The 112,787-nt window shown below is 46.1% G+C and overlaps 2 protein-coding genes across 4 annotated transcripts; one reads left to right on the forward strand and one right to left on the reverse strand.

Annotated features, from left to right (window-relative positions):
- Positions 1-30,693: 30,693 nt before the first annotated feature.
- Positions 30,694-70,066, reverse strand: LOC119445721 (39S ribosomal protein L47, mitochondrial). The gene is made up of 6 exons (XM_037710003.2): positions 69,871-70,066; positions 69,611-69,720; positions 57,626-57,686; positions 52,752-52,848; positions 47,737-47,867; positions 30,694-31,054 (listed from the first exon to the last, which is right to left on the reverse strand). The coding sequence occupies exons 1-6, from the start codon at positions 69,963-69,965 to the stop codon at positions 30,763-30,765; spliced, it is 786 nt and encodes a 261-aa protein (XP_037565931.1). The 5' UTR covers positions 69,966-70,066; the 3' UTR covers positions 30,694-30,762.
- Positions 70,067-70,469: 403 nt separating this feature from the next.
- Positions 70,470-108,973, forward strand: LOC119445725 (kelch-like protein 17). 3 transcript variants are annotated; one of them, XM_037710012.2, is made up of 12 exons: positions 70,473-71,290; positions 72,245-72,362; positions 73,222-73,294; positions 84,286-84,536; positions 86,537-86,658; positions 89,984-90,205; positions 92,229-92,345; positions 97,345-97,558; positions 99,359-99,503; positions 102,247-102,503; positions 103,383-103,638; positions 103,818-108,973. In XM_037710012.2, the coding sequence occupies exons 4-12, from the start codon at positions 84,413-84,415 to the stop codon at positions 104,053-104,055; spliced, it is 1,695 nt and encodes a 564-aa protein (XP_037565940.1). In that variant the 5' UTR covers positions 70,473-71,290; positions 72,245-72,362; positions 73,222-73,294; positions 84,286-84,412; the 3' UTR covers positions 104,056-108,973. The 3 variants fall into 3 exon arrangements, with proteins under 3 accessions (XP_037565937.1, XP_037565936.1, XP_037565940.1); XM_037710009.2 differs by lacking the exon at positions 73,222-73,294 and having other exon boundaries at positions 70,470-71,290; positions 89,984-90,163; XM_037710008.2 differs by lacking the exon at positions 73,222-73,294 and having other exon boundaries at positions 70,472-71,290.
- The last annotated feature ends 3,814 nt before the right edge of the window (positions 108,974-112,787 follow it).

The raw sequence follows: 112,787 nt of genomic DNA on the forward strand, positions 1-112,787 counted from the left end.
GAGAAGATTTAGCATAAAAGGCATGCGCTGTCGCTGTTTTGTTTCATGACAATTGTTTGTGGGCTGTCACTCTCAAAATTGCGAGGAATACCTTTGTAAAGAATGCAAGACAAAGTGTGAGCAACTTTAGTGGTAAAATATATTTGGAGGGCCTGCGTGGTTGGGGATGACTTTCTCGGCCGCGGGCTCCAATGCCGACGCCGACGCCGGATTTTCTGTGACACGGGGCCCTAAACTCTATCGCGTTAAAAAGCCAAGATGTTTGAAATCGTGAAAGGCTAACAGCGAGCACCACGCCGCTGTTAGTACACCACGCCGAGTTCAACGCTGATCTAACTCTCGCCGACCAATCCAGGCGCCTCGATACTAACAAGTTTCGGACAACTACTTCCCGCTGCCGCATCCTGCCCTGAATGATGCGGCGGAAATCACGACAGTCTGCACCTTCCTTACCTTGTAGTTCCTTGGTGCGCGTCGATTGGTGCTGCTCCACAGCGATCAGATTGAGCAGCTGTGCCTGTCCGACCCGTCGGGGAGACAGGTCGACGCGCCCTTCAAGTTCGTCGACTCCGGTCTGGCGTCATCCACCTTTAACCGGTGCAACCGCGTGATCTTACCGAACGAGAGACACGAGAGCGGCTTACCACAACGTGACGTAACTTTCATACGTCGTCTATGGCTTGGAGAAGCGTTCACAAATGTCTGCTCTTTCCTCTAGAAATGGCCAGAAGTCCCGAATGTGAAGTTTATGAGCGTGATGATTGCGCAACTTGTGGGCGTATTTGTCCTCGTCTCAATGCACAATTGCTGTGCACCAACCACACTCGACAAACTTTACACACCGTTCTGACCGCCGTGGTTGCTTAGTCGCTATGGTGTCTGTCTGCTAAGCACGAGGTCGCGGGATCGAATTCCGGCCACGGCGGTCGCATTTCGATGGGGGCGAAATGCGAAAACACCCGGTGTACTTAGATTTAGGCGCACGTTAGAGAACCCCAGGTGGTCCAAATTATTCCGGAGTCCCCACTACGCCGTGCCTCACAATCGAATCGTGGTTTTGGCACGTAAAACCTCATAATTTAACACCCCGTTCTGTTACGGAAAATAAAATTCTTGGACACTGGTCCCAGCGGACAGCAGCCCGAGTTGCTATAAAAGCACTAGTCTGTTTTTTTTTTTTTCGAAAGCATCGGGAATGTATTAAAATACTGTAGTCATTGTTAGGGCACTTTCGTCGTGTTTGTGCGAAGAGATGCTTTTATAGTTTCGCTGCTTTATTCCTCATCTAAATCTTCCCGTTCTCCTTCAATCAGTGTGGAGAAGGCTCTCTCTCTCTCTCTTTCTCTCGTGAGAAAGAAATTCTCCGCGCTCTCTGCCATTTAAAATAAGTAATCACGACAAGAAATTTGAACGTCGACATGCGAAATAAACTCAGTGCTGCTCATAAACATTATCTGGGTCTCTCTATCGTCGCTGCGAAATGGCTTGACCATGTCCCGGTTGAAGCACGATGGTGGCCGTACATTAAGTGACTTTTTATCGTTATTTACCGAATTACTTATCGTTTGAATGGCAGATGCGTGGATGGATTGAATGAATTCTCCCTCCTAGACCAGAGCACAAGTTGCGCTGCAAAAGGACGGCGCAGATAAGGGTTCCCTTTCATTTTTCTCATTCCGGTTTCTTAGAGATGCACTTAAAACTAAGTGCGCAAGTCTTCTTGCATTGCGTCTTCGTAAGAACGCGGCCGGCGTGACCGGCAACCAAATTCAAGATCTCATGCTGACTAGCTCAAAGCTATGTCACGCGCTCGATAACAGCAGCGTGCGTGCGGCCCCAAGTTGTTTACGGTCACGTGCCTTATCAGACTACTACGGCGGAACACAAAGCGTGTTTTACAGCGAAGTTGTATATGGCCAGGTTCTGAGTAAAAGTTCGTGCGTCGACAGGGTGTGCAAAAAAAGTCACGTCGACAAAATTGCATCCGCAGTAGCCTATGTATGTAGGTATAAATGTCAAAACCAGTGATGGATGACCATTATGCCAGTCTACCCACAATCCACCAATTAAGGTGGATGAAGAAGGCTTAACGTGGATTAAGGTGGATTAAGTCTGATTAATGTGGATTAGGGTGCGTTAAGGTGGATTGATGTCGACTAAGGTGGATAAATTAGGATTGACGTGCATTAACGTCGATTAAGGTGGATGATGGAGGATTACGGTTTATTAAGGTAGATTAGGGTGCTAAGGGGTATTAAGGTCCACTAAGGTGTATTTAACTGGAATAAAGAGGATTAGGGTGGATTAAGGACGACTAGGGACGATTAAGGTAGATTAGGGTTAATTAAGGTAGTTTATGGTGGATCAAGGTCGATTAAGGTGGATTAAGGTGTCTCTGTTTTGATGTTTTAATTGCATATATTTAGTCACACAAATTGTGACGTCACAGTAAGGGCGGACCTTTATTGAGCCCGAGAGACGACACGGCGAAGGAGAGCGGCGTCCACAACCGGCATGAACAGCCTTCGGCACAGTCCACGCTGATGATGCGCCCGCACGCGCGATGAAGATGAAGGGCACACGCATGATGATGCGTGCCCTTGATAATGTACAGATGATGAAGTGCACAATAAATGCCCACACTAATTTCCCTCGCGCAAAAGCGGCCATCCTGGCCGCTGCCTAGTGGTACGGGGAACGCCTCGTGAAGGGCTTCGTGCGAGAAACGTGCACCACTTCGGTAGAGCGGCAACGGCGGTCAGTTGAGGAAACAACAGGGGTCACTCGATAATTAACTGGAGAAGTCATTTCCAGGACCGTGTAGAGGCCAATAAACTGAAACTTCTCGCACAACCCAGGAGTGCGAACTGGTGCCCAGAGCAGCACTTCATCGCCAGGCTGGTAGAATACTATGCGATGATATGTGTCATAATGATCCTTGTGGTTTCGTTGTCTCGCTGCGGTGTTGATGCGGGCACGCTGGCGACAATGGACGAGGCGGGAAACATATTCTTCGCAGGAAGAGCGAGGTGGACTGACAGCTAGGGGCAGAAAAGAAAGAAACATCGAAAAAAGAACTGGGTGAACGGCCATAAACAAGGTAGAATGGCGAGTCTGGTTGTGCGTTGAACGGTGGTGTTATGCGCGAAGGTGACGAATGGCAAAATTTTGTCATTTTAGAAGAACACATAACAGCTTCGCTGGTCGTCCTTCACAGATTGGAGGGACACTGAGTTTTTTTAAGTTGTTGAAATGTGCGAAAAGTTATATTTTTACGTTTTCAGTTAAAATACATGCGCATTGCGCCTCAAGACAAATACGAATTTTTTTTTTGTATAACTTACGACAGCCTTGATTTGTAAAATTGTCGTTATGTACACAGGAAAGATGTTGAAAACCGACGGACTTCTGCTTTAATGCACCCATTCTAGTCGACATTGCCGCCATTGCCTTTCTTGCTTGCTACATTTAGCGGGCTACGTCAGTGGGCAAAACCAGAAGCCGTCCAGGGCCTATACCAGCCGCTAGCACATACTAGTGTGATTTACCTGCCAACCGCATCCGCGTCCGCCTGCCATCGATGATACTATGTGACGTCTGTTGATTTGCAGGACACTCGTCTTCTGGTTTCTTTAACACGAAAGTGTTCTCTGCCGGTCTCCAGCGAAAATCTGCCCCATGTGCGTCGGTCACGCAATCATCATTACGCTATTCTGGGAGATGGCGATACTTTGCCTCTCTGTGCCAACTTATTGGTTAGGAAAGTACGCTTAGAATGGTTAGAAATGTTTGCTTTATTAAAGTGATTGTGCTTGTGATTACTTATATTTGTTACAATCACTATATTTAGATATCATCTGGTTTATCCCTGTGTGATTCCGTAGAAGACAAGGCCGGCACCCTGTAAGGCTGGTTAGGATGGTAGTGGTTGGAAATGTCTAGAGGTCTACCTCGGTCGTCGTCTATGGAGGACGGCGTTCCTGGCGCGTTCCGAATGTGATTCTCCGATAAACCACCATCACCGCTCGGTGTCTCCGCTGCGGCTCACCTTTAAACATGTGTATGAGCACGCGCATAATACCGCTGGAGTTCTCCCGACTCAGTTTCGCCGCATACGCACCCACCGCCACGTCGGATGACGCCTGGTAGTCTCCGGGGTGCTGTTTACACTGCGCAGCAGCAGCACAGGCGCCTCGCGTGCTCGCTATCAGCTGTCATTGCTTCACCCTTCGAGCGAAACTGTAATTAATAAAAAAAACTGTGCACATTTATGGACTAGTATTTGTAAATGTGCAACAAAGCTGCCACTGCTTGTTAGAATACACGTTTCACTTTCGTGTTATGACCAATCCCTCTGAAAGAAGGATCAACCAATTTTTAGACGATTTTTTCCACATTGTTTTGCCCTTTCTCATAGTGGTTCCCAAAAGTAAAAAAGCGAAATATTGCGCGCAAACCTAAAGTTCCTAACAATGGATTCGCTAAAGCGCTATAAATGTTTTTTTTTCTGTAGATGGCGATGAGATTCATTGATGACTGGCTCTTAACTCTATCAGTGCGCGAGCGTTCTTGCTTAATTCTTCTCCACATTATAATGCGGGCGCAGCGGTGAGGAATCCAAAAGCGGAAACTCGTATTTAGCAGCAAAACACAAGCACAGTCACCATGATCTACTAGATGGGCCTCGTACGGTGGTCTTATTATGAGGGCCTCTTCTGCGTGCCTCTTATATTGCAACCATGCTGGTTCTGGCAAATAGGAAGTCCCAATTAGAAGCCGCTGACTGATAACTGACTTCATTCCATTCAGTGCAAATTTAATGAGACGGTAGAGGGCCTCTGGTCAAGCGCCAGTGTAGCACTGAGTCAATGGCTTTTGTTGAAAACGTGCCCTCAAACGTGAATACAAAAGTGGTCGATAGCCCCACATGCCAGCCAAGAACCATAGATTATATAAAACTGAAGTGGTTTTCTATTTTCGGGGCTGTTTTTGGGTGCTTCTACAAAAAGCAGCGACTAGGAATGACGCAATGTAGTAGCTTTGGACGAGGGGTAACGCTGCCAGCCTTTGAGCTCAAGTTCCCCAGAAAGAGATATAAACATTGATGGCGGACACGCGTGAAACACAAAAAAACGCAGCACATATACAAACTAACCAATAATGATAATTTTATAACATATTGTCACGAGACAGAAGACTGTCGGTCGGACAACGACGACAGCGACGAAGTCGCCAGAGGCACGCCAGAGCATTGTATCCATCGCTGCTTCTTATGATTTTAATAGCCTTGCAAATATTTGTAAATATAATCTGTCCTCAAAGCAGGATTCTCTTTCCATGCGGCCATTTATGCATATTGGCGATACGGATCGCTGCATTAATGAGAGCAGGCCCGTAAGAACAGTCGTGTCTCTGACAACCCACCTTTGCAGGGAAAGCGTATACAAGTCAAATTAACTTACAAGTTTTTTTTTCTAGGCGAGCAAAAAAAGCATCAGACCTGTTTTGGACGCTTTTCCATGTCCACAAATATTTGCAAAGGTTTGTACGTCATTGAGGCCGTACTGTAACCTATGGTCGACGAGCACTATTTTGCTATTATACTAAAAGAGATAAATAACGTCCACGCTGATTGCACACAGGTTTGTCGGTCTATGTTCACAAACAAGTGATGCACTGCGTGATAAGAGTTGTTGTTCAAATGCATTTGCTTATTTTTGACAATTCTCCACCACTCTTGACCATGGTCATGTGGAGTTGACGGGGCGGGAGTGTCCGGCGCGAAGGAAAAGAAAAGACGTGAGGCCTACAGCAAGTGCCTCTAAATATCTGCTACCCCACAACCGAGCAAACATGTAAAACAGACCCTCGCAAACTGACGTTTCTCTTCCCTCAAGGTCTTTCGCACTGCCACAATCGCGGTGTTTTTCAATGTTGTTGGCGATTATTACCAATATAAGTTCATGGACGGTTAAAAAAAGCGTCGAAACTTCACACAAAAAATATGTCCATAAAATATGTCTATGTCAAGACTATGAGAATTCGATGTACCTCTTAGTAATGAGGTTTTGGACTTGCACGCAGTGGTTCTTATTGTTTTTTTCTTTTTCTGCTAGCACATACTCTGCATACCGATTTTCCGTCTGCAGTTTCATCGGAGCAATGCTGTCAGAATGAACTAACTGAGCTGAAAAATAAATTTTTAAAACGTGCCAGTATGTACGAGTACTATTGACGCGTATGGTGACGATTTAGTGTGCGTTCTTCCAGACGACGACGTACATCGGCACCTCACCAACCTCGAACGAGGTCGCTCACTCCGTAGCACGAGGCCTTGTCAACCGTGCCGGAGACAGCGCAGGTGCACCCGCGGAACGCGATCGCCTCACCAGCTACAACGACCTTACGAAATCATTCTATCTCGAAAGAAGAACCTTCCCCATCCCTCATCAGAAGTTAAACAGAGCACAGGCAACCACCCTTCGCCTGTTACAGACAAACACGTACCCCTCACTAACACGTTACCACAGGATCTACCCAGACACCTACCCTAGTAACATTTGCAAGATCTGTAAGACTCAGGCAGCATCGCTTCCCCACATGCTATGGGAATGTAAATACCATTATCCGACAAATAATACCGTGACCCTCTCGCCGAGATGGCACGCCGCCCTGCGCAGCTCCCACCTCGACGACCAACTCTGGGCTACCCAGCAAGCCTGCGAGGCGGCGAAGAGGCAAGACCTCGATGTCCCCACGTGGGAGGCCTAGGGCCAGCCAACTAAACTGCTGGTTTAAATAAATGTTTGTTCCTCCTCCTCCACCTCCTCCAGACGACGATGGTGATTCGCCATAGTTTCCTACAACTACTACCAGAGGGAGCTCTGGCGCTGCGACCGTATCTCTACATGAAAAGCGTGGACACAGAATGGAGGAAGAGGTCAAGGAAGTTGGCAACCAAGTACAGGATAATCGAAACTGTAAATAGACAACCAGGGGTCATCAGAAAGAAAGTGAGAGAAATAGAGACCGTGAATTGGATGCAAAGAATGGAAACGAAAAGGACAATGGAGATTTACAAGAATGAGAAGAAAGAAATTAGAAGGGAAAATCTGTACGATAACACAAAGGGCAGTGCCTTGCTATTTGAGGCTCGAGCCGGTTGCCTAAGGACGAAAACATATCGGAACAAATATTCGGAACTAGATGAGACATGTGTATGCTGCAGTAAAGATCCAGAGACCACTCAGCACATCCTAATGGAATGCGACGGGATCCACCCAGCGAGAACCGTAGGTAACGTGCAACTCCCAGAAGCGCTTGGGTTTAAAGTGGAAGGAAACATAAACAGATCAGCCGTAGAGATCAGCAAGAGACGATTAGAGTACTGGTGGAAAAAAAGCAGGGAAAAGATCGATACGACCTGATCTCTTAAAATCATAGGCAGCGGTACAAGCTAAATTTTTGAAAAAGGTATACAAAAATGCGAGATAAAGAACATGTGTAGTATACCTGATTAAATCAAGCAGGCTAGGTGACTATTTGTCGCCACCCCGTTTCAAAGGGGATGCCAATAAATCATCATCATCATCATCATCATCATCATCGTTAAGCCACCATGGGAAACATGGTTAGTACATGGATTTGTCTGATCTTAGGGCTTGGGGCTTCGGACGTTCTTCTGGCTTTGTTTACTAAGCTTCACCTTTGTAAATTTCCAAGCAATCATAGTTTCCTAAACGCAACAAGGCAATTAGACTCGGTGAACCTTCGTAACCTTTGCAAATTGCTGCATTTATTACACACTATTTTTGTTGAAAATTACAAATTTGCAACGTCATGAAGCCGTTTGAAGCCAGGAGGACGAAGTTTGGGCAAATCCGTGTACGGCCCATCATTCCCATGCTGGTTGAGCCATAATGCTTGCAGCTCTCGTAGACGCTGGCGCCATAGTTTCCCCTAGTGCTTCATATAAGAAACTCTACTAGGGGATGGGGGGGGGGGGGGGGGGGTATTCTGTAAGAGTCCACATAGTGTACATGTCCATTTCGTCTGTTGCTTAAGTCCTGATTGGCTGGGGCGCGTGGCCTCCGCTAAAGCGCACCCCAGCCCAGCCAATCAGAAATCCAACAGCCGACGAAATGGACATGTCCTCTAGGTGGACTCTTAAAGAATACCTCCCCTGGCTTCGCGACCGCAACATTTATTGCGACTTTTCGTTTGAGCTACGGCCTGCAGAGCTGCACCTCCGCGTTTAAGCAAATTCGCGTGAGTTCTTCTTACATGGCAAGAAAGTTCTCTCGGTGCCAGCGATCAGGAGGCGCGTGAACTTGCCTGTCGAGCGTGCCTAAAAGTTTCGAAATAGTTGCAGCGGTACTGCATTAGAGATCCTAAAGAGACACTGCAAGCGAGGTCATCAATAAATCGTATAAACGGTGCCTTTAAATCTCTACTGCGTTTCTGGAACAGGAAATGGGTGGTCATTATTGTAGGAAATGAAGGCCAAAACGTATTTATTCTAAACGCGGCACAAAGAGGTTCAAGTTTAATGCTGGTTTAGAGCTATTTTCACGTAAGTGGCCCATTTCGGTGCTTGGGAAGTCTCCAATGCTTGCCAGATTGAGTATTTCGTTATCTTCTAAGCCATGTAGCCCTTTCATGTAGACAATGAATTAACGCCCGGCAGACGCTGGCAGTATATCCACGGCGTCACGATGAGTGGTGCGAGAATTCTAAGGCACCGTAGCCATAGTATTCCGTATCAAAATCAAATTAAATTGCGCAGCTTAGCATCTCATGTGCTTCTTCTCTCTGTTATTTTTTCCCTTCTTCGCAAGTTCTTCACGAAACCTCTCTGACTTGTAGTGTTCCTGAAGCCACTGACATCACTCACATTTCACCACGTTATACAACATGCTCTTAGCCATGCATGAAATAAGTGGTAGTTGGCACTTTCGTGCTTCCGTTTCTGTCATCGCTTCCGTTTTTCTGCGTAACTCCTGCGCACGGACAGTCGAGAAGGTTATGAAAAATAACGTTCCTACTGTGTGTTTGTCGAGTTTATTTACTTCATGAACATGTACGTGAGTCAAACAAAGAAGTTACTGCACGGCATCCTAGATTTACGACACCACTATTTCGGTTGCTTCGATGATTCATTCCGAGCTCCCCCTTCAAATACGCAACGCACGCATACGTTCCTCGGAACAAAAATCCATGGCCGTCGAAATCTCTCCCGTGTGTTCCATTGTTGAGGAGCGCATCATTATGGCAGTTGTTCATGAATCACGCATCTGACGGACCGGAGAACTACAAATTTCACCATGTCACTAAGGATGAATTTGTCTACTTGCAAGGCCACAAAGTGACAGCAGTTACTGAGCAATGCACAAAGAGGTTCAAGTGAACATCAACCTTGAGTATTATATACGCAAACATTCGTTGTGTTGTGTGACTGGGATACTAGGTCCTCTGACGGGGTCTTGTGACGGTTAGGTCCTGTGACAGTACTGTGAGCTTCAGCTCTAAACATAGCTTTATTCAGAGACGAGGTCAAGCAACCTTGAGAGTCGTTGGACGTTTTGCGAGAGGAGAGCGGAGAGCCGGAGTTTTTTCAGCCTCAAACAATGAACGCAGTTTGAATTTTTGCCAATTAAACGTTTTTCAACCTTTCTGCCCGCTTCCTCCGCTCACACATGGCGCAGTCGACATCCGCAACCTGCCACAGCCACTTCGCCCGCCAAGTAAGCCGCCGTGCCCTCGATTGAGCGCTGTTGAACGCCAAACCATTCCAGCCTACCCAGCCCAGCTTGTCAACGATGTCGTTCATCAACTGGCGTGTTGCCATCGCAGAAGACCTCGCCACGTTGAATGCACAATTGATTAAAACTGAGCTGCAACGCCGAAACCTCTTCCACAACCGGTAATAAGGAGGAACTAATCGACCGACTTTTGGTTGATACCGCGAAAGACCCACTGCCAAACCAGGAACCCGCGCCATGCGTGCCCGAAATTTCAACGTCGTTCCCGACCATGCCAGTGCCTACGACGTCATTCCCAGCCATGCCAGCCTTCACGTCAGACCCAGCAGAGAACATGCAGCGCATGGCAGCTTTTCTTCACCAAAACATGTCCATTATGATGACCACGATAGCAAGTCACGCGAACCCAGTGCACGTGACAACGCTACCAGACCTCTCAGCTTCGCTGCCTACCTTCAACGGAAGTGGCACCCCTACTTTCAAGCACTGGATCGAAGAGCTCGAGCGCATTCAACGACTTGCACGATGGGAAGACCCAACTCTCCTCGCCATTGCACAAGGAAAGCTACGTGGAGTCGCAGCAGACTGGCATGCCTCAACAGGGCGACAGCTTAACACATGGACCATCTGGAAGGCGGGACTCCAAGAACAATTCGGCGAGCAACTTTCCATGATACAGTGGCAACAGAAGGTCACAGCCCTCACACAAAAAGCCGGAGAGAGCCTACAGCAGTACACCTTTGCAAAGCTCAAGACCATGTCACGTTGTCCAGTTCCCATTACTGACAAGGAACGCATCGAATACCTCGTTCAAGGCATTCGTGACGACCAGGTAGCCACATCCATCGCTGTTCAGCGACCCCGTACCGTGGACGACTTCCTCAGCATTGTATCCGAAGTGGATAGAGCAGTGGACCACGCCCGCCTGATCCGATCTCCACAGCCAGCAGAGCATTTCGCAAGACAGCCGGGACGCCCCCAGCTTCAGAGTGCTACTGCCAGAACTGACAGTGTTGTGAACTCCTCACAGACTGCTCGACCATCTACGTTCCAGCACACCACACGCTTGACACTGCCTCCTCGTATTAACAGCCTACCACCTGCGGACCAAGAGTCGAGGTACGAAGCCATTTCAGCTAAGTATGGTGCCCCAGCATACAGAAAAGGACAAGACTTGAAAGATGCGGTGTGCTACAACTGTCAAGAGAAGGGTCACCTAGCAAGTAAATGTACTACACCAAAGCAACCTTCGGGTGACAACAAGCCGACAGTCCCCAAAGCACCAACAGCCTGTGTTGGCCGTGTCGATGACACCTTGTATGGATCCAAGTTCAGATGTGCCGTCGCTACTGCTCACGTCAAAGGACTGGGAGAGATCAGTGCTTTCCCAGACAGCGGTTCAAACGTCACCATTCTTGCAGCAAGCTTAGCATCAAACCTCAACATCGAACCGTGGACCAAGCCACCTTTGCTTGTCGTCGGCGGAAGCTCCGTCATGCCGGAAGGATCTGTCTTTTTGAGGATCACTATTGGGCCTCTATCCGCAGTTGTCGAAGCAGCCATCCTTGAACGGAACGCCCTTCCCCTCATTCTGGGAGAGGATTGGTATTACGCAGCTCAAGCTGAACTCCACTTCAAACCTCCGAAGCTGCCTGTGATCTGCCAGCCATCTACCAACGTTGTCGTGCAGTGCAAAGAGAAACTATTGCCAAGAATGTCAAATGCAGTAATTTTGACAACATCTGCATTGTCACGTTTTGATCCCTCGCAACCCACGGCAGAGCCACTTCAATTCGAGTACGAGCCAGACGAGAATGAACCCTTGTGGAGCCAGCTCAACAAGGCGGCCCTAGTTCAACTGGAAACAACATGCCCCACAAGCCCACTCCAGACAAGCTCTTCCAGCCCATTGCCTTCAGACCCACTTGCTAACGTCCTTGACGATCCCCTGAATGACATCTGCCTTGGAGCTCAGCTCAATCACGAAGAACAAGCAGCCGTAAAGCGCATCGTACAACGTCATGCTGGTCTTTTCAGCACACGCCCTGAAGACATTGGTCTCTATGAAGGCATCGAACACGAGATCAAGCTGGTGCCTGACGCCAAGCCCTACGGTTGACAGCCGTACCGTTACACAGCCAGTGATAGACAATTTCTCGAGCGTCAGACAGCGACTCTGCTTGAGAGTGACATCATCCGACCATCCTATAGCCCATGGGGCTTTCCAGCGGTGGTAGTGACGCAAAACAACAAAAAGAGGCTGTGTGTGAATTACATACCTCTGAACCATATGACAGTGAATGTTCTGCAGCCACTTCCCCGGGCTGACGACATTTTTGATGACCTTGCTGGCAGCTCCCTGTTCGCGGTCTTGGATTTGTGCTGTGCATACTGGCAAATCAGAGTGAAAGAGGCAGACCAGAAAAAAACCACATTCATCACGCACCAGGGTACTTTCAAATGGACGCGAATGCCTTTCGGGTTGAAGAATGCACCATCCACCTTTCAAAAGGCGATGCACAAAATATTTTCTCAGCTAAAGCCTCGACAGTCCACATCAGGTGTACGCACATACCTAGACGACATCATCATCTTCGCCAACACATTGTCGGAGTTCATAGATCTTCTGGAAGAGACTTTAACTCTCCTGCAGCGGGCCGGCTTCAAGGTTTTCCTGAAGAAGTGCAAGTTTGCTGTTTCTTCGGTGAAGTTTCTCGGATTTCTGATCTCGGAACAAGGCAAGCAACCAGACCCCTCAAAGATTGAAGCACTCCTGCGAATACCGGTGCCAAAAACATCGAAACAGGTGCTCTCTTGGCTCCAAACAGCCAATTTCTACAGACGCTTCATACGTGACTTTTCGAAGATTGCTGCGCCTCTCCAAGCCGCCATTAGGTCTGTTGTGTTTGAGTGGACACCTGAATGCCAACGAGCCTTCGACACTATTCGCTCTGCACTAACATCAGCCCCAATACTGGACCATTTTGACGCTAATGCACCTACGACAGTCGCCACAGACGCATCTGCTACAGCCCTTGGGGCAGTGCTCACTCAGAAGAAAGACGGCAAAGAGACTGTGATCGAGTATGCCAGTCGATTGCTCACAGAACCTGAGCGTAAACTACACAGCAACGTTTGGGAAGCTTTGGCTGTACATTGGGCCATTACAGTGAAGTTTCGACATTACCTACTCGGACGACGGTTCCATCTTCTGACAGACAACTGGTCAGTCGCCTGCTTGACGACAAACTTTAAACCGTCACGACGCTTCACAGGAATGCTACTCGACCTAGCAGAGTTTGACTTCTCTGTTGAACATCGACTAGGACGCCAAAATCATGTGGCTGACATGCTTTCACGTTACTCATGTGCCACAGTATCTCAAGTCCACACCCTCATCACAATGCAAGCTGAAGATGAAACATGCAAGGCCATCCGTGCAAAGCTTCTGTCAGGACAGGAGAACCAGAACTTTGTTGTGGTCAATGATATCCTCTGCAGGGTTGTGAGTCCAGACCTGCACACAATTGTTGTCCCAGCCAAGATGCAACAGCAAGTCCTTGAACTTGCCCATGATGCCAATGGACACATGGATGTGTCACGCACCCTCACAAAGATCAAAGACCGCTATTGGTGGCCGAAGATGGCTGCTACAACGAAAGAGTATGTCGAAGCCTGTCAAGTTTGCCAGGTGTACAACCGGCCTACCACACGTTCAGTTGGCACAATGTGTTACATGCCTACTACTGAGATTCCCTTCAGTTCCATAGCTCTTGACCACATCAGAATGCCAGGAACAGAAGAGAAGTACATCCGCAACGTCATTGACTTCACAACCAGATACATCGTTCCAGCAGCGGTGCCCACAACCTCAACCAAAGATGTGCTGAAGCACTTGCATTCGTTGTTCTACAGATTTGGAGCCCCTGACGACTGTCTCTCCGATCATGCGAAGTCATTTGAGTCTCACCACTTCAAGAATTTCATGCGCATGCATGGTGTGAACATGCATTTTTCAGTAACATACCGTGCAGCCAGCAACGGACTCGTTGAGCGTGCCAATGGAAAACTTGTGACGGTACTTCGGAAACTATGCAATGGTGATCAGTCACTTTGGGTCACGAAACTGGAAGAAGCCGCTTTCGCTGTCAGTACAACCCAACATCGAAGCACTGACTTTTCGCCCTTCGAACTTTTGTTTGGGTTCATACCAAAGCTGCCACATCAAAAAGTCCGCCCACATCAAGCCTCTAACCTCAGCGAAAGGCTCCTGACACTGCCCGACCGGCGAAGCGAAGCAGTCAGTAACTCGGAACAAGCGCAAGAAACTCGGAAAACAATATATGACAGGACCCACTGCGATGCATCATTTGACATTGGCGACTGTGTGGGTACGACGACAAGAGCCTATCCTACAGGGATCTGAAAAGCTTGCTCCCAAGTTCAAAGGCTTATACCAAGTCACACGCAAGCGAACTCCAGTCACATACGACGTTCGGCAGGTAACCAACTCCACAATGTCTACACAAGACACTCGAGTTGTTCATGTAAGCCAGATGAAGAGATACCGTCCACCATACTTTGACTCAATCCTGGCCCAGCCGACTGAGGGAGATGAATCCCCTACTCCAGACTCTGCCGAGTCGCCGCCCGAAGACCACGTCCCTGTTCATGCCTCTGCTGAACTTGTAGACGCACATATCTCACCTTCACCCGTAGGGGAAGCCTCGGCCCACCCTCCAAGTCGACGACCCCTGCGTCATCGCACACAACCCCGACATCTACAAGACTATGACCTGTCAATGCAAGACTAGCTTTTCTTTTCCAAGTGGACTTGGACTTCTAAGTGGGGTGGGATGTGAGCTTCAGCTCTAAACATAGCTTTATTCAGAGACGAGGTCAAGCAACCTTGAGAGTCGTTGGACGTTTTGCGAGAGGAGAGCGGAGAGCCGGAGTTTTTTCAGCCTCAAACAATGAACGCAGTTTGAATATTTGCCAATTAAACGTTTTTCAACCTTTCTGCCCGCTTCCTCCGCTCACAGTACAGCTGCTTCGCGCCGAGCATGTGGTTGTGTTCCAATACTCGACGTAGACGGCAAAGTAGACGCCTAAGCAGACAATGGACATCTTGGATCTCGTTCCATTTCTGACGAAAACTTCAAAGAAGACAGCTTCGCAAACACACCCACGAAGTCGAGAACGATGCAGGCCGCTTTACTGTCCAAACAACGTGGCGGCTGAGTAGAAAGCTTGGAAACTCGACGGGAAGAACATCTGCGCACAAGAAAACGTTATCACTCTTGTCTATGCGTTTAATATAATTAAGCTACATTGTGTTCGTGCCTCACCCAATAAACGAATCCTTGCGATGGATTCAATAACGCAATGTTTCTCGAACTCTTCCAGTACGTGATCTCTTTTAGTAGTACCCAACTTACCATGACACCCCCCCCCCCCTTTATAAGCCTTCCGAAAATTTACGTTCTTTCAATGACACAAATATATTTACATTTTAATTTATTTCAAACAATTTCACCACAACAAAGAGAGCTGCTAAAAATGATTAATATTTCATTAGAAGGATTGACTCATTCATATGTAATAATTAGAAGGATATGTATTTGCTTTCTTAATATAACCATAACTGTTTAATCCAAATACTACAGAGACGAAACTAGCTACGCTTGGTAGGCTGTGTTCAGTGAAGTTTTCTTTATGGCTACCGAAAGTTTAGATCGCCGTTTGTCTTGCCGTCCATCTTGTGGCCGAAAACTACTATTACGCTCTGCATAACAAGCACTTTTTCAGAAGTGACCTGTGTGTATGCGTGTGTGTGCGTGCGTGCGTGCGTGCGTGTGTGTGTGTGTGTGTGTGTGTGTGTGTGTGTGTGTGTGTGTGTGTGTGTGTGTGTGTGTGTGTGTGTGTGTGTGTGTGTGTGTGCGCGCGCGCGCGTGCGTGCGTGCTGTGCGTGCGTGCGTGCTGTGCGTGCTGTGCGTGCGTGCGTGCGTGTGTGTGTGTGTGTGTGTGCGTGTGTGTGTGTGTGTTCGACAGCATAGCGACAGGGCCTATATACATATAAGCTCTGTCGCTCGGTCTCGGCAAACCAGCCATGAATAGCCAGTGTGGAGCAATTGATTAATTATATATCGCGAGAGCGCGACGCATAAGAACCCGCTTGCGTGCGCATATTACTTTTACAGAAAACAGAGTTGAAATAGTATGGACATTGAGACTAAAAATTCATCTCTGTTGTGGCAAGCAGAATTTTCGTATAGTTGGACCCTTCATTATTCCCAGAAAAGGGCTCATAACTCACAGTTTGAGAAGCACTGCAATAATGGAATGCATTAAAACATCGTTATAACGAAGTAGAAGGGGCGGTAGCAGAAATTACTTCGTATGTCCATCAGTTCGTTACATTCATTATTGCCATTTACTGCAATATATGCTAAATGGGGTGCACGAATTTAAACATGCATCGAAGACGACGTTGCGGCTCGCGGAACCAGTTGGCAGCAGCATGATTGTTTCTGAAAGGGGAAGTTGGCAGCACATGGTTTCCGGCTTCTTAAAAGGCCAACTTGAGATGTTGGACGTCAAACACCCTTCCAAGGTGAAGAATTCAGATATATTGACAGAACATTTGCGTTCGGGGACGTTTGACGAATGCACTGCATTTAGTGTTGAAGTCGTCGATCGGTACTCTTTCTTGCCGCAAGCAGCAATTCTGAGAAGTTAAAATGAAATTCCGAGATTTTACGTGCTAGAACCACGATTTGATTATGATACACGCTGTAGTGAGAAACTCCGGTTAATTTTGACTCCCTGTGGTTATTTAACGTGCACCCAATGCATGATAAAGAATCCTGCGTTCACCCCCATCGAAATGCGGACGCCGCGGCCCGGATTCGATCCCGCGCCCTCGGGCTCAGTAGCGCTAAGCGCGCCAACATGGCGGATTCTAAAAAGTGTCAAAGACACTTCTGATGACAACGGCGAGCTAGGTTCATCGAATAAATAGGCCTAATGGTTGAATTATACACCGTATTCCCGTTGTTTCGTTTAAAGTAGACCATTGTTATCTGGAAGGAAAAAAATCACACGAGCGTCGACCGCACAGCGTGTCAGCGGCCTTGTATCGCTGAGGGGCAGCGGGAACGGCGACAGTACCCGCGGCCCCGCAAGGCGACCTCCAGTTCTAATGAATTTTGCTACCGTGTTCGCTTCAGGAATGCTCCTCGCCGCTACAAGGCCGCTGACATGCCGTGCGGTCGACGCTCGCGCGATATTATTAAAAAAATGTCGCAGTTTCACCCGAAAGGCGAAGCATAAATTGCGATAGCAAATTAGTAGAGAGCTACACAGAGTAAGGATAGTAGTTTTATCAGCTGTATAAATTTGGATATGCAGCAGCACCAGCAACGCGCAGCAATGTTGTCGACGCCGTCGGCGTTTTGCCCGCGTTCGCACCGAACGCGCGCGGCGTTGGTGACTGTTGCCGGTGCCTCTGGGGGCGGCTCGGAGGTTTTCGACGAGATCAGAACGGTGTTTATTATACATAAGGAAGAGACGCTTAATTCTGCAGCCCATAAGGGAGCACGGCGCAGCGTCGTAGGGGATAGGGGGAGTAGGAGGTAAAGAAAAAGAGAAGAGAGATAGTTCAGGGGGCTCGTCCGCACATGGGTAGGCAGCAGAGGCGGCAGGGACCGGCAAGGGCAGGTACGCTCAGCGGTATGCTGCTATCCCACTCGCCTCCACGAACTCCAAGAGGCTGTGTAGTGCGGGGAGATGGTAGCGGGATGGGAACAGCAGGTTGGTCAGTGAGTCAGCAGGAAGTCCCTGCAGTCTATAGGCTCGGATGACCTTCGAACGTTCCTGTGCTAAGGCTGGACAGGCGCAGAGGAGGTGTTCGAGTGTCTCGGGGTCACCGCATCGTTGGCACGAGGGGGAGGCGCTGCGGCCTTTGGCATGAAGCCTAGCCATAGAGAAAGAAAAAAACTTTTTTTTTCTTTCTCTATGGCCTAGCTGCTGTCCATATGCAGCCAGTCCGGAGTCGCAGCAGGGTGGCTCTGTCTCGCCTGGTGAGGCCAGACTCGGGGAGCAGCTTGGGTCCCTGATCAGAACGGGACACTCGTCGAGCAGCGTCCGAAGTCTTTACCACCTTCTCGCCTCGCAACGTTTTTATATAAATACACATTTGGTGCCGCAGCTAAGCGTCGCTACCTCCCTCCCGTCCCCCAACGGCCTTTCGCGCGACTGAATAAGTCGCGTTTGCTCTATATATGTGGTGATTGTAAAGGAGGAAAGAGACGCTTAATTCTGCAGCCCTTCAGGGAGCTAGCACGGCGCTGAACGCGCGTTTGTTCTCCGCCGTGCGTTCGCTCCCCATGGTGGCGCGCGTCCCTCGCGCGCTTTCACTCGCACATAAAGCATACAGCGCGCGGCGAGGATTTCATTGTCGCTTGACGTCATAGGGAACCTCACGGCGACGGCGACGGCGCCGTGAGGTTCCTTGTGGTTCCCTGAGGTTAGTGTCCATATAATTGCTATCGCCATAAAACTCAGCGCCAATGCAATGGTAAACTCGGCGGTAATGCAGTTACACTCAACGTGAAAGCTCGGGAAGTGCGGAGCAATGATTCGCCGGTGTTTCCCTTGTGTTTATGTTGTGTCGACGCTGTCGACAGCTGGCGAGTAGCTTGTGTTTGGGCCTTCACTATGTTGAGATTAGCTTGCCTGCGCTAGCGAGCAAATTCTGCTTCTCGAGCGCCCACCGCTTTATCAGCCCCGCGTCGGCGCTCTCTTTCACGGGCGAGGGCCCGCTGTCACCACTCCACGCGAGCTTGCTGCTCGGCGTCCATGGCGGAAAAGGGCGTCCCGGAGCACGGGAACGGCTTTTCTAGGCGCGCTCCTCCTCTCCTGCCCGATGTCGCGCGCTGATTGGACACTGGAGTGACGGCGCGGCGAGCGGAATCCTGCCATTTGTGGGGTGGTGGCGCTCTGTCTTGCGCTGCACTAGGGTGCCTTAGGGTGCCTCGATGCCCAGCGCCGCCGTCCAGGGTGGAGACAACCCCGCTGGCGCCGCCATATTGAGTCACACGAGCTGAGACTCAGCTACGCTTGCGTTCATAAATAGTGTTACTCGCGGCGCACTTCCAAGTGCTTTGCCTTGATGAGGATTTTTTTATCGGTATCGCATCTGCACATCTTTATAACCAATAGCCGTTAACTAGTCGAAGGTCCAAGACGTAAATGTATGGCGCCGGGAACATGCCCCAAGTTGCCTAATTCAATTTACATTTAACATGCCGTGAGTATGTTTGAAATACGCACTATTTTTTTTTGCGCTTCGATGCTTGGTATATAAGGTTTTCGACCCCCTGTGTGTGGAAGTTTTTCTTTTTCGCTGTTGTATTTTGGTTTACACCTCACGCCTCCTTTACCGTAGCCAGCCACTCGCGCACGGCGGTTAGTTTCCCTTGCGTTGCGCGTGCTCTTCGCGTTGATGCAATTATTTGACGATATCTACGCGCTATTTTGCTTTTTTTTTTGCCCACAAAACTGTGTGCTGACAGGATTAAGCTGGTGTAAAAATAACTGCGATGTGAAAATAAGGTTTAGTTAGTGCTGTAGAGAAACATGTAACGTAACTTGTCTGTGTCAATCTTGCGTAGTACACACAAGAAACCAAACGATGCACAAAATACATTTACTTATAATGTCTAGTACAATCAATCATGAAAGAGATATGTACATGAAAAATTATATGTACTGTGTGGCGCCTGAAGGTTATGTTGAAAGACGAGATAAAAAAAATTCGCAAGGTAGGCTCGACACACAATTCGGGATAGTGAGAGTTTTTTTTTTTTAATTTATTCATTACATGGGAGGGGGGGTGTTCAAGTGAGTACATCAACCTTATTACACACAATATAAATCGAAAACAAGAATGCAAACAAGAAAACGCAACCGCGGGTAATATCAATCAAGATATCCAGCCAGAATACATCAGCTACCATCGAATACGTCGCATCAGCCAAACACATCGATGGCGAGTACAGAACATTTTATAAATAACCATTAGAACACTGATAACTACATTGAAAAAATAAACAACACTGCATACATATCGCGTACAAAAACCGTAAATGAAACTAAGACAGTCAAATACAGATTAGCAATGTATTTCACTTCGAAAATATAGTCCATGATGATGTAGGGCTGTTGACTTTAACAGACGGCGCCCATCCTGTCGATTTCCCTCGTACTGGTCCTCTTCAAAGTGTTTCTAAGTATAAGTAAAACAACAAAAGTGATTATTGATATGAAATGTTGCCTTTTAAATACAGAGAACCCATTACAGTGCTTAAAAATAAATTTTCGTAGAAGTAATGCTGTATTACCTCGCTTCACACGTTTCGAAGAAATGCACAGGCTACAACAGACACCATGCCAGAAAGCGCCGAAACATTTTGGCCCCATGATGCCCCTTAACTCTACTACACCTGGGCATACCGTGCACAGGCATTTAAAGACCGTCACAGTACCCACTACGATCGGGAATGAGCACGAATGACCATCGGCTTACGAGCACCACGCTACAAATATAGTCGTCTAAAAAATCAGCTATATAACGTAACAACCCGAGATCCGCAAGATATCTGCTGAGAATAGAGAAAATCACAATGCTTCGCTTGCCACGTACACAACAGCCGCTCTCTCCAGAAGAACCACTGCGTTCTTTAGTCCCAAATAACCAGTAGCGAAAAAAGAAACTGGGGGAAAAAACAAACAAAAAAAAGAAACAAAAGAACACGATGTGTGCTTCCCGTGAAAAAGTAAAATAGGTGGTTTACATGACGATTTGTAGCTAATGTAAGGCTATTTCGCGGCGAAGCATTTTCTTCAGTTCTTAAAATAAGGGTACTACTCGCATAGACTGCGCTGATCAAAACGGCAAAAGCCTATGCGACGCGCGCTCGCAAACCATAGGCTACTCAGCATCGGTGCAGTGCTTAGTTCGTGAGCGAACGTAGGTACTTGAGCGAGGATCAGAGAATACTTTCTTATTTATGAAAAACACGATGCGATAGTGTAAACTTTCTTGACACTTACCTCGCAAATGTAGGAGTTATCCGTTGCCTTCCAGTAATACCGCCTTACTTGGGCTTCCCATCTCTTCCTTCGCTCTGGGTCCCGGGGGAAGCGTAAACAACGAAGCCCTTTACGCGTCGATCCGGTGCACTTGGGAACACAACAGCCCGTCATGTCGACTCGATGCACTTGACAAGCTTGTCATTCATGCGGCTGAACACTGTCCAGTAAGTAGAAGCGTCAGCGAAGCATCCGCGCGCACTGTGTCTCGAACTAAGCACCGGCACCAAGCACTCGCAACCGCTCGCTGTGACTCAAGATGGCGTCGCAGCGAGAAAGCGGCGGCGCGGGTGCGGTCAAAGGATAGCACCACCCTGAACGGCGTCGCTGGCATCGAGGCACCCTAGCGCTGCACTAAAGCCCCTTGATCTTGAAAGCGACACTCTCCTCCACGCGTGCGCTTTCCTCCTCAATTCTCCTCGGATTTCTCCCCTCCCCAGGCGCGACTTTACAATTGCGGTACAGCGGGGGCGTGGCACTGCGGGTCGCGTGACTTCCGCTTAACACGTATTGGCATGGCAATCGTGGAGCTCCTATGTGCCTATGCGGAGCGCAGCGTAGCAACACCCCAAATTAAAAAAAAAATACTGCGCCAGTCAGGTACTGCTCCAGTCAGGTTTCTCTCTCGCAGGCGCGAGCACAATCAAAATAGTGATGCGTTTATTTAGGAATACCATCGTTTCTCTCTCACAGGCGCGAGTGCAAGCGGGTGCTCGCGCCTGCGAGAGAGAAACGATGGTATTCCTAAATAAACGCATCGCTGTTTTGATGATCCAAATATAATCTCACTATCAGGGAGGGAGCAGTCTACCTGACTGGAGCAGTATTTACTTATTTGGGGTGTTGCTACGCTGCGCTCCGCAACACCCCAACGACCGCCGCTTCGCGTCGGCGCCTGGCACCGCAGCTTCCGCCGCGGCGCCTGGGTACAAACGCGAGCAGTATCCGCTTGTTTACACCACCACAGTTCACTGGGATCAAAAGCCGTCAAGCCACACCACCACTACTGCAAGCATTTCTGCCACTAGAACAAACGCTACAATAATAAAGCGCGGCCGGCGTGGCCCAGACACCACCAGACATTCAACGCGCCCTAAACGATTAGCTCCCTACGCACGTAGGAGCTGCGCTCGGTAAGGTCGCTGCGCCCGGTCCAAATATACGCTGTCCGGTCCCGGAGATCAGAGAGCCACGCTCAGCGGAGACCAGTGCCTCAAAAATCCCTAAGCGATTATGTTCCTAGGCACCTAGGAGCTCCACAATTGCCATGACAACACGTGTTAAGCGGAAGTCACGTGACCCGCAGTGCCACGCCCCCGCTGTACCTACTAGCAAAGTAGCTTCCCTGCCGGACGACGCCCGCTACTCTGGTGCCATCTCGTAGCCATCGTCGCCGCACTATGAGCGTTTCTTCTCGCGCTTTCGCCATACCCTCCTCCTTTTCCGCTTTCCGCCTCGCGGTTCCACTGCATCCTCATCGTCCGCTTTCCTCCTCGCGTCTTTCATCCGCCGCTGCGCACCGCGTTCGCTTTCATCCTTCGCTGCGTTTGTTCGCTCGGTTGCAAGGGACAACGCCGACGCTCGCCGCAGAGACGGGCGCCTAAGAGTTGCGCTCTATAAAATGTGCCTGTGACGTCGATCTCACTGCCCTGCATGTCGTCGACGCCACCATCAGCACGCCCCCACGAGGAGCTGCCTAGTGGTTCACCTTCGTTGTGTTCCTTCCTTCGGCGGCAGCGCAATGTCTGGATGCTGGTAGCGCATTAAACCTGCACCATCGTTGCTCGTGGATCCCTTATGCGGCGAGGAAAACTTTCGATGGCCTATATTCGCTGCTGTGTCGGCATTAAAAGTTTAAACTGCTTGCCTTCGAAAAAACAAAATTAATAAAAAGACACAGTTTCGCCCGAAAGGCAAGCATCGATTGCGATAGCAAATTTAGACAGCTATACGAAGTATGAGCTTGTAACCGTTCACTTACTAGCTAAATTATAACAATCATGGTGTCACGCGCGCACAAGCAAACATGAACACATTTCACTCGATGACCGCGGAAACTCGCTGTCAAAACGCAAAAGTGAGGCATCGCGGCAGCAGCAGCGAGCGAATTGATCTAGGCCACTGTGTACACAATTGTGTACAAGACAGTGCACCACCAGCAAAAGCATTAATGAAAGTAATGATAAAAAAAGTTGCAGTTTCACCCGTAAGGCGAAGCATCAATTGCGATAGCAAATTTGTAGAGAGCTATACGGAGTAAGGATAGTAGTTGTATCAGCTGTACAAACTTGGACATGCAGCAGCACCGGCAACACACAGAACTGTTGTCGAAGCCGTCGGCGTTTTGCCCGCGTTCGCACAAAACGCGCGCGGCGTTGGTGACTGTTGCCGGAGCCTCTGGGGCGGCTCGGAGGTTTTCGACGAGATCAGAACGGGACACTCGTCGAGCAGCGTCGGAAGTCTGTACCACCTTCTCGCCTCACAACGTTTTTATATAAATAGGCATTTTGTGCCGCAGCTAAACGTCGCCTCCCTTCCCCCCCCCCCACCCCCCACCCCGGCCTTTCGCGTGTATACGTATTCCCCCCCCTCCCCCCCCCCCCCCACGCCCTTTCGCGTGTCTGAAGTCGCGTTTGCTCTACGTATATGGTGATTGCAACGGAGGAAAGAGACGCTTAATTCTGCAGCCCTTAAGGGAGCACGGCGCAGAACGCGCGTTTGTTCTCCACCGTTCGTTCACTCCCCGTGAAAGCGCGCGTCCTTCGCGCCCTTTCACTCGCACATACAGTGTTCGGCGCGCGGCGACAATTTCATCGCCTTTGACGTCATACGCAACCTCACGGCGACGGCGACGGCAGAAATCTGCTTTGGAGTGTCCATATAATTGCTATCACAATAAAACGTGTCGCAGTTGCGACACAAATTGAAACACTTCTGATCGGAATTTAGCTGCAAGTTTGAATAACGTGTGCATGTTACAGTGTGCATAACGTGTGCATGTAACGTGAGTGTATGTTACATAGTACCAATGTCTCACCATGTCACGAAGTAGCGATTAATTTCAATTCTAGTGTTTATTTATCACGTAATCTGTTAGTTGACAATGCTGTCTTCTTTGTTACAATATCTTAAAACGACGTTGTTGTATTTACTTTTGTGCTACATGAAAGCTTTCACTGTTGTCAAACACTTTCAATGGAGCAGGAGCCTCTGTCAGGCCTCGATGCCTTTTGCTCCTGTCACCGTTTCTGTAAAGCTACAGAAAAATAAAGACTTTCAAGTTTTTAAAAAAAATGCTTTAGTAAAATTAGTAGTAAGGTAGACGGCTAGGTGTTCTTGCTCGGTGTATGTCGTTTGTAGCGAAGGTGCTTTTCAAGCGTGGTAGACAAGAAATAGTTGATAATCTCATCTCTTATGTCCCTGCGGGGAAGTTTTCACAGGGAGTCCACATTCTGTAAACTTGACAATAAAACCCACCAAAGAACGGAAAATCCTTAATCTGTTCTGCAACCGTATGCTTTTTATGACTCTGAAGATGGAAGAAATGCGGTGAAATTAAGATTTTAACCAACACAAATGGCACCTGAAAAGATTATCAAGCCTCCGCTCACTGTAATGGCATGTGTGGGTGGCCATGTGATAATGCTCTGGCCGTGCTACAAAGGTGGTTAAAAAGGTTTCAAGCTTTATTACGAGAACCAGGTATCCTGCTTCCTTACCAACAATGAAGCCTGCTTATGCTAGCAATAACGCTTAGTAGTCTTTTACATGAACATTGCAGCGCTGCCAGAGCGCTCTTAAACGACCACATGAATATGCCATTCAAGGGTTTTTTTTTTTTTTTTTGCATTGTAGAATAATTTACCTGTGCAACTAAATTTATTTTTCTCTTAGGATCTCTTTATTGACCCAAACATGCCTCAACATAGTTGTGCTTGTCTGCTATATTGCAACAGCTTGTTCACAGGAAGAGGCCATAAGCATATGGCTCGTTCAGGACAGACATCCAGTCGCATTCATGTAAGCAACTTTACACTGGAATCATGTAAGGCTTGCTAGCAACGTTTTTTTTTCTTAGTTATACGAGATGCACACTAGGGTGTGCTTAAAATAAACACATCTAGTGTTACTGCATAGGCTGCCCTATATACAATAACTCTATGGCGCAGGCGAAAGCCCCCTGCGTGCTATCGTGACATTAAATTACTTGACATTCTCATTCGAATGCATTACTTCCCATTGTTTTCTCCTACGAAAGGTCGTGGGTTCGAGTGTCTAAACTCCACCTTAATTAACTGTTCCTTAATTGACTTCCCCCAAATTAACATCTAAGGTCATCGGTTCGATCGAGTGCCTTAATAACAACAAAGGTCGTGGGTTCGACTCCCACCAAAGGTCATGCGTTCGAGTGCCTTAATTAACTATATCTTAATTACCTGTGCCTTAATTAACTTCACCTTAACGGAACCCTATACGCAAATATTAAGTCAAGCTAAAGTGACAGATTAGTGCTCGAGAATCTCTAAGGCGTCAATATTATTGAGAACGGAGCCTTAGTAATAGAGAAACTGAGGTAAATGCAGGGCACGATTAGACTGCCCCGGGGCATTCAAGTACTTTCTCGATGACGACGGCACTCCCAATTTACATTGTGACTAAAGAAGGATACAACTTATAAAAACAGCAGTTGGCAACAAAGGCACACGGACAGCGCGGGGTTGTGTTACTCCGCCAGCCAATCACAGAAGTAAACACAATCTGTCATGCGACCTTTTCAAATGGCGTCGAACTTGATACGACAGTACTTGTACGTTCCACTATAACACACGAGTGAAAACATATACAATTAAGTGCTTATAATGTTACTTTAAGAGAAATCCTAGACCTCACTAACCTATGGTCACTGCACTTTGCCTTACCTAACACTTCTACATCCTGCACTATGCTTGGATCGGCAGAGAGTATGAAATCTATTTCATTCCTTGTTGCTCCATTAGGGCTTTTGCAGGTCCACTTCCTGTTGCTGTGCTTCCTGAAGAAGGTATTCATTATTCGGAGCCTATTCCTTTCCGCGAATTCTACCAACATCTCTCCTCTTGCATTCCTAGAATCGATGCCGTAGTTGCCAATTGCTTGCTCACCAACCTTCTTTTTCCCCACTTTTGCATTAAAGTCGCCCATGAATACCATATACTGAGTTTGCACCTTTCTCATTGCTAATTCAACATCTTCATAAAACTGTTCTACTTCTTCATCATTGTGACTAGAGGTTGGGGCGTAGGCTTGTACTACCTTTATTTTGTACCTCCTATTCAGCTTTATTACGACGACTGCTACCCTCTCATTAATGATGTAGAATTCATCAATGTTGCCCGCTATGTTGTTCTGGACTAAATGTCCTACCCCAGATTCACTCTTATCTGGAAGACCTCGGTAGCAGAGGACGTGGCCGTTAGTCACACTGTGTAAGCCTCACCAGTTCTTCTAACCTCACTAAGGCCAATAATATCCCAGGCAATGCCTGATAATTCTTCAAATAGTCCTGCTAAGCTAGCCTCGCTCGAGAGGGTGCGCGTGTAACGTTGCCAGGTTCAGTTTCTATTGGCGGCCTGTCCGGACCCAGAGATTCTTAGCACCCTCTGCCGCGTAGCAGGTCTGACCGCGGCCTTGGTCAGTTGCTCCGCAGCCACTGGATACTGAGAGCCATGGGGTAATTGTCGGAGTCATGGCCGAATATTGCACCAGGGAGGCCAATTCCTGTTCTGGTGAGGGAGTGACTTTGATAAAGCTTAGTGGGCCTTTCTAGTTTGGTTGCACCTGAACTAGCATAGCCCCACTAGCTCTCGGCAGTATATATTTTTTTCTTGCAGGTGTCAGGCACCACTCCATGCCTGAAAATGTAGTGGACTGGAGTAGGATTCGAACTTACGAGCTTCAGATTTGAGGCCGGGTATTCTACCTCTGCTCCACGCCACCACTCAATTTGAAGAGATTAAGAGTGAAATTAGAACAGGCCAACCTAGAGGCAGCAAGGGTAAAAGCAGATCAATTCAGGCTGGTGCTCACAAATATGCAGCTTTAGAAAAGGAAGATAAAGACAACATAGAGGTAATGAATGAAACCGTAACTAGGTTGCTCTCAGAAGCAGCAATTGAAGTGGGAGGTAAGGCACCAAGGCAACCAGTAGGTAAGAGAGAGAAAAAAGGTAGAGGAAAGACAGGGAGGTTAACCAGAGGTTATCTCCGCTTGGCTACTCTGTACCGGGAGGTGTAAAGGGGAAAGGCGAGTAGGTAAGCTCTCCCAAGAAACAAAGGACCTAATAAAGAAACGACAAAACATGAAAATATCCAACTCAAGAGATCAGATAGAGTTCGCTGAACTGTCAAAACTGATCAACAAGAAGAAAGTAAGGGATATTGGAAATTATAAAGTGGGAAAGATTGAGGAAGCCGTAAAATATGGCAGCGTTAAATCAGTGAGAAGAAAGCTTGGCATAGGACAAGGCAAGATGTATGCACTGAAAGATAAGCATGATAATATCATCAGCAATTTCGATGACATAGTAAAAGCAGAGGAAGAATTCTATACTGACCTGTACAGTGCCCAAAACAGCCAAGCTACTTTCATTCGAAATAGTGATGAACCGGATACAGAGGCCCCTTCTATAACTAGCGATGAAGTTAGAAGGGCCTTGAAAGACATGACCAGGGGGAAAGCTGCTGGAGAAAATGGAATAACAGTAGACTTAATCAGATGGAGGAGATATCATGCTTGAAAAACTTGCGGCCCTTTATACGCAATGCCTCACGACTTGCAAGTGTACCAGAGAGCTGGAAAAACGCCAACATTATACTAATCCATAAGAAGGGAGACGTTAAAGAATTGAAGAATTTTAGACCCATTAGCTTGCTTTCAGTATTGTATAAAATATTCACCAAGATAATTTCCAATAGAATCAGGGCAACACTTGACTTCAGCCAACCAAGAGAACAGGCTAGCTTCAGGAAGGGATATTCTACAATGGATCATATCCATGTCATCAATCGGGTAATCGAGAAATCTGTGGAGTACAATCAACCTCTCTATATGGCTTTCATAGATTATGAAAAGGCATTTGATTCAGTAGATATACCAGCAGTCATAGAGGCATTGCGTATTCAAGGAGTACAGGAGGCATATGTGAATATCTTAGCAAACATCTACAAGGGTTCCACAGCTACCTTGGTTCTCCACAAGTAGAAAGTTATCTATCAAGAAAGGGGTCAAGCAAGGAGACACAATCTCTCCAATGCTATTCACTGCATGCTTAGAAGTATTCAAACTCTTAGACTGGGAAGGATTAGGAGTGAGGATCAACGGCGAATATCTCAGCAACCTTCGGTTTGCAGATTACATTGTCCTATTAAGCAACAATGGAGACGAATTACAGCAAATGAGTGAGGACCTTAATCGAGAAAGTGTAAGAATTGGGTTGAAGATGAATATGCAGAAGACAAAGATAATGTTCAATGTTCAATAGCCTGGCAAGGGAACAAGAATTCAGAATCGCCAGTCAGCCTCTAGAGTCTGTAAAGGAGTACGTTTATCTAGGTCAATTACTCACAGGGGAGCCCAATCACGAGAAAGAAATTTACAGAATTGGGTTGGAGTGCATACGGCAGGCATTGCAAAATCCTGACTGGGAGCTTACCACTGTCGTTGAAAAGAAAAGTGTACAATCATTGCATTCTACCGGTGCTAACATATGGGGCATAAACTTGGAGGTTAACAAAGAAGCTCGAGAACAAGTTAAGGACCGCACAAAGAGCAATGGAACGAAAAATCTTAGGACTAACGTTAAGAGACAGGAAGAGAGCGGTGTGAATCAGAGAACAAACGGGGATAGCCGATATTCTAGTTGACATTAAGCGGAAGAAATGGAGCTGGGCAGGCCATGCAATGCGTAGGATGGATAACCGATGGACCATTAGGATTACAGAATGGATACCAAGAGAAGGGAAGCACAGTCGAGGTCGGCAGAAAACCAGATGGGGTGGTGAAGTTAGGAAATTTGCAGGTGCAAGTTGGAATATGCTAGCGCAAGGCAGGGGTAATTGGAGATCACAGGGAGAGGCCTTCATCCTGCAGTGGACATAAAATATAGGTTGATGATGACGAATTTTATTTTTGTGGTTTCCACCTTAGTTAGGTAAGAGGGAAAGTTTGAAGTGCGAACTATTTGCAGTCTCGTGGAGGAACAGTGGCTGGCGGTTATGAGGGCGTGGGCGTGGCTTCACTGCAGACTTAAGTTGTATCCGACTATAGTACTCAACCGCTTGTTATAAAAGCATAATTGTACTGCATTATAAGACGAAATAAAATGCTACTTGTTCAGTTCTATTTCATTTTTATAAAAAAGAACCCACTGACATTACCCTTGACGACGCGGGCGGCCAAAAGATTTGGTTTTCGCTCGACTTTGTGCCGCCCGCACTTTCGCGTTCCAGTTGTTTCATTATCTCGTAGTGCTGCGGTGGCTTTGCTGGCTCGCAAAACTTGCCCAAACTACTCACCAACCAAAGGGCAGTTATGGCATATGCAACGTCACCACTCCCTGGTTGGGTGGCGGGAGATTTGAATTGCGATAAAGGTATTCGGACTTTCAGATGTAATTTTTTCGTGAACATGGAAATATTGGGTCTTGGCACGAAACAAGCGTTGCGAGGTTTCTGGAATGGTATTTAAAAAGTCCATGTCGACTTAGTATTTGCCTAGTGTCCCTTTAAGTGACACCAAAGGTCATAGATTCGACTGCCAATGGTCATGGGTTCGAGTACCTTATCTCCATCTATTTCTATCTTAATTATGGTAGAGTTAAGGCACTCGAAAACCACGATTTTTGTTGGTGGCACCACAAATTTTGGTGCCATAACACGGGACATCGGATTTTTCAACCCATGAGCCATCCAAGGCTTTCACCTTAAAAAGAAGCAGTGACCCTACAGCGATTGCCACTGTACATTAGCAGAACCAGACGGAAGGGATAACCGCTACCATATTTCTGTGAGTCTAACCCGCACCAAGAATACGAAAATTCCTGTGGTAAAGTAGAGGTGCGGATTACACGCGAGGTTTTTCCTTTAGTGCAGCTTCGGGCAATGCGTGTTGTGCCGTGAATCCCCTACCGCAGCAATAGTGACTAAGCCTCTCTTATCTCACTGATACTGCTCATTTTGCACACACATCCCAATAATATAACGACCCGAGAAGATATATTGGGTAAGTCAGCTAGTTTTTCTCAAGAAAAAAAGTGTCCTTCAAGAGTGAAGAGTGTCAACACCAAAACTCAATAACTCCGCTCCATACGATGATAATGATGATGGTTGTGAGTGATGGTTGCGAGTTTGAAATGGGGCGGTGGCTTTTGCCACCACTCTCTAGTCTACTGTGTCAGTGTTTAAATTTTTTTTAATGTAAATGCTTCTAATTTCTACCCATTGCTGTATATTAATTGTATTCTGTGGTTATGCAAGAATGGTAGGTGGCGAAGCCGTGCGGGAAGTCGGAGAAGTGCTTGGACTAGAGCACTACAAATGTGCCGTGTTGCTTCAGTAGTAGCCCTGGTGCAGCATTTCCTGCATGAAATGTGCAGGCAATAAGCGAGGTTATATATGTATATATATATTTTTTTTCAGTGGGCTGAATGTGGGGGTGCAGATCACATGCAGGGACGGGTTATAAGCGCGAAAATACGGTATGTAAAAGTTGTATGCTGATTTAGTCTCCTCAGTGTTTGTTGTATTTCTTTATTGATTTCCTAAAATGCCGACCTTCAATGACACCTTGCATGTGCTGAGCTGGACACAATTCATACAGTCTGCTGCTCGAAGGCGACATAGACCTTTTCCTTCATGATCCGCTCTAGCTTGTCTATGTCCACATCTGGGTACTGCTCACGCAGCAATGCACGATCCACGTTCGGGAAACGCTTGATAATCTGCATTATTCGCTTCCGGGACATGCGGTGACTGAACTCCTTGCGCTTCTGCATCTTCTCGCGGTACAGTCGGAGGAACTCGTCCAGGTCCTTGTCTCGCCAAAGCAGGAAGTAGCCCTTGGAGTTGCTCTTGCGTGGCATCAAGTGCTCCCTCAACGCAAAGCTGCATGACAGAGAAACAGGACAGACTGGTTAGCGACAGCAGACTACGGCCATATTTGCGCAAGTCTTATTACTGGTATGATGAAATCGTGTGTGAGCATAACGACCTGGCTCCGAACACCATCTCCGAAATGTAACACGCAGTAGTTGCAACCAGATGTGTTTCACGCAAAGTAGGCAATGCCACGAAGGTTAGAAACTTCTCTTAATTACTGCTCGCATTTGCGACCAATACTATAAAGTGCGTCACATGTGAATGAAGGATGTAGGTATGCGCCACATACTTCGATGTAACATTAGTGGCATGTTCACACCAAGGAACTTTCCATCGCACAAGGACCCGCATAATAGCCAGTGACAAAATGGACACGTTTGCACAAAATCTATCATCGTGCATCTTCAATACATATTTAATAACGCTAACCGCATGCTCGGTTTCATACGTCGTAATTTTTCCAGTGCAACTGTTCACATTAAATCACAACTTTTTAAAACATTAGTACGTCCCAAGCTCGAATATGCCTGCTCCATTTGGGACCCTGGTCAAGCTAATCTAACAAATTTTCTAGAATCACTTCAGAACAGGGCCGCCCGTTTCATCTTATCAAATTATGCGCGCCACGCAAGCGTACCATCAATGAAGCTGACGCTTGGTTTGCCAGACCTTGCAGTACGTCGTAAGTTTATGCGCTTGTGCCTCTTTCATAAGATCTACTACACTAATCCTGTTCTTAAAGATGAGTTGTTCCTTCCCCCATCCTATATCTCACCTCGCAACGATCACCAAATGAAGGTGGGGATACCACGATGCAAATCCAACTATTACTTTTACTCATTTATACCACGCACTGCCGCCGACTGGAACCACCTTCCCGCCTCCATCGCTGCTATTAGTGACACCATTAATTATAAAAAGATTACCAACGACTTCATATGTACTCACCACTCCTCTCTGTAATGCCCTCAGGCCTTGAGAGTATGTAAATAAATAAATAAATAAATCGCACGCAACAAAGTGCTCGTTGCCACCCACCAACTCTCATGAGATGGGCTAAAGTTTGGCAGGCCACTTGCAGATTTGTTCTGAATTCATGGTTAGTGCAGCAGTATTCCGTATGTGTCGACCCATAAAAAAATGAAATATACTGCACACATAACAAACGTAGATACCAGTGGCGTAGCCAGAAGTTTTGTTCTGGAGGGGGAGGGGGGGGGCTCACGTTGCAGCGTGGCCTGCTCCTTATAGAATTTGTCGGAGGGATCAAACACATGAATAATAACAGCATTGCCAATGCCATTGTGTATTAGATGCTACAAACGAATTCTTGAATGCTACGCACTGTCAAGACAAGTAAAATATCTCTTTTTCCATAAAAGAATATATACGTAGTGTAACGAATGATTCAAGAACTTCTAAGATAACCATTTATTGGGGGCTAACTTGTGCCCGGCAAGTAAATAAATAACTGCAGCGTTCCAAGCAGGTGATCAAGAAGCCTTCTTTTCCTCGAGCGGCGCTTCACTTCCTCTTCTTTTCCCAACGGTCACATATATCCCAGTGCGTGCGGCAAATGCACGTGCCATTACGTCTTCGTCTTTGTTGTTCTCACTAATACGCCGTTGTCTTCTTGGAGGGCGCACAAACCTGCACGCATTATTTAAAGACGGTTTTTGTCTTGCGTCATTATTCCCCCTCCAAGAATGCATCGTCCCGATGCGTAAAGTGGCGAAACTGTTGACAAGCTGTTGTCCATACTAAAGTGGTATATGGCACTGAGTAGAGGTGTTTGGTAGAACATTCACTGCCTGTCATAATATGGCTTCATTCTGACCACATGCACAGTTTCTGTGCGACGTCAGCATCGTGATGAGGTCATTTGTCCTTCCGGCGTAACTTCGTAGTTTAAGGGACTAATGCGGCGAAGTACTCGGTAAGGGTCGAAATAACGGCGCAGAAGCTTTTTGGACAGGCAGCGCGTCCGTACAGGAGTCCACACCCATACTCTGTCACCTGGTGCATACTCGACTTCTCTTCGCCGCAAGTTGTACCGGTCGGCGTCAATGCGCTATCTTTGTTGAATGCAATGTCGCGTCAGCTGACATGCTTCTTCGGCCCTCTGTATAAATTCCCTGATTTCAGGGTTTTGTTCTGCACTGTCGTTTACCGGCAGCATTGCATCTAAGGGTGTGGTAACTTTTCGGCCAAAAACAAGCTGAAATGGCGTCACTTGAATGGTCTCTTGCAATGCGGTATTGTAAGGGAATGTTGCATATGGTAGTATCTTGTCCCATGTACGGTGCTCTAAGTCTACGTAAATTGACAACATATCGGTCAGCGTCCTTCCTGTTCAGTCGCTCGGTCAACCCATTTGTTTGAGGGTGATAGGCAGTTGTTTTCCTGTGGATGGTATGAGTTAGTTGCATAATGGACTGCGTCAAATCCGCTGTGAATGCAGTTCCTCGGTCCGTGATAATAACTGCAGGGGCACCATGTCGTAGTACCACGTTGGTGACAAAGAATTCAGCGACTTGAATAGCTGTAGCACTGATTAGAGAGGCTGTCTCGGCATATCGGGTTAGGTAATCAGTCGCTACTACAATCCATCGTTTCCCTGATGACGATGTCGGAAATGGACCAGGGAAGTCCATTCCTACTTGTTCGAATGGGGCTTCTGGGGGTTCAATTGGTTGAAGGACGCCTGCGGGTTTAAATGGAGGTGCTTTGAGTCTTTGGCAATCCCGACATGTTCTCACATAATGCTGCACCGAACTCAATAGCATTGGCCAGTAGTACTTAGCATGAATTCGAGCGAATGTTCTACTCACTCCGAGGTGTCCTGCGGATGGGTCATCGTGACAGGCTTCCAAGATTTCGGATTGCAAGGATGAAGGAACGACGAGTAAGAATTTCTCTGTGCTGTGCTCAAAATTTCTTTTGTAAAGGACGTTATTTCTCATCACATACGATGACAATCCCCGTTTGAAAACTTGCGGAACATGGACGGGGTGTCCTCCCACGTGCCTGATGAGTAGAAGCATCTTGGCGTCATACTGTTGATGTTTGGCCATATCAGACGTGGTCACGGCTCCAAGAAATGGAAAGTTGTCTCCATCTTCCACAGGAGCAGACTCGACCGGAGCACGTGACAAGCAATCAGCATCACTGTGCTTGCGACCAGATCTATACACGACCGTTATGTTGTATTCGTGCAGCCTCAGACTCCATCTAGCAAGTCGCCCAGAAGGATCCTTCAGGTTTGCAAGCCAGCACAACGAGTGACGGTCGCTGATTGCTCGGAACGGCCTACCGTATAAGTATGGTCGGAATTTTCCTATGGCCCATATTGCTGCGAGACATTCCTTTTCCGTTGCAGAGTAGTTAGTTTCAGCCCTCGAAAGAGTGCGGCTAGCGTATGCAATCACTCTTTCCTCTCCGTTTTGCCACTGAACAAGGATGGCTCCAAGCCCGAAATTGCTCGCGTCCGTGTGGATATCTGTTTCCGCTTCGTCATCAAAGTACGCAAGAACCGGGTGGCCTTGAAGTCGGCGTCGTAGCTCATTGAATGCATCTTCTTGTTCACTTAGCCAAATGAAAGGTACATCTTCTTTTGTCAATCGCGTTAACGGCACGGCAATCTTCGAAAAATTTTTGACGAAACGCCAATGATAGGCACAAAGTCCTAAAAATCGCCTGACGGCCTTTTTATCCGTTGGTCTAGGAAACTTTTCTACTGCTGCGGTCTTCTCAGGGTCAGGACGGATGCCTTCAGAACTAATCACATTGTCATGAGTAAGAGGCCGGCGGCGAAAGCAAAGAAGAGAAGGACGATGTAAACGGAGCGTTCCGAACAGCACGAGCACGCGAGGCGCGTGACCCGAGGTGTGATTGAGGCAGAAGCGAGGCTGAGCTGGCATTATCGAGGTGGCTCTGGGCCAGGAAGGACGCATCGTCAGCTACGCTCTGGCGACGGGAGACTTGGAGGTTCGGCCGAGTCCGTGGCGTGGGCAGTCAGAGGTGCAGCCATCGACCTCGGAGACGTTCGAGCGAGGCTCCTTGGACCAGCTGCAGCACCACACGGCATGGCCGGGCACTCCAGAGAGGATCCCCCTTCTTCAGCAGACCAGAGCGTTTGATAATCCCCGGAACGCCTCGTCAGCACTGGAGAAGAGAGCTAGACGGAAGCAACGGGCGAGAACGTCATTAGGCCTAATCCGTCGAACCTCCCTGCCACGTCAGCAACAGCGACCAGGTTATACAGGCTTTGGAGGCGAACAAGTTGGACCGACTGCAAGGCAGCAACGACTATGCGATAGTCGGCGAAAGCAATGACATTGAGAAAGGACCAACGAGATTCCAGCCGGGAAGATACGAGCAACAACAACGATGAACTAAGTAAGGACGATCCATATTTGTAACGTCGCAGTCTGAGGCTAGGGTTGCCAGACTTTCGTGGAGAAAATGCCTAGAATTATCGTGGACAGAATTAAGGGCTTGTTCAGTTAATATTAAGTTGTACATTTGTTGGTAGTTTTTTCTTCAGTGTGTGTTAGTTTGTGAGCTTTATTTTTAGTTTTGAGTTTGAGTGTGATTAAAAATCTGCTTGCTTTGTCGACATGCGTCTTCCCTCCTACTTTCCCTATTAACACCCGCACACGCCCCCGAGATCAGTGAGAAACAAAAAAACATCACACACATGGCCGAGGAAAAGGAGCTCATGGAAGCCGAAGTGACATTTTTGTGGCTTTATCATCAGCCCTGCTGAACTAATAACGTTGAGCACAGTCCGTAGCCGTTCCACATGCTGATCAAAGGTGGTAGAAAAAATCACGACATCGTCAAGATAAACAAGACAGGACTGCCACTTTAACCCGGATAGTACAGTGTCCATCATCCGATGAAATGTGGCAGGTGCAGAACAGAGGCCGAACGGAAGTACCTTGAATTCGTATAACCCGTCTGGTGTGACGAATGCTGTCTTCTCACAATCTCTTTCGTCCACTTCTATCTACCAGTATCCACTTTTGAGGTCAAGAGAGGAAAAGGATTTCGCATCCCGTAGTGTATCAAGGGTGTCATCGATCCTCGGAAGTGGATAAACATCCCGCTTTGTGACGACGTTCAACTTTCGGTAATCCATGCAGAAACGCAAGGTCTGATCCTTTTTCTTTACCACCACCACATGACCTCTCTCTCCTTCAGTGCCACTCGGTAGGGATGCTGGCAAATAGGCCTGACAGCTTCGTCGACAATGATACAGTGTTTGGCGATGGATGTTGTCTGGACTTTGGATGACGTTGAGAAACATGTGGCGAATTCTCGTATAAGGCTTTCTATTTGCTGCTTCTGGGTCGGTGATAGTGCTGCTTCGATCTTGATAGATGCGAGTATGGAGTCTACATTGTCAGACTTGAGTGGTGCAGCCTCGGAAGGGTTCAAATCCATAATCTGGACATAATCATTAAGGTAGGCAATGACAGTTCCCATCACAATATGCTGGACTTCATTTCCAAAATTAGTGACAAAGACATTCGAACACCCACCACGCAGCCGAACAAGACCTCTGGCCATACAGATCCCTTTTTCGAGTAAGAGGCCAATGTTACTGTCTGCTATTCCTTCATACTCGCTGAATACGTTGCTTCTTACGACGACAGCTATGCTGGATCTTGGGGGTATCGCGACGTCTGTAATCTGGAGCGTATCAAATTGTTCTTCACACTCGAACGTAGCGATGGCGTGCTCCGTTGAGAACGACACACAAGATTCCTGTAAGTTGATTACTGCAACGTTCGCCTGCAAAAAGTCTATTCCAATAATTAAATCCCTCGAGCATACTGACAGGACAATGAAAGTAGCGACGTATGTGAAGCTACGTATTCCAATTCTAGAAGTGCACCTGCCCACCGAGTCGATAAGGTGTCCTCCGGCTGTTCGAATTTGCGGTCCTCTCCAAGGAGTCGGCACTTTCTTCAGTCTTCTGGCAAGTTCTTTACTCATAACTGAATGGTCTGCGCCTGTGTCTATTAAAGCCGTAATTTCATAGCCGTCTACAACCACACACAAATCGGAAGTAACGTCACTGTTTCCGCAACTGCTCTTGCGTCTGTCGTTACATTTCGGAGTCAGCGCTGGAGGCTCTGTTCTTGCGTCGACAGCGGCCTTACCTCCACAGGTCACCGGTATTAGTTTTCCCGACGCGGGCTTTGGGAACTTCGCCTCGGGGAGCTTGAGAATGGATGCGGGCTCGGTGATCGATACCGCAGTGGTACTGTTGACTGAGGTTGGTGTTGCTGTGAAGTATGAGGGCTTTGGCACGTTGACATATACTCCCGGATTTCAAAAGGGCGTTCACCGTTTCTTGGGCAAGGAGCGTTTACGGAAAAACCCCCAAGTCCTGCTCTGCGGTACTCTCACATCCGGTAGAGATGACCAGCTTCGCCGCAGTGGTAGCACAGTGGGATTCTATCAGGAGTGTGCCATATGTCAGCCTTCCGCAATCTCGTCTCAGGCGGAGGCGGTGTGAACTGAGGTTTGGGTACATGGGTGGGTGCCGTGATGAAAGTACGCCCAGGCGTTCCTCTGAGTACCTCGGCGTACGATACTGTCGGCCGTACCGTTGGTGACGCTTGTGGCTGTGCTTGTGGGTGCTGTTCGCAGACTGCTTGTCTCACTTCTTCACGAACCACTTCTGCCAACGAAGAGACCGCTGTAGGGCCATTGTTCAGCTGTTGCCTCTGGAGCTCTTCTCGAACCACAGACCTTACGAGTTCTCGTAAGATATCGACGCTGTTCCCGAACACCGTTGATATGGCATCCACAGATGCGACATTCATACCGCGGTTGTAGAGCCTCGCTCGCTCTTGGAGTGTCCTTTCCACAGTTGACGCCTCGGCACGGAATTCGGCAACAGTGCGTGGAGGGCTTCGAACTAAACCGGCAAAAAGCTCCTGCTTCACACCGCGCATCCGATGCCAAAGCTTCTTGTCCTCACTCATGCTCGGATCGGCCCGGCGAAATAAGCGGGACATATCTTCGACATACATTGCCATGCTTTCGTTGTTTCGTTGGCTTCTTGCTTGCAAAGCGGCTTCAGCTTTTTCCCTGCAGTCTGTTGCCGAATACGTAGCCAGCAGCACCCGTCGGAAGTCATCCCACGACCGGAGGGCAGCTTCATGGTTTTCAAACCACGTTCGCGCAGAGTCTTGCAACGCGAAGTAAACGTTGTGGCGCTTCTGGTTTTCGTTCCATCCATTGTAGTTCGCCACACGCTCAAAGCCATCTCACCAGTCCTCGGAGTCTTCAAAAGTGTCGCCGTGGAAAGGCTTAGGCATCATCGGCTGATCCACGACACGGGTTGAGGCGGTCTGGGATGTCATTTCGGTATTGGCTGCTGCTGCTATACTAGTTGGCTCCGGCGAAAGAGAAAACTCGGGTCGCTCACCACGTAGGCGACGGCTCGTGCGCTGGTTGACAGGCATGAGCTCGTTGGGTCCGAGTTGGCATGGCTCCAGGCTGCTTTCTTTAACTCGAATGGGGCTGGAAATCATACCCAGCACCTCCACCAGAATTGTAACGAATGATTCAAGGACTTCTAAGATAACTATTTATTGGGGGCTAACTTGTGCCCGGCAAGTAAATAAATAACTGCAGCATTCCAAGCAGGTGATCAACACGCCTTCTTTTCCTCGAGTGGCGCTTCACTTCCTGTTCTTTTCTTTCAAAAGATGAAGCGCCAACAGTGACAGCACATAAGGAAGGAACAAAGACAGGAAGCGCCTGTCCTGTCTTTGTTCCTTCCTTATGTGCCGTCACTGTTGACGCTTCATCTTTTGAAAGCTATGCACCAACTAGCCCCACAACGTGTTTTACTGTTCTTTTCACAACGGTCACATATATCCCAGTGCGTGCGGCAAATGCACATGCCATTACGTCTTCGTCTTTGTTGTTCTCACTAATACGCCGTTGTCATCTTGGAGGGCGCATGAACCTGTGCGCATTATTTAAGGACGGTTTTGTCTTCCGTCAGTATGTCCCAGAAATTGTGGCAGAAGTAACTGATATCAATGCTTCCATGTTTTTTGTCTATTTAATAAGTGAAGAAAATGTCAGGCAATCTTTAGGACTATATCAGTTCGAAACCAGCAAAGCAGTACATGCAGCTGATATGAAAAACGTAAAGGCCATGAAATGAACAAGCTGAGGACAAATATTTTGATGAGTCTGTCATTCAGGAACCTTGTTTACATTTTTGCGCATATGCAACAGTCAGGGAAAAACCTGCAATGTATTGTGCAAGAGCAGCTATTAGCGGTCGTGAATTGTGAGTAACTGCACCGAAATTATAGTCGCAACAGATAGTACATATAAAAAACAGGAGTTCTGCAAAATGTACATTAGAAATGTGAAGATACAATAGAATGTACAAATACGAAGATACAGCTTGATGAAGGGCAAAAAGTGTTGCTGGAAACAAAGTTTACTGCTTGTATACACAAAACCTCGCAACAAGATACAGTAGAACCCCGCTGTTACGTTTTTCACGGGACCGTAAAAAAAGAACGTAAGAGCCGGGAAACGCAAGCGCCGGGAAACAGGAAAATTTGAGAAATGGGAATAGTGTTGAACTGCACACAATATTATTTTAATTCTTACGTGTGACAAAAAGTAGTTTCGCCCGACAGCCGAAGTATCGATTGCGATGAGCTATACAAAGAATAGTAGTTTTATCGTCCGTATAAACTTGTAAACATTCGCTTGTTAACTAATTAGCAAACATGGTGTCAGCGCCCACAGGCAAACATGAACACATCTCACTCGATGAGCGCAGACACGCGCAGTTAAGCGCCGCTGCAGAAGCGAGCGAAGTGACCTTCGTGCTGTTTATCGCTTCAACGCAAACTGAGCGCCGAGAACACACAGCACGCACAAAGCTACGAGCCGCGACACACCTGCACTGCGTAGACTCTGCCCCCACGCAGATCGCTTTCAAGATACGGCCCGCGCGACCGTGCCATAGAATGAAGACCGCGCGCCGCCGCGCAGTACGATGCCAGAGCACAACGCTGCCCACTATCCCGCCCCCCTCGCTCCCTCGCCGGTGCCTCGAGCGCAACGGATAAAGTAGGATAAAGGCGCGCTTCCTCCCTGCTTTTCTTTCTTTCGCGCGCGAGACGCGGTCGTCGGCTCCCCTCGCACGCTTTCACTCGCCCATGCAGCATACGACGTGCGCCGTATGCTGCATGGGCGAGTAAAAGTGTGCGAGGGAAGCCGACGACCGCGTCTCGCGCACGAAAGAAAGCATGCGGCGCGCGTCGACGGCGTTATCGCCCTTGGACTTTATACGGAACATCTATGAGCCAAAACCAACTTTAGGGCCGCAACGCGTCATAGACACCATCTTTAGATAGCAAATGCGGATCTCAAAGGCCATACTTTTGCTGGCGGAAACCGAAAATACGTAAGAACTGTCGCCCCCGGCACTTTGGGCGGCCAATGCCATCGTCAAGCAACCAAGCCAAGCAACATGAAAAGTCAAAATGGCCGCTCGGGCCAGGCACGGTGCGGTAGTTCGCAACGTATGATGCGGGAACGGTCCCACAGTTGCGACGTAACAGCGGAGTTACCAGTGCATTGGGTTCTATGGGAGCTGTGCCGGGACCGGCCGAAAACAACGTAACAGCCGGGAAAACGCAGCACCCGGGAACGTAACAGCAGGATTCTACTGTATTTAAATATATACGCATAAGTCTCTAATAAATCTACATATCTAAGCAAACGTCACTGTATATAATGCATCAAACAAGGCAAATGAACATGTTGCACAATCACAGGTAGTAAACTTTACGCATAGAAAGACAGACGATCCAGGCAAGAACAAAACTTTGATCGCAGAAATTGTGATATGTACTTGAGTCATGCTGCAGTCGCGACGGCACCATATGGGTAGAATAATAAAGGAAGATGCAGAAATCAATACGAAAATGTGTACTTTAACTGCCCGCACAGCGGTCACAATTATTCTGCACACAAAAATTAAAGAAGGCTATTGCTTCGGTTCAAAAAAGAAGTAAAAGCAGATAGCTAAAAAGGAAAGAAAAGGACAAACAAAAGCCACAGATGATGCGGCAAATTGAACTACCCAATATCCGAGTGTGTTAGTTGGGAAACGCTGCGTGGGCTGGGCTTTCAATAAGCAAGGTCGGTCAAAATTGGTTATTGATGTCCTCATAATTTTCGTATTCGCATGATAATTTTGATCATGATGCTAACTGTAACAATAAGCAGCAAAAAGTTCTGCAGTTTTAAAAGCAAATTAACAGTCATAAGTTATAACTACGCCTTTATGGACCTTAAGGAACTAAGCTTTTTACTTGCATTGATTTTTGCTGCTTCACTATCTAAAGGACAAAGTTCACTCGCCTGGGAAGTTTACAAAAACGGTCAATGACTTTAGACACGTTGATGTAGACGTCTCTGTGGGCGTATAGAAGCACCAGCCCAACCATGCGTTCTTCAGACATTGTAAAGTGCAAGTAGTTTTTTAGTAATCTTATGCTTGAAAATATTTATTTATTTATTTATTTATTTATTTACTTACTTATTTACACAATACTGCAGGCAGCAATGCTGCCCAAGCAGGAGAGGGTTTACAAAAGATGGTTTTTCAACAGTTTTTTAAATGAAACCTAACATGTGCATTCAACAACATGATTCCATTCTCCGCTTGTAAGTGGAAAAAATTATTTCTGAAATATTTTCGTGCAGGCGAAGTATGACTGGACTACTTTAGAATGAAAAATATACGACGACCTGTGTGGAGCATGGGTAATGTAAGTGGCATTTGCTAAACCTGTTTGGTTATGAAACAACGAGTAAAAAATTTCCGCCTGGCGATTTTACGGCACACGTGGAGCGGATCTAGTCCAGGTTGGAATAACATGCCAGAAACTGATGATGATGTTTTGTAATCGTAGCAAATAAACCGCGCAGCCAGGCGCTGCACGGCTTCCCCAAGGCAGCCACACAAGAATGGCTAAGAGATTTTATGCTCCTTTCTTTTGAACATCTTGCATTGGTGGTACAGTAAATCTCGTTACAAGAGACACTTGGTTATAAGAGACATTTGAAAATTGTTTGGTTGGTTTTCCTATGTTCGCCATGTTAACAACATCGCATACAAGAGACATGATTACAAGAGACACTCTGTTACTAAGGGCAACTTTTTAGGTCCCTAGAGTAAGTTCTTCACTATTTAGAAGAGACACCAACCCAGACACGGATCTTCCATCCAACCCAGGATAGAAGATCCTGTGGAAAACTGCCCCGAAGATAAAGCTTGGGCCTGCATCCAAGATACCGCAGACGTTCCAGAATCTTTTGAGGAGTTTGTGTCTGGTTGAGCCGCTCACGCCGCCGTCTGACATGCGACGTCGTAACCACGAAGTCGTTCACGTCCAACGTCTTAAGTTATATCATCATTCTACTGTCCTTCCAGAAAACTAAGTCGCCAGGATGGCTCCTTTATTTCCACGGGGCAATTGTAATGAAGATAACGAATGTCGGCGCAGAGTCAGCATCAAGTGCGCAGCAGAGGCTCGAGCTCGGGGACTGTGCTCGGTGTATCCTACAAACCGGCTGTCACTACTAATCTCAATAAATCTCCTTTATACAGTCGACGTCCGATTTCCCGGACGCCCGAAATTCCGGACATGCCCGATTTCCCGGACTCATCTGTGGCACCGTCAAGTTCCCCATAGAGTCAATGTATTAAAAAGTCCGAAATTCCGGACGCTTATAGCCTTCGCCATCCGATTTCCCGGACTTTTTACTGTTAACCGCCGACCCAAAGTCACCACCGACGCCGCCATTTTGGTTGTTTTCTTATCCTCGAACCCACCATACTCGCATCGCAGGTGTGGCCAGCAGCACCGCCGCACCGCGCCGCGGCTGCCGTAATCTCGAAACCGCACGTGTCAATCCGTTGCCAGCCGTAGCTTAGCCAAGCCAAACATCACTGTGTTCGTTCACGTGTTGTTTTGTCAGCTCTGCCAGCTCTGCGGTCGTGTCTGCGGTTGATCGTTTGCTGCTGCGCGCTATCTTCAGTGATCACGTTTCCCAACCTTCAGCATCCACCGAGTTCCCAGCTGTTTCGTGCTGCGCTTTTCGTCGAGCGGATTCGCCGTTTACAGCGATGGCACTGACTGCTCCTTCGTCTTCGTCCGCGCCTTTGAACGAAGTGACGAACTGCCATCCGGGGACGTTTCCTTCGACGATCTGCGCGCTGCCGGCGTGTCGATTCCAACCGGGATAACCTTTGAGGGCTTCGCCGACACTGACAAAGACCTCGAGCTATGTGCGGAGTTGACCGATGACGAAATCATTCGTCAAGTTACGGAGGATTCCGACGACTCCGACACCGAGAACGAAGAGCCAGCTCCTACACAGCCATCGAGCTCGGAGTTGACGCGAGCACTGATGACACTGTCATCGGTGTACAGCGGCAACATGACGTTGACTGAAATTGAGGCAGACATGATCGCGGGCAAGCGGACCGTGCAAAAGAAAATAAACGACTTCTTTGCGCGCAAGTGCTGACCTATGAGGTAGCGCCGGCCACGTCGTATTTTTTTTTTCTTCTTTTTTATAAACGGCTCTTTTCAGAGCCACCTAAACGATGCATTGGCTGAATAGCAATGAGAATCTTGTACTCCGGCCGTGACCCTCTCTGTTAGCGAGAAATACCTACCAAAAAGGTGCGTTTTCACGTGCATTCGTTTCCGGACTGCCCGATTTTCCGGACGTTTTCACGGTCCCTTGAGGGTCCGGGAAATCGGACGTCGACTGTAATACTCTCACATGCAACAACACAGAGACGACGAAAAAATGCTACATATAATCATAATGAAAGCCCAATTTGGCTTGTATCAACATTGCAAACACACACTTAACCCACAGCTTTTTTTACTGCACACAACTTACATGTACTACACAGTACACTTGTCCTGCAGACTTCTCTTCACATGAACCACAGCACACATGCACAAAACACCAGCAAATATACTTGCAAACGACGACGAGACTGGCCCCACCTGCACTATTTGCAATAAGGGTTAAACAGATGTTTACAACCGCGCGCCGCTTCAGTCCCTATCCCCTCCATTCTCTCATAATCCCACATTCTGATTGGCATGCGACATGCGATGTTTTACCTAGCGACGAAAATTGGTCTCAGACCGATCGCCGCGACATGGGCTTTTTTTTCTGTCTCATGTGACAGACTTTTCGGTCACCAACAGTGTCGCCGAATGTAAATTTCCCATTGCGAAATTTAAATATATATTTACATATATTACATATATTTTGTCATATATATTTATGTCAAAAAAACGGCAAAAACATTACACGGAAGGAATTGCAAATCTGAACCTAATTACCACCCGACAAGTGGAGTGACATTTCTGTGACCAGCAGCCTCAGCTAACCCCTTGCACTCACGACTAAACAGCATGTTGCCGACTGGTAACACAAGGGTATACAAAGATTCAACACAACCTTATGTCCGCAAATTGTAGTTGCAACACGTGTAGTTATTCTTTAGAAATCATTGCAGATTATTTTTTAAAGTCCACCACACTGTGAAACACACAGAGCAAGATTTTTTGCTGCACTACATACATAGCTTTCGGAGCGTTGCCTGCTATCTATGACACAAAGCACAAGTTAATTCGCATTTTCATGAAGTATTCAAATCTCTATATCACTTTATTCTGCAGACGAAAAAAAAACACTGGCTATCAGCGAAGGAATGGCAAGGATTTTTTTTTTTCAATTTCACGCAAGAATCACAGTGTCAGTAGCATGACACCACAGTTTTTGAGAAGTTAACCGATTTTTCGGACAAGCTCGACAGGCTGTAGGTGTGAGGGAAAGCGTCGTGTGAGGGCGAGCCAAGAAGGATGTGCGTGCAGGGGCAGGGGGGAGGATGCAGGGGAGCCCGCCCGTTGCTACACACGGCCTGGCTGAGTGCATCTTCATGTGCCCTATCTTGGAAGTGTAGGCGGATACAAGTGTAGGCAAGTTGAGAAGGCTGGTGGCTTTGTGCATGCTGTGTTTTCGCGCGCCTAGTATTGGAGGTGGCGTAATCTAGTTTCGGAGAGGTGTTGAAGCGAGACAGAGCACGAAGCGCTCGCTCCCCTCTGCTTCCGCTCTTTATCGTGCCAGCGTGGCGACAGCGAGTGTCTGCAGTCATCGAGTGAGATCTGTTCATGTTTGCCTGTGCACGCGTGACACTATGCGTGTTATTTCAACTAGTAAGTGAATGTTTACAGTAACTTATACGGCTGATACAACTATCGTATAGACTCGTGTAAAGGCTGCACTCGGGCAAGGGCCGCATCCCCAACTTGGGAGCCCCAAATTTGGGAAAAGGAAATTTCCAACAAAGAAGCAACTGCATTCGAAGTCCCGATGCCACGCGCATGCATCGTCAAATTTTTTCACACTGTGCACTTTCACGTGCCACTACTAGATGGCAGGAGCTGGGGATCCAGAGTGTGCACAAGTCACCGGCTGTGAAAGCACCATTTTGACCATTACGTTCGGTCTCGTGTAAGGGCCACGCCATGAAAATTGTGAAAAAAATGTGTGGCCCTTACTTGAGTCTACACAGTACAACTCTTACTTTGTGTAGTTGTCTAATACAAGGGTTCTCAAGCATGTTGGTCCAAGGGAAACCTGCTAAGCTTCATCAAGTGCCAAGGGACCCCCCCCCCCAAAGTAAAGATGCTAGGCGTAGAGTGCAACAATGTTTGGGGCCAACGGTGGTGGTGGACAGGCTATTTTGATGGCGACATGCAACGCACATGGTGCAAACTGGGTGCAATCGTCATGAGCCAAGACATGACGAGAAAGAATGGGTTTTCAGAGCATATCACATGGAGAGACTTATACCGTTCACCGCAAGAGGTCTTAGAATTAGTGCCGACTCTACTTTGTGTACTGCAAAATCTCGTTAATGCGGATTTCACGGGACCGGAAACAAATGCCCGAATTTGAATTAACCGAATGTCGAATTATCACAGGTAAAAAGAAAAAAACAAATACCTACTACGTCAACCCGCTTTTTTTCACTGAACGAATCGGCAAATCCTGTTTCTATTTTGCACAAAAGCACTACGGAAACTGCAATTCTCGTCATCTCATATCTTATTAGAGCTCGCAGCGGCGAAGGCCTTGCGACTTCCTTCGCAGTGCGGCCGTGACACACGTCTCCATATGAAGCACAATTTTTACTACCGCGCGCACATTGTGTTTAAATGCGCATTTCTATGCTTTACCAATGAGAAAACTGCCTGTGCATCAGTCCGTCCGTCCCTCGCGTAAGATAATCGCTTTCAAGATAGAGCCCGCAGCAGCGAGCGACTTTACCTTCATGCCGCCTGCCGCTTCAACGCAAACGAAGCGGCGAACACAGCGCATGGAGTTATCAGGAGTCGGCACTGTCTGTCCGCTTCGTAGATCGATTTTAAGATACTGTCCATGCCGCCGCCGGAGTCATTTCATCACGGTTCATAATGGTTCGGCACGGATGGACAAGGAGCTAAGGAAGGAAAGAGTGGAGAAGGAAAGGCAGGGAGGTTAACCAGTTCAGCACAACCGGTTTGCTACCCTAAACATGAGAGTGGGATGAGGGGGAATGATGAACGAATGAACAACGCTGTTGGAAGTTAGCGCCTGTGTGTGTCTCCGTTCTTCTACGTCCGTGTGTTTTTTTGCACTACAAGAAGAAAATCTGCAAACACTTCTTGCCTTTTGACAACAGATATTTTCGCATTTCAGGTGGGCACATGGCCACAAAGGAATTTAAAACCGGTTGTGGCCATCATGCGAGAATGTCTCCCATCTTTTGCAGCAGAACTTTAAGGGGAGTTCCAAAGATACTGTTCCACTGATACTGTCCACGCTGCAGCATGGACAGTATCACATGTTAATCAAAGAACAGCCAAAGTTCCAATTTTTTGCTCTGAAACCTATTTATCAATGATTATAAAATAAATCTTGCCTTGCGCATACGTCACCCAAATAAACAACTTACTTGCGCAGTTTTTTTTTTAAGCCAGTAATCCGTAATTTTTGTTTTTCCTGTCGCATTTTACTGGCTCTGCATTCGAGGTAAGCCTGGAGTTTGTACGGCTGAAGAGGCAAAAGCTGCCAGTTTGTATAGCAATGCAGCAGTGCTGCTGTATTTGAGCGTGGTCTTGGCTGGCTATTCTTAGTGACGGCTCCAACGCAGGTTGCGTTGCGAGAACTGAAGGCGTGGTGCTACAGCCAGCCATGACCGCACTTAAACGCAGCCTGCAAACAGACCCCCTAGTATATCCAAAGGGTGGGAGAAATAACTAATACAGCTCTGCAGTATTTGATGTATCAGTTGTCAGACTGGCATACATCTGTGTATTTTCTTGCTATGTCTCGCTGCACAGAACGATAGCAGTTATCGCCTGCCACACGACACCGAGATACCCCATGAAATGCAACTATTAAATGTCAACTAATTCCCCAACCATGTAGGCAAAAGCCAGTGCCATGCAACAGCCGGCATCAAGAAAAACAAAACCAGCAGCGCCATTCCCTGCTCAAAACAAAAATAAGTGGCAACAGGATGGTGCAGAACAGTAGCTCACTTGCAGACGAAGCCGTAGATGTTCTCCTTAGGTGTCCACGGCTGTTCTCCGGACTCGCCCGTCTCAAGCAGGTAGTACGCCTCGTTGCGCTCGCGCACCACCTCCTCCAGGTTGTTCATGCTCTCCTTCACCTGGAATACATCACAAAATAAAAACATACTGAATAACATTCCTGATGCATTCCCATAATTTGTTTTTCAACCAGTATTGCACAAAAGTAATCTGGGTTCCGTAACGATCTTTACAGAATGAATGCAATTGAAGTCGGCTTTAACGAACAGGCTAACATGCTAAAAGTAGTTCAATCTATTGCGTAATTGTATACAGCAGAATCTCGTTCATACGGTCTTCACGGGAACCGGGAAATAAAGCGTATCATGCGAAAATCGTATCATCCAACGTGTTAGCCAACCAAATCGTATTATTGGGAAAAGCAAAAGAAACGAATTATCCGGAAAAATGTATTATACAGAATCGTATCAAGGAGATTCCACTGTGTACCTAAACTCGCTGATAATGAATTTAACCAAATTTTTGTGATGCGTTCATTATATACAAATTTGCTATGTCGCACCAAGGAAAAAAGCATGGAAGGAATCGATTTATTCGGGGTGTGCGAATATTGTATTCCCAGTTAATATCTACTGTTGGATTTTTCAAATAAGTTCAATATATTTGGTGTAGAGACCCACACAGTGTCACGTCACATGCGTCGCGGAGTAAGTGAGCATTTGACTTCATTTTCAGCGTATAAGGACCACAGAGCGTGCAGCAGACGGGTCACCCCAGTTGATGCGGTAGCGGACTCGTCCCTGCAAGTGCTCCCTGACGTCAACACTATGCTTGGATGACACACACAGTGCCCAAACGCCCCAATTAGCAGAACGGCACCGCGTTGTCCAGGCCGCCTCTGTTGGTGCAAAGTTCGTCCAGGTCTACACGACCGATGGTAATGATAACACGACATGGACAGAGGAAATGGCAACATAAACAGCGGGTTTTTCGTAAAGTGTAAAGAGTGGACCAATTAGCTGTTGATAGGCAAAGCGCGAACTTGACGCGACCCTCTCCAGATTGTACAATCTTTGACAGGTGGCAAATCACGCCGAACCTGACAATGAAATGGAGCAGACGGCATCTGCTCTTTACTGTCGGCGCTGGCAACGCTAGTCAAATGATGCATGGTCCTTTCACCTGTCGGGCAAATTGGCCTTACGATAGCCCACCTGCCACAAAGTTGGGATATCCCTCCTGCATTTTGGAGAAAAACTGGAAAGCAAAACTTTCTATGCAATAAATAAAATACTGCCACAAAACACAGGTCCACTATTACAGCGAAACTGTTTATGGCTAGGGTTCCGTGGATTTTTCGTGTGCGCAAGCAACATCTCAGGTCCCACGCAAACGTGCTTCGTCATCTTCTTCCACAGCTGGCTCGTCAGCGTCCCTCCGATGCGCATTTTGAGTGGATTAGTTATCAATACGCTCCATTTTCAAGATCAGTAGACTCCCAGGTAGATAACAAAGGTTTCTCAAAGATTTGCCACTGTGCGACCCATGTCGGCCATGTCTATGTTCGCACCACCCTCTCTGTGTCAACGTTCCAAGCGCTTGTGTACCTAGTTTCCTTTCCTTCCACTCTCCCGTGGTGGCGGTATATAAACAAACCACAAAGACAAGTTGCCATTCTCCATATTGAATTTCACTTCACTTCTATCATCGTAATGGGGAGGCCACGTATAGTCTCGACTCCCAAGGAACAACGTGCCTATGAACAGCGACGGCAAGAACAGATGCAAGAGCGCAATCGGCGCTGGCGGGCCGCAAACACCAATGGTCCACCGATCAAGACAAATAATGACCACCGATCAAGACGATAAATGTGGTCGTACCTTTGTTCATAATTCTGTGTCGTGTGCTAAACAGCTTCACTGGTCATCCACCTTGACAGAGTGGAATGGCTCATGATTTTAAACAGAGAACCTCATCGGTATTTAGTACAAACAGCATCATTATTTAATTAGTTTCAGAGGAAAGAAAGCACTTGATTCTATTCAATATAAATTTCACTGATAAAAAATATTTTCCAGACCTTCATATACTAGATCTGAGCTGCAATCAGTGCTGGCATACAAATTTAGAGGTACCTTTAATAGGAGCAGACCGTAGTGTATGTCTTGGCTTCTATGTACCGTCGTTACTGATAGCTTGCTAGATTCTTGTTATGCAATGCTAGGAGACTTCCGAGCATGATTTTTTTTTGGGTATTTAATATTTGATTTAATGTACGGCTTTTGTTTTTCTCGGTTCAATATTTGATTCAAATCTACAATTCATTATTCGCCCACCCCTACTATTTATGGAAAACCAAACTATGGTGGTGGGCAATAACGTCTGCCTGTGCCTAGAACCATTTGTCAGTTTCACAAAGAATGACGTTCTCAATGCGCGAGTTGCTGTACCCCAGTTGTACCGGCCCACTTCTCCCAAATTTCGGCACAATACCAGCACGGCACATCCACCGCAGAATGTCTATCCTGAATTGCAAGCTAGTCGGTACATACTCGAAAGGGAAAACAGCGCGAAAAAACACGACAAGAAGACAAGGAGGGGTTGTGTTTTTTCGTGCTGTTTTCCCTTTCGAGTCTATCCTGAAGCGTCAGGCAATGTGGCTCCTCACATTCACGGGTTTGATCGATACATCCAACATCCAGTTTGTTATGGGAAAGCTACTTTGCATAAGTATCAGTCAAAAAGTCTCGCGTTTTTTATATAGACAATAATTAGCTTAATCCAGATTTGTTATATTCGCGTTGCACTGACATACAGTCGAATCCTGACATACCAAACTCGAAGGGGATCGCGAAATAGTTCGATATATGAATAATTCGACATATAAAATAAAAATTTAACTAAAAAAATTTCAAGTGAATTTTACAGCTGTTCGTTATATATGTGATGATTCGGTACATCCAGGTTCGGCTGACAGAAAACATACAGAAGTGGCACGTATGTAGATTTTTTTTTTCACTAACGTAGACACTGTTACTACAGCTTAATTACACGAAGGTGAAAGGAACGGCATTGAGTGTAGCAACTGCTGTTACCGCCAAATCTTAGTGCTACTACACAGATGTACCGTTGCAGTGCAGTAGTCGCAATGTTCAGGACATTAAGAATTGGAGAACCTAAATGCTCACTTCATTGGACCTGTTCATGTACATGGAACAACGCATGCACTCTGTAAGGACAAAACTAGTGCGCAGTCAATGACCATCATAGGAAGTCCAACAACTTCCATAGGCATTATTTACATTATTAAAGGAATTACGGAAAATGTTTTGGGACACTGGAAATGAATGAATGGCAGATAAACCATTCAACTTGCTAGGCAATTCTGCTTACGAACATCCAAGACATACATCCTTCCTGTACATGCAGCAGGAAGTACACATCACTCAAATGGCAAACTGCTCTTTTTTTTTAGAACTTTCTGACGTCTGCGCCGCATATTTATTTCAGGTACTCCCAAGGCCTGAAGGCATTACAGAGAAAAGCGATAGAATAACAAATATACAAGCAGTAAACGTTAACGAAAAAGCATGGTGTAAAGCAGTCTGGAAGTTATTGGAATCAGGGGTCATATTCCGAAATGTTCCACTTTGGAGATAGTCATGTTCAGTAAATCAACTACCCGTGACGTCAGCATGCACTACCAACACGCGCACTCGAATACTTTGCAACACACGAGAGAGCGCACCGTGCGAGTGCAGAGCGGCTCGGGTGCGTTGTTTTCAAATGTATCGGCCGCAGTACGACACAGGCATGTCCGTTTATTCAATGCATGTCGGGAGCACCCAATGACACCGTGATGTCAAAATGACGTGCACCGGAACTACTAGATGGTGTGATTTAATTTCCAGTTTTGCTCAACCAGCCAATGAGCGCGCGCCTAAGGGCGAAAGGCAAACTATCGTCGAAGTGTAACTTTTCAGAATATGGCCCCAGATTGCAGCAATGGAAGGAGGAAGGTGACTCCAGTCAATACTTGTCCTAGTGTGCTTAAAATAGAATTCCCTTGGAAGTAATCAGCATGGGAGCTATAGAGGCCAATTGTAAAGCTTTGCCAACAAAAAGCTCTTGAATTTAGCTTGCATGAGTGCAGTAACGAGCAGTCAAGTTTATATAAGTTTAGTCCCATTCACACATGGACATACTGAATGGCATTAATGCTTAATGCCATTTGAGGAGTAATGCGTTCTCACAACTCATCCGGCCGTCGAATGCCTGCTCTCTCTCCCAATGTCAACAGTTATGGGTGCACTTGAAAGATACATTTTTGAAGTAAACAGAAATAATTCTACACAAAATACATCTCTTATTATTTTTAGTGCTCTTTTTTGAACCTGCTATATATTTTATTTTTGGATGTCAAGACTGTCAAACAAACTTGCTGCTTTCGCTGCAGCTATCGTCTTTGCAACATTTAATGTCATTAAAAATATGTGCGTAGCAGTAACTTCAAATAATGGCATCAAGAAACTTATAAGCTCCTAGATAGTTAATGTCAGTGTGACATGGATATTTCCACGCGTCTTCAAAAGGGGCTGACGACGTTTATTGGGAGCGGCTGGGCTCTGGCGAAAACAGCGGCGAGAGGCAACTATCGAGCGGGGCGGTTAGCACGCGCACTTCTTTCTTCTTGCGCCTCTGCGCTTGCCCTATGCCCACTACTACAGGTGACAATATTATACCTGGCTGTACACAAGCACAGTTAGGCACAAAAATACACCGATATGCTTTCCTGGTAACTTTCAAAATGATGGTACCGAACTGACTGTGAATACAGTTTTCTCGACTCATTATTACAACTTTTCAACAATCCCCACTGAGGCCAAGGAATCAGTGAAGGCAGGGGCTACTCCATTCAGGACACATTGGTGACTAGTCATCTTTGCTGATAGAAAACGGAGACCAGAAGACAGGCTATAGCACGCTGGCATGTCAAGACTTACCTTGTCGATACGCTCAGGATTTGGGAAGAGCTCCACCTCACGCTTCGCTGCCTCCTCCATGGTGAGCAGCATGTTCTTTTCTTTGAGCAAAATGTACCTACAGAGGGTCACAAAAGAACAAAAAAAAATGAAGCCACGACAAGCGAACATAACCATGTCGTGCCAAAGTGACAACCAAGCGTCAAAGTTCTGCAAACAACTTGTACCTGCCACACAGAGTATGAAATGAAATTGCGCCCCTGACAACTTCCCCTTCATGAAGAAACAACCAAAGAATTGCAGTTTTCTTCGAAGACGAAGCATTGAAAGCGATAGGATGGTTTAGCATCTCAGAAAGGTAGCCTGATGAGGAGCACTGCCAACGGCGTTGCAGGCGTATATTTTCAGTATTATTCACATTATTTAAAATAGTTTTTCAATATATGTGTGATTTCTTCAGAGCGCTGGTGTAAGTGGTGGCGGACTTTACGAGGACAAGCAAGACATGAAAATTAAGTTGCTTCTTCTTCTTCTTTCTGCAGTTTTACGTGCCAAAACCAGTTCTGATTATGAGGCACGCCATAGTGGAGGGCTCCGGATTAATTTTGACCACCTGGGGTTCTTTAACGTGCACTACAACGCAAGCACACGGGCGTTTTTGCATTTCGCCTCCATCGAGATGCGGCCGCTGCGGCCGGGAAAAATTAAGTTGCTAATCAACTAAAATCACTTAACTGACCATTTCACTGTTGGATTTAGACAGCTCATCGAAAGAGGAAAATTGAAGCGTGCTGTCCTTACATGCCACATCAACATTTATATCTTAAAAAGTACAATTTCCTTAGCAGTTGTAGCGCGACCAATTGGGGCCCTCGGTGCATGCAAACCAAGCTTGTAGCCTGAGGAGAGCGTGCGGCCACGCTCCGAAGCAGAGGTCAGTGGGAGACGTCACTCAGCAGCAGAGAGTGAGCACGCATGGCAGCCATCTACATGACGCCACTCAAGTGATTAGTCATCGATAGTATGAAGCAGTGTTGCTCAGTCACGGCACGCAGCTGCACTGATTGAGCACTGCGCCGCATATTGCAGAAATGCCACGGAGTGGACGTGAAATACAGAGCTAGCGTGTGGGCAGTGCTCAATAAGCACAAAAGAGAAAAACTCACTGGACGGTTACGAGGTTGTAACGCGAATGTTTAAGTATTAGCTGTGGTGCAGGCTAGGCATCTTTTCTCCCCGTCTTGAGCTCGTCGAATCGCTTGGGGGTCTGAATGCCCTGCTTCCTCCTGGACATTTGAGTGTGAAGGATGTTTTACAGTGTTCTCGGTTATACTACTACGCTCCTCTCCAATGCTCGAGTGATGGCCTGCTTTCTAAGCATACACTGGCACAGCCGGGTTTGCAGCTGCACGGCGAGCGAGGCACAGCCACCGTTGTCATACCATCGTCATCATACAGTCATTGTCTTGCTTGTCATACCATCATCGTGATGCCGTCATGTGCTCATTCCATCATCGTTCCAGCTTCATCATCCAACTTTCGTCATCCTGTCGTCGTCATGCTGTTGTCGAACAATCATTATCATTTCAGATTTGTCATCCCATTCCCATTATGCCTTCTTCGTTGCATTGCCGCCATTCCTTCTTTGCCATTCCATCGTAATCGTGGTGTCGCCATTCAATCGTGATCATGCTATCATCGTCATGCTGTCATTGTCATGCATTCATTGTCATGTCATTATACTGTTACCGGTACTCTCAACACCATGACCATAACACAACAAAACTTTGATACTGCAGGCACAATCAGTAGGTTTCACCACGCCAGATACACGAATGGCAAGACACTCTCGGTGGTGTTATAGGGAGCCGAACTTTGCTTCCCGTCACCAAACACTTCTCTCTAATTGGCGGAAGTACCTTTTGGTGCGTCTTTCACCTTTCTCACATGCGACTGTCGCTGCAGACAGTGGCAACAATGTGAAAACGAGCAAGAAACTAAGAAAAGCTAATGTTTTATTTTTGAAGGGTGGTGCTATTCTGAAAGAAGTAATACTTGTTCCTTGTGGCAGGAGTGTATCCTGAAGAAGCCGCAATCTCTGACTCTTGACTAAGGCTTCCTGTTCTGGTACGCCATGACATCAGTTTCAAACCCCTCATTGATTATTCAAGAACATTCGTGCCTTTCTGGAAGCGCAGACACACTTGCCAAAAAGCAATTAAGGACACTCTTCAATACAGGAAGGTAAAGTACACACTGAAACGAACATTGAGCTTGTTACAAATGTGCAGCTAAACTGGCGTTTCTGTTCGCAGCAACATAAGCAATAACCATATCAACTTTCTTCAGCAATTATGTCACTGTCGTAGCCACGTGAATGCTGAACAGAAACACTGAACAGATGTTACCTCTCCCAAAACAGCACCAACCTTTAAGACTCGCAAATTAGCCAGCTCGTCTTTTTCTCTTTTATTCTTAATGCGCACTGCCCTCACGCTTGCAGCGTTATTTCAGATCCACCTCGTGACAGTTCTGCGATATGCTGCCTAGTGCTCCGACAATCAATGCATCCAAGCGACGTGGTCGAGTAACGCCGCTCCATGCTTTCGATGACTAATCACTTGAGCTGTGCCATGCAAGTGCTGGCCGCACTCGCTGGCTTTCCATCGCTGAGCGACATCTTCAAGTGAAGTCTGCCGAGGGCATGGATGCGCACACTCCTCAGCCTCCGAGTTTCAGTTTCGTGTGTACCCTATAGGGCCCCAATTCTTCGTGCTACAACTGCTAGGGGAATCACAATTTTCAATATCTAAAAACTGATTTGGCATCTACAGACAGCTTGCTTCAATTTCTTTATTACAATGAGCCATCTAAATATAACAAGTAAAGAAAGTTAAAAAATTCACTAACCCTTTAATTGAGATGCATCACCCATCCTCTGACATCCACTTACACCAGGGCTCTGAAGAAATCATACTTCGATCTCAAAATTTTTAAATCACACTTAAACGTCTATGCTGAAACACCTGGTATATTCCTACACTTTACACTTGATTCACCATGTATATCATGTTAAGAAACTGAAAAGCCTCCTTGGTATGTGACCAATAAACTGGAACAAACCTTAATTATTCTTATTAATGGTTAGGTTAGGTTTTTATTTCTGTAATTTTTTTACGTATGCGTGCATAGATAAATGCATTATGTATTTAGACGTCATGGTTGTTCCCTGGTATGATGAATAAATGATTGATTGATGATTGATTATTATTATTTCAAGAAAGTGCTCCTTCTCATAATTTTAGCTGTCACTGCTTGGTCTGTCTACTGCATGAAAAAAAGAATGCTGCAGTAATCCATGAAAAGTTGTTCAACCTTCATTTGTCCACAGTAAGAACACCTAAAAAAAAAAGCCTTTTGACAAGGATCAATGCCATTGTTTTTAATCTACGATAAATGGAACGTGCATCATGCCTGAGGCAAAGTTCTGCAAACTGGATAGCACTTTTAAAAACTGGTGTTTTGATAACCCCGAAAGTGAACAAGGCCGTCACTCTTAAGAGGTGCTGCATCATACTCAAAACTAACTGTATTGCACGTTTTCTTTTCTCCAGGCACAGCCCAAATTGCTTATACCCCCCCCCCCCCCCCCGACACAATAACTGTCCCGACAAGAAAGGTCAGCAACTCTCTCATTGATTTGATTCAGCTGATCTCTAGCCTCCTACAACCACCTGTCACATTTCACTAAACAGTGATTGATGAGACACTTCAATGAGAGAAGCCTACACACCGACATGTGCAGGTGTTCGAAAACAAAGTTCCACGCACATGTTTCCCTACGCGACTGAACGGTCTGAGAAACCTGTATGCCTAAATAAAGTAAAGAAAGTGCGCAAACTGTGAGGTTCATCTCTAACCATACTGAGTGTTTTACAAATTGCCACAATGTGCATAGCATGTGCCGCCTTACAAGTCGAAACGCATACAATGTGCTGACTGAAACCGTATAAACACATTTTCTTGCACTCAATGCCTGCTGTTGGCATTCCTTAGCAAACCCATAAGGTTCACTGGGAGTCACGATTTCTTCGCAAGGGAATTCTTGGATATTCTCAACGGATCGATAAATACTTTTTAAGTACAGTTCACATTTCTGGCAACAAATTTTGCCAGCAAGATTAAAAACAAGCTGCACCAGCCAGGCAAAACTTGGTTGATAATACTCAAGGGTCAAGTCTAAGAAAATATGAGTCACTCAAGGAAAAAGAAAAAAACAAAACATCAGGCAAGTCACTGCCATCAAACCAATGCCATCGTCCAAGTGCATAGTGAAAATTGGAGCCTTCTGCACCACGCCCATCAATTCTTCCTACACCCTCTGCTAAATTTGCAGCCCCACATTATTAAAAATATATATATATATATATATTTGCAGCACTTTAAGCCAAACAAATGCTTGGCCCTTATCGGTTTCTTTTCCAAAAACCAACATCCAACTCTAAGCAGAGCACAAATACTGACTTTACTACAATGTCTCAATGCTTTCCAAACACAAGTTCAAATGAAATGACGGAGTCTTCATGCTACACACATAATAACAGCATCTGTAAAAAAAAAAAAAAAAATGGTGCCTCCAGTTTTCACTAGCAGGTCACAATGCATTAGTCACCACAGACTTTGTGCAAATGTTCTGGTAAGGAAAACGTTAAGCAAATGCGGTACTTATTATTGCCACAAGCGCTTTCACTTGCGAATTTGTCACTGACCTCTCCTTTTTTTCTTTTTTACTACAACAAAACATAATTGGTTCACGGTATGTAAATGAATTGAGTCCTATTATACAGTAACTAAGAAAAAGGTACAGTAACAAGACTACTCGCAAGGCCACACACCAAAGTTTGTGAAGGTCCGAATTGCTTTTGATCCGAAGCTCGTCCTTGCTCCAGGACTTTCCTGCAGGCAACACAGAAAAACAACTTGTAATTTGCTATCTTCTGTCAGTGCACTAAATGCAAGCAGCAGCAGGAAACAAACAAGTAAAAATTGCTACAAACTGAAGCTTCAGTTAATGTAATGTCTGGAGGCACTTAGGAACCCATAGAAATGGAAACAGTGGAGTAAGTGGATATGAGCACACGAAGGGTGAAGGGCACTGCAGTCGCTGATGAGTCACTTTTGCTTGAGCCATATGCTAAATGCCGGGACTTCCTATTTCGATCCGCCAGTGCCTACACGTGTCTTCAGGTGAGACTAAACTATTCTGACAGACAGGAAATAGGTTGCCAAACAAGTCCTTCACGTGCTCTAGCTCTCCGCAATGGATGTGTAGCCAAAGCTTCCACGTCCCAGAATTGCCACACAAGCAACAGCACCACAGTGCAGCTTTTCCCCCATAGGAGATTGTAAGAACCTCTATTGTGACAAATGACATGGCCTTAGGTAGTAAATGGTTCAATACAACTTGACTGCATATGCAGATGATATCTGAAAAGAACTGAATTAAAACATAGCACGAAGTAAGGACTGCTCTTTCTTCGGAAAAGTTTGAGCCAAGTTTACTATATTGTGTCAAGAAATGCTACGTGGGCAGAGAAAGTACTGAGAAGGGTGATACCAAGCCTGCCTGGTGGCAGGTAATCTAGAGTGACTCCCGCAGATCTTGCCCGAAGTCACAGCTTACAAGGCTTCCTTACTTCAACTGGGGAAAGAACCCATCGCTTAGTGCGATGGTTGCTTACACTACTTAAGGTGTGGTCTGGCAACCTCTGAAAGTGGGACCATTTCTTGCGGCCTTGATTGGTTTCCCCTGGCATCGACCTCAATACCTGATGTCAGGCCCATCCCCCACATTTTTCCAATCTGCGAGTGGCCATCGCATGGCGGAACCATTACAGTTAAATTTTAACGCGATAGCATTAAAGGCCCCGTGTCGCAGAAAATCCGCCGTCGGTGTCGCTCTCGGCGTCTGCTGCCAAGACAATCATCTCGAACCACCCCAACCATGCAAGCCCTTTCGCGTGGTGCAGAGGTGCTGGTTAACTAATCAAATTTCTCAACGTAACATGCTTCAGAAAAATTGTAAAGTATGACTTAACTCCAACCTACAGACGTGACAGCGTCGGATTGTAATTTTAATTTACGAGCAAACATAATTCTCTTACACGGAAACTCAAACACAAGCCCCTTTTCCAGCATTTCTACCACTCATACAGCGGCACGCCGTGGTTTTCTCCTTGCAAAAATACCATCCAGATTGCGCTCGCCTCCTCGGCAGCCACATGTGGAGGCGAAGTTGGGCTAAGTTGGAGAAAAACGAAAGCTGGAGTTGCCTGGAAGCCTCATAAGCAACCAGGGATCTTTGAATGCTATCGCATACCACTCTTAAAGGTGAAGCTTGAACGTTCTCCAAATTTTTGTTTAAAGGGCCCCCTAAACCACTTTAGGGGCAGCCTTTCTTGTGTGTTGGCGAGAACCACATAATTCGTTGCACTGCATGGAGTTGGTGAGAGTAGGCGAGGACAAGGAGAGCACACCTATGAAGGAGAGTAGCCAAGGCAAGAGAGAAACCGCGGCAACAGCAAAGCCATTCATCAAACACCAGCAGATCTGTTATTAAAGCATCATCTCAAAAAATGCTTATGGTTGTACGTTCATTGTAAACTACTACACAGCTGCCACTTTGTAACAAATTTTCGAGGTCAGGGTGGTTTAGGGGTCCTTTAATACCTAGCCATATGCTCGAAGAACCCATTGAAAGATAAATCTTAGCTAGCTTATGCAAAAGTTGCAAGTTCAAAACAGGAGGGCAGGGCTGTTTGGTACTTTGCACACACGCTGCACCTGAGGCCGTATTCTGAAACGTTCGCCTAGGCGAAATTTCTTTTTTCGCCTTCAAGGTGCGCGCTGATTGGCTGGTTGAGCAAAATTGAATGACGTTGGGCTCAACCACCCAATCAGCTCATCCAATTTTGCTAAAACAGCCAATCAGCGCACGCCTGAAAGCGAAAAAAGAAATTTCGCCTAGGCGAACGTTTCAGAATACGGCCCCTGATCACTGTGAAGGTTTGCCCTGTGTGACCATACTGATTTGTTGCACAAGCGAACCTTCATTGCAACTCTAGGTACAATATGGTCATGATACTTTTGGTGTCCATCTAGACGCAGTACCCATTTTAAGGCATTGCGCTCTGCCTAGGACACCGTAATAACCCATGCCTATTGGTGAGCTTGGTCAAACCTGTAGAGCCCACTCGCACTGCTTCTATCCACAAATCGCACAAGGTTGCAAGCGATGCGGAAGGTGTCCTGTTAAATAATACCCTTGAAGCACCGTATGATACAGTCCATGGCATGTTGGTTTAGAGCAGCAAAATAGCGTTCATGACAGCTTATGTCTTGAGCACACGCCACTATAGCAGTAGATCTGCCTACACCTTTTTTCACTTTGCCGATCACCGTGGCTTCGTGTTGCCAATGAAAGCAACACGAGACTGTGGAGCAGAAGCAAACAGAACTCCATTTAAACTCCATTTCACACTTAGCAGGCAACGCCGCAGGAGCCATTCTAGTGCAGTCATAGAAGGACTCCCTCCACGCATTTCCCAGTCCATTTGGAAGCTTTGCATGGAATTAATGCTTCATATATTACAACTAAAAGTTGTCTATATAAAGTAACGTCAAATCAATTACTATTTGCACACTTTTATGCAGCCGGCATGCGACACTGTTTTAGTCATGACCACAGCAGTGTACTGCCACCCCCGCTCGGTTGGTGATAAATTCAGATCTGCTACGCCTTTCGTGTAATAAATACATTATATTTTGCAACATACAATTATGAAAGAATGTTAAATTCAACTACATGATGCATACTTATACCTTTCTTTATATGTGACACACTAGTGACACACTAGTGTGTCGTGCGAATGGGAGGAGTGAGAGGACTCTATAGCCTTCGTAGCGATGCCTGCTATGTATGAAATGAAGTTTTAGGCATGCACTGCTCAAATTTTTTTTTTTTTTTACTTCAGATACTGCGACGTCGAGCATTCACTTTTGTCCCCATTCTGCCAACCTATTTATCACTGTTCTACATGCCCCGTACATTTGCTTTCAGGCACCGAGCTTGGTAATTTGTCACAGTCACTGATGGCTTGACCATAGGAATAATTTAGAAATGTTCTAACCGACATGCTGAACAGAGTGAGAAACAAGGTGAACATAGTAATCACCGCAGAGGATTTTTGTGTTTAGAGAAGCTCACAGAGTGTAAATGGCGTTATTCAAACAATATGTATTAAGTGCACTTGGAAAATGAACAAAAAGAGAATAACAAAATGTAAATCTGCCACAAAAAAAAATCACGCTCTTCATGCTGTTCAACTCATTCAATGACGTTGGTTCAAGACACACTAGGCGACGACAACATTCCTAAGATCCAACAGCCGGAGACTGTGCCAAATAATGAAGCTGTGCACTGCAAAGAGCATGCATTGCATGAAGAACAATAATAATGAGTTGTCAGAGTGATGACGAATGTGGTTTGTGTGACATTTAAGGGCTGCGCGTGGGGATGTGTGATCTTCGCTTCTGTTTAACTGCCTTCGCCGGTCTCTCACAGCTGTGGAAAGAGAGAGAGACCTAACACTTATTTGTTGCAATGCTTCATCTGACACCACACATCTTACCACCAGGTGCGGAAGCCACGGTGACCGACATACTGATATAGGTGAAGGCAGTCCCATACCTGCCAAACTGTGAACCTTAAAATTTGTAAACATCTCATCAACATGAGGAAGGAGGAGGGGGCAGGGGGTGAGCAGCATACTCTTTTTAAAGGGACCCTGAAAATATTTTCACGGTCTTGTATAAACATACTGAGCCGTTCAAGTAGGTCCTTCTGTTCATTAGGTGATGCATTTAAGCACTCCGCTTAAAGTGTGTAATTTATTATAAGGTTTTAAAAATGTGCATCGCTACCGATTGCAGCGGCGCCACTCCTCTCAGTTTTCAGCCGCCCTATCAACATCTATCAGGCAACTATTCGAATGCGTCATCAATAATTTTTCAAACTTTATGGTGAACAAATATTGTTCATAATACTTGGAATGCTGGTTAACTTGTTTCTATGAAAAAAATGGGGGGAGGCGGGGAACTTGTAATCGTCTGCAGCTCTTAATGTGAGATGTTTCACTTACATTTCGGTGCGAATGTTTTACTGCAGCTGTACCTCACACATCGAGAAAATTTTTCAATACTGTTTCCGCAACCTTTTAAAGCGAAGCTTTCTAGGTGAACCTTTCCGAACATTGCTGACCATGGCTGCTGCTGCTGTCTTGCCAAATACTAGCTCACAAAAGGGAAGAACAGCACTCGTACAGCGAATTGGCTTATGTGTAGTCCCACCTATATTACCCCTATAGCTGTGCTGGTGGCAAGCTTTGTTCACTGGGGAATTACGCAGTGAAACTACAGACAACAGCACCTAAATAGCCTCCACTGCAACAAATATATTGTCACGAAAAGGCAATTGAAGATGTACCGGGCGTCGGCGAGACAGACAGCCTTATATAAGATGGTGTGCAAAAAACTCCTGCCAGCGTCCTCAGCTTCTACTTTTTCTTCAGCGCCCGCCTCTTGCAGAGCGCGCGTCAGTCGCAACTTCTTTCTCAGCGCTTGCTCGTGAAACTTAGCGGCATTATAACCCCGCCAAAAAAAAAGCATCGACCCGATGCTTACTAAACTAAAAAGTGGAAATGTGGAAGTCGTATGAAATCAGGTCGGCGCTGCCTTAACGTTAAGTGCGAAATACAGTTTGAGGCGAATAACATGGACAATCTCTGAGTGAGGCTGTCAATGCCGAGGCGACGCAGCACCGTCTAGAATGACCTCATAGTTCACTTCACTAATGCGGCGTATCACTTTGTAGGGTCCAAAGTACCTACTAAGCAGCTTCTCAGACAACCCCTGGTGATGAATAAGAGTTCACAGCCAGACTTGGTCACCTGGCTGGTACTCAACTTGTCTATGTCGAAGGTTGTAGCGTCGTGCGTCTGTACTCTGCTGCTTCATGATGTGTATGCGCGCGCGTTGACGAGCTTCCTCTGCGTGTTGAGTAAGTTGCTCGGCGTCGGAAGTCGGTGATGCGTCGTTGTTGTGCGGGTGCATAGCGTCTTGCGTGGTCTGGCCCGTCGCGCTCGTAGACAAGACGGAATGGTGTGAATCGTGTGGTTTCTTGAATGGCGATGTTGTACGCGAATGTAACGTACGGCAGGGCTTGATCCCATGTTTTATGCTGGATGTCTACATACATAGACAGCATGTCAGCAATGGTTTTGTTTAGCCGTTCCATCAGTCCGTTGGTCTGCGGATGATAGGCAGTCAGTCGCCTTGCGATGCTGCGTGTAGCTCAACTTGAAAATGTCCTCTATCAGTTGGGCTGTAAAGGCAGTTCCTCTGTCGGTGATGACATGTGATGGGGCACCATGCCTGAGGACTATGTGACTTATAAAGAACTGGGCAACTTCGTAGGCCATGGCACATTGTACAACTTTCGTCTTGGCATAGCGTGTTAGATAGTCTGTGGCGACTATAATCCACTTGTTTCCGCTGGCTGACAAGGGAAAGGGTCCCAGAAGATCCATGCCAATTTGATGAAACAGCGCGCTAGGTGGTGCGATGGGTTGGAGTAACCCCCCGGGCTTTAGAGAGGGCGATTTCCTGCGTTGACACTCACGGCAGCTTTGCACGTAACATTTGACCGTAGTAGAAAGTCTGGGCCAGTAGTATGTCCGGCGTACTCTAGCAAGAGTACTTGAAAATCCCAAGTATCCAGACGTGGGCTCATCATGGGAGGCTAGGAGAATGTCATCACGGACGGCGGCAGGTACGACCAGTAGACACTCTTTGTCGCTGGCACCCAAGTTTTTCTTGTAGAGGACACCCTTTCGGAGGCAGAAGGTCGAGAGACTGTGAGAAATGTGTCATGGGATTGTAACATTCTTGCCTTCTAGGTGATCGATGAGAGGGCGTATTGCGGCGTCCTTGCACTGCCGTATGATCAGGTCAGATGCGGTGAGGGCCCCAAGGAGGTCTTAGTCCACTTTCTCATCCTAAGTTTCAAAGGGAGCGCGCAACGTGTCTGCATCTTCGTGTTTGCGGACCGATTTGTAGACAATGGTAACATCGAACTCCTGCAGACGGAGACTCCATCGAGCCAGTCACCCGGACGGGTCTCATAAGTTGGATAACCAACACAAGGAATGGTGGTCTGTCACCACCTTGAAAGGGCAACCATAGAGATAAGGCCGAAATTTCATGATGGCCCACACAACCGCTAGACACTCTTTCTCGGAAGTGGAGTAGTTGATTTCGGTGCGTGAAAGGGTGCGACTGGCGTAAGGCGATCACTCGCTCAACGCCTTCCTGGTGTTGAACAAGTACAGCGCCAAGACCGATGTTGCTTGCGTCGGTATGCACCTCGGTGTCAGCATCCTCGTCATAGTGAGCGAGGACGGGTGATTCCTGCAGGCGCTGCCATAACTCAGTGAAAGCTGCATCTTGCTCATCCGTCCAAACGAAGGGTGTGACTTCTCGCATGAGGCGTATGAGTGGTTCGGCGATCCGGGAGAAATTAGCGATGAAGCGACGATAGTACGCACACAGGCCGAGAAAGTGGCATACTGCTTTCTTGTCACGAGGAGTCGGAAAAGCAGCAACAGCAGATGTTTTGTCTGGGTCAGGCTGAACGCCGTCGGCGCTCACGACATGCCTGAGAAACTTCAGCTCTTCGTAACCGAAATGACACTTTGGGCTTTAGCATGAGATTAGCGGAGTGGAGCGCCTCAAGTACCGCCTCTAAACGCTTCAGATGTTCTTCGAAGGTTGCCGCAAACACGACGTCATCTAGGTATACTAAACAACTGCGCCACTTCAGACCTTCAGAGCAGTGTCCATCATTCTCTGGAATGTGGCCGGTGTAGAACACAGGCCGAATGGAAGCACAGTAAGTTCGTACAGTCCATCGGGAGTAACAAAGGCAGTTTTTTCGCAATCTCGTTCGTCAACTTCGATTTGCCAATATCCACTCTTCAGATCTATAGATAAAAAATACCTGGTTCGCCGCAGTCGATCTAGCGAATCATCAATCCGCGGAAGCGGATAAACGTCTTTTTTTTGTAACATTATTCAACTTTCTATAGTCAACGCAGAACCGAAGCATTCCGTCTTTCTTTTTGACGAGGACCACGGGAGACGACCAAGGGCTTTGGGACAGTTGTATGACGTCATCATCAAGCATTTCTTTCCCTTGTGCATTAATCACGTTGCACTCTTTCACCAATACGCGATAAGGTAGTTGTCGTATGGGACGAGAATCATCATTATTCAGAGTCTCGTGATGGGCGTCTGGCGTACCTTAGAAGATGCAAAGCACTCCTTGAACCGAAGTAGCAACTCGCACAGCGCTTTCTGCTTTGCCTCCGAAAGGTCTGAATTGATGTCGACATTGCTGAGTGTCTGGGCTGGGTTGTCCATTGTTAAAGATGCAAATCATTCAGCAACGTCTGCTATGGGCTCAGCGAAAATGATAGTAGTACGACGAAATAGGTGCCGATGTACCTGGCTGAAATTCATCATGAGGCAACGCCTCCTTTACTAGGATGCCTGGCACGTCAGCGCCGAAGCCCCAGCTCAACCCTCCCCTGTTTACGCGCGCCGCTGCCGCGCAGCGGCGCTGTGTTCTGACACTATCGTGCGCCCCACCGGCACCGCTAGTGCCCGCGCAGTATCGGTGGTAGCCCATTCGGAGTCAGGATTAACGTTCTAGGTCTTAGTTTTTCTCGGCGCCCGACGTGCTGCTTTTTATCGTTTGTCTTGCCGCTTCATTGCTCGGCCTAATAACCGCAGTTGAAGCCCAGCCACACGGTATTGCTGCGTGCCCTTTTGCATGTCAAGCCAGCGCAAGAAGCTCCCTGGCTTTTCTGTCTTGTATATCTCGCGTAGTTAGTGAAAAAGTGTGAGAACTGTGTGGCTTTAGTTAAGAAGGCAAAGAGAAACTCTGTTATGGATGGGTTGATTTCCCACCAAGATAGTATGGTGGCCTCTACTACCAGACAGTAGAACTCATTAGTTCTTTGTGGTCTGAAGAAATATGTGGAATGCTATCAAACCGAAAATCTCTCCTGAAACCTATGGAGCAGTGTTTGTAGCGCAGCGTGAGTGTAATCGCAGTCTTGCCTGTGTTGAAATGTGAAAGCTGCAACGATGACCACGGGAGGCTTTTGTACAGCTCATATGAAAAAAATTATGAAGCCGATATCTGCATCTAATAACATCGATATTGAAACTGCATATAATAAATGTAGACTTTGATGTTCTTTGTTTGTTTAGTGAAGTGATTTTATCGGACTGCAGGCATGAAAAACTGATAACAGTGTTATGAATTGGGGAACCTTTCTTCCCTATTCCTTGCTTTCAATAATTGTTGGCTTCCTTAATATGTATATATGGCATATAACGAACCCCCTCATTTCCCTACCCTTGTTTGTGATAGCAAAGTCATTTCCTGTTTTGCACGTCTATTAACTGTCAATCTTTTGCATTTTTCTTCATAGCTGGGACTGCTGCTAATATGCATAAACAGTGTCATACTTATTCCTGCCATAAAAAGTTTACATATCTTTTTCTTCTGTGTTCATAATTTTCTTAGCATTATGTGCATGAGCCCATATTTGATCTCGCTTTGCATTCATGCTTTTTGTCTTTTTTCATATTGAATCAATAATTGTAATTATGCGTTATCTACAACATGCCCTTTTAGCAAAGAATATTTAGCCTGCACTTCTCCTGCAGTAAATAAACAGTTATTTTTATTTTACTTCATTTACTTTCTCATTTCGTCTTCAAAACTACCTAATTTCACTCTGCTGAGCTTTGCAAATCTTGAAGCACATTTTTTTTTTTTCACTGTTCAGCGCTGCAAACCTTCGGAGAGGGACCGGAGCAGTGACTTTCTATTGCGGAGCAAGCGGTGCGTAGTGTCAGAAGTTAACGCCACCTCGCGGAAAGCCGGAGAAACACAGCGGTCCCGGACGAACAATAGGAGCGTGGCCGACGTGCCAGGCATCTCAGAGTAGAGGAGGCGCTGCATGAGGAGAGCAGAACGTCCACCTCAAAGCATAATGAGACTGCGGGCATACACCACGAGTCAGCATAAGAGAGGAACTGCCCTCTGCAACAGCTTCGCTGTCAGGCAGATCGTCACACACGACCGCTACCAGGACACTTGCGCGTGGTGGTAAAGTTATACTGTCGGCGTAAACCCGAAGCACGTTACGTCAGCAATTGTCGCGGCTGTTCACTGCTCTTTGTCGAAAAAGTCACTGTGCGCTCCTGGAAGTCTATAATGGCACCATACTCTCGCAGAAAGCCAACACCCAAGAAGTCGACGCCTTCAAGCGCATAGTTCCTTTATTAAAGTGAAGGTTTCTGTGCTTTCTTTCCCAGGGTTTGATGCATCTGCTAAGCCAGCTTCTTGCCGAGTAAGCTGGGCTGGTCCAGGAAATAAGGCAACAGTAAGCTGGCCTGATCCTAGAGCTGCCGTAATGAAAAGTGGTCTGTCGGGTAATCTTTGTGCAGAAACGCCGCACAAACGTTTCAGCAATTTATCAACGGGGGTTACTTGCGAACCTGATTTTGTGTACACCTATATCGACGACCTACTGGTCGCAAGTTCTCTCCTGAACAGCATGCTTCCCATCTGCGCACAATATTTGCATGGCTTCAGGAACATGGTCTCATCGTTAACCCAGACAAATGCGTTTTCGACGTTGATGATATCAAATTCCTTGGCCACCGTTTAACACCCACGGCATCCAACCGTTGGACAAGAAAGTACGGACTCTGCGAGCGTTCCCACACCCAACGTCTATATGAAAGCTGCAAGAGTTTCTTGGCCTTTTGAACTTCCACCGTCGTTTCCAGCCCAAGGTTGCGCAGATCGACCTTCTCAAGTGTGCACCGTCTCCTACTAGCTCACTGGAGTGGACACCTGCCTCCACCAAGGCATTCGCAGCGGCCAAGAATGCTCTGGCTGACTCAGCGCTCCTCGCACATCCTCTGCCTCAAGTGCCGACACGCCTCGTAATGGGTACTTCCTCCACTGTGGTGGGCGCTGTTCTCGAGCAGTACCAACGCGGCTCAGGTTCTTTTCAGAAAAGCTGAAACCCCCATAGACGTGACAACAGCACATTCAGCCACAAGCTTCTTGCTGTTTATCTGGCCGTGCGACACTTCAGACACATCCTAGAGGGCACGATTTTTACATATGCTTTTCATGGGAACCATAAGATGTACACTTCAAGAGAGATTCGCCACCTAAATTTAATCTCGGAGTACACAGTTAACTTGCGTTACATTGAAGGTCCCGTCAACACTGCCGCAGACTCCTTTTCATGTATTGATGCCATTTACACAAGTACGTTGAACTTCAGGGAGATCGTTGCAGCGCAACAGTGAGCTGGCTGAGCTATGCTCTACATCGTTCGCACAGTGTGATGCCGCTCTCCTTTTCCTCGGGCATCATCATATGCGATGTGTCAACTGGCCGCTAGCACGCTTTCGTGCCAGTGCATCTTTGTCGACGAATCTTTGAGATGTTGCACACCACCAGCCACCCCGGAGTTCGTGCTACACAGCACCTTGTAACCTCGCGCATTGTGTAGCCGAGCATGAACTCTGACATCCTCCGGTGGGCACGTGATTGCTTCCAGTGCCAGCGCGCAAAGATTACCCAACACAGGAAGCCACCGATAAGACCTTTTCGTCTACCAGATGCGCATTTCGACCACATGCCCATCGACATCATTGGTCCTCTTCATCCATCCCATAGTACCTGATACATCCTCACTTGTGTGAACCGGTACACCCGCTGGCCAGAAGCCAGAACCACATTGTGCCTTCAAGAACTTGTCTAAAGCAAGTATCTCTGTGGTGTCCTTTCACCATCAGAAGCAGATCTGGGTACGTATCTCGGACGATCACTTTCAGTGATACTATCGCTTTCGCGTGACGTAGTACACGGCGCGTTGTATGATTCGAGCGGTTCTTGCTCAACCAACCAATCAGCGCACGTATGTACTTAAAGTGACCGTCCGAGACTACGTCCCCATACGAGTTGCACCTTCAGAAGAATCGTAGGCGAACGAGAGAAACTTTCCCGAAAAATTAATTTAATGTCGTAGAACTTGGCGCAACATTAGTAAAATTGGCCCGAATACCGGCAAGCATGCAGTCCCGTTATTGGAGTGGCGCATGCTCAGATGTGAGCTATATGAAACCAGGCGTTATCAGTAAAAAATTAAATTATGGGGTTTTACGTACCAAATCCACCATATGATTATGAGGCACGCCATAGTGGGGGACTCCGGAATAATTTCGACCACCTGGGTTTCTTTAAACGTGCACCTAAATTTAAGTATCGGTAGACGTCGCCCGTGATGTTAGGTTAAGTGGCGATAGGTTAGGTTAGGATAGTGACGGATGGGTGGCGTGTGCCACCGCCCGATTTAAAGGGTTCAGCCTCATCCATCCATCCATCCACGTCATTGAGACGTTTTCGACAAGCTCGCCGAGAGAGAGAATAAAACATTTATTGGTAAAGCTCGCCGACGGCTGTTCTACGTGTCGGCGTCTTTATGACCAACATTAACAAAATATTAACGTTACCAGCGTCTTATGGCCGCCTGAAGACGCAAAAGCGTTTTCCCACTTCAATCGCCAAAGCACAGCAATATTTTGCCATGACTCTATCTGCTTTCTTCAGACCAATGCTAGAACCTTCCGGCAGGAATGAAGCTCTACGACTAGTGAAGTCGAACCTGATCGAACTTCGTCGGCGCCCCAGTTGTCCTTTGGCTCAAAAAATTCCATCAGGCCGTGCTGTGCGCATGACGTGTGTAGAGATGCGCCACAGTATGCTTGGGTGATCCTGTGAAAGGAAAATAAATGCGCGCTGCATTACGCTGAAGGACAAGGGAAACAGATACGCGACAGTGAAACCAAATTACGACGCCATGTGCTTTAGGTCGTCGAGCTACACACAGGTCGGCCTTCACGCTTAAAGATGAACAAAAGTCACCTGTTCAGGGTTGCAGTTCTACGCACAGATGATTTAGCGGCGACGCCGCTGAATAATACTCTACAAAGACCTACACATTTGTTTAAACTATTCATTTTACTGGACGAAAGCGTCTCGCAAGACGCTATTGCATTAAAAAGAAGCGTGAGGAGTGCGCGTTTATATAAAGTGTAGAGAGATTGTCAACAGACGTTCCACCCCACAATTTAATTATGGAGCTATGAAACAGTTGATACCTGTAGAATTTGTATTGCTGTCATTGCCATCTACCGGTCAAAAATTGCGGCTTATACGTAGGCTACGTACAGTGTCGTTAGCGTACTACAAGTTACCGCAATACGTTCTTGGGCGACGTGTTCACCTTTTATTATAAGCCATTATGCAAGCTCAGACAATAACGGAAGGAAACGGGGATAACAGGAACTGTGACCGAAGCCCCTCTTTACCTAATGAAACCGTGTGCAAGCTAGCTCTAACCATCACCATCTTTTTCCATGTCTTTCCTGCGTGCCACAATACCCCTTTTTATGAGGTTACGTCGGTAGTGTGACGTTAAGTTATGCAAGGACACCGCTTATCTGCGATAATAACGTAATAACCGCGGCCGACGACAGGAACCAGGAAAACGAAACCGAAATAAAACGACGCGACAGCACGAGGGGGGACCGATCATAAATTGCGCGAGCCCACGGCGAGCTCGATCACCTTGATTGCTGTCGGAAACAGGCGAAGCGTGGCGGAAGGGAAAAAGGCTGGCGGCAATAAACGGAGTCCTCCCCCGCCCTGTCCTTCGTACAACACAACGCATTGTACTACAGCCTGCCTCCGCACGCGCAACGCTGATGGTAACGCGCGCACGCCGGATGCGAGCTCCATGTCGTGCCGCATGAGTTGGCGTGCGGAGCGGTGCGCCGCTGCCGCTTGGCAGTGGAAGCAAGCGAGCGCGGTGTCAGGTGTACGACGCGCATGAAAGGCTGGACTACGGTCCGTAGTGCGTCGTCGGTGCAATGAACTTGCGCCGGCGACGGGCAGGGCGGCGGAGGAGGGACATTCCTCGCCACAAAGCGGCGTGCAGCGCGGCGGCAACAGCCCGCAGCAGCGTTTGACGGCAGCCGGTGCGCCCCGCCAGCGAGACTCATTTGCGTGAACGGCAACGGCGCGCTCCGCGAGCGAGCGAGCAGCCGCGCGATCGATCTGCCGCTGGGCGGTGCCTGCGAAAGGGAGGCGCGGGGTCCCCCCCGACTCCATCGGAACAGGTGTTGCCAACGTCGACTGCCGCCGGACTTTGAACTCGAGCGTTTGCCGAGCACGGGCGCTTCCGGAGCCGGGGACGACGACGGCCCAGCTGGTCGGCTCCCGAGTCCGGCGTAACCCGGTGCCCCGTGCGAGGCCGAGGCCGGCGGCTCCGGCACACACCGTGGTGAGCATTTCTCTACGCGTTCCTCTTACTGCACTACGCGCGCGCTTCAGGCATGAATGAGATACGCACACACTTTGCATACGGCCCTTTGTCGCGCTGCGCGTGGGTTCATTGAACCGCCGCGGTGCCCACTCGATGACCGCGCATCGCGTCAAATGCACGCTGGGTATGAGGGCGGAACCCCGAATGCGGGTGATGAATTAAAAAAAAAAAAAAAAATGGTAACGCGCGGAGAGGTTGGCTGGGGTTGGTGCCCCCAGCGCAGCGGTCCGTGCGCTCCGCGCACGCACGCGTACGTGTGTCCTTCGGTTTAGTTTTACAGGCGCAGGATTTCGTGCATAATCCGGAAACTGCGATGGGCCGGTCGCCCGCATGATGCTTTCTCGTACTCTTCTCTCTTTTAACTTGAGCCGCGGAGGGAGTTGCTGTGCGTTCAATCAAAAGCGCCGAGTGCACCTTTCTCCCGTTATTTCGCACCGTTACGTTATTTCGCGTGGCGCAAGCAGAGTAAAAGCGAGCGCGCTGATATATCGGGGAGTTTGTTCGCAGTGTCGGAGTCGTTGTCCGCTGTGTGCCTTTATTTTGTTCCCTTGCCTCTTCCGCGTCCATTCGCGCGCAGCCACAGATGCAACGCGCTCTCCCGACCACTGGCGCGCGCGCATCGTCCTTCATCTGCTGCTGTGCACTGCATGTGCATGTAATATCCGATAGATGCGCGAAAGCGATATATGTATATGCAGAGTGGTATACGTGATACGAGCGGCGAATTCACCGCGCGGCACTTGCGCTATTCGATCGCTGCCCCCTTATCGGATGACAGCGGCGGAGCTGAAACAATGAGGAGTATCCGATCGCCGGCAGCGTAAACAGAGCACGCGCGCGCCGCTCCGGCGCTCTCTGCTCGCACGGTCATGGCCTTAGCGGGCTCCCTTTGGCAATTTGGTCTTCGGCTAGGAATGCGCCTGACACCGCCCGGCATGCCCGAAGGCAGCGGCGGCGACACAAGGATGCTGCGCGGATCCCAGCTGGCGAGGGGGCCAGGCAGCCTGAAAGACTCGGAGCAGGGACCCAGGTGAGTGCCTTCACGTGCACCGTTACCATGGCCGCCCCCGTTATGTAATGGTGGATACGCACTGGTATATCAACGTGCCCGCAAAAGGAAATTCCAATTGTGAGGTCTTAAACGCTGTTTTGATTTTTGGCAAACATAAAATATATGTTACACGACAAACAGCATTAACTTAAGAAACCCAAGGCACGTTGAAAGCTGAGCACAACGTAGATTTTTTTGGAAATAACGCAATGCAATATATTGAGGTTGAGAAACCAGGGCCGACGTAGATAGGTATATATAGCGCACCTGCAAAAAAAAATTTGTTTGATTGTTTTCTGCACCCCCAGAAAAATTATTGTAGTCTCTCTACAGCAGCACTTGTCTTTCTACCGTTACGATGGTGGCAGTCAAACCACTGTGTTAAACTTGCACATATCTTTTGTGCTGATAATATCTGTCAATGCCAACTTCCGTCTGACTGCCCCAGCAAAGCATCTAAATGTGCCCTGGCATCAGTACACTATTTTTTCCAACACTGTTTGTATTTCGTTATGTAGTTCATGCCCGAATCAGTCCTGATGTAGCCACTGTACGTGTCACTAATTGACAGCATGTTAGCACTGCCCACACGCATGCTACAAGCACACATACAAGAGGTTATGTGCATACATGTCCAAGGCTAGGTACAATGTGCTCATGTCAGTAAGCACACACACACTGTGCAGGTAGGTATTGGCATTCTTTTTTTTTTTTTTGCACCAAGGCAGCTTAACGTCTGCATCATAATTCATGTCTCCAGCTGTGCCCTCAGAACTGCAGATTGTTACAATGGACACTATGGCCCATATGTAAATGGCACGCATGTTTTTGCCTGCAGGTCATGGGTAAATTTTGACGAGCGAAAACGGCACACACATACACGTGCTTGTTGACTGGCCGAAAAACGACAGGTCTGTAACTCTCCGTTCACATTCGATAAGGAATAAAAGCACATGCCTCGCTGCATTAACCTTCGCTGGCAATGATCACGCCTGCACACTGCACAACCTTCGCATCATTTCAAATATCCACTGTAGTGGCTATGGCGTTGTACTGCTGATAAACGAGGTCGTGGGTTTGATTCCCAGCCACGGCGGCCTCGTATCCTGACGGGGGATGGAATGACAAAACGCCCATGTACTTAGGTTTAGGTGCACAATAACGGAATCACAGATGGCGAAAATTATTCCAGTGCACTCCGCTGTGGCACATCTTTTGTACTCGCGTGTTGCTTTGGAACATTAAACTCCATGAATCGATCACCATGTGAAGAAGTTATGCAAGGGAAAGAGTGATTTAATATTAGTGCCAGCGTGACTATAGAACACTAAGCAAGCGCGCACTATTGAGAAATTAAAAGCCATCCCTTTTACGCAATCTTCAACACCCATTCCTTGCGTATAAAGTGCCTGCCCTATATTATGGCAAGTTTTCGGGATGGCACAATGTCGCACCAAGACTTCAACACGTTGAGCATGCATTAACTCCTCAAGGAGGAAGACAGATGGAAGTGGTGCTTCCTCTGCACTCAAAGTGTTCAAATCTGACGATCATCAACTTAATACTGGCGTCACACAGTAACTTTCGATTGCGATGGAGCAAAATTTCAAAATGATTGTGATAGGCTCCCTCCCACAGCGTGCACAAAGGAGCCAGTCATGACCGAGAAATTCGATCTGGATCAGGTTCGATTGCGATTGAAAGTGCGCCATCTGACACCCGTATAAGGTGTCATCATTTTGTCATAGCAAGCAGTATTCTTCACTATTTTAAAGAGAATAACGGCAGTTGAAGCTCATAAGTGCATGCCGCAACTGCTTAACTGTTCTTCATGTGTGCAGGGCTTTAATATTTTCTCACGTGCATTGGTCTCAGCGACAAAGACGAATGATCATAAATAACAAGCAATATTTAACTAGGGGTTTCCAAATACCTGAATTTTTATATCAAAATACGAGTAGTATATGAAAAATACGGACTTCAAACATAAGAATAAATATAGAACTTTCTGTCTTTTCTTTTTTTTACTTATAGAAGCTGAAAACCTAAGTGCGAATAAGAAGTGTGATGGAAAAGGCTTTATTTATTGGCCTGTGCCAAAGTAGTTTCTAATACCAAATTGAATAATGCAGAAGCAAATTAAATATAGAATAGATCTTGAATAATTAACCACCATTTTCACAAATAATGTAAGAAATATTATGTTCATAGTTATTTATTTACTTGTTTATTTAAGTACCCTAAAATCCCTATAGGGCATTACATGGGGGGGAGCAATACAAAATCATTGTGCATTCATAAAAACATCTGAATAAAATAAAAAGAAAAGCAGATTTGAATTCTGTAAGAGGTAAATATAGTGGTATAATGGAAGTTTAATGTCACCATTCAAAATTTTATTCATAATTAAAGCAGGCACAACGAGAGAAATTATTATACAATTCTAAATATGCATAAATAACAAGAACATGAAATGAAAAAAGAACACTGATATGAATCCCGGAAATGGTAAATACAGTATTATAAAAAAATTCATTATGGGGTTTTACTATATGAAGGTCGAATGGGTACATTCAAATGTACACGAGTAAAAATAGCAGGAAAGGAAAGAAACATTATATAGAATCCTAAGAAAACGCATAAAAATAAAAACGGCCATTAATCATGATGTGCCACGAGTTACCTTTGAAAAATAACTGCTTCAGTGCAAATGACAATATTTTCTGGTATTGCATTCCACTCGTTTATAGATTGCACTAAGGGTGAACATTGATATTTCAACGTTCGAGCAAATATAGGTTGCACTTTATGTTCATGAAGACAGGGATAATTGGATATCGCAGGGAGAGGCCTTCGTCCTGCAGTGGACATAAATATATAGGCTGATGATGATGATGATTTATGTTCATGATTGCGCCTGGACGAAATTTGATGTGCTGGCTTAATGCGATTGGTTGCAAATGTCTTACCGTAATATAAAAATTAACGAATGTTAAACGCGAGTACAGTCAAACCTCGATATAACGAAGTTGTACTTGCAACACAAAACTTTGTTATATCGAGAATTTTCTTATATCGAGGTTTCATTAATTCGATAGAACTAAGATGAGGAAATAAACCTAATTCATTACATCGCAAATTTCGTTAAGTCGAGGTTCATTATATAGAGGTTGGATTGTATTTGCATTGGGTGTTAAGGTCGGAAATGTTAATGATGAGTTTTAAAAATAAGCTCGCATGTTTTTCTGTACTGACTCTATGCGGTTCTGTAATGTAGCAGTACTTGGATGCCATATTATCAATGCATGTTCTAATAAATACTTGATGACAGACCTGTAAGCGTGAAGCTTCATTTCTGAATTTTTGTTTATTCCATTTGTTTAGTCCTAATTTCTTAAATGCCTTCTTTGTTATGTATTCTATGTGTGTATGCCAAGTTAGATCTGTAGCTAAATAGATGCCCAATTATTGGAAACTTTGCACTCTATCTATAACTGTGTTGTTTATTGTGTAAGAGGAGTAGTAGTAAGTGTAGAAAATATCAGAAGCTTTGTTTTTTATAAGAGTGTCTCTGTGTGCCAGATCTTAGACCACTGGCTGAGTTGCACTAGGTCCGCTAGTTACGTCACAGAAGTTAATGTCTGCCTGCACATGTGTTCATAACGTATCCTAGTATTCATAATGTTGGCAAGTTTCTGTCATTGCGTCGCATGTTATGAAGCGTTGTTTATTAAAAGCACGAATGAAGCATTAAGAACAAATGAGCAGTTTGTTCGCATGCACTCCGAGAGTGCGAATGATCGCTGCATGGGCTGGTAAAACGTTCTGCTCTCAAACGAGGTAGCCTGCTCCACTACGTATGTTCTCATGATTTATGCCTGTGCATTGCCCATAGGAATTAAATTTATTGTACTTTTGCTCTAATTTTATCTTTGAATTATACACAGTTGACATTTTCAAATATTCAAAACGTTTTCGCATCTACAAATATTGACTATTCGATTCGAAGACCAAGTCGAATAGGACATCATTTGATTTGTTGTTTGAATGTTTAGAATACTTGCACACCCATATTTACTTGTCTCGCTCAGAACACACAATAAGCTGAAAGTCCATCAAACTGAGCAGCTTGTAAATGTGCAAAATTATATTTATTTTCCTAGTTGGCACATAATGGGCACTTGAAGCAGTTAGTGGACTGCATGTGCGAGTCCTTCTTCGTGACAAATAGCAGGGGGGTGCGAATATTCGAAACATTAGAATTGTAATATTGTCCTATTCGATTGGATCCTTAAATCGAATGCTCATTATTCACTTGTATCATTGAATCGAATAGTCCCTGCTCGAAAATGCAATTATATTCAAATACCTTTTGTGTACTTTGCGTCATAGGACTGTATGAAAGCATAAAATCAAAGCAAAAATGTGATAACCGCCATCCCATCCACTGTGGATGTGATGTTTTACAGCATGCTGCATCTCTTAACAGCCAGATTTTTTCCTGCTAAACAAGATCACTCGCAATAAAATTATGTTTGGACCCAATATTCAGGAGTTGATATTGTTTGATGCTATTTCTATTTATCAATGCAGCAGCTGTGCCCTCTCGTCGGATTAAATAAAAACACTTTTAATTGAAGCATACTTTATAAATAGTATATACCATATATGCCATGACCATTCGAATGAGAAAAAAAGTTTTTTTTTTTTCTTTTTTGTCACTGAAGAGTGTTGTAGTTCTAGTTTGGTCGCAAAGGTACACGCAGATAATAATTGGCCCACATAGTTACTTTTTTCAACTTTATAGGATAATACATGACTATGTATGCTCTGAAGAGCCCCGAGTTCGCAAACAATCTGCTTAGTTGATCCTAATGCTCCTTTTCGCTTTTAATGCTTAATAATGTTCAGTGTAATGGCAAACTTTCCATTGTTGTGAATACCAGGATGTGAAAATTGTTGGTAAGAAGGCATTAATTGCTGGTAAGAAAGTATTAAAAAAAATTCAATTTGATTCACTTCGGGACGCTAGTACTCGATTCACATTCGATTTGGTCTCAAGAACTGGGCTGTTCGCACACCCTGTGAAAATATAATTTGATTGTTATATCCAGTATGCAGTAATAATGGCCTCATTATGTGCCATTTATTTTCACACGAAGTTCATGCAAAACTTGGTTTAGCAAGAGTTGCTGACCAATGTCTATGGTATATTGTATACTATCATGTGTGGCATCGTTAGGTACAGTCAACCGATTCTTTAACAGTGCTGCATTAGAATCGACTAGCTGGCCGGTCAGCATCTTGTAACACCTCGAAGCGACGAGTTCAACAAGATCTTGCTGATCTTGCCACTTTGCGCCATTAGAAGGCGCTGACCAGCTGCCCAGTTCATGCTCACTCAGTAGTCTTAAAGGATCGGTCAACTGTACATCTGACATTGCACAATCAGGCCAACCTGGGATGACCGTGGACGACGGCAGGAGTTCTTGCGTTAGCATTTTCGGAATTAAACCTTCATAACAACTAGTCGTTTTTCCATAACAGAGCTTGCATTCGTGCTTGCTCTCTCATAACAAGTAAACACGTGGAACATGTAATAGTACTACCATGTGCAACAGAATCTGGCACCATCTGACAGCTTTGGTATCAATCTGTTTTTCTTCCTCCCGAGTTGACTCCTGAGTTCTACAAATGGATCAGTTGGACTTCACTCTATATTTAGCACATCTGCATGTACAGACTGTCATGAATAAAGAATAAATTTAAAAAAGTTATTGACATAGTTGCATGGATTTATCTATCGTTCGCATCATATTTTCTTTTTTTATTTCTCATCCTGTCTGGTCAGCTTAAGCGGATCGCTTACTTCTGAGCATTTGATTTGGTGACTGCGCTGTCAATTAAAAGTTGAGAGCTACGTTGAGAGAGGTTTGAAGCGATCATTTTCCAGGAACTAGACTTCTCATTTTCCTTTTGTGCACGAGACAGGGAGCTTATTAAATAAAAAGAAAACATGCAATGTAATTATTGTATAGCAACATGTTTGTGCACCCTTCTCTTTCTTTCAGATGAAAAGAAATAAAGAAAAAAGAAAACATGCATAGTAGGTTTTCACGAGCAGTTGTGTAACTTCCTTATTCAGAGTTCTGCTACAACTTAGTTTATGTTATCAGTCCTGAGAAACTAGTTGGGGAAGGCTAAGAGATGAAACTGCGGGGGAGACGACTGCTAAGAGCATAGAGCCAGCCTTTCATGCACATCCTACTAGATTATTTTGAGGTTACGCTGAGTTGCAACAGCTTGGTTAGATGAATACAATTTGTAGCCACACAGTTTTGATATATAGTCATTAAGAGAACATGCATTATAGCAGCAAAACTCAATTGAAACCCAGTCAAGGTGCTCTTGCATATACTACGTTTTTCCAATGTGTAGTCCACTGGCTTTACATGCTTGAGAGCTGGACATGTGGACTGGTTTGAAGTTTTGAGAGTGCCTTTCACAGGGGCTGAAGCTGCCTCGTGTGGCTGTCAAAATGACGTTTATTCTGGGCATGGTTTAAGAAATGAGGCCTGGCTGCACCTGTAACTTTTTACTGTGACTAAATCATACAGCAAAATTAGGTTCTAAAATAATCTCTGCTATGCACAAGCATTATTTCCAGCCAGTATTGATGGCTTTTGACATGCAAACAAGTGAAGCTGGCAATAGTAGCGCTGGACGATATCTGATGCTTGGATTTGTGGGCACGTGCGCGACACCTTGCCAAATTATGAATATGTGCACATTTAGGGAAAAGAATTTACATTCAATTGCAAGTCCTCCCTGTAGACTGTTGGGTCAAAGCTCTCTATTTTTAGGCAAAATGTTTTCCCCCTGTTGTATGTTCATTTGTTGCAGACTATTTATTTATTTAGGTATTTATTTACCCTGAAGGTGTGTACATTAAAAAGTGGAGGGGCAATTAAGAATATAATGAGCAGTACAATATCAGAAATATACAGCATGACAAAAATAGACAAAGTTGTAAGTATACAGATATAATAAATACGCAGAATAATGAAAGCATAATTTAGAGTAACAGACTGGAAAGAAGTAAAACTGTAAAGCTCCCAAGTTAAGAAAAGTGGAGCAGCGATGATACAATTAAGTGGGCTTGCAGTGGTATTTTGGGGGTGATATGGGGTCTTTCTTTTTTCCCCACCAGGAAGAGGTTTGTTCAGACACCTATCATGGCCTTTCGGTTGCTTTTTCCTGCACCAATTGCAAATGATTATAAGAATTCATGTACAGCTATCCAACGCTTGCCCGTTGGAAGCCTTCTCGGTGCGCCTGCAGCAAAATTAATTGCGAGTGCAGATGAGGCCCCATTGTGTTCTGCAAGGGACCAGAGCAATTGGCACTCTGGATGTGACATGCCCACCAATTGCCTAAATGCGCTCGCTACAGAATGATTCATGACTGGCAGTCTGCTGCCCTTGCACAACCCCGTCCAGTCAAGCAGCACGGGATGTTACGACGAGTGCAGCATTGCCGAGCATTGATTGAACTAGAGGGGAGCAAAAATTAAGGAAAACGTGAAAGGGAGGCTGTCCGCATTAACAGATACACAGTCGCGGGTCTGTCACACCCTCTATTGAGAAATGTTGGGCGAGAGCCAACATGTGGTAATGGGGTTTGCATGCTCTGTGTCAGGCCCCTGTGTTCAGTCATGCACGATGGAGCCATTTGCTCATGGCTGTCAAAGAACGGGGCCCAGTGAGCCTTTTAGGAAGAGCTTTCATTTTTTGTGATGCCATCCCTTCACCATTGCTATATCAATGCATGTTTTAAGTAGACCATGCACTGCTGATTATATGCAGAGGCGATGGGGAGGGCGTGCTCGGTGGTTACTTACGGTGCAGTATCTCTTGTTTCTCTCTTCGGCTTCCATAACATTTGGTGTCCCCCTTCATTTAATGTAGGGATGTATGACTGTTTTAAGTTTTGAATAGAGATCAGGTCATTCTGCTACTTCGATTTGAGAACTTAACAGGAAGCTTTAGCTCGTGGCCAACTTTTTCATGTTGAGATAAACGTTAAATACAGAAATGCTCTCATGAGGCAACTGCTGAATAAGCGATTTGTATATAATTTGTTACGTTTGGGAGAGAAATTTAAGTTTTAGCAACTGTAGAAAGCAGCAGTTTCACACGCTGTGGTGTGGCACTGCCGAGCACAAATATTAGTTATGATTGTGATGGAAAAACTTGCTGTTTCCTTTGGGCCCAGGATCCTTTTAATAACGACACGGCAGACGAGAGACTTTTACAGGCAACACAGACTATACACAGACACGTTAACACGATACAGGATGCTTTACATGCATGCAGACTAGAGTTCTGAAGACGTTTGTCTGTCTATATACGGATGTGCCTAGCACTTGTGCAGCACGACTCGCCGATGTGCATCATCGTTGTGATGCCCGTGACGGTGGCCGTTGCGTAGCGACACTTCAGCACAGCTGGTAGGTTGCTTGCGACGGCCACGTCCTACGCCGTCATCACCATGCCGCCACTGGTCGCGACATGGAAGCAGGGGAAACAGCAAGCCGGTATGGCACCAGGCCACTGCTGTAACTGGCCAGTAACGCCTGGCCTGTAATGCCTCGGCCGCTAGAACGTCGGGCTCGGTTGGCAGACAGGTAACTCAGGCGCCCCGGTTCCCAGCACGAAGCACTGCACCAGGCCGCTATGACAAGAGGCTGCTGGTGTGCAGGAGAGCAGAGCCACGAGCGGGATCTAAGACCTGGTCCGCACGGTAGCAGGACACCTGGTTGCCAGTCGTCGGGCTCGGTTGGCAAACAGGTAGCTCAGGCGTCCCAGTCCCCAGCACAAAGCACTGCACCAGGCCAGCAGGCCGCTATAACAGCAGGCCACTGGTGCGTAGGAGAGCCCAGCCATGAGCGGGATCTCCACCCAGGTCTGAAGGTAGCAGGACACTGGTCGCCAGTACCTAAGCCTTGAACCGCCTTTCTGTGAACTGCCGTTCCAGACGTCCGCTCGTTCTCAGGCTCTGCGTGCTCCACCCGCCGCTTCCTTGTCCGTGGCCCGCAGTCTTCTTCTTCCATTATCATCATCAGTAATTTTCCTCTTGTTGTTGCCACAACACAATCATCACTCCAAGCTGGTATTTCAGGCACTTTGTCCCGTCGGTACATGCCACTATCCACATCATCACAATAATCTTTGTAAGAACACCGGGTATTGGTGGTCCCTTTACTTCCTGCAGTTTAGGAACCTCCTCCTTCCGTGACTCTCCACAACCTTGCCAAAGAAAGTTGTGTGTTGAATGGCAGCAAAGTGTACAAATATCTACTACCAAAGGTGTCTGGTTCGCCCCTCTCTCTGTTTTTGCTGCTTACAGGCCTGTTGCCAAGAAGGTCATGTCCACTGCAATTGCACTGTGACAGCTTGTCTCAGAGAACTTCAGTGTAAATCCTCACAGATCATATTTCGTTATTGTATTTCTTTCTTATCTTTTTAAATTAAACAAATGTCGTTGACAGCAGATGACACAAAAGCTAGAAAAAGAGCTGTTAAAAACTACTGCTGTATGCACAAAGCACACAACGCTCCAGCATTGTGAATTGTGTTCAACAGAAGAATGACAATGCCATGAGTACAGCAGGAGGGCCCAAATCTCCTTCAGACCCTGTTCCCACACTTGTGGATCACAGCTTTCATCATTTTCAAAGTTAAATGGAATGATATGCTAAAATCTTCTGTAACACAAAACAGTCGAACTTCACTATAACGAAGTTGCATCCGACGTGAAAATAGCTTTGTTATATACAGTGATCGTATCTCGATGATACGATCACAGCTAATACGAATTTCCGGATGATACGAATTTTTCTGTGGTACCGGCCGAGCCCCATTACTTTGCAACGTGCTAGAGAACGGTTGTTACGAATCGATTTTCGACCCGCGTCGGTTGATACGAATAAACGCCGCCCCACCGACGGCCGCGAAAGAGAACAGCGCGGAGGCGCGGCCGCGGCGCCGGACAGCGCGGGGGCCGCGACTGGGCGCGAAGAGTTTGACGCGGTGGCGCTTTTCTTGCTTTTGCCCTTTTCCGGACGCAGGCGTGGGGAAGTGCGGCCTATCGCTACAACGGAAACTGAGCGGCGTAAGCACAGCGCATACAAATGTCAGAGCCGTGTGGAGATCGCTTTCAAGATACAGTGCGTGCGACAACCCCGACGGCCAGCACAGGCGCAAAGTACAAGAACGCATTTGTTGGCAGAGTAGAAGCCCCTCCCCCCCCCCCCCCCCTCCTTCTCTCCCTCCTGCGCTGCCTTCCCGCTTTGCTGCTTGCGCGTGGGAGATTGCGTTGCCAGTTAGCCTTGCGCCCTGCAAGGTACACGCATTTGGTACCCCAGAGCACAGCGTCGCCCCCCCCCCCCCCCCCGGCCCTTCGCACGACAGAAGCAGGGCCGGGCTCGACTGGCGCGCCCGGCCAACGCTGTACCTACTAGCAAATGTAGTGTTGCCGCCCCCCGGCCGTGACGGAAGTCGCGTTTGCTCTCCGTGCGTGAAAGCGCGCGTCCCCGGCGCAAAAGGCGCGCTTTCACTCGCACATACGGCGCGCAGCGACGATTTTATCGCCCTTGGACTCATGCTCCAGGTCTCATGCTCCTCCTCCGCATCGCCCTCGTTGATCTCCTCTCCCGTCGGTGGGTGCACCTCGTTGAGAAGCGTGCTCACTACTGCCCTTGTCGGCGAGCTTTTCCAGCGGAAGCCACATTATAACCGGTAATTCGTCTCACGCGGCTGCACTGTAAACGGTATGCGTATACATGGAGTTCTATGGGAGGGTAAACAGGAGTCGGAAAATGCCGCGTTCCGGCGTATAGATCGGCGTGTTCGGTGTATCGAACAGGCGTATAGTGCCTGTTCTGCACTATAAACAGTTACGTTATAAGTAATCTATACTGTAAATGCTTTTTACGTGCATGTGCCTGAGTGAGTTCACCTCCGACTCTTTAATTTAGCTAGTTTTAATTGTGTTTCGATGATACGAATTTCGGCTAATACGAATATTTTCGTGACCCCGTGAGATTCGTATCATCGAGATTCCACTGTATTCTATATTCGTTATAAGCATTCATTTTATAAGCATACATTTGTTGTACTCTGATATCAGTTGGTCAATTTAGATTTACTTCATCATATCAGTGTTTGTTATAATCGAGGTTTGACTGTAGATGCAGATGACACAATAGGTCAAGTGTTTAATAGTTTTGTTGCCTCTGGTTGTCGAGAAAATTTATACTTTTGTGCGAGCCGTACTGCTGCATTGTTACCAATGGCATGGCAATCCAAGATGAAAAGGGAAGGCGAGGAACTGCCGTGTGATGTTAAACCTTTATCTATGTTTAGGAAAAACAGGACACTTTTATCTTAACGAACCGGAGAAACGGACCGTCTATCGACATATATGGAGGTGCTGACGTGAGCATGTGCCCGTGCAATTTGATCGAGCAGGTTCTTTTTCAGAATTATAACAGACCAGTTGACTGTAAGAACTGACTTTAAAAGGGTATTGTGTCACTAGGATTTTGTTGGGTCAGAGGAGGATATAATTCTTATTGCAATAATACAAATAATGACACCTCAAAGTTTTTCTCAAACTGTTAACTACATTAATTCATTGTTACTAGTGCTATGGACAGTACACACTAATGGGAACGAAGATGCAAACTGACATTAAGCACAAACTACCAACTGAGAGTTGGTAGTTTGCACTTCTTCGTGTCAGGGTCAGCACAATAACAACGAACGTACACTAACTAGCTCAATTCATCATCATTCTTTTAAATGTCGACTATATTTTATCGCGGTGTCCCTGCGCACAGGTCCCTGGGGGACAGCAGCGACTGTGGCAGTGGGGGAAGCCTGCTGAGTGTCGTGGGCAACGGTGGGGACAGCAGCTACGAACGCCGGCACGTGCACGAGGCGCACCTGCGCGAGGCCTTCCAGGCCATGCACTGCATGCAACTCAAGGGGCAGCTGTGCGATGTGCGCCTGGTGGCCGGCAACCAGAGCCTGTTGGCGCACAGGCTCGTGCTGGCCGCCTCCAGCCCCTACTTCCACGCCATGTTCAACAGTTGAGTGCTGTCCACCTTCTTCCCACTCCTCTTTGTCATCAACGGTTCCCTAACCATTATGCAGCTAGCAATGCAGTACAGGCGCAGATGAAGGCGAGTAACGCAACATTAGCGCCAACTTTCAGATGAAAATTTATTTATTTGGTCATAATGCATTACAGGCACCAAAAAAAAAAAGAAAGAGTAAGGGGAGCGGGGTTTGTGGTAAAATAACATCAATAGAGGCAACAAGAAATATAATGTGCAACAGAAGATATTAAAAATATGTAAAAGTTAATAATATAAAACGAAGCAAGCTATACAAACCAAATGGACAGAAATCGCTGGTGCAGAACATACAGCTAGGACTGTACCAATATTGTTGCACAATGATTAGCACAACAATATGACATAAAGCTCTTCACTGAAGTTTTACAGCTTGAGTGGAGCGAATGAATTGTATGAGATGGAATTTATAGTGAGAGACAAGTGGACAATGAATTATAAGAATATTTATAGAACAGACATAAAATAGTGGCATAACGGTTGATACCTAATTCACAAGCTGTCGTCACTCATACTTCTGATGCATATAGCCATCAAGAGAATATGCATTAGCAGCAAGATTTGATTGAAACCCTTTCAAGTGTTCTTGCATATGCTACATTTTGCAATGTGTAGTCCACTGACTTTGCATGCTTGAGAGCAGACATGCATGATTTAATATTTCAACAGTGTCTGTCACAGCTGAAGCTCAGAGGTATCGCATTGTAATTGAGAAATCTCGTGTAAAACCTTCCCGATATTTAATTCTTAAAATGGGCCTGATGAGATGCCAAAGAGGATTGCCAAGCAGGATTGTAAACCACACTTCTGGAATTCCAGAGACGTTACTCTTACCATGAGTGGAGCTTTTGTATGCTGGAAAAAGACTTAAAAGCAAAAGACAAGTTATGTAAAAATAAAAACAGCATGAGCAATAGGAACAAACGAAGAAAGATGCACACAGTGCTGTGTCTGTCTTTCGTTTGTTCCTGTCTCTAGCGCTGTTTCTCGCGCTGTTCCACCCCCATAACTTTCGCTTCATTGCCACAGGAAATTGTCTACAAGTGTAGTTGCATTGACTTTCAGCACTGATCACTGTGTGAAATTGTAAATGTTGAAGCAAAAAAATATATAATAATTTGTGGTTTCGTTAGCCACTATGACTTCACTGTTTGCTGTTTGATATCCTAGTTTTATCTTTTATGAACTTGAAAAAAAAATCTGTTAGTCTTTACTCTTCTTTAACTTTAATGCATGAGCAAGCAGAAGTCAGCTTCTTTCTGTCTGAGGACACATAACAGCTGCTTCCTCGGAATTCCACATAAAGTCCAGAAAACCATTCAGGCCTGATGGTTGCACATGCATTGACCAAATCTGATGTCCTTTAGCTTCTATCAGCAAATGATTTCTTTATTCAGGGGTGTTCTCCAAGTCCCTCTGACCATACCTTTCTTTTTTCTGCAGTAATGTTATGAGGAAGAACTATACAACAGGGTGTATATTTACTAGGCAAGTTACCGAAAGCTGCAGCAATGCTAACGCTAGTGCGTGCACCAGAGATAGTGAGACTGTTGTTGTCATCCGAGAGCTGACCACCGCCTCATCAGCATGTTGGAAATTGCAACCACTCGTGACATTACCTGCCGGCAGCAGAATCAACCAATTCAAGTCGAGAGTGATACAGTAGACATAGTCTATGTGACGAGATTGTGGCAGATGGAGACCTAGGAGTTAGCACAGCTACTATCTTGCAGGTCACGCTAGTGACTTTGCGAATGATGGAGTAGAGGCCAACATGACATGATGGTAACCACAGCAGGAAGAAAAATCCTGGGTGTCATGAGCAGTTGTGATTTGTAACATTTTCCCCCCTCCACTTTTTTTAGAGACAAATTAAATTGGAATGTTTGTGCAAATTGCTACATCTTGCTTTTATTTGTTTTATATTTAATTTCATTTGTCTTCATGCTTCCAGGTGACATGTGTGAGAAGGCACAGGCTGAGGTGGTGCTTCATGACATCGCCTTCTCCGCCCTGCAGCAGCTCGTCGAATTCGCCTACACTGGCGAAATTGTCATCACTGAGAGCAATGTCCAGGTTCGTGCATCCGTCCTTTCAATCATAAGACAAGGCTGTGCAAGTCACCTCGTGTCAAACTTGCGATGCTATTGACTACAACATGCTGTAGAAAGTTGATTGGCACTCGAGTGTTGCACTTTGCACATCAGCTTAGCTTTTGCTCATCATCTTAGTTCCCAGTCTGTAGTTTTGGCATTTTAGCTGGGCTGAGGCCAATGGTAGCAACCCACAGCAAAGGCTGGCGTAAAGTAAACCTCCCGACAGCTGTGCTGATGTGTGACAAGCAGGAAGCAAATTAGGATGATAGGAAAAGCTGTGCAAGTGGGCAGAAGTTCCAGTTTTGGATTCTGATCTGCTTGAATGGTTATAGTTGACCAGCAAATGCCTAATACCTCAGTCACAAAGCATTCGAACTTTTGAATAGTTCACCCCACTACTTAAGTGTCTGGCATCTGTGTAAAAGTGTGTATCATTTATTTGAAGTATCAACCTGTCATTACATAACGATTAATTTTACCTGTGTGGTGTCATAGTTATTTTCTTAGACAGGTCTTCAAATGTGACTGGCTTCCAGAACTCGTACTTTAGTGACTTTTCTGTTGAGCTGTTTATATAAATTTTGCTTGGTGTTCCTTAGATGACTTTTGTCTCAATTCTTCATGCTGTCACACGGAGAAGGCTTGTTAAGTTGTTACTCTATTACTTTCACATCTGTCACTGCATGGACGTTGTAATAAGTGCACAAACGAACGGGGACCACGAAGGAAGAACACGGGACAAGTTTTTATCCTGAACTTTCAACTTTCCCACATCACCATCCTTGTAAAGCAGTTATAATTTAAAACATGGGGATGGTGGCACTCTGCCTGACGCATCTAGCCAGTTTTCATTTGCAGTGCTGCCTCAAGGCCATCACAAATAACAGTTCATTGCGCAGCTCGTACTTTCTTTTTTTCCTTTGTTAAAGGTGTGACTGTGCAGATAGACTGTGAGCCATTGACCCTCAGATTTTTAGCATTTTTTGCCTTTATATCTGTACAAAAATTTTCAACTGCATTCACTCGCATAGCAAAGTAAAGAACAGAATCGACAGGAAGGTGTCGCTTTGCTCTGCGACCTTGTGCGTCATTCTCGCATTGCTCCTCCTCGTCACAGGAACCGCGCTCGGCGATGTGCGTCATTGTGTCTTTTGTCATGACGCGACGGGCCTGTCATCCGTTGTTGAGGGCACTGGACGTCATTTGATGAGCCTGTCGGGTTTCCTGATTGCTTTTCCTTCCCACTTATGGCACAGTGTTGAGTGTGCAGCTGCGGCGTTTCTGATGCACACCTGCTGTGCTCATTGCAATCATGAAATGAGCATGTATTGCTTTTTAAAAATTTAAGCTCCAGTTCTTTCTCATGCTAATAAAGACCAGTATTGAGAAGTGTGCTTGCACTTCCAAAGCGAATACTACGTGGTATCATGCAATATGAGAAAAACATGATTTTAAATTAGTGACAACGAAGCGGACAGACAGTGAAGCTCAACATAGTACAGTCAAACCTCTTTATAATGAACCTCGATTTAACGAAATTCGCGATGTGATGAATTATTTTTAATTCCCCATCTTAGTTCTATCGAATTAAAGAAACCTCTATATAACAAAATTCTTGATATAACGAAGTTTTTCGCTGCAAGTACAATCAAATATTGAGATTTGACTGTATAGGCGAAGTCAATTATGCTTAACTGAAATGTAGAAACAGTAAGGTGAAGGGAAGGGACAGTGGATGGAAAGATAACTTGTTGCTGGTGGTAGCCAAACCATACACCTTCTGCATTATGTGTGCGATGCTCAACCAATTGACCTACAGTGACGGCTGTGTTTCCGTCTACTGTCTTGTGTATTTGTGTAGTCTGCCATCTGTAACAAAAAAAATAATTAATTAGCACTACCCGAACGATTGCATCAAGATTGCATCTTTCAGTCCCTGACATTTAAAAAAAACTTGGTATGATTGTTTGCCTGGTTTGGCCAGGTATTTAGTTGCCAACTGGCAGTAAAACTGCTCCATGTCTAAGCAGAGATGCCATTTGCCTTATTGAACATTGCTGACCAAAAAATGCAATCTTGCTGCGAATTTGAAGCCGAACAAGGCAGTGGTAGTTTTAAAATCTTTGTTTAACATTGTTCGAATAAAAACACAAGCTACTGCAACTTTTTCTTATTCTTCTAAGTGGTAATCTACCTTAGCATTTTTAATATACATTCGCCTTGTTCTTACCACGTTCTGACTAGGATTGTAACAATGTGGAGTTCGCTATAGATCAAAGACAAACATGGCCTTAGCCAAGAGCTGACCAGCTCACCTCAGCAATGAGAGGCTGGAAATGGAAACACATAAGCGCTGATTTCGTTGTAAACAGTGTGGACAAACAAGGCATGCACATGCATAGCTGCTGCACTACAATTGTGACCAATGCTACGCCTAGAACAGAGGTTGCAGCAGCCATGTGACCAGAACTCTGCTGGATCGTGGTTTCATTCCCAGGTCAAAGGCGAGAGCACCTCTAGGTGTGGAAGTTGGAGCGCAGCTTTGTAAATGAACCAAACGAAGTCATTCCAAGCGCCCAGGTTCAACCAGCCTAAAATATAAAGCATGCTGCTAGAACAGTCAAGAGCGCGGAAAAGGGACGAGCTGAATATCATTTACCTAGTACTGATCATTCCGATCCCCAGCTTGTGACTCTGTGTACTCATCCCCATGTCGAGTATAAAGTTTTCTTCTTACTCTGATTAACTGTCTTTGTTTCCCCCTTCTTAGAAACTACATCGCACCCGCTAGACTTGCAATCCACCGGACACAATCATGCGTTGAACATATCCTTTTAATTCCAGCTCTGAGATGCTTATAATAGTCACTTTGGCTGCCCTATCAAACTGAATGTTTTTACCTGGTCATGTACCATCTTCATAAACTGAAACGCGAACACAAAATGACTGATTAGAACACCTGTTCATGTAATTGCATGGAAGAGCAATGTGTAACTGCTCTGTTAATGGTTTCTGAGTGTGGAGTAGTCCCAAGTGTACGTCTTGGAGTCTGAATTACAAACTAATGTTACAAATGCAGGTGCACCTGGAAAAGGAACAGCGCATTATAGTAGTTTCAAATTTATATGCATTTGAAGTTACCCTGGTAATATCGCTCACTGAATTCACTTCATAAGTTGTGAACTGCTTAGTTTGCACTGTGTATCTTGTACTGCTGCAAGAAGAGCCCTCTCGGAAAGCGGTGTGTTGAAATACGTAACTAACTTAGCTCTCACTCGGCCGTTCTCCACCCTTGCTCCGTGCAGAGCCTGCTGCCCGCGGCCAGCTTGCTGCAGGTGGGCAGCGTGCGCGAGGCCTGCTGTGCCTTCCTGCTGGGACAGCTTCACCCGTCCAACTGCCTGGGCATCCGCAGCTTTGCCGACACGCATGCCTGCCGCGACCTGCTGGGCAAGAGCCACCGATACGCCCTGCACCACTTCCGAGAGGTGGCGCACACCGACGAGTTCCTCATGCTGCCTTTCTCGCAGGTTCCCGTCTCTCTCTCTCTCTCTCTCTCTCTTTGTATCCCTCTCTCATTCTTTCATCACCCCTCTGGCTACACATTCCGGGAATGGCACCACGCAGTTTAACCCATTAAGAGAGTACAGTCAACTGAAACTCCCGTTAATTAGACCCTTCTGGGACTGCAAAATTGGGTCAATTGATTCAAAAGGTCAAATTAACAAATGACTGCAAAATGAACAAATTCAAATCTTTTTTTGTAATTCCTCAAAGTGGTCTGTCGTCGTCAACAGACTACTTCAGTATGGTATTACAATAACTACATGTGTCCTCGTTGGCTAGTGTCCCCCGGACCTCAACACTGTCGTCGGCACCGACAAAGAGACGTAGCCCTAAGAACAGCACCAGTCGTCGCTGCAGGACAGGTTGCTGCCGTCGTCGTCGTCGCCTGGGGAAGCAGTAGTGCCGTCTGTCAAATTTCTTGCGTTCGTCAAGTTTTTAGTGACCCCCACACGCAAGTGGGCGCAGGTGGGATCGAATTAACCGAAGCTATCGTGTTCAAATTAAACAAAGTTGACTGTGCTGGCGCATAGTTTCAGTTGCAGAAACATCTACCAAATGCTTCTCGCGCAAAGAAGGATGACGCTTGACAAGTGTAGATAATTGGGAATGTATGATGATTTCGTCCTAAAGTTGGCCTTGAAATGGTGCACCCATGGTCATCATCTACATGTTTGTGATGTCATCATGCGGAACAAAATTTGGAAACATTGCATAGCAATGAGGCTGGGAACGACGATGTAGAGAAAATAGCGAGAGAGTGCCGCATATTTTTTTATGCTTGCATTCACGGGTGTCGTTTGTAGTGATCGCAGGAGAGGAGTGAACCAGTGTGTTGTGGAGTTCTGATGCATTCACCTTCCGGGTGCCAAAACTGAAACTGGCTCGTAGAAGCGTGCATTACAGTAAATTTACGAGGGCACTCTGACACTTGCCAGTATTTTGTTAAGGAGCTTAGAGGACTTGGACTGTAATTATATGCAAAAAAAAGACTAATCGACAATGTTATGCCAGTGTACTTCTTTAAGGGGATGATCTAAATTCATCTAAAATTACCCTCTTGGCATTTAATGAATGTGCGTTGCAAAGTATATTTTGAATTTCTGAACAGGTACTTTGACAAACTGAGCACGTAGAACAGTTTCGTAGTTAATATTGGGTCTAACTGATGGCAGTATGAATCTATGTCCATCAAACTTTGGACTACCCACAGAGGAAGCTTTAGAAGGCATAATTTGTAGCCAAGAAAGAGTTCTAAAACTCTGGCTGGAAGTCTTGGCTGTTAAGAGGGTTAAGGGACACTGAACCGAAATATTGGGTTAAGCTGGATTGGCAGATTGCGTTTGTTGTGTTGTAAATTGTTCAGTCTTTCTGTGATAGGAGGTTTGGCGGGGCAGTTTTTATGGGAAAATTGGCAGTGCCACCTTGAAATGTCATCAATTCCTCATGACATTGTATTTATTTATTTATTTATTTATTTATTTATTTATTTATTTATTTATTTATTTATTTATTCATTTATGTACCATAAACGATGTGTCAGGCATTACATATTGCGGGGAATATAAAAATACAATGTTAGAATCAATACACATGAAATAAGAGATGTTTCATAAACCTTGGAAGCAATTACTAGAGGCCAGTTAAAAGTCTGAGGCAATGAAGCGCACAGCAGCACAACTTTTATGGGCTTTCCGTGCACTTAAATGGTTTAACTAAATTGCACAGAAACACTATCGCTCAGTCCATCGGGTGGGTCCTGTTGGGTCATTCGAAAGGGTCCCCCCAAGATGGCATTGCGAGTCACTGTATACCCGGCAAGGTTTCATGGTTCCAGAGCAGACACATTCCTGTCCTTCATTTGGTTATTTGAGGCAGGAAATCACCATCTCAGATGTGGTCTTTGGTTAGTCTTGCATTGGAAAGCAACTGTGCGGACTCTTCGTGCAGGCAGAAGTGTCTGAAAGTGGCTCTGTGCTGTGCACGCAGGTGGAAGACCTGATCTCCAGCGATGAGCTCAATGTCTCCTCGGAAGAGTTGGTCTACGAGGCCACTGTGGCCTGGATCAAGCACGATCTGCCCGAGAGGGAAAAGTACGTTGGCAAGGTGAGGCTCTTCTGAACTCTCCTTGTGCAATTAGCCCTGACACCACTGTTTATGCATCCTACTGTCGATAAACAATAATAATCTCCTCCTGCCTGTGCTGACACTTGGTGGCTTGCAGTTTAGCAGTGTTGAATACTTGCTCAGAGGTTTAATGTTAAAAGTCATATTTGTTGCAGAATTTTGAGAAGTAATGCAGCAATATTACTGTATGCTCTGAAACTTTTTCATGTAACCTTGCATTATGTGTACTTTTTCTTTCTTTATTTTTCATTGATGAAAAGTACTATTAGGATAGACTTAATTGTGCTTGAAGGTAAAATTTAAAACAATGCAGATTGTCGGTGCCAGTATTAAGACATTATTTTAGCATGTTATGCAAGGTGAAACAAGACCACAGAATTGCTTTGATTTTTATGGGCGCTTAAACATCAGGGAGTTATTTGTGAATGTCATGGCTGAGAAGAAAAACAGTAGCGCGAAAGAAACAAGGACAAGACGACTGCGCAGGACTGGCACTTACACCGTCCTGTACACAGTCCTCTGTAGTCGTCTCGTCTTAGTTTTTCTTGTGCTACTGTTCTTCTTCTCCATTATGAACCAATTTGCCTAAGAAAATGTTTTACCAAGTGAATCTTATATTCTTTCGATTACAATGCTTCTCATGTTGTTTTTCATTTTTCTTATTTTCTCTGTGTGTTGACACAAACACAGCTTCTAAATTGAGCAAGGTTGATCTTGCTGTTCTTTGCACTACATGCGTCCTTTTTTTTTCCGACAAACGCAAAATAATGTGCAGAATGAAAGCATAAGTGAAAGTTGCCATATGCATTACAGGTAAACTTCAATATAACGAAATTCTATTTATAACGAAGTATTGAACTTTTTATAACTTGTCTATAGAATTGTCATGTATTTTGAACCTCAATATAACGAAGTGTACTTATACATGATTTCAATATAATAAAATTTCACTGCGTAATACCAAGACCATAAATAGAAACTTCCGCGGAGGCAGATTGTCAAATGGTTGAATTACATGCAGCTGCTACAGCTCGTGGTAACGCGATCAAGCACACGCGAGGGGAAAAGGGAGTGGGGGGGGAAGGTTGGCGCGCATCTCCTTCTTTAGCGGGACTGTGGCTGCGCACAGCTGAGCGCACCTGCATGCCCCGTTTTAGAGGTTATCTGCCGCGTGTGGAAAGACTTGCACAACTGAGGTAGTGTGACATCGTGCACTGTCTTCCCGAACATTTAGGGCTGCTGATTACGTAATCTCGAGTTTCGGAAGCTAGAGACAAAGTTGTAGCTAGAGGCAGACAAATAATTCGCTCTCCACTGCCGGCGCTTTTCATGATAGCGTCGTCCTATGTAGGCGACACTACGAGCCGTGAGGTCGGAGTGTACGCGAAAGCGGGGCTGGCTACTCTCTGTATAACCAATGTGAAGATATCGTCGACGCGGCATGAAACCATATCTTTCGTCACTAGCTCTCAAATTCAACAAAATGATTTTTTTTTTCATTGAAATTTACTTTTTCTGATTGCCAGTTAATCTCGAAAATTTTGTGACTCCCTCCATGTAAGAAAGATCTACCAGCGACTGCAATTATTTGCATAAAAGAACAAATTTCAGTATAATGAAATTTTTATACAGTTAAACCTGGATATAATGAAATTGACAAATTCCCGAAAAACTTCGTTATAAAGAGGATTTCGTTATATGCAGGTTCGGCACGAAAATTTGAAAAAGGAATGCTTACCATATTTACTCGATTCTAACGCGCCCTCGATTGTAACGTACACCCATTTTCCGTGACCAAAAGAGAGAGGAAAAAATCTTTTACAGTACCGCGCACCTCATGCTTTCATACAGAAATGCAACTATCGCTCAAGATTTACTCCCAATACACTAAAGTTGCGATGAACAAAAAAGTCCCAGTTTCGCCCGAAAGGCAAAGCATTGATTGCGACAGCAGATTAGCAGACAGCTATATGAAGTGAGGATGGTAGCTTTATCGGCAGTATAAACTAGTAAACATTTGCTGTTTAACTAAATTGGTAGACTAATGCCTAAGCACACGTACTACAGCACATAGTCGAAGCTACGGGAGCTAGGCTCGAAGTGCGTAGGAGGCGGCCATATTGAAATGCCAATGGCGATATGGTAGCGCAAATTTAGAGTTGTACTCGATTCTAACGCCCGCAGGCAATTTTTGGACCCGTTTTATCGGAAAAAAGTGAGGGGGAAAGGTCATGCCCGCGGCGGCAAGATCGCTGGGTCGAGGGATGCAGGCCCGCCTCGCGCACACTCGCACGCACGCACACGTGCGCTCACTCTCGCCTCGCAGTCGCCGTGAATTCGAGCGTGCCAAGCGCGTCACCGCCGCTTCGCATTCCGTTGCGGCGGAGAAGGTGCTTCCGGTTGCTGCTCGCACAAAAATGACAAAATTTGGGGCGAAATCTCTAGGTTGTCAGCGAAGAAAATTCGTTATTTCGAGGAGGTCTCCCGCTGCCACTTCGCTACGTAGAGGTCTCAAATACATGTGCTTCTATAGAGTAACGGCGGGGAATAGAAAAGCTTCCTTATATCCAGGAATTCGTTATATGGAGGTTCGTTATAAGCAAGTTTAACTGTATAACGAAGCCAATTGCCAATTTTACCGACTTTGTTATATCGAGGTTTAACTGTAACACACATTACATGCTAGAATCTGATGTTTCGGCTGACACTAGGACCTGCAATACACCCATTGCAACAAGCTGAAACTGTTGTTCAGACCTAAACTGCAACTCTGCACAGTCACCACAATGAAATAGCTTTGGTTCGTGCTGCTTAGATTATTCAATATTCAATGCATCTCGCATGGCAATAGTGATTGTTCGCCATCTGAAAATGCCTGAGATTCATTCAACTGTGCTGCTCTGACAGTTATAATTGAAGACATTGTGATACCATGACGCAGGATACGATGCACGCAGGAGTTTCTGTACTGTTCATTGCAGGCATTTGTGTTGTGAGCGATGGAAATATAGTTGCACAAAAATTCTCAGTTGTCTGAAAAACTGTTCTCTTGGATCAAATCGAGTGGCTGTGAAGCAAGCAGGATCCTACTTACTAGTTTGTGCTGCAGTATTTAGTTATAGTACAGCAGTTATGCATCTCAGATGTTGCGTTGTAGTATATCTTCAAGGCCAGTATTCTCTGAAAAAATGTGTACGTATTATAAGAAACCGTTTATTCCAGCCGAGCTCGAGCTACGACGAAGAACAAGCTGTGCGGCTGATGATGATAAATACAGATGAGGAATTTGTACAAGTGATGGTGTGTAGAGATGAAGAAGAGTCAGTCATGGGTCGTGCTCACACTAATTCCCTCCTGCGGTGGAAGCAGCCGCCTGGTCGCGGCGAGTGTACAGCTTTAAGCGCGATACATGCGCAATTTCTGTACCACGGCAACAATGGTCGGAAGAAATTTCAAGGGGCGAGACGTGGTAATTAACCGGAGATGTCTTCTCAATGACCGTGTAGGGTCCAATAAAACGACTGGCGAATTTTTCGCACAAACCGGGAACGCGCACAGGAGTCCATAGAAGAACTTTGTCACCAGCGCAAAAAGTAACAACACGGTGAGTCGAGTAAAAGCGATGCTTCCGAACATCCTGAGCGATGTCGGTGTTAAAGCGGGCTCGATGACGGCAGGCTTCGAGGCGAGACAAAAGTTCTGAGAAAGGCATTGCTGAGGACACTGGAGCCGTAAGGAACGAGACGTCCAGAACGAAACTAGGTGAGCGGCCATAGACGAGGAAAAATGGAGAAAAGCTGCTGGTGTGTTGCACAGCCGTATTGCAAGCAAATGTCACAAACGGCATGATTGCATCCTAGTTGGTGTGGTCGGGGTTGATGTACATTGCAATCATATCCGATAGAGTACGATGAAAACGCTCTGTCAAGCTGTTGGTCTGCGCGTGGTAACTCGAAGTGGTCTTGTGAACGGTGTTTGAGGCGTGCAGAACTTCGGTAAGAAGAGACAAGAGGAAGGCTTTGCCATGGTCGCTGAGGAGAATGCGCAGAGCTCCGTGACGTAAGAAGATGTTGCGTGATTGGCGATTAGGTTTCAGCCAGTCGAGCGATGAGACGGACAAGGGTGATGAAGTGGGCTCGGGCTTTACATCAATACGATTAGGTGATGCTGAGTCATTATTACTCTGCAAAGGGTAACGAGATAGAGCATCTGTGTCTTGGTGATGTAACATCGAAATCGTACTCCTGTAAACGGATCACCCAGCGACCAAGGTGACCCGATAAGTTCTTTAGCGACCATAGCCAGCACAGTGCGTTATGGTCGGTGACGACTGTAAAGTGGCGACCGGGGAGGTATGGGCGAAACTTTTGCACTGCCCAAACAACAGCAAGGCACTCTTTTTTGGTGATGGTGTAATTTTTCTCGGCAGCAGTCAGCGTCTGACTGGTTTATGCAACGACTTATTCACGCAAGATGATGTCACGTTGCAATATCTGGTTTTGTGAATTGAACCATTGAATGAGTCCCTGCTTCATTCATATTTGCATATTTGAATACTTGCTCACCTTTAGAACAGGTATATTGTCCAGCTAGTTATGGAAGCTTAGCTCACTCAAAATGATCACCATGCAGTCTCTGAACATGTTGTGCAATAAAAAAAGCTGACTCTTCTACACATTGGATGAACAGAATTATGACAAATGCAGAATTGTGAAGCAGTGTGCTTTCTAATTAAAATGAGTTGGACAGGTCGTCTAATGCGTAGAGCAGATAACCAAAGGTCCTTAACAGAGTGGCTGCTAAGAAAAGGGATAATAGTAGTTGAGATTGGCAGATGATTTGTAGGTGAGATAAGATTGTAGGTGTAAGATGAAGTCGGTTGAAGCAAGACGGGAGTAAGTGCAGATCGCTAGGGGAGGCATTTGTCCAGCAGTGGACACGAAATAGGATGATGTCGTCTTGTGTGGCACCATTGCAGCTGCTACAGCACTGTCGGCTGCCGTTGATGCGTCGGGAGTTCCTGCTGTCCAAGGTGGGCGAGGAGCCGCTGGTGCGCTCGAGCGAGGAGAGCAAAGACCTGCTCATCGAGGCCATGCGCTACCACCTGATGCCTGAGCGGCGCGCTGCCATGGCTGGGCCACGCACCTCGCACCGCCGGCCCGAAGGCCTCCGCTCCTACCTCTTTGCCGTCGGTGAGCCCCACAGTCTAATTCTGTGGACCTTGAGCGAAAGTAGAGCTTCTTACCTGTTCGGCTGTGCGACAATTGGCATAGCTCAATCTTCCTGGCAAGCTTTCCTTTTATAGCAAAGCTTTCTTTGCACACCGTCATGTGATTGGACGGGGATCGATAGCTGGGTGCTGGGTAGATTTATTTATCTGATCGGTAACTTATCGGCAGGCCACTTGATGGACTCAGCAGGGGTTTGTTTTATGGCAGTACCTGGCTGCCTGCTAGTGAGTCGGCACTATTCCAGAGAGGTATCGGATCTGAAAAAAAAAGGAGCCTATACAGTCCTACCGTCATTAATTCACGACTGTATTAAACCCACATCCTAGTTTCAGTGGGCCAAAACTGGCTACATTTGGGAGGCCATGTTTAGCGAAGCTTTCTGTGTGGCGTCCGAAAGTTTAAATGCTGTGGTTGGTGGTGGCACTGTATCACATTTCTCCCCGAGCATCTGTAAGGTCCGCCATTGTGGCCGAGGATGGTTGCAGGACGCGTTCGTCGCTGAAATGTGCTGCACAAGATGCAAACAAACACTGTACCACGTCTCTTGTCCTGTTGCGCCATTTCACCTTGCCAATGCCCCAAAGCTTCACTTGCACCAATGTTCACAGTCCACAGTGTGTGGTAAGGGAGGTTAATTAGACTTTGTCCAGTTTGCTACCCTACACGTTGGGAGGGGGATGGTGGAGTGAGAGACGGGAGTTCAGGTTATACACGTGCATTGGACAAGGCACAGCGTTTTCGACAGTCGGGCACTCAAGTTTGTCGCTTTCAGCTACTGTAAAAGCACTTGTGTGGCAAGGTGGAGATTGGGAAGCACCATCCTGATCAATAGACACCTGAATCCATTGCCTCATTGACAAAAGAATCATGAGTTGTGTGAGCATGCCGTCAATCACCTTACTTGAAAAGGAACTTTCGTATACATAATCCTAGTTATTGCACTGGTATAATTGTCATTTAATACTTCATAAATTCTTTTATTGCGATAGCAATTATATGGACACTCAAAAGCAGATTTCTGCTGTCGGCGTCGCCGTCGCCGTGAGGTTCCGTATGACGTCAATGGAGATGAAATCGTCGCCGCGCGCCGAATGCTGTATGTGCGAGTGAAAGGGCGCGAGGGACGCGCGCTTTCACGGGGAGTGAACGCACGGCGGAGAACAAACGCGCGTTCTGCGCTGTGCTCCCTTAAGGGCTGCAGAAGTAGGCGTCTCTTTCCTCCTCTACAATCACCATATATGTAGAGCAAACGTGCCTTCTTCCGACGCACGAAAGGCCGTGGGGGGGAGGGGGAGGGAAGGGAGGCGACGTTTACCTGCGGCACCAAGTGCCTATTTATATCAGAGGCTCCGGCAACAGTCACCAACGCCGCACGCATTTTGAGCGAACGCGGGCAAAACGCCGACGGCGTCGACAACAGTTCTGCGTGTTGCCGGTGCTGCTGCATGTCCAAGTTTATACAGCTGATAAAGCTGCTATCATTACTCCGTATAGCTAGCTCTCTTCAAATTTGCTATCGCAATTGATGCTTTGCCTTTCAGGTGAAACTGCGACAACTTTTTTTATTCTTCTTACTTTTTGTGTAATAAGTGCGTTCCCTCAATTCAATAAACAAAATCGATTGTTGGTCATCAATTTGTCATCTTAGTCATCACTGCGAGTCCTCTGTTCTCTCTTTTTGCCCTGCCTCTGTGCTGTGCCAGTCAACACTGCATAGCCAACTACTCCGCACCTTCTCACGTGCCTTCTCTGTCCCACCAGGTGGAGGCTCACTGTTTGCCATCCACAGTGAGTGCGAGTACTACAACCCACGCACGGACCGCTGGAGCTCTTTCGCACCCACCATCCACCGGAGGTCTCGAGCCGGCATCACCGCACTGAACCGGATGCTGTACGCCATTGGCGGGTGAGTTGTCTCATTGCCCTGTTGATTGCCCTTCTGCCAGCAGGTACCTCCAGTAGACAGGCAACTGTGGGGCGCTGTAGTAGTTTCATTTTAAAGCAATCAGTCAGGCGTTTGTTCTTCGTAGTGTTTAAAGGATGGGAATTTTCCTAAAAGGATAGGAAAAAGGAAGTCTCCGTGGAAATAAAGGTGTGCCAGTGATGGTCCAAAAATTAAAAATATGAAACGCTTATTGTGACTGTAAAGCTGCGTGCCAAGGCTGAAATTGCAGTTAGGCTTAGAGCGAACATTTCGATTTGGTCAAATTACTATGTTGAACTAACAAACATGTCACTTTCAACGTGGTAAATGTTGAAAATGTTCTCTTTAATGGCACACATTCAAAAAGAAGCCAGCAAGCATTCCCCACTAGATCTAGCATTCATCGATCGATCACCAACCACCTTGGCTCGACCTTTCCACTTGCTGAAGATTACCTCCAAGATAGGCGCGTGGCCCGCATATGGACAGCCATGCGCAGCCACAGCAGGGTAGAGGAGTGGGAGAGGGTGGATGGGCACTAGCCCCCTGCCCCCCTTCCCCCTCTAGCACGTGCTTGCTCACATTACCGCGTGCTCGTTCCTTCGCCACCCCCCTTGTGCTGAAGGAGTCGTCAGCTCTCGTGTTTCTCCGAGCATTCTGAACTGCCGCACGCCCCCCGGCCTCCGCAAGTTGTTATGTGACAAATGGCGCAGCGCCGTTTCTTGCATACTGCGTTGCAACGGACGCACTTCGGCTGCATTTCTGGTGCTCGAATTTTTCATGCAGAAGGACGCTTGCAAATAACTTTACCTCAGCCGACATTTTTATAGTCTTTTTTTTTGCTAGTTTTACCAGCCATACAGGCTCCCAAGTACAGCCTCCCGCATTATTAGTTGTATCGCGCGAGCGTCCATCACACGTCATTTTGGCGCCTAGCGGCGATAATCAGTGAGACTGGCAGAATTACTCTCAAGTGCACTGAGCACTCACCTGTGCAAGAGTCGTCTAGTGTGATGTTCCCTTCACGACGACGTACGACCGTATTATAGTGTTCTCGCGCGATATAGTTAAAAATGCGGTGCATGCTTCAAATTGCTGAAAACTTAGTTAAATCGAGACTGTGTCACCAAATTACTTTGTTAAATTGCAAAAAAATTATACACAGTTTTCAATGGAACTAAGATTGGGAAATAAAGTCCGAGGACACCTAGGCACTTATAAGTTGTGAATGTGAAAGCATTAATGTCCATTTGAACGCCGCTGAGCGGTCCTTCAATTTATGAACTCCTTAAGGGCAAGCGAGTACCAACGCCTCCTAGATAGTAGAAGGCCGAAAGTACACTGCTTCGATCCGTGACATCATGTTACCTTGCCCGACTGCCGTAGAATCTAATAGGGACGCTCCCGAGTAAGCCACGGTGATTTTGACGTCACCGCTTTCATCACGCCGGGCTTGGCAGTAGAAATTTCGATCTTAGTAGCATTATATCATAAAGCAGAGTGCATAGGCCTGCTATCTCGGAGGCGCTGGTTTAGCCCAATGGGTAAGACACTCGGCTTAGGAGCCTGGTGTCGTAGGTTCGAAACTCACTACCGCCAACGTTCTTCCTTTCGAATTTTTTTGTATACATTAATTTCTTTATATTGACTACCGAGGCGAAGTTAGAACGCAGGTGAAATCTTGCGCGGACAAGGAATGCTCGGATAATACAGGCTTCAGAGAGCGAGGGTGACGTGGCGTCACTGCGATGCCCTCTCCCTTCACACAAGACCTGGCGCATCAGCACGGCAGCAGGTGTTGCCTTTCGCCTGCTGTGCTCTGTCGAGGCACGCACGGGACGTGGCGTTGCAGCCAATGAGAATTTAGGTGCCGTTTCGCTGCTACAAATGCCGGCTTTCTCGCTTCCATTCTATGCTTTTGCATCAAAGTAGTTCGTTACATAGCGAATTTCCTTATATCAAGGTTCATTATATCAAGGTGTGACTGTATTAGAAGCGAAAATAAAGATTAATGGACTTAATTAAAACCCCCAGCATTCATTCATTCATTCATTCATTCATTCATGGATTTTGATGTATTTATTAATAGCTGGGCCGTTGTGTTGCAGCAAAGCTTCTTGAACCTTGCAGAGTTCAATAGTTGGCTCATTTAGAATACATTGTAGTACATCTTGACCGACACCCACCGTGGTTCCTTAGTGGCTACGGTGTTGGGCTGCTAAGCACGAGATCGCGGGATTGAATCCTGGCCACGGCAGCCGCATTTCAATGGGGGCGAAATGCAAATACGCCCATGTACTTAGATTTAGTTGCACGTTAATGAACCCGAGGTGGTACGAATTATTCTGGAGTCCCCCACTAGTGCGTACCTCATAATCAGATCGTGGTTTCGGCATGTAAAATGCCATAATTAAATTTTTAATTTTACACCTTGATCAATAAAAAATTAGCTAGACCTGAGCAGATTTCGTCAAAATCAGTGATGTAATGGCAAGCCGGTGTGGATTCTGTTTTTCGTTTTAGCATGTTTTTTTTTTATTTACCAAGCTTCTTTACATGGTAAGAGTAGTTTTACTGGTGTATTGTAGAAGTGTAATGTACTATTACCACTCAGACGAATTGTTCTCTTTAGCCACTCCTCTCTTAATGAAACCAAGAGCGTGTAATGTAAGTGAGGACGCATATTGCTCAGTTTTGCCATTTTCCCGTTGGTTTTGTCTCGCAGCTTTGACGGCACGCGAGACCTGTCATCAGTGGAGTGCTACGACCCCGTGCGTAACACGTGGTCGCTGCTCCCAGGATTGGGCAGCCGGCGCAGCTGCCTGGGAGTGGGAGCCCTGCGTGGCCTCATCTATGTGGCCGGTGGCTACGACGGGACGTCCTGCCTGAGCAGTGTGGAACAGTTTGACCCCCTCGTTGGTGCTTGGACCTCCGTGGCTGCTATGGAGTATCGTCGCCGATACTGCCGCCTAGCCGTCCTCGGTGCGTCTGCTGTTTGTGCAAGAAACATTTAAAGCAAATAGCTTTCTTTGGCTCTGTCGTCTGTTTTCGTTGTCGGTGGTTAGTAGTTGGAACTTGGGCTTTCACCGCCGATACAATGGCGCTGACTGATAGGGCGTCCCCATTCGCTCTTCGGGGTGTGTTTGTTGCCGTACGCGAACAAGCACTCTTGAGGCACACGTGCTGTCCACCTATACTACCGCAGCAGATGTGCTAGTTAACGCCTGTGTTCTCTACGCAATGAAACAACAAACGTTAACTAACTATCCTCACTGCAAAATATATTTCTTTAATACTCACTGCACCATTTCTTTAATAAAGTGAGTAGCTTTCTCGGTTATTCGCTTACATTGACAATCATTGTCAATGATTTCTGCGCAGATTTTCTTATTCGTTTCCTTGTAGTGCAACTTTCTTTAGCAAGTGTGATAGAGTTGCAGTAAAAAAAAAAGCCAGAGACGGAGTTAATGATGACATACAAAAATTTTAGAGACACAGTGTGATAACGCAAGAAGAGTGCTTGAAGGCTCAGCAACTGCAGTGTCTGTGTCAGTGAAAAACTGCAATCATGTAAACAGATTTCAGAAAAAAAAAGGGCTATTATTCCTTAGCCCACTCCTGGCTGTGCAAAGTCATCTTTTTGTCTACTCACAAACATCACTTATCCAAGCAAGCTGCAGTAGACGTCTTTTAAAGGCAAGCTCTAAGCTGAATTATCTGACAAGCTAAACAGCACACAGATGTTCAGCTTCTCAAGCACCCACTGCATTCCTGGTAAGCTGAACTTCTGGTAAGAGAAAAGGATCGTCTGGTACAAGTCGTTGCCTATGAGGTAGCACAGTGTCGGTGTCCACCTTGCAGAGGACTGCCTGTACGCCGTGGGGGGTCACGATGGGGCCAACTACCAGTCGTCGGTGGAGCGGCTGGACCCGCGGGAGGGCCGCTGGCGGCTGCTGCCGTCGATGCACAGCCGGCGCAACAGCTGCGGTGTGGCCGTCCTGGACCGGTCCCTCTACGCTGTCGGCGGAAATGACGGCAGCCTCTGCCTCAGCAGCGCCGAGCGCTTCGACCTGGCCGCCAACATGTGGGACCACGTCGGCTCCATGCACTCCCGCAGGCAAGTCGCTCGTTTCTCTTCTATTACCTCCTTGTTTCTAGAGTGCTTACTCAAGAGAAACATCAATTTAACCTGAAGGGCCAGTTGTCACCGGTGCAAACAACCTTTAAACCGAACTGCAAATGGCAACTCGAAGCTGAAAATTTTTTCCTCGATTGAAACTGATCTCCTTCATGCAGGACGACACACGAAGTGGTCCAAGCCGACGGCTTCCTCTACGCCGTCGGCGGCAACGACGGCAGCTCAAGCCTCAACACTGTTGAGCGCTACGACCCACGGCATAACAAGTGGATGCTCGTCACTGCCATGATGCTTCGGCGAAGCAGCGTCGGCGCTGCTGTGCTAGAATGCCCCATACTAGAGCGCGCAAACTCTACGTCATTTGCTTCGGTCATTGGCGCCTCTTCTGAGCCCTGAGGTGCATGCTTCCAGGCTTCCTCATGATTTGCTGAAGCCTTTTGGCTTTTTTTTTTTCTGTATGGGGGCCACACAGCGTCAAGACTGTTGTTCTTTGGCAGTGCTCTGTTTGCCGAGGATGAGTCGTTTTTTTGCATTTCGCACGCCACTTCGCCAACCTGAGCCACGGTGGTTCGCCAGTCAGATCGCCTTAATTCCGCGTTCCTCGGCAGAGCACAGAGTTTCTCGGTTTGGATGCTTCAAACATTCACGTCACTTCCATAGCTTGGCAGCGTCATGCATGATCATCCTGAACGTTGGCTCACAGGTGTGACCTTAGAGAATCCCCATTTCCTCGCCACCTTCATACTCGAGTGAACGCCAGTTCACCCAAGAGTAATTATTTCCGTGTGCATGTGTTAGAGCTGTTCTCTGATGAATGGCTGCACTGTTAGGTGTTCTAGCATGACCAAGGTGTGAAATCCTTAGCTGTAATAGTTCTCAAACGCTGGCTCCTCGCTGGTTGGGAAGTAGTAAGGGCGTTGTCGTGCACATTCCATGATCATATGTTGCGTCACCCACCTAGTTGTCACATGGACATGTCTCACATGTGTGATGCTAGGAGTGCATGCTAGTGTATCTTTTGTAGGAAGATGTGTGCTTTGGATCATCTCCATTCATCTTCTGTTGAAACACTTGCAGTGTAAAGAGTAAACAAATAAGTGGTGCCAGTTGCTGACTGCCTGGCCTTTGTCTTTGCTTGTGAAGGATGAGAACGTGGAAAGAGTGTCCTCTCACTTAGTGCTCGATATGGTACAAGCACTTGTGAGTGCCTGACAGTGCACCACGTACGATACCGGTGAGTCGTTGAATAATATTACTAGTTTCCTTGATGGGAGTAGCTTCCCAACCGGATATTTTGATCGATGAGACGTACATTCTTTTTCTTACCTTAACTTATACTAGCAGTTGGGAGAAAAGCGATTTTTCTCTTAATTAAATTTTGTTTTGCGCCCTTCCTGTCTTAATTATTGTTTCCTAAGTAGTGATGTAAATACTTACTTGTTAAAAGCTGGAAGACCTGTTAACTTATTTAATATTCTGTTCTACATTTTTCCTATTCAAGTTTACTGTTTGAAAGCTTATTGTTCCTGTGTTTAATTCGAAGGTTTGTACGTTTAGTGTTTGTAATCTCCGAAGGGAAGTTAAAGCTTGATTACGATTATGTTCGACTAGGCATGTTATTTTCTGGAATATGATGGACAAATTGTTGGCATTTGGAAGTGTTTGAATGTCGAGTGAAACACCACGACAATGCTTTCAAGGTTACTGTGTTACTGCATTGAACGAAACATGCAGGCATTCACAAGCATTTAAAATGATGGTTGTATTGTTGTATGCTCATCACATTATGTACACACAAGCATTTACATTTGGCAGAATGTTCCTTCTTTTTGCAAGTCAAAGATATGATGGCATGATGAGTTGGCTAATGCTTAGTCAGCTAAAACACTCTGGAAAGTGCATCTGATGCACAGGAATGTTCCTTAGGTGACACTGAGCTTGGTTCATTCGGGCTGCAAATGACACCGTCTCGCTTAGCCACTAAAAAGATATGAAAGCTCTGTCTGGCTTTTCCATAGACTTTATGGTGTCAATAGCCTTGTGTGCTAAACACGAATGCCGAGAGTATTCCCACAACTCTAAGCTCATAAAATAGGAGTGGCATTGGACTACGGCCTTTCACAAGCATATTGCAAAAAAAATAATAAAGTCTAGTTAGTTACACTCTGTTCGAAGCAGATTTCAGCAAATAAATTGCTAAACAGTAACAGCACTTAAAGCAAAAGCTTAAACTGCCATGATGATAATGCGTGACATTCTTATTTGTTCTTGCCCTAATGTACTGTTAAATTCATCATTACTGTATATAATGAAGGCATTTGTTGGACAATTGCTTGAAAACACTTGGATGTGTTGTGTGAAAATCTATAGCAAATTTATAGAGCCTGAATATTAGGCTGTTAGCGTGGCACTGTTAGGCATGCATTTGTGCATTCTCAAGTTTTTTGCTTCACTGTTCACTTACCTGGTTCACTATAGAACTGTGAATATTGTCTAGCGTTGGAGTGAACATTTTTCATTGGCACTGTTTCGTACACGTTAGGCTTAGGGCACAGCCATGCTGCATTGTTTCGCATATCTTCTGTATATCTACAAGCAGAAGAGAGAAAAAATTGTGAACTAGGCTGTCTGAACGATCCACCATAAGACTGTGGCTGACTTGTGCTGCAATCATGTGCAAGTCTCGTCTGGAGCACTATATTATCAGTCAATCACTTTTGGCGACATGATTACTTTTGAAAAAATTCCGTGTGACTCGCACTGCGTGCCGAGTCGGTGTCTGGTGCCGAGTCGGTGTCCGATGCGAGATAACCAGTTTGGCACAGTGCCAGTCAGCCATATATGCTGATGCGTCCGGTGCAAAGTTACACAAAATCTTGCGAAAGTGGCTTCAAGAGTGATCACCCAAGAATAAGGCCTTTACTTTTTGTCACCTGGCCAGCAATGTGCAGGTTATGTTTATTTTTTGTTATTGTTATAATTATCAACACATTGTGCTTCGGGAAACTTTTGCAATGTTTGCTGTCACATTCCACACTGATTTCATTTCTTTGTCCTTCACTCCAGAGTGAGGTGCCGTCCCTGCACGCTCCTTGCTAACCTGTATACAACTTGTTTTGAGGTTACGTTGCCGTATTGCGTTTGCTTAGTAACTAGCGTTTGGATTTGTTTTTGTTTTTTTTGTGAAGAAAAAAAAATAGTATCCGCGCGCTTTTTCTACCCATTGTTCTTGGTTTTTCATTGCATCAATCGTGTAGTCAATCGCCATCTACCATCATCTTTGCAGTCTTCAATGTTAGTAGGCGTGAGCAGGCATGTGCACTGTGTCTATCAAGCCTCCTGCAGTAGTTTGTTAGCTTATCATTTACGAAATAGCAAGCCTGACGTGGCTTAGTAATCTTCAAGCTTTAGAAGCATTGATAAGCCAGCACATGCTGCACGAGATCCAATTGTTTTCAGCTACCATTGATGGTAACGTATCGTGCTAGCTTAAGAATGGTGTTGCAGGAGAGAAATGAGAATGGAATAAAAGAAAAGCTGAGAGAAACTGCAGGGCCTTTGAGCCCAGACCCACATAAAAGACGAACTCAAGCCCACGTTTGCACTCTCGCGAAAAATATATAGACGTCACTGTCCGTTTTACTACCACTACCATCCCTTCAAGAACTGTAGCTCATTGTCACCCTTTATTCTTTTGTAAACTTGATGGTTATTTTATCCTGCTTTCCTGACGTTACCGAGCGACAAAAGCAAAGAGCACATTCTTTAGTAGTATTGCTGTAGCCGGAGCAAGCTATCAAAACTGGCATGACGAGAGTATCTAAACACAGTATTATGCAAGTATGAGAGGTTTAACGACGACGCGTGCCGAATTCCTAGGTGAATGTGCTTGATCATCTTTTGTGATAACACTGTTCTGTTTGCTTAGGCTGTGCTCAGTGCATCGATGTAGACCATCCCCCCACTTCTGCATTATGGCAGGCACAAATTTAAGCAGGTGGTCAAGGGATGTGCGATCGCATTTTGACCGCACACTCTTGCCTGCAGTTGGGACATAGTGCTGCTGGTCTCAGTCAATTCAGACAGCGGTTTCACTACCAGTCAGCTCGCCGTGTAATAAGTCAGTTTGCCCCCACTCTCTCAGTCGACGGTCGTCCTTATCTAGACGGGAGTAATTTGTCAAGAGTTGAGGAGGACTAGCTCCCACATGAACGTGGCTGCATCACTCTATGTGCGGCCACATAGTTTGGCATAACCAGAAATTCCAAGTTGGATCTTTTCGAAATCGTAAATTGGCATTTCTCACATCCCGTCACTTCAGCAATGAACGGAGCTGTATTGACTGCAATGAGCACAGCTTAGACCAGTGGCCACTGTCGTGGCAGTTTCTTTTTCTTTTTTTCTTTCTCCCTTGTAGTGTGTGCCCGCAGTGATTTGTGTGACCTCCATGTTTATGATCAGTAGACTCACCACTGCTCCTGCTGTGCCCAAGGAGAGACGACGACGACCCAATACCAAATCTGCGAGCAGTGAAGGTGTAGTCCCAGGAGCATACACGTCTTCTTGTGAAGCTTTTGTCTGCGTGACTGTGTGGCACGACCATTTTTGCTCGCACTGTGGAACGGGCCGGTGTCCCGAACGTCGATTGTTGCAAGAAAAGAGTTTGTGGACGAAAGTTTTTGAGTGTGCATCTAGTTTGGTGTGTGTGCAGAGTGTTAAAAAGTGTAATCGTGAGGCAGTGGTTGAGTTGCTGGTTCCGGCCTCAGAGAGAGAGAGAGAGAGATGGGTGCAGACTTTTGTGATTGGTGGCCTGCTTTTGCTTTTCACATTCAGTACTGCACGGAGTGCCGTGGAAGTCTACATTTATGAGTCTCTTCAGGAAGTCACGCCTCGACCAGTGCTGCCGCTTTTGCGAAGGTTCTGCTAAAACATTTGAAAGCCATCCTAAATCGCTGAATGTGGTTTTTGAATCTGTTAAAAAATTGGCTGTGGGAGATTTTGGCAAGAAATGAACTTTCCTAATTAGACATTAAGTAGCGCAAGTGTCAAATTGCGATACAAACTGCAAATAATAGAAGGTAACATGAGTACTTAGATTCGTGCAGGGCCACATTTGCTAATGTTGAGGGCACAGTACTTATTGCATATGCTTAAAAAAAAGTTTGTTTCAAACATTGAGCAGCATCAGTTCTGTGTACAGACATTTTACTGAAATGTCTGCGTTCTTATAGTCATGGGTGCGACGAAACATCATCAGGCGAGGAGAACACACTGTCAGAAAAAACGAAGACTCGCCAAATAATGTTTTTTTTTTTTTTTTTACTTGACGTTATCGTTCTTCTTCTTCGTTCTTTTACTTAACATTTCAGGACCTGTACAGGGTCACAATGAAGTGAAAGTACAGTATGCCATCCTTTAAGTAGGGATGCACAGCAAGGGGCAGAACGAAACAGTGTTGCTGCCTTTTCTTCCAAAGGTTCTGATAAAGCAGCATTCATGATATTCTAGAAACCACTAAATATCTTCATATATCTAACAAGAAGCCGCAAAGAAAAACCTGATTTAAAATCTCGCTAAAAAGTCCAATGTCTGGTAGACGCACATATTTGTGCCGCTAAACAACCTGTAGGTGTGCTTGACCTAGCAGACCATCTGCAAAAGTGGGAACACTGGCCCCAACATGGAGGACAAAGGGAGGAGTAAAAACATTTGGGTCAGGTTCACTGTGAGCATTTTCAACTATGCATGTATAAAGTTAGAAAACGGTTAAAAAAGAAAGTGTGCAAAAGAGATTAGCCGATATAGTCAAAATGAGCACTTAACTTGTCTGCGTCTTCTTCTGATTTGTCCTTTCTTTTTCTACACCGCTTATTCATCATCCATTTGATTCTACTTATACATCCATGAGTGTTGCACGTGCAAACATTTTTTCCTCTGCACGCATCTTGTCACCACTGTCTACAAGGACAGCAGTGTGAGCACAGGGGTCCTCCACCACGCAGATAGTTTTCAGTGAAGTGCACCAATAGAAGTTGCTGCTCGTGCAATGTCTGCCTTTCCACTACGTAATATCCTTTGACTGCTAATATACTGGCACACACATTAACTGCCCTCAATGGCCTTCGTAAAGGAAAAATAAAAAGGTGTCAATTATGTTCCGCATGCAGAGCAAGAGTTGGTGGCAAGACTTTCCATTAGCACTGGCAGACGTCCAGCATCAATATCTACACATGTTGGCAGACTCGTGTCTTGCTCTTTCTGCTCTGTTCACGTTCCTTCCGCAGTCTTCACAACTAATGTCATTGTGCACTTGCTGCAGTTCACGCATACCAAACGAGAAATGAAACGGGGAAATCAAAAGTAGTTTTCGTAGATACTGTGTGTTGCGACTGTTGCAATTTCAATGCAACTTATTGTCTTTTGTACATAACCACTCGTGTAAGCGCACTTCACTGCTTGTAATGCCGCGTGTCTAGTATCCATCTTTAAGTACCGTAGTAGTAGCTAATGTTTCAGTGTTGAGCTTTCGCTTTGAGGGACGGCCAGTGTGAAATCTGCCTTTCATGGTTGACGTATGATAACCTACTCCTGAAGTTGTAGTGGTGAGCATTCCATTTGAATGTGAACTATCTTATGTGTTCTAGAATGTTTCTCCGCTCAACACACCCCACCTTGACTTCAGAAGATGACAGCAATGCCGCCTTTCAAATGACGGAGTCACTGTGCTTGGATAGCACTCCTCGGCCGTTACTGAGCCAAACTGTCGTAACCAGTTGCTCTTGGCATCTACTCGAGTGCACTAGATTGGAGGGGCGTTTATCAAGCAACTCGTAGTTGCCGAGGATCTTTGTTGGAAGAGCAGTGCCTTTCTCAGTCGAGGAGCAGTGCAGCGCTGCGCTCGGTAAAGTCGAGAAAGAACTGTGAATTCAGGCCAATTTGCGAATATGAAGGTAAATTACCAAACATGTTTCATATACCTGAGCCATTCGCTTGGTTTCAGCGTTGACCAAACATTTTATGGTGCTTGGTTCAGCCACCTGTGGCAGAGGTGATGTGGATGTTACGCACGTACACTGCCAGCGTCGCACATATTTTTTAGACGTGAAGCATGTGTGCCGCCCGTAACGCATCTGCAGTAAGTAGTCCTGTGTGTTTAGGCTTACTGTAGGATGACATGTACACTTTAAATCCCCCCCCCCCGCTTTCCTCAGTCTGTGGTATTGGATTTGTGGGCATTGCTGAGGGGTAATTAACTTAACACTCGCTTACCTTAACTAGCAAGACATATGTTCAGCCATTTTTTTACCGCACCTCGCCTTCCCATTTGTGCTGCAGAAGTCGCAACCGCCTGCAAGCAATTTGTAGCGAGCAATCTCTCGTCTAGTCTGTCGTTCTCGGCACACTTCAGTGCTTGTAGTGTGATGTGCATTGAAAAAGCTTTGTTCTTTTCGCGAAACCAACGGTTGTGATACATTTTTTCTACTTCCCGGTGACCTTATGAAGCTACCATTTTATACTTGCCGTGTCTTCTTCGTGCATCGCATGTGTGATGTGTGTGCATGTGTGGTAAATTATCACACCTGCAGCTGCGTTTTGGGCCATTGCCTGGGAAAAGGAGAATACAAGGGGAACAAAATCTCTTTGCCACCCGCTTTATTGCAATGTACCCTCGTGCAGCTTTGGTTCTACTGTCACACCAGCTGTGTGTAGTCTAAGCGGTGCACATCTAGTCAGACTTGTCAGATGCCAGGGCCCCTGGCCTTTCAGAGAGTATAGCACCGCTGTCTGCCCATCACATGCCCATCCCTTGCAGTAGTGGCCACATGTGGTAATCTCCTTCGGCTTTAAGGTTCCCTCCAATTTGCAGTGGTAAAGCACATTTTTTTGTAAAGTGAGGTCAACTGGTTTATAAAAACGGCGAAAAAATAAAAGAAACACTGACAGAAAAAGATGCAAGAACGACAAGAACACAACGCTGCAACAGTTCTCGCGCTAACTCAGTTGCACATTCCTGTTGTTTCTGCATCTTGCTTTGTGTGCGATTATTGCTTTTTTTTTTCTCTTTGAAGTTCAAAACCATTCAGCATCAGTGCTTCAAAAAAAGTTAGCTTATGGTTATTAATGCACAGTGGTCCCAAAGTTAATTGTCAGCTGAACCCCCTTATTATGTATAATTATTTTCTCGCCCATTTTTTTTTCTTTTTTTTTCATATTCAGCTCAGGTGTGTAGAGCTTATCTTTAGACAATTGATGCTCTGCCCTGAGGTATACCTTATTCGGAGCAATTAGATAAGGTGCATTGTTGTATTTATTGCTTAGGATTATAAACTGTGCATTTCTCATCTACCCCACTACACCATGACGAGAACTGCACGTCTCAACAATGGTTTGAGCGGAAGAGCTCCTACACTCCAAGTAGAGTTTATTTTTGTTGGGGTTACGCTTCTGCGCTTATATGTCTTTGACCTACCTCCTTCGTGTCTATGCGTTCAGCGGGCTCATCTTCTTCCCCTTATACGATAGGTAACCATTAGCTCGTGTAATTATGAAGTTTTGCCTGCAGCATTTGTGAGCAAGCTATAGATGGCACGTTATTTTCACATCCATCTTTGAGCGAATCTTCAGTTTAGTCTATGCTTGTTGTTTCTAGAAGCTGTGATAGAGCTTTAGTACCCCCCCCCCCCCCCCTCAGTTTTTGTGTGCATAGCATATAATATGTGGTGTCCTTCAAATATGGCTGGGAAAGAAGCAATCTACACTTTGCTGCACCTGCTCCAAAGTTGTGCCCCAAGGCACAGCACTTTGAGAGATTGCGCAGAGTTTACGTGTGTTGTATGTTGTGTGACGTGAGCGTTTCGTGTGACGACGTGGAGAGCATCGTGTGTTGTCAGTGCGCTCTTGTAGTTGGAAGAGATTCATTGAACCACCTGCACAGCTGTGCTGCTGTGTGCTCATCCGGAATCTTAACGGAGGAAAAGAAGCCGTACAGTCTTTCTTTTTGCATACCTTGAATAGATGCACGCGCGTACAATATAGTAGTGCTTGCCTTGTGTTACTATTTTTGTTTTCTGTGGAATCGCCACACTTATGCACATAGAGTCCTTGCCACAAGTTTTGAAGCTACTGGG

The sequence above is a fragment of the Dermacentor silvarum genome, chromosome 3 (genome assembly GCF_013339745.2).
Source record: "Dermacentor silvarum isolate Dsil-2018 chromosome 3, BIME_Dsil_1.4, whole genome shotgun sequence".
Taxonomy (NCBI): Eukaryota; Metazoa; Arthropoda; class Arachnida; order Ixodida; family Ixodidae; genus Dermacentor; species Dermacentor silvarum.

Bases quoted from the DNA above. Each gene is read 5' to 3' on its own strand.
- LOC119445721 (XM_037710003.2), bottom strand. From the start codon at position 69,965: ATGAATAGTTTAAACAAATGTGTAGGTCTTTGTAGAGTATTATTCAGC. The intron at 52,849-57,625 runs GTGTGTGGCCTT...GACCCTCTGTAG, and splicing joins TCGGACCTTCACAAACTTTG to GTACATTTTGCTCAAAGAAA. The intron at 47,868-52,751 runs GTAAGTCTTGAC...GATGTATTCCAG, and splicing joins ATCCTGAGCGTATCGACAAG to GTGAAGGAGAGCATGAACAA.
- LOC119445725 (XM_037710008.2), top strand. From the start codon at position 72,247: ATGCGCCTGACACCGCCCGGCATGCCCGAAGGCAGCGGCGGCGACACA. The intron at 84,537-86,536 runs GTTGAGTGCTGT...TCATGCTTCCAG, and splicing joins CTTCCACGCCATGTTCAACA to GTGACATGTGTGAGAAGGCA. The intron at 86,659-89,983 runs GTTCGTGCATCC...TGCTCCGTGCAG, and splicing joins TCACTGAGAGCAATGTCCAG to AGCCTGCTGCCCGCGGCCAG.